The 121896-nt window shown below is 50.6% G+C and overlaps 11 protein-coding genes across 44 annotated transcripts; 8 read left to right on the forward strand and 3 right to left on the reverse strand.

Annotated features, from left to right (window-relative positions):
- Nucleotides 1–18112: 18112 nt before the first annotated feature.
- On the forward strand, nucleotides 18113–24320 carry RABGGTA (Rab geranylgeranyltransferase subunit alpha). Of its 3 annotated transcripts, XM_033188411.1 has the most exons (17): nucleotides 18113–18365; nucleotides 18685–18741; nucleotides 18908–19018; nucleotides 19397–19521; nucleotides 19714–19901; nucleotides 20161–20364; nucleotides 20706–20789; nucleotides 20878–20960; nucleotides 21049–21150; nucleotides 21255–21360; nucleotides 21454–21505; nucleotides 21677–21765; nucleotides 21917–22005; nucleotides 22099–22215; nucleotides 22991–23104; nucleotides 23339–23426; nucleotides 24096–24320. In XM_033188411.1, exons 2-17 carry the CDS (start codon nucleotides 18739–18741, stop codon nucleotides 24242–24244), a joined length of 1704 nt encoding a protein of 567 aa, XP_033044302.1. In that variant the 5' UTR covers nucleotides 18113–18365; nucleotides 18685–18738; the 3' UTR covers nucleotides 24245–24320. The 3 variants fall into 3 exon arrangements, with proteins under 3 accessions (XP_033044302.1, XP_033044300.1, XP_033044301.1); XM_033188409.1 differs by having other exon boundaries at nucleotides 21255–21505; XM_033188410.1 differs by lacking the exon at nucleotides 24096–24320 and adding an exon at nucleotides 23837–24064 and having other exon boundaries at nucleotides 21255–21505; nucleotides 23339–23460.
- Nucleotides 24321–26654: 2334 nt separating this feature from the next.
- On the forward strand, nucleotides 26655–41483 carry TGM1 (transglutaminase 1). Of its 2 annotated transcripts, XM_033188412.1 has the most exons (15): nucleotides 26655–26759; nucleotides 27502–27795; nucleotides 27945–28133; nucleotides 29180–29428; nucleotides 29818–29936; nucleotides 30065–30172; nucleotides 30620–30794; nucleotides 31196–31334; nucleotides 31476–31579; nucleotides 34205–34293; nucleotides 34770–34923; nucleotides 35034–35315; nucleotides 35463–35623; nucleotides 35999–36135; nucleotides 41078–41483. In XM_033188412.1, exons 2-15 carry the CDS (start codon nucleotides 27504–27506, stop codon nucleotides 41304–41306), a joined length of 2427 nt encoding a protein of 808 aa, XP_033044303.1. In that variant the 5' UTR covers nucleotides 26655–26759; nucleotides 27502–27503; the 3' UTR covers nucleotides 41307–41483. The 2 variants fall into 2 exon arrangements, with proteins under 2 accessions (XP_033044303.1, XP_033044304.1); XM_033188413.1 differs by lacking the exon at nucleotides 27945–28133.
- A 7430-nt stretch (nucleotides 41484–48913) lies between these two features.
- TINF2 (TERF1 interacting nuclear factor 2) lies at nucleotides 48914–52354 on the forward strand. Its single transcript, XM_033188451.1, has 9 exons — nucleotides 48914–49848; nucleotides 49991–50095; nucleotides 50209–50310; nucleotides 50676–50783; nucleotides 50871–50967; nucleotides 51112–51568; nucleotides 51660–51727; nucleotides 51835–51926; nucleotides 52060–52354. Exons 1-9 carry the CDS (start codon nucleotides 49657–49659, stop codon nucleotides 52192–52194), a joined length of 1356 nt encoding a protein of 451 aa, XP_033044342.1. The 5' UTR covers nucleotides 48914–49656; the 3' UTR covers nucleotides 52195–52354.
- A 396-nt stretch (nucleotides 52355–52750) lies between these two features.
- Nucleotides 52751–59834, reverse strand: GMPR2 (guanosine monophosphate reductase 2). 10 transcript variants are annotated; one of them, XM_033188459.1, is made up of 11 exons: nucleotides 59484–59671; nucleotides 58933–59054; nucleotides 58675–58794; nucleotides 58026–58160; nucleotides 56448–56531; nucleotides 56128–56301; nucleotides 55130–55211; nucleotides 54933–55039; nucleotides 54417–54459; nucleotides 53582–53741; nucleotides 52751–53397 (listed from the first exon to the last, which is right to left on the reverse strand). In XM_033188459.1, exons 4-11 carry the CDS (start codon nucleotides 58122–58124, stop codon nucleotides 53208–53210), a joined length of 939 nt encoding a protein of 312 aa, XP_033044350.1. In that variant the 5' UTR covers nucleotides 58125–58160; nucleotides 58675–58794; nucleotides 58933–59054; nucleotides 59484–59671; the 3' UTR covers nucleotides 52751–53207. The 10 variants fall into 10 exon arrangements, with proteins under 10 accessions (XP_033044350.1, XP_033044349.1, XP_033044351.1 ...); XM_033188458.1 differs by having other exon boundaries at nucleotides 59425–59661; XM_033188460.1 differs by lacking the exon at nucleotides 59484–59671 and adding an exon at nucleotides 59296–59368.
- On the forward strand, nucleotides 59827–75539 carry NEDD8 (NEDD8 ubiquitin like modifier). Its single transcript, XM_033188494.1, has 4 exons — nucleotides 59827–60030; nucleotides 74002–74049; nucleotides 74215–74297; nucleotides 75173–75539. Exons 1-4 carry the CDS (start codon nucleotides 60013–60015, stop codon nucleotides 75267–75269), a joined length of 246 nt encoding a protein of 81 aa, XP_033044385.1. The 5' UTR covers nucleotides 59827–60012; the 3' UTR covers nucleotides 75270–75539.
- A 749-nt stretch (nucleotides 75540–76288) lies between these two features.
- MDP1 (magnesium dependent phosphatase 1) lies at nucleotides 76289–83186 on the forward strand. 2 transcript variants are annotated; one of them, XM_033188493.1, is made up of 11 exons: nucleotides 76290–76474; nucleotides 76595–76655; nucleotides 76729–76839; nucleotides 77788–77895; nucleotides 77992–78125; nucleotides 78236–78989; nucleotides 80560–80709; nucleotides 80797–80978; nucleotides 82036–82150; nucleotides 82321–82456; nucleotides 82868–83186. In XM_033188493.1, the coding sequence occupies exons 1-5, from the start codon at nucleotides 76438–76440 to the stop codon at nucleotides 78086–78088; spliced, it is 414 nt and encodes a 137-aa protein (XP_033044384.1). In that variant the 5' UTR covers nucleotides 76290–76437; the 3' UTR covers nucleotides 78089–78125; nucleotides 78236–78989; nucleotides 80560–80709; nucleotides 80797–80978; nucleotides 82036–82150; nucleotides 82321–82456; nucleotides 82868–83186. The 2 variants fall into 2 exon arrangements, with proteins under 2 accessions (XP_033044383.1, XP_033044384.1); XM_033188492.1 differs by lacking the exons at nucleotides 82036–82150; nucleotides 82321–82456; nucleotides 82868–83186 and having other exon boundaries at nucleotides 76289–76474; nucleotides 77992–78077; nucleotides 80797–80821.
- On the forward strand, nucleotides 78557–83187 carry CHMP4A (charged multivesicular body protein 4A). The gene is made up of 6 exons (XM_033188491.1): nucleotides 78557–78989; nucleotides 80560–80709; nucleotides 80797–80974; nucleotides 82036–82150; nucleotides 82321–82456; nucleotides 82868–83187. The coding sequence occupies exons 1-6, from the start codon at nucleotides 78959–78961 to the stop codon at nucleotides 82924–82926; spliced, it is 669 nt and encodes a 222-aa protein (XP_033044382.1). The 5' UTR covers nucleotides 78557–78958; the 3' UTR covers nucleotides 82927–83187.
- Nucleotides 83188–84410: 1223 nt separating this feature from the next.
- On the reverse strand, nucleotides 84411–88284 carry TSSK4 (testis specific serine kinase 4). 4 transcript variants are annotated; one of them, XM_033188464.1, is made up of 4 exons: nucleotides 86512–88284; nucleotides 85937–86151; nucleotides 85148–85541; nucleotides 84411–84765 (listed from the first exon to the last, which is right to left on the reverse strand). In XM_033188464.1, exons 1-4 carry the CDS (start codon nucleotides 86734–86736, stop codon nucleotides 84694–84696), a joined length of 906 nt encoding a protein of 301 aa, XP_033044355.1. In that variant the 5' UTR covers nucleotides 86737–88284; the 3' UTR covers nucleotides 84411–84693. The 4 variants fall into 4 exon arrangements, with proteins under 4 accessions (XP_033044355.1, XP_033044356.1, XP_033044354.1 ...); XM_033188465.1 differs by having other exon boundaries at nucleotides 84415–84693; nucleotides 86659–88284; XM_033188463.1 differs by having other exon boundaries at nucleotides 84415–84693; nucleotides 85148–85511.
- Nucleotides 88285–95575: 7291 nt separating this feature from the next.
- Nucleotides 95576–103007, forward strand: TM9SF1 (transmembrane 9 superfamily member 1). Of its 8 annotated transcripts, none has more exons than XM_033188419.1 (6): nucleotides 95576–96190; nucleotides 96486–96862; nucleotides 98263–98884; nucleotides 99172–99357; nucleotides 101503–101776; nucleotides 102346–103007. In XM_033188419.1, the coding sequence occupies exons 1-6, from the start codon at nucleotides 95785–95787 to the stop codon at nucleotides 102737–102739; spliced, it is 2259 nt and encodes a 752-aa protein (XP_033044310.1). In that variant the 5' UTR covers nucleotides 95576–95784; the 3' UTR covers nucleotides 102740–103007. The 8 variants fall into 8 exon arrangements, with proteins under 8 accessions (XP_033044310.1, XP_033044311.1, XP_033044312.1 ...); XM_033188420.1 differs by having other exon boundaries at nucleotides 96501–96862; XM_033188425.1 differs by having other exon boundaries at nucleotides 95796–96190; nucleotides 96707–96862.
- Nucleotides 102824–111925, forward strand: IPO4 (importin 4). 3 transcript variants are annotated; one of them, XM_033188417.1, is made up of 30 exons: nucleotides 102824–103445; nucleotides 103527–103613; nucleotides 103742–103821; nucleotides 103908–103949; nucleotides 104363–104492; nucleotides 104580–104759; nucleotides 105008–105073; nucleotides 105175–105276; nucleotides 105363–105446; nucleotides 105702–105866; nucleotides 105970–106023; nucleotides 106179–106288; nucleotides 106572–106680; nucleotides 106826–106955; nucleotides 107158–107271; nucleotides 107376–107489; nucleotides 107724–107844; nucleotides 108033–108144; nucleotides 108240–108355; nucleotides 108471–108548; nucleotides 108625–108682; nucleotides 108783–108888; nucleotides 108972–109165; nucleotides 109304–109354; nucleotides 109743–109868; nucleotides 109983–110191; nucleotides 110303–110435; nucleotides 110529–110633; nucleotides 111385–111454; nucleotides 111571–111925. In XM_033188417.1, exons 1-30 carry the CDS (start codon nucleotides 103377–103379, stop codon nucleotides 111699–111701), a joined length of 3246 nt encoding a protein of 1081 aa, XP_033044308.1. In that variant the 5' UTR covers nucleotides 102824–103376; the 3' UTR covers nucleotides 111702–111925. The 3 variants fall into 3 exon arrangements, 2 of the variants coding, with proteins under 2 accessions (XP_033044308.1, XP_033044309.1); XR_004431716.1 differs by having other exon boundaries at nucleotides 103240–103445; nucleotides 109723–109868; nucleotides 111571–111917; XM_033188418.1 differs by lacking the exon at nucleotides 104363–104492 and having other exon boundaries at nucleotides 103067–103445; nucleotides 111571–111920.
- REC8 (REC8 meiotic recombination protein) lies at nucleotides 111851–121383 on the reverse strand. 9 transcript variants are annotated; one of them, XM_033188434.1, is made up of 20 exons: nucleotides 120503–121383; nucleotides 120260–120401; nucleotides 120087–120155; nucleotides 119827–119969; nucleotides 119670–119742; nucleotides 119457–119577; nucleotides 116612–116693; nucleotides 115313–115392; nucleotides 114990–115071; nucleotides 114787–114859; nucleotides 114614–114705; nucleotides 114393–114442; nucleotides 113930–114061; nucleotides 113478–113544; nucleotides 113207–113373; nucleotides 113012–113060; nucleotides 112685–112751; nucleotides 112418–112549; nucleotides 112238–112344; nucleotides 111887–112134 (listed from the first exon to the last, which is right to left on the reverse strand). In XM_033188434.1, the coding sequence occupies exons 2-20, from the start codon at nucleotides 120313–120315 to the stop codon at nucleotides 112043–112045; spliced, it is 1734 nt and encodes a 577-aa protein (XP_033044325.1). In that variant the 5' UTR covers nucleotides 120316–120401; nucleotides 120503–121383; the 3' UTR covers nucleotides 111887–112042. The 9 variants fall into 9 exon arrangements, 8 of the variants coding, with proteins under 8 accessions (XP_033044320.1, XP_033044318.1, XP_033044321.1 ...); XM_033188429.1 differs by having other exon boundaries at nucleotides 111851–112344; XR_004431718.1 differs by having other exon boundaries at nucleotides 112685–112815; nucleotides 119670–119969.
- Between the last annotated feature and the right edge of the window lie 513 nt (nucleotides 121384–121896).

The following is a 121896-nucleotide window of genomic DNA, read 5'->3' on the forward strand; positions in this document are numbered from 1 at the left end:
AAAAAACAAACAAAACCACTATTGGAACAAAACCTTGCATGATGGTATTGTCTCCTAAAGTCTCAAGATACTATGAGGAAAGCATGGACTTCAAACTCATAAACTGTCTTGCAAATCTGACTCCACCACTTTGAGAATTAAATGACATTTTATATATATATAGAGAGAGAGAGAGCGCGCACCAAGCAATACATAACCACTGAAATTGTCAATTCCTGGTTGGGCATGGTGGCTCACGCCTATAATCCCAGCACTTTGGGAGGCCAACGCAGGTGGATCACGAGGTCAGGAGTTCGAGACCGGCCTGGCCAACACGGTGAAACCCTGTCTCTAATAAAAATACAAAAGTTAGCCGGGCATGATGGAGCATTTCTCTAATCCCAGCTATTTGGGAGGCTGAGGCAGGAGAATCGCTTGAACCTGGGAGGCAGAGGTTGCAGTGAGCGGAGATCACGCCACTGCACTCCAGCCTGGGCGACAGTGTGAGACTCCATCTCAAAAAAAAAAAAAGAAAGAAAAGAAATTGTCAATTCCTTCTCTCAACAAATAAATCTAACAGCGTGCTCTGTACCAGGCACCATTCTTGGCTTCGGGATAGAAGAGAGAGCAAGACAGACCAGGCCCCCGCCCACAGAAGACTTTCATTTCAGCCATGGAGATTTTAGAAGTCATCTAGACCTTCCATTTATTGAAGGCAGCGAGTGAACTGGGACCCCAAGAGTCCATAAGATGTGGAGTAAGACCTTGATCCTGGTATCCCAAGAAACCAGAAGGAACAGTGCTATTCACAGCAGACCACTGTGCTTCTCTCTGACGAGGTTTCACTCATCTTAGAAACATAAGCCACAGAGTACACCACCCAAGGAAATGGCACATGGACAGTCACTTTTGACTGAAGATAGAAGAGATTCACGATGTGAGAAGCCTGACGCTAGAGAACACTAGGACATTTTGGGGAATCAATACTCATTCAAAAACATTTGTTTTTTGAAACTCTCTGCCCAGCCCCGTGCAAGACACCAGGGAAGACTAGCTGAATTTGGCGAGAGGAGTGCTACAGCTACAGTAAACTACCCAGAGTGCCCTGAGGACACAGGAGGAAGGAAGCAGCATGCCTGGAGAACTGAGGAAGGGGGCGAGACTAACCAGACATGTAAAGGATGGGCCGGGGGTGGTGGTGGGTTTTTTTTTTTTTTTTGAGACGGAGTCTCACTGTGCCGCCCAGGCCGGAGTGCAGTGGCGCCATCTTGGCTCACTGCAAGCTCTGCCTCCCAGGTTCACGCTATTCTCCTGCCTCAGCCTCCTGAGTAGCTGGGACTACAGGCCCCTGCCACCACGCCCGGCTAAGTTTTTGTGTTTTTAGTAGAGACAGGGTTTCACTGTGTTAGCCAGGATGGTCTCCATCTCCTGACCTCGTGATCCGCCCGCCTCAGCCTCCCAAAGTGCTGGGATTACAGGCGTGAGCCACAGCGCCCAGCCTTGTTTTTGCTTTTTAAAGGCAGGTACTAAGACACAAAAGTAGCAGAACAGCTAGATTTCGATGTGGCTTAAATTTAGATTCGATATGGAATACATTTCCAGAGAGAGAGTGGAGTAAAGATATATGACTGAGACTTAAATGGTGGGTGATAGGTTTCCACTGAGGATCCACCTTAGACCCTGAGTGATTTATGAAGTACTCCCAGGGAGACCAGTAAGCAGCGTTGTTGAAGCCAAGCACGAGCACCTTCTCAGCTTCAGAAAGCAGCTTTGGCATGATGCAAGGGAACAGCTTTGGCGTGTAAGGCCTCAGAGCAGTTCCAGCCTGGGACGAGGTTTTTCTGGGCTTTTATTCCCATCAACACTACCACCAGCACATGGTGCTCAGTGACCATGGAGCAATCACTGGGTACACTGCCACCCAAGGCAAAGCAGTCCAAGTGGCCAAAGGCAGTCCTCCAAGAAGGGCTGCAGGTGCCAGCCTTGAAAGCACAGAGTGGGGACTGGGCACAGTGACTCACACCTGTAATCCCAGCACTTTGGGAGGCAGAGGCGGGTGGGTCACTTGAGGTCAGTCATTCCAGACCAGCTTGGCCAACATGGTGAAACCCTGTCTCTACTAAAAATACAAAAATTAGCCTGGTGTGGTCGCGTGTGCCTGTAATCCCAGCTATTCAGGAAGCTGAGACAGGAGGATCGCTTGAACCCGGGACGCAGAGGTTGCAGTGAGCCCAGATTACGCCACTACACTCCAGCCTGGGCAACAGAGAGAGACTCTGTCTAAAAATAAAAATAAACATAAAAAACAAAAAAAGAAAGGACAGAGTGAGGTGTCATGCACAAAAATGAAAAAGTTCAAGGGGGATCTGGGCAGACCATTAACACTGTCAGCTGCAGGAGGAATTAAGCAGAAGCATAAAATCATCAGATTTGAATTTTGGAAGTTCACTGGGGCTTAGGTGTAGGGAGGATGGACTAGTGGGAGGAGAGAGGCAGACACCAGAGGAGTAGCCAGAAGGCTAGCCCGCTATCAGTATCCCTGGGATGTGATGCAGTGAAGGTGTGAGCAGATGAGACATTGTAGGAGGCAGAGTCAATAGGGACCTGGGACTATTGTGGGACTGTGGTGGTGGTATCCCTGGCTTGAGGGATGCCATGAAACCAGCAACAGGTACAGAGAAAGAAAGAATGTGCCTGAGCAGTGAAGGAGAAGCCGGTCTGCCAGACATAGCACTGGTGGGGCACTGAGGGCCTGACCGAGATGCAGCCCGCCCCAACTGGAGCAAGTCAAGGTTCTTGGCAGGTCCCTGAAGACGCTTAATTCCTCAAAGGAACCCAGGGAGAGAAAAAGAGATTTTTGTTTTGCATTGTTACTTTTTTTTTTTTTTTTTTTGACAGAGTTTCTCTTTGTTGCCCAGGCTGCATGTAGTGGCGTGATCTTGACTCATAGCCACCTCCACCTCCCGGGTTCAAGCAATTCTCATGCTTCAGCCTCCTGAGTAGCTGGGATTACAGGCACCAGCCACCACACCTGGCTAATTTTTTGTATTTTAGTAGAGACAGGGTTTCACCATCTTGCCCAGGCTGGTCTCGAACTTCTGAGCTGAGGCAATCTGCCTGTCTCGGCCTCCCAAAGTGCTAGGATTACAGGCATAAGCCACCGTGCCTGGCCTGTTGATTTATATTTTTCAGAGGTAACACATTCACATGGCTCAGAATCCAAAAGGTATTGAAGGATGCACAATGAAAAGTCTCCTTCTCATCCCTGCCCTCAGCCCAGAGGCAGCTAGTGCTACTGCATTCTTGGGTGGCCACAGAGAAAGCCCATACCTTACAAGCAAACGTCTAAGATATTCAGAGAAGAGATTTGCTGCGTGCAAATCTGGGCCTCTCTCTCCAGCAGAGGGATCATAATTTTCAGTCTGAGGCCCACTCTGGCCCTTGTGTCCAACACTTCTAAGTGCACTCAGAGCCCCAACCCCTTCCCAGGTCCTAAAGCAGCTGCTCCCACCACCAGAAACTTCCCTACCCCACCAGCAGAGAGGGTAAGAGGAAAGTGTGACAGCTTAAATAGAGACTAATGACAGCAGAGAAGCAGTGTGAATGCCTAGAAGAGACCAGCCTGAGCAGCCTGGCCCAGCCCCGGTCTCCTCCAAGGAAGTGGACCCAAACATGGCTGTGAGATGCATGTCACATGGAGATTCCTCTTTGTAGAACAACGGCCCAAGGACTGTGAGGTATCAAAATGAGGCTGACTGTGGAGCCTCTTATCTCCAGGTGTCTCCACTGATGTGAGCTTTGACCAACTGGTACATTAAACAGGAAGAGGATGGGTGCAGGGCTGGACCAAGGGATAACTGACTCCAGATTTACGGACAAGTCACTGAGGAGGCGTTTCCATCCTCCTTCAGGAAGACCCCTTTGGGCCCATGAGTAGGAGGGGAGGTCTCTGGCAGGCCAGGGAAGTGAGGAGGCGATGTGAGTGACAGTGGGGTGCGATCCAGGCACGGAGAGTGAGGAGCACGCCTAAGGGCCCCATGGGAGCTCAGGCCCAGTGGAAAAATCCAGGCAGGCGGCTGGGCCCAGGGCTGCCCTTTCCCTTTCTCACCCTGGCTCCTACCCACCCACGACCGCCAAAGGTCTTGGCACTGTCTCTGAGGCATCTGTCTCCTACCACCCACGCCAAAGGCCTTGGCACTGCTGCTGAGGCATCTGGTCCCTTAGGCTTTTGGCCTCCCCATCCCTGGGGAGAGCCCCACCTATGACCTCAGAAGTCCTTTGCCACAGCCCCTCCCCATCACGTCCAGTCCCTGGTCTTCCCCTCGTTTGGCCCATCCTTTCCACCAAGCGCACTCCCCTGGGCCCTGCTGCCTCCACCTTCTCAGGCTTCCCCTCTTTGCACTGCTCCTCCCGACCCCTCAGCCCATCACCTGCCTGTCCTCACTGGCCCCTGTGCTCTAATCCCATCTTTAACCCTCCATCTCCTGGTCAGCTGGTGTTTGTGCAGCCTCCTGTGTGCCCATCCTGGGCAGGACAGGGTGGACGGGTACAGGCAAGCCTCATGAGACAAAGGTCCAGTTCTCAAAGTGCTTCCAGTTGGTGTCATGAAAACATTAGGCAACCATGGCAAGACCCAGGGTGGGGACTCAAAGGAGCGGGAGGGGTCGCCACAGCCAGGCATCTCCCTAGGCTGGACACAACTCTCGTTTCATCCAGGTTTCACCTTCCTGGGGGTGATAGAACATTCTTATCCCTGCCTTTCTCTGTCAAGCTTCACCTCTGTCTCAGCTCCTGCCTTCAGGCCACCAAGGGCATCCTTGCCCCCTCAGTGTGTCCTGACTCCCTGCCTGACACTGCACTCAGTTCCCCTAACACACATGCCCATGGGTGCCCTGGCCTCGGGGTTCTCCTCAGAGCCCTGTGGCTGCTGGTTTGACCAGGCTGATGGGCCTCATGTTGAGCAGCAGAAGAGGCAGGAGTCACTTCAGGACTGAGCAGGGGCTAAGGAGGAGCATGGGCTGGGTCTTCTGCAGGTGGTATCAAAGAGAAATAGCAGATGTTAGTTAAAGCAGTGAAAGCAGGCTTTATTCAGTAACTACTGACAGTAGGGGAAAGAGCTGAGCTCCATTCTGATTTGTGCAGAGGTGATCTGGGAGCTTTAAAGGGAGGAGGCAGGGGGTTAGCAGAGCCTCAGAGTGAATGGAATGAGGCCAGCTGTCTCTCTGTCTCTGGCTGGCATGTATCTAAGTTAGGGCTCTGTCCTTTATTTTTTGAGGCAGGGTCTCACTCTGTCGCGTGAGCTGGAGTTCAGTGGGTGGCATGATCTCGGCTCACTGCTACCTGTACCTCCCCAGCTCAAGCGATCCTCCCACCTCAGCCCCCTGAGTAGCTGGGACTATAGGAATGTGCAACCACACCTGGTTAAGTTTTTTTTTGTTTTGTTTTTTGTTTTTTGGGTTTTTTTGTATTTTTAGTAGAGACAGAGTTTTGGCATGTTGCTGGTCTTGAACTCCTGGCCTCAAGTGATCCACCTGCCTCCACCTCCCAAAGTGCTGGGATCACAGGCATTGAGTCACCATGCCTGGCCTTGATGACTACATTTTAAAGGAAGACCTGATGCTTCTGAGTTGCAAAAGATACATATTTACAACAGCAAGCCATTTTGAGCCAAACGCTCTAAGAAAGTGAGGTCAGGGGCCTATCATCAGGTGTTGGCTAGAACAAATAATAAATTTATCTGGCAGCACTGAGCTTTCTAAAGCCGGCACTTTAAGAGGGGCTGGGGTCACCCTAGGGATACAGCTTTGTGCTGCTAAAAGCCAATCTAGAGTCTGGTCAAGTCTCTTAGTTCAGAGGTTTGGACAGAGTTGTCATGTGCTGAGAGTTCTGCAGTTCTCTCTCTAGCAGCCAGTGGGATGCCGCTGCCCACTGCCCTCTGCTCCGAGCCTCCCAGGGAACTCAGCAGTGGGCCAGCCATGGGGGTGAATAGTTTCCTCAGCCAGAGTCCAGGTGCAGGCTCAGGCTCAGCTTGAAGCAAGGCCAAGGGACCACCAGCCGCCTGGACTTAAATGCCAGCAGTGGAGAGGAACTAGAAGCTGCCTGTGCTTGATAGTGATGAATCTGGAGGACATGAGGACCCTTCCATAGACCCTTGAGAATGGAGGAGCCCATGAGGAATGCTGGGAAGTGGCAAAAGGAGGAAGTGGGCCTGGTTTTGTGCAATTTCTGTTAGCAAGTACCAACACATATGCCCCATATTGGTGAGTAAGGAGGTCTGGGCTACCTCCTTATTGGAGAGGCAGTTCTAGAAGAAATGAGCAAAGCCAGAACAGACACAGCCTGAGCATCCCTAGAGGGCCTCATGCAAGAGGGAGAGAAGGTGCCTTGGCTTTGGCCCTTCACTGTCACATTAACACCCTATCATCAGAGACCTGTGTTATTGTAGGGGCTGAGAGAATTCAGGTTTATTGGGCACCTGCAATGTCCAAACACTCTACCCAGGCCCTACTCTTTTCATCTGCCACATGAGGCAAGTACTCTTTTACAGCTGAGGAAACTGAGGCTCAGAAATTCTAAGTAACTTATCCAGGATTGTAAGTCTTTACAGTGCGAATCTGGATTCGACCAAATCTGTATAACTGTATAAAAGTGTGAGGTCTTTCCCCTACCTCATGCTGCTTCTGCTGCCTTGTATCTGGTTTTGTTTTGTTTTGTTTTATGTTTTGCTTGGTTTGGTTTGGTTTTTGAGACAGATCTCACTCTGTTGCCCAGGCTGGAGTGCAGTGGCGCTATCTCAGCTCACTACAACCTCTGCCTCCTGGGTTCAAGCAATTCTCCTGTCTCAGCCTCCCCAGTAGCTGGAATTACAGGCGTGTGCCACCATGCCTGGCTAATTTTTGTATTTTTGGTAGAGACGGGATTTCCCCAGGCTGGTCTCAAGCTCCTGGCCTCAAGTGATCCACCTGCCCTGGCCTCCCAAAGTGCTGGGATTACAGGCGTGAGCCATTGCGCCCGGCGTCTGGTTTGGTTTTGACTTTGGAGGCCTTCTACTTTGGGTAGAGGAAGGGTTGGGGACTGGCAGAATGGTGAAAGCTTTCCCAAGCTCACCCAGCCTAAGTTCCTCTTGGCCACATTGAGTCTTCCTCATACCTAAACTTGACCACACTCCCTTTCCTCCGCACCTTTGCTCCAACTGTTCTGATCTCTGGATTACCACTCATTCTTCTTTCACCCAGCCCCCAACCCCATTTTGCCTGCCAGAATTCATTCAGCCAGGCCCATCTCAACCTCCTAAAAGTTTCTCCTGGTGTCTTCTACCCTTGCTTTGCTCGCTTCTGGGGAACCTCTTACTATGAAATTCACTTGGCTCTTGACTAGTGTTCGAGCCATAGATGTCTTCATCCATTTCCTGGATAAGGATGACTCCTTCTCAAAGTTAGGGATTAGGTCTTGGACCCTTCATCCTCCCTTCCCCTGCTGTCTCCTTCCCCATGCACAGAAACTTTGAAACCTTCAGCAAAGAACTGCACAGTACCTGGGGCAAACCCAGAGTGTGGCTGAGCTCACAGGCCCAGTGAGACCCAGTGGTGAGGGCTCCACCCTTCCTCCCCAGGAGGAGGTATGCTAGGCCAGCCATGGCAGTGTCTGTATTCCAGGACTGACTCTCTGAGGACTCACTGATCCCTAGTATCCATCGGTCCTTGGCCTCGGCCCCACACACCACACCTCCGCCTCAAAACGTCTACTCAGGGTCCTAAGAGACAATTTCCCAACAGGGCTGCCAGCAGTGGGAGCTTTGGATGCCTCTGCGGGGCTACTCCAGGTCCTCCATGCCCCTTTTCCCCTCAGTGTTCTTTGCCAGGCACAGAGCTCAAGTCTGAGTCATGATTGGGCCCACAGGGGACTCAGGAACACAGCATTGCTCCTGTCAGCAGTTCTAGGCATTCTCCTTTACACTAAATTCTTAACTTTGGAACCACTCCCTGTCCACTCCCTCCCAGTGCTGTGAGGCCTGGCCCTACAGCCTGGAGTGCAGCCATCCCAACCAAGCTCCCTGCCCTGGGCTTTAAGATCCCCAACTCCTCCTCCTAATCTCCCACCCCAGCCCAGTGGGTGGGTGCCTCCATGGCTCACCATTTATTCATTCATTCATTCTTTCCCAACTAGTCTCAATACCCTGTTTCACTTCCCTCAGGGGCACTTAGATTCCCTGAAATTGTCTGGTGTGTATCTACTCCTACAGGGACTGTCTCCCCAGCTATAATGTAAGCCCTATGATGACAGGGACCTTGTCTGTCTTGGTCACCGCTGTATATTGAGCTGTACTGGTGCTCAATAATTGTTGGTTGATAATTGACTGGCTAAATTATGTTAACGTTAGCTGAGCAACCACCACGGTGCAGGCACCTTGCTAGGTGAGAGGAAATGCAGTCGAATGAGTCCCCTTGGGTAGGTAGTTGACAGCAGGAGCAGAAGTGGGGTGCCACACCCACAGGATGAGCTATAATGCAGGCACCACAGGACCTGGTGCTGAGAGGCACAGAAGAGGCATTGACTGAACCCCAAACCAGGGCTTCTGCTCACCTACAGCCCCTGCTCCCACATACTTCCTCTAGGAAGCCCACCCCCATCCCCAGACAAGGCAGCTCCCCATCAGGTGCTCACCCAGCACCATATGCCTCTCCATAAAGGCAGAGCAGTCAACAGAGTTGTACTACATTTGCTTATGTGATTATTTCCGTCATCCAGAAAGTTCGATTAAACAGCCCAGGGCTAGCCTGTATGCTCCGTGAGGCAGGGACTGTGTCTGCTCTGCTCACTGTCATAGCCCCCACCCTAGCGTGGATCAGGCACAGAGGGCCCTCAGTCAGTATTTGTTGGACAGATAAATGGGACAGGGAAAGGATGAGGCCTGAGTCCTCCCCCAAAAGGAGCAGCTCCTCTTTCCTCTCCCAGAGGAGTATGTCCTTTGTTGTCCTTTGTCCCCTGTGTTCATCTACCAGCAACAGCATCTCATCCTTCCCTAGGACCCACAGTGTCACTTTGTTCCACAGCTTCTGCTTCTCACCTGACATAGAACATCAGGGCTTCTGCCTCCTGGTACCACTCACATCATATATGCCCAAAACCGAATGTGATGGTGCCCCCTGCAGTTGGGCAGCAGCCTTGCCAGGCAGTGAGTTTCTTGGCTACATTCCCACCTCCACTAGTGCTCTGGGCAATTTTTAGCCAACATATCATTATCGTCACCAGTCACCATGCAGTGCCTGGCTCATGTCACAGAGGCTTCAGTTCTGGCTGGCTCAAGAAGTTTTTCCAGCTTTTCAGCACCAGTTATTGGTTGCTTTTCCCTCAACTCTTCCCCAAGAGACGCCAACATGAGTCAGCACCCACCACACCCTGGGACAGTTAGAATGCTCTTGTGGGGACTTTCCCTTTGGGGCCCTTCTGTCTTTTAGGGCAGCCTTGGGGACCTGCCCTCCCTTCTCACTGGCTAAACTGTTCTGTCTTCTTCCCCAGCCAGGAAGTGTGCTACAGGCACATGGCAACCCCCATGGGCCATCAAGGAATTTCCCCAGCCTGACTCAGAAGGAACTGGGGAGCAGGGAGAAGAGAAAGAATGCAAGCATTCAAACCAAGTGTCCAAGGAATGGGCAGTTGCGGGGAATGGGCAGTGGAGAGGATCTTCTTGGGCTGAGTTACTCTAGTCCCCTGCTCCATCCCAGGGATCAGAATCTTTCAGAACTTCAGAGTGGAGAGACTCTGGTCTCTGAATGTCCACTACTACATTCTGACAAAGCGGTTGACCAACATGTGCTTGAATGCCTCCCACCTCTCATTGAGGCCCATTCTACCTTTGGGCGGCTTTAATTATTAGAAAGTCCTCCCTCATATAGGATCTGCAACCACTCTCTGGTCTTTGTTTTTGTTCTCAAGATACGCAGAATCAATTCAGTTTCTATCCAGGAGTAGAAAGACTATTATCATCTGCCCCTTGAATCTTCTCTCCCAGTTCAGTATCTTCATGTCCTCCCTCTGGTCATGGGCTCTTCTCACCATCCTGATTTCCACCTCTGGACTCTACAGTTTGTCTCTGTCCCTCTCAAAATGGGCCACACACTCCTGACAGGGTTTGACTCTCACAGAGTCTGGGGCCTATGAGCCCCATTGTTCTGGGTACTAAAGCTCTCTTAGTGCATCCCAAAGTCATGTTAGTGCTTTTGGTAAGCAGATCACAGTCAATTCTTTCCAATCCCTTATCATTCAGAGTCCTCCTGTCTTCATTTACTATTGTTATTCCACCCCTCACGTATCTTACTCTTGTGCAGCTGATTATCTGAAGACCAAAGAACCAGACTGTAATTCTGTCCCTATTCAATACCATGTGACAAATCTGGCCCAACAATCTCGCCAGATGCCATCATCCCCTATTCCTCCCAGTCATGTGCAAGTGACCTTCGATTATGAGAGTGGCATCTGTGCTCATCCCGCATGTCACTGAAAATGTGCCACCACTAGGGACCTTCCTCCAGGTTGCCAAAGACACATTAATTCATATTATTTGGTGATGGGTGTCCTGCCTGTTACAACCATATCTACTATCCTACCAGCAAACCCACAGTTCACCATTTTGTTGCTCAACATATCCTAAGATAGAGCTGATGGATGCAAAACCACTAAGAGTCATTTGAAAACCTGGTTTCCAAACCTGGCCCCACCTCCGGGTATGTGACTTCACTGAGTATCTCTGGGCTGCTGGGGATCCATCAAGCCCTGTCTCGCTGTTACGCTCTGCTCTGTGATGGTCAGGGTTATAAAGAATCAGGAAGCTGGGGGCGGAGGAAGGTCCCTGCTGCAAGAGATAAGAATTCAGCACTTCTGCTTGTGCCGTGGGGAAGCTTCAACTCTGCTGTCATTGACACATGGCAGGCACCCAGCACTGCTCTTCTCCTTTCATTTTCTTGACCCCAACTTGTGCTGGAACTCAGATTTCCCAATATTTGATTTCCTCTGGGTCCCAAGATTAGATCCAGACCATCTGGCCTGAGTTGCCTCCCCTTGCTGGCCCCGCTTCCCTACAAGGCCAGCATCCAGCACCCCTACCCCAGCTTCCCAGAGGTCTCTGGACACCTCCTTCCACCCCTCCTGGCCCTGGCCAGCTCCAGCAAAGCATGGTGGGTGAGGCTGGAGGGAAAGCCAGCAAGAGAGCATCTTCTGCAATCAGCCTGAGCACGAGGCCAGGCTTTATCACTTCTGGCTGTGTGGCCTCGGACAGAGCTTCAGTTTCTTGCCATCATAGCTATAAAGTATTCAGTCATTATAATTTCACATTAATTATGGCTTCAAGAGCACAGAAGTTCTTCTCTCTTCGCTGTCCATTTCTTGTTTTGCCCTCCACTGAGGCTGCTCCACCTCACACCCTCAGCCCTGCTCTCACCACGCTCTACCAAAGCTTGTTTGTGGGGCTTCTCCGCCTCACACCCTCAGCCCTGCTCTCACCACGCTCTACCAAAGCTTGTTTGTGGGTTCCCCTCACCTCCCCTCTCCCCAGAGTACCCATTCTCTGCTGGGTGTAATTACTACCTGCGTACACCTGACACCCACGCTGACTTCTGCCTTGACCTCTCAGCCTCTCTCCAGGCAAGGATTTCTTGCTGCCTCAGGACAACTCCACCTCAAAATCAAACATGTGAGAAGTAGCCCTTCCTCTTCTCACACAACCATCCCTCCCCACGCCCATGTTCTGGGACCTCTATGGACACCACAAATTCTCAAGTCCTCAGCTTTACAACTGTAAGACTTCCTCGAAGTTCCCGTCATCCCTGAATCGTCCTCAGAAATAGTCCTTCTCCATCCTCATTCTCAATGCCCACTGCCCACCCACAGCCACAGGGACATTGATGTGGATTCTAGGTTCTGCCAAATTATCCCTGAGGAGGGGGTTTTCTAACCTCTTTCCCCACATTTACCTCCATTCTGTGTCTTCCGTCCCCCACTAAACCTTTTACCCATACCTGTGTCTGGGAGAGTTTTAAAATAGGAGGATCAGAGCTGCATATTTGTGATTTGTGCACTTTCAGTATAACACGTTATGCCTCAGTGACAAGTTTTATAGAAAAATAAGCATCAAAAGTTAAACAGAAAAAAATGTAAACCATTACAATCACCAGATCTAAAACAAGTTCCTCTTAACCTGAGTCTGGGTAAGGTGTCCCTTCTGTGGGCCCTCATGGGCCCCTGTCCTACTCCATCTTACGTGTCTCACCCAAGAGATCTGCTCTGTCCAATACTAGCTGCTAGCCCCGCGCAGTTATTTACATTTAAATTAGGCCAGGTGTGGTGGCTTATGCCTGTAGTCCCAGCACTCTGGGAGGCTGAGGCAGGATGACTGCTTGGAGGCCAAGAGTTGGAGACCAGCCTGGGCAATATAGAAAGATCCTGTCTCTAAACAAATTTTGTTTTAATTTGCCAGGCATGGGCTAATTTTTTAAAATTAGCTGGGTGTGTGCCTGTAGTCCCACCTACTTTTTTTTTTTTTTTTTTTTTTGAGACGGAGTCTTGCTCTGTTGCCCAGGCTAGAGTGCAGTGGCACGACCTCAGCTCACTGCAACCTCCGCCTCCTAGGCTCAAATGATTCTTCTGCCTCAGCCTCCCATGTAGCTGGGACTATAGGCACGTACCACCACACCCAGCTAATTTTTGTATTTTTAGTAGAGATGGCTTTTCACTATGTTGGACAGGCTGGTCTCAAACTCCTGACCTCAAGTGATCCGCCTGCCTTGGCCTCCCAAAGTGCTGGGACTATAGCACTACAGCTGGCCCCTGGCCAAAAAATTTTTTAAGTTAATTCAAATGAAACAAAACGAAAAATTCAGTGCCTCAATTGCACTAGGCACATTTCAAGTGCTTAGTAGTCACACGGGGCTACTGTCAACTGTGCTGGATGACACAGATACCAAACACTTCCATTGTCATGGAAAGTTATATTGGACAGTGCTACACTCCACCATAAGCTCTGGAAGACAGAGACTTGTCTTTCTGGTCCATTACTGGATCCCTGGCACCCAACATGCTGTGAGGCCCAGCACTGATGCTGAACATCAAGGCACTGAATGAAGACACACGCTACCACACACTGCACACGGCCCAGCGATACCTCCATTACCTGTCTTGCACTTGCTCCTCCTGCCTTCAGACCATGGCTTCTAGCCAAGCTTTGACCCAAGGCCCTGACCCAGGGCTCGTGGCCCCCTTTTCTCCCTCCAAATTATCTCTGGTCTGTGACGGGCTCAGAGTCCTGGAACCATTATAAGTGACTATGTATGTGTGCTTCTATGTACGTATGTTGGGAGCAGGAGTAAAGAATGAATTGGCAGGGGTGAAAAGAGGCTGGGGTTCCAGGTCTCAAGAAACTCAAGTTCAGGCCTCTGGCAATGGTCACTCCCACCTATAGAGCCAACTGAATTCTGAATCTCGAAGATGTGTAACTCTGGACAAGAAACTAACCTCTGCAAACCCACTGTATTCCCTGTTGCTTCATTGTAAAACGAATTATTTTACATGTAAAATTATCCATATTGTAAAATATGGATAATAATACCTACTTCATATAGGTAGTGAGTGTAGTAAATAAGATGTCTGGGGCTGTGCTGATACTCAATTATTGTTTGTTTCTTTCTATACATAGAGGACAGTAAAAAGCTCTTCTTCAAACATTTAGATTGTGGCTGTCAGGGTGCGGTGGCTGACGCCTATAATCCCAGCACTTTGGGAGTCCGAGGCAGGCAGCTCACCTGAGTTCAGGAGTTCAAGACCAGCCTGACGAACATGGAGAAACCCTGTCTCTACTAAAAATACAAAATTAGCTGGGCATGGTGGCTTATGCCTGTAATCCCAGCTACTCAGGAGGCTAAGGCAGGAGAATTGCTTGAACCCGGGAGGCGGAGGTTGCAGTGAGCCAAGATCGTGCCATTGCATTCCAGCCTGGGCAACAAGAGCAAACCTTGTCTCAAAAAAAAAAAAAAAAAAAAGCGGACGTGGTGGCTCATGCCTTTAATCCTAGCACTTTGGGAGGCCAAGACAGGCAGATCACGAGGTCAGGAGATCGAGACCATCCTGGCTAACAAGGTGAAACCCCGTCTCTACTAAAAATACAAACAATTAGCCAGGCGTGGTGGTGGGCGCCTGTAGTCCCAGCTACTTGGGAGGCTGAGGCAGGAGAATGATGTGAACCTGGGAGGCGGAGCTGGCAGTGAGCAGAGACCACGCCACTGCACTCCAGCCTGGGTGACAGAACGAGACTCTGTCTCAGGAAAAAAAAAAAAAAAAAAAAATTGTGGCTCTCAGACACCTGTATGGTTCCCACTTATCCCACATAGTAGGCCAAATATAACTCCTGACAGCTCCTTTTGCCTTCAAGCAAGAGACTTGTCATCAGTTCCACTGCTCTTATCTCCAAAGACACCTGGCTCAGCCTCCCTCTGCCAGCCAGCTAAGTTTGTTTGGCTTTCTCTCCCCCACCTTCACGTCATATTACATACCTGAAATACCCTTCCTGCCCGCTCTTTCCAAAACCCAGGCCCTGCCTTCTCTGATGCAGATTTTTTCATGAGACTCACTTCCTCTCTTAAGCCTGCTTGACTCACCCTTCCCAGTTTCAAGATTGCTAATCACAATGTGATTAGTGACTATGATGCAAGGCTGTACCTGGCAAATCTGCACTTGGGGGCATCTGTGTTCCCAAGTATCTGGTTGTGCCTGTGAGCGTGTGCAGAGCAGAAAGCTAGAGAAGGAGGTTACCAACAACAAAAAAAAGGCTGGTGGTGAGGTGGGAGGGCTGGACCAGACTAGACACAGGTCCCATTTGGCCACTTATTACATGGGTGGCCCTCGACAAGTTACTTAATCTTTCTGAGCCTCAGTTTCCTATTACTATACTGAGCCCTTACTTAGTACAGACACTGTTCTAAGCACTTTACATAGATTCTTTTATTTCAGCTTAACTTCAACAGATTAACTTCAACTGCAGCAGCTACATAATATTTTTCCTGTGTTACTGTTGAAGAAATTGAGACACACAGCAAACTCAACACAGAAGTTGAGTAACTTGCCCCAGGTCACCCTGGGACAAGTAAGTGGCAAAGCTAGGATTTGTAGCCAGGCAGTTTGGCTCTAGCATCCATGTTCTTAATCACTCTGCTTATTGCCTCCTACCTGTAATTCTGTGTGTGTGCACATCCCTCATATATATGCAAAACTCCCATCACAGTGGCTGGCACAAAGAGAACCAATCAATGGTTTAACTCTTTACTCACTGGGACTACAAATACACAGGGATAGGAAAAATGTCTCTCTTCCTCTGTAATTTGTTATAGGATCTAGGAAAGGACAAGCATATAATGGACACTTTACATACATTTCCAGGGGCTGAGAGAGAGGATATATAAAGATTTAAAGCACTGGCCAGGTGTGATGGCTCACACCTGTAATCCCAGCACTTTGGGAGGCCAAGGTGGGCAGATCACCTGAGGTCAGGAGTTTGAGACCAGCCTGGCCAACGTGGTGAAACCTTGTCTCTTCTAAAAATACAAAAATTAGTTGGGTGTGGTGGTACACGCCTGTAGTCCCAGCTACTTGGGAGGCTGAGGCAGGAGAATCACTTGAACCCAGGAGGCAGAGGTTGTAGTAAGCAGAGATTGTGCCACTGCACTGCTGCCTGGGTGACAGAGTGAGACCTTGTCTCAAAAAAAAAAGAAAAAAAATATTTAACGCACTACCTTCTTACCCAGGTGTGAGTTATAAACACACATATGCCACATGGATACACTATTCACAAAGACATCACACACCTGTACATGTGGGGCACACACACTCACTAGCCACCCTGAATCTCATGAAGGTTCCACCAGAAAACCTTCCTTACAGTAGGCACAGAGAAAAAATCATAGTTTTTGAAAGTACAAGGCCGGGCGCGGTGGCTCAAGCCTGTAATCCCAGCACTTTGGGAGGCCGAGACGGGCGGATCACGAGGTCAGGAGATCGAGACCATCCTGGCTAACACGGTGAAACCCCGTCTCTACTAAAAAAAAAATACAAAAACCTAGCCGGGCGAGGTGGCGGGCGCCTGTAGTCCCAGCTACTGCGGAGGCTGAGGCAGGAGAATGGAGTAAACCCGGGAGGCGGAGCTTGCAGTGAGCTGAGATCCGGCCACTGCACTCCAGCCTGGGCGACAGAGCGAGACTCCGTCTCAAAAAAAAAAAAAAAAAAAAAAAGAAAGTACATATGTAGGTCTATCAAATCAGACGAGCATTTTAGAGAACTTCCTCGAGGTGCCAATCGAGTTAAATTTTTTTTCTTTGTTCTGTGGAGTTCAAAAAGTTAAATCTTAAACAGGATTTACTGTAGCAAAGGAGGAGTGTAGAGAAAGGAGAGTCAAGAAGAGGGAACAGGCTAACACATTTAGGAAACTTCAAGTATTTTTGTAGGCTGTCATGAAGAGTTTTTGGCAGGGTCAGGCAGGACATACAGCCAGAGAGTAGGCAGAGCCCAAATGCCAGTAGGTCTGATGTGCTAAGCTGAGAGATTACAATTCTATCCTGAAAAGGAGCCACTCAGCACTTGCAGGCAGAGAGATATGACATCAAATCTGCATTTTAGAAAAACTGATTCAGCAGCACAGAGGATGGACTGATAACAAGGGATGAAGTGGAGAACATGGAAAAGACTTTCAACAATCTGGAGAAGAAATTCGGAGTTTGAACTCCTAGTGGCAGTGGGAATAGAGAGAGTATTTAAGTGAGTTTAAGAAGTGAGGAGGAGGCCGGGCGTGGTGGCTCAAGCCTGTAATCCCAGCACTTTGGGAGGCCGAGACGGGTGGATCACGAGGTCAGGAGATCGAGACCATCCTGGCTAACACGGTGAAACCCCGTCTCTACTAAAAATACAAAAAACTAGCCGGGCGAGATGGCGGGCGCCTGTAGTCCCAGCTACTCGGGAGGCTGAGGCAGGAGAATGGCGTAAACCCGGAGGCGGAGCTTGCAGTGAGCCGAGATTGCGCCACTGCACTCCAGACTGGGCGACAGAGCGAGACTCCGTCTCAAAAAAAAAAAAAAAAAAGAAGTGAGGAGGAAATAGTGCCACTCACTACAATAGAAAACATAAGCCGGCCGGGCGCGGTGGCTCAAGTCTGTAATCCCAGCACTTTGGGAGGCCGAGACGGGCGGATCACGAGGTCAGGAGATCGAGACCATCCTGGCTAACATGGTGAAACCCCGTCTCTACTAAAAACTACAAAAAAAACTAGCCGGGCGAGGTGGCGGCGCCTGTAGTCCCAGCTACTCGGGAGGCTGAGGCAGGAGGATGGCGTGAACCCGGGAGGCGGAGCTTGCAGTGAGCTGAGATCCGGCCACAGCACTCCAGCCTGGGTGACAGAGCAAGACTCCGTCTCAAAAAAAAAAAGAAAACATAAAGGCTAATGTTTAGAGAGGATGGATAAGAGAAAATTTATACCTTTTGGCTTTTGGAGTTTGAGGTGTCTCTGGGACACCAGGTGATATCCAATAGGTGTTTGAATATGTATGTGCATGTGTATTATTTATTGTTATTTAAGCTCGCAAGACATCTGGGCTGGAGATATAAATTTGGGTGTCATCAATTTACAGGTAGTAATTAAAACAATGAGTGTGAATGAACTCACCCAGAGAAAGTGTAATGCCAGATTTGTGGGCCAAAACAGCTCTGAGGAGCTCCAACTCGAAGCAGTTGAACGCTTAGATTTAAACATTCTCCCAGGAACAGTGTGTGAAATGAAAAAGCGGTGAGGAAAGGACCCTGGAGATCACCAACATTTAGGGGTGGAGGTGAACAGATGAGAAGAGAGAGGCAGAGGTGCAGGAGGAGAAGCCAGGATGGGGGTGTCAAGTATAAAGAAGTGGGTAGCGTCAAATGCTTCGGAGGTTAGAGAAAATGACAGGAAACTCCACCTGTTAGATTTGACATATAGAAGGGTGTCGGTGTGGCCAGGGTGAGGTCAGAGGAGTAGTGAAGGTGCGGGTTTCTGGCTGTTAGAGAAACCTCTTCCACTAACTACACTACATTTTGAGTTGCCAACTGGCATGGTCCTCCCCACTATTTCACATGCACGCTACAGTCGCGCGTGCGCACTCGTACACACCAGGTGGCTAATAGGTACGAGGCGTTTCCGGACAGTGAGCGCAGAGCCCCCGCGCACGCGCCTCCGAGCCGGCCTCCTCCGCCGCAAGTCCCTCCCCAAGCCTGCAGAGGGCGCTGCGTTTCGGTGAGCGGGCAGGTGGCGCCGCTCTAGCCAGCGCCTGGGCTCTGTGGCGGGCGCCGCAGCTCCGCATCCCCCGCGCCTCCTCCCAGCGCAGGTGGGTCCGCCCGCGGGGGGCGGTGGTGCCCGGGATCCGTGGGACGGGCGGGGAGCGGCAACATTTGGGGCGCAGAGTGGTCCCTAACGTCCAGGTGCCCCGGCTCGGGCTCTGGCCCGGGCGAATCGGGCTGTAGGAAGGGCCATACGGATAGAAGTTCTAGTCCGGGCGTTCGCTTCTTGCTGAACGTGCAAAGCCCGTCCCAGGACCTCTTTATACCCTGGGGGTCTCTGCCCAGGCACGCTTGCTGCTTCCGGGACACCGCTGTGGGCGGAGCTAGTAGGGGGCGGGGCTACGTGATTGACACCTCTCTCCTCAGACTTCGAGGGCTACCAGTGGACCCTTCCCCTGTCTTGAACCCTGAGCCGGCACCATGGTGAGAACCCTGAGCCCAGCCCTTCATCTCCGCACCCCCGCGCCCTCACCCGCAGTGGCCGTGCACTTGGTTGCCCCGTATGAACCTAGGGCTCCACAGTGTGGGGCTTTTGCAGGTCAGCTCCTGCAAGACAACCTGCACTCTTCCAACCCGTTCATCCTTATAGCACGGACGCCTGAAGGTGAAGACGTCAGAAGAGCAGGCGGAGGCCAAAAGATTAGAACGAGAGCAGAAGCTGAAGCTATACCAGTCAGCCACCCAGGCTGTCTTCCAGAAGGTGGGGCCCTCAGAGGTAGCCCCAACCCCAAGTAGCTCCTTTAGTACAGTATAGAGGCCAAGAGCTGGTCCCTAGAGTCAGACTGCCTAGATCCAGTTCTGGGTTCTCTCACTTATAACTGTATGACTTTGGGCAAGTTGCTGGATCTCTTTGGGCCTCAGTTTGCACATCTGTAAAATGGGGCTAATAATTGCATCTACTGCATAAGGCTGTTGTGAAGATTAAATGAGAGAATACCTGTAAGGCCATAAAGCATGGTTCATAGTACCTGTTGTATAATGTGGGATTCACAGAATATTGGGTGGTTTTAAGTTTACGTTATTTAGTCCTGTAGTGGGAAAATGATATGATTTCTGACCCTGCCACCTATCTTCTCAGCGCCAGGCTGGTGAGCTGGATGAGTCAGTGCTGGAACTGACAAGCCAGATTCTGGGAGCCAACCCTGATTTTGCCACCCTCTGGAACTGCCGACGAGAGGTGCTCCAGCAGCTGGAGACTCAGAAGTGCGTAGGGATTCAGGATCTCAGAAGACTGCCCTGGCCCTGTGCCTACACTGCGTGGGTCCCAGGGGTGGAGGAGAAATGGGGCAGCCAGTGGCATAGATGGAGGACAGTAGGGGGCTGGGTGCAGAAAGTGAGGGGTGAGCTGAGGTTGAGTGTGGGAGAGCCCTGACCCCCCTTCCCTTTGGGGTACAGGTCTCCTGAAGAGTTGGCTGCTCTGGTGAAGGCAGAACTGGGCTTCCTGGAGAGCTGCTTGCGGGTGAACCCCAAGTCTTATGGCACCTGGCACCACCGATGCTGGCTGCTAGGCCGCCTGCCTGAGCCCAACTGGGCCCGAGAGCTGGAGCTCTGTGCCCGCTTCCTGGAGGTGGATGAGCGGAACTGTACGTGCCTGCAGATTCTGTCCCCACAGCCCTCACCTGCCCACATTCTGGTACTGGGGCCTCAGTAAGGCCCAGAATGGGGAGGGATATCCAGGATGGGTCCACTGAGCTGGTGCTGAAAGGGATGTTGGAGCCAAATGCCTCCTCTGTGGAGTGCACTGAAGTGTTTCTAGGGGTTCTCTGAGGGGACTCTAGGGGTCCCAGCCAGGTAGCTCCTCTTGCCCTGCCTCTAAGATATGCTGTCACCTCTTCCCTCCAGTTCACTGCTGGGACTATCGGCGGTTTGTGGCCACACAGGCAGCCGTGCCCCCTGCAGAAGAGCTAGCCTTCACTGACAGCCTCATCACCCAAAACTTCTCCAACTACTCGTCCTGGCATTACCGCTCCTGTCTCTTGCCCCAGCTGCATCCCCAGCCGGATTCTGGACCACAGGGGCGCCTCCCTGAGGATGTGCTGCTCAAAGGTAAGCAGGGTCAGGGGTCCTCCTTCCTACAAAAGGGAGGACTCTGCAGTGCCACCCTTCTAGTCCCCATGCCTGACCCTGTTCCTGAACCTGTCACTCAGGTTTATTGAGCACCTACTTCATGCCTGGCTCCAGGGGTGCCTAAGAATCAGTCCCTGACTACAGGGAGCTCAAGTGTCTGATGGGGAAGATAAAACTAACATACGTAGCCCCTGTGCAAGGACAGCATATAAGTGACACTGGGGGCTGGAAGTACTCCAAGGAGAGGGGGTAGGGTGTTGGAGTGGCCAGGAGCCCACCAGTGTCCTGACCACAGTCCCATGCCTCCCGGAACCCTGCAGAGCTGGAGCTGGTGCAGAATGCCTTCTTCACTGACCCCAATGATCAGAGTGCCTGGTTTTATCACCGTTGGCTCCTAGGCCGAGGTAAGCACTGAGGAAAGGGGCTGGGTGTTTAGGGCTTAGTAGGAATGGGAGAGGGTTTAAGGAAATCTGACACTGTGTCTCCCTGCAGCTGACCCCCAGGATGCACTGCGCTGCCTGCATGTGAGCCGGGACGAGGCCTGTCTGACTGTCTCCTTCTCTCGGCCCCTCCTAGTGAGTCCTGCAGCTTTTGTCAAGAGCACTGTGGGATTGTGGGCCTGGTGCTGATGGGGCTGAAGTCTGTCTTTGTCCTTTGTGCCAGGTGGGCTCCAGGACGGAGATCTTGCTGCTCATGGTTGATGATTCTCCCCTGATTGTGGAGTGGAGGACCCCAGATGGCAGGAAACGGCCCAGCCATGTCTGGGTATCCCAGGATTGGTGGGGCAGAAGTGGGATCTGGGGCAGGGCTGGGTGGGACAGTCAAAAAAGTAGTTAGGCCGGGGCATTTCCTTGACCCAGTACTCCCAGCTCTGTGACCTGCCTGCTGCCTCCCTCAACGACCAATTGCCCCAACATACATTTCGTGTCATTTGGACAGCAGGTGATGTCCAGAAAGAATGCGTGCTTTTAAAAGGTGATGGAACCTGCAGCCTCCACCCCTTGCAGCAGTCCCCATCACTCTTTTCCTCTCCAGGGTGCACCCTTCAACCATCTACTCTTTCCCCAGGCCGCCAGGAGGGCTGGTGCCGGGACTCCACCACGGACGAGCAGCTATTCAGGTGGTGATAGGGAAGCACAAAACAAGGAGAGGGGCTCTGGACTCTGGGCATTAGGCAGCCAGGGCAGGAGGTTGGGGCCTCAAGGAGCTGTTTCAGTCTAGATACTGGGGATGTTGACCAGTGCTTCAGGGCTGCGGGTCTCAACAACCTCCCTACCCTGCCCACCCTCAGGTGTGAGCTGTCAGTGGAGAAGTCCACAGTGCTGCAGTCTGAGCTGGAATCCTGTAAGGAGCTGCAGGAGCTGGAGCCTGAGAATAAATGTGAGGCCCCATTCCATGAGAGCCTGATCCCAGAGTCTGCTGAGGGAGCCCCTTTCCAGTGTGGCCCTGAGAGGACAGCAGGAGGGCCTCAGGAGGGTGGGAGCAGAGGAGGATCCAGGAGAAACCCTCCTTTTCCCCGCCCTCTCCTCAGGGTGCCTGCTTACCATCATCCTGCTGATGCGGGCACTGGACCCCCTGCTGTATGAGAAGGAGACCCTGCAGTACTTCCAGACCCTCAAGGCAAGTTGTGCCCGCAGAACAGGCCAGGGGGAGGCCCAGCAGGCAGGAGGCAGGTGGCTGACATGCATACCCTGCCCACCCCATCCACTCCAGGCCGTGGACCCCATGCGGGCAGCATATCTGGATGACCTGCGCAGCAAGTTCTTGCTGGAGAATAGCGTGCTCAAGATGGAGTATGCCGAGGTGCGTGTGCTGCACCTGGCTCACAAGGTATGAGCTACCACGCATGCCTTCCCCTGGCCCTCATCCTGCTGGCCTCCCCACGTCCCTGACTTTGCCCCCAGTCTCAGGTGCCTTCGTGGACTTCCTCCCAATCAAGATAGAGTTCATCCCTCCCTCCCAGCTTTCTCCTCTTCCAGGCCTTTCTGTCACTCAGCCAATTCTTCTTCTTGTCACTCACTTTCAAATCCTGAGTCACCAGGACCTCCTTGTGTTGCTTCTTCCCCAGGCTGGTCACAGCTTCATCTTCCTTCAGAATGACCCCTAGCCCACTCCTCCCACACATTCCAGCACATCTCACCCTGGAGCAACCCCCAATACCTGAAGGCCAAATACTTTCCAGAGATTCCTGAGAAGTTGTCCAGGCTCCACTTTTCCTAGTCCTTCCCAACACATTAGTTTTATCACATCACCACAGCCCACCTCCATTCCTGCCAAACTCATCTCTGCCTCATCAGGACCAGTCCCCATGGGGGACCAGTCTTTGTTTACCCAGCACCCTCCACTGGCCCCTGTACCTCTGAACTCCAGGCCTCCTCCTCCTCACCCACCCCACTGGTTACCCCACTCACAGCACTCACTGTCCCATGTCATGTACTGCTGTGAACTGTAAGGTCAGCTTTCCATGTGCTCCCATCCTCTCCTTGGCTGGGGTCCCCAAGGGTCTGTGGGGCACAGAGGGCATGTGCCTAATAAACGCTGGCTGAGGACTCTCTCCCAGGTCTCCTGGGAAGCCCATTACCTCCTTCCTCCCTTCACCCCCCAGGATCTGACAGTGCTCTGCCATCTGGAACAGCTGCTCTTGGTCACCCATCTTGACCTGTCACACAATCGTCTCCGAACCCTGCCACCTGCACTGGCTGCCCTGCGCTGCCTTGAGGTAAAGTACCCATGTCTCCATCCCTGTCATGGGTGGTTATTTTCCTCTTCCTCTACCTCAGAAGTCTGCCCATCCTACAAAGAGATGTGCAGGACCTTCCACCTCAAACAGGTAACTGCGTGCCTTCCACCTCCATCACGCAGCCTGACCCCATGAGCCCCTCTGAGCTCCTCAGTTGCTAACCATCCCCGGCTAACAACACCTGTCCTGCCTCCCTGCCCTCTCTGCCCCCAGGTGCTGCAGGCCAGTGATAATGCCATAGAGTCCCTGGATGGCGTCACCAACCTACCCCGGCTGCAAGAGCTGCTACTGTGCAACAACCGTATCCTTCCTTCTGGGTGCCTTTCAGACAGTGGGTAAGGTGAGGTGCCACCCTGGGGAGGGACAGACAGCAGGCAGGGTATGTGCCACCCTCTGGCAGGGCAGGAGACAGGGGCTCTGTAGTGTGAGTTGAAGGGGGAGAGCCTGGGGCTGTTGGGCTATCACTGACTTGCACTGGTGGAGTTTGGTAGAGTGTAAGTGACTTTCTTAAATCAGAGTTCACAAATGGGCAGCCTGTAGCTGTTCTTCAGGTCCATGTAGTTTTTTGAAAATCAGGAAGTTTCATACTTTAAAAAACATCTAGAGTTCTGATTCCCCTCTTAAAAATTGGAAGTTAGAGCAACCTTACAATGTTATCTTCACTCAGCAGCCCTTGGTCATTGCTGAATAGTAACTGTCTCTTTGGACCAGGCTGGATTTCCACCTTATCATACCCCGCACCACTCCCTGATACTACACCAGTCTGCTTGGGGTGTTGCGGCTCATTCTTTCTTGGCTGACCCTGTGGGCAGATGTTTGCAGTCCCTGCCTGGAGCCTGACTCCCTCCAGGGAGCACATGAGATGCCCATCAAACAGACTTCCAGGCAACAGTCCCCAGCTCTTGAGGGTACACAGGAGCAAATGAATTGGGAGGAACCTGCCAAGCTTTCCTTGACTCTCCTGCATAAGGCCTCCAGCAACCTGCAGCGCTGCAGCCTCTTGCCTCCTGCCCCAGGCTTGTCCTCCTCAACCTGCAGGGTAACCCGCTGTGCCAAGCGATGGGCATCTTGGAGCACCTGGCTGAACTGCTGCCTTCAGTTAGCAGCATCCTCACCTAAGAGGCCCTGCCCCCTACCCTTGCCCTTTAATTTATTGGGACTGAATAAAGAATGGAGAGGCCCTCTCAGGCTACCACCCTGTTGTCACTGCTACCACTACACCACTACCTTCATCACTACAGCCATTTATTTTTGGAAAAGAAAGGGAAGAGACATGGGGTGTTGTCAGCTCATTCTTTCTGCGCCATCCTGTTGTGTCCTCTCCGGGAGAGCCAAGGCCTCAGTGTCTGGGGCAGAATTCAGGGTGAGGGCTGAGCTTGTGTTTACCTTCTGGTTTGGGGTTGGGGCTGGGACTGGGTCTAGATTCCAAGCAGGAACAGGGCTTGGGATCAGGTTCTGCTTCTGGCTGAGCAGAGCCTGAACAGAGCAACTGTGAGTTTCTCCAGCTAGAAGCATCATACAAGTTTTTCCCATGACCCCTGCACCTTCCAGATGTTCTCTGTGCCCTGGCCCCCATTCACCATAGCTGGGGAGGCTCAGGGGCTCCATATTCCCAGGAGTGGGCCAGGGTGCTCTTGCTCCACCCTGCCTGAATCACAGTATCGGTCCGCATGAGTAGCATTCTACGGTTGAAGTACCTTTGAGAATACTTGATACCATTTGATCCTCACAGAGTCTCAGGGATGAGATTATTAGGCCCAGTGTTCTGATGAGGAAACTGCTGTTGAGACTTGCCCATGGTTCTTGGCCAGAGCGCTTCAGCACTGAAACCAAAGTTGTCTCTACCCTTGGTCTAGGATTCTAGACTCATGTTCTTGCTTCTGTATCACTAAGGAATGGTTGGGCAGCGGCCTGGCCTCAGCTCCTTGAGGTCCTGAGCTGAGTGTCTGCTCCCATGGTGTCCCCCCACACATACCATGTACACACCCTGTCCTGACCTAGACAGTCCTGAGTGGTGGTGGGGGGAGGGGACTGGCTCAGGGATTAGGGCACTGACTCAAACCTGGCTGGGTGGGGAGAGAAAGATTGATTAAAGCTAGGGAGAGAGTGTGACAAAGGCATCCTCCTGGTTCTCTGGGATCCGCCTGGGTCCACGTGTGCTCACACACATCCGGACAACCAGGGCCCTGCCCCTTCCCGTATCTGCAGTGATGCAGAAACACCCAGCCCCTGCACAAAGCCCTCTGGCTGACCTGCCTGGAAGTTTGATATCCACTGGTGTGTCTACTGAGGTTGTTGGAGGTGGGGCACCTGCCCCCACCCCCAGGCAGGTTCTGGTGCTTGGAGCTGGACAAGAAAAGGCAGTGTGGGTGTGGAGGGCTCCCTGCCAGTTCCTGGGGCCTCTGTCCCCACTCCCCATGGCGCCTCCCTGCCTGATGCATCACCAAACAGCCCCTCCTGGATTCTGCTTCCTTGTATCTTCTTGTCAACCTGTTTTCACTGTCTTCTGCTCGGCGGCCCGTGGGCAGAGCTGGGACACCAGTGGGAAGGAAAGAAAGAAGGAAGAAGCCCCTGGCTGACGGGCCCAAGGACAAGACCCAAGGAGAGCCTCCCTGAAGATGCCTAGCCTCCTCCTCTCTGCCTTGGGATCGCCTCTGTGCCATCCTTGGTGTTTCCCCAGTGTCGGGGTGGAGTTAGGATGCACACAGCACAGGTGCCTGAGCCGGTTGGTCTGGATTCCCAGGAAGAATTCCAAGTTGGAGAAAAGGGAATCCTCGAGTCCAAATGAGCAGAGACTCCTCTCAGTGAGAGAAAGGTACTCTGTACCCCTGGAAGGGGGTCTCAGTTCCCACCCAAGCCTGAGTGGAAAGGTGTAAGCCTCCCCCAACTCCCCAGGCTACAGTGGGGGTGGGGGACATGAAATGAGATTGCTCCTACTCTGATCTCCTTAATCCCAAACTTGAGGGGCAGCTCACTCATGCCTGGGGCTGTAGAGCAGCTGAGAAAGAAGGGACAGACTTCGGGGTGCGGGGAGTCAGAGTATCTGGTAGAGCCAGCAGGTCAGGGGTTAGCTGGTAAAGCCAGTCTGAGGGCCTCTCTGCTGATGTCACTAGTCTGCAACCTGGGATCCCGGGACCTCCCTGGGCAGGATGAGTTCCAGCACCAGGCCCCTGGGCCAGTTTCATAGGGCTGAGCCTGGCTTGGGCTTCATGGAGCTCGGTAGCAGGAGCCTGTGAGAGCAGAGGTAGGCAGCCTGAGCTTGGGACCAGAAGGTCGGCCAGACAGGGCTGTGGGTGGAAGGACCTGCCTGCCCCGCTGCCCTTGCAGCTTCTTCATCCGGGAGAAGGGGCTCCTCACATGCCCAGTCTGGCAGGAATCAGGCTGGTGCCAGGGGCCATCACACAGGTGGATCCCACCAAAGCCCAGCCTAAGCCCAGACAGACCTCACCCCTGCTCCCTCCCTAGCATCTTCTCCCCATTTCCCACTCAGAGGCCTTGCCTCTTCCCTCCGCCCCTCACAGCTGTTTGGCCCCTCCCTCCCATATAAGTCACTTACCAGGCCTGTCCCATCCATCCTGACCTGTTCCATCTCAGCCCTGGGACTCAGTGCTGCGGTTGCCAACACTGCTGCCAGGTGAGGGGCCACCACAGGCACTGTGGTGCTGAGCCCAGGCGGCCCACACTATCGGAGGCAGTGCCGGGATCCAGCAAGGTGGGGTGTGGGCCAACTGTGTACCTGTTCGCCCCAGCCAGGCTGTTCCCCAACAGCAAGGCTCTGCTTTCCCTGGACTGGGCACAGCTCCGGGCACCTGCCATGCCCTACCCCTTCTGGCAGCCCCAAGTGGGGTCTTCCCTGACTTGGGAATGCCAAGGACCCCAGACCCCGGGGCCACCTGTCTGTCTTGTGAGGAACCTTGAGTTGGGAAATTTCTGCTAGCAAATGAGTTCTAGAAGCTGTCAGCATTGTGCACCTCTAGACTGTGGAGCCAGCAGGTGGAGGGACCAGGCCCAGGGATGCTGGAGCACTCTGATGTGTGTGCAGCTGGGTCTTGAGGCTGTGACAAGTGTCCATGCAGGGAACTATGTGGATTTCCTGGGATGGATCCTTGAGTGGGTTTCTTCTTTGGGCAGTTTTTTGGATGTGGTTTGGTGGAAGTGAGGGGAAGGCTTTTCTCTGCAGTGTGAGAAGCTTCTCTGGGTGAGTCTGAATGGTCTTCGGGGAGGGTCTCTGGATGTTTCTGGAGAATCTCTGGGCCAAGGTGGGATTGTGTCAGTCATCGGGCTGGGACCGAATCAGCTGTCTGGATGGAGGGTTTCTGGGTCAGCTGGCTGGGGCTACCTGGGTTAAGGAGCCACCCCTCCCCCCTTCCTAACAGGCATGATGGATGGGCCACGTTCCGACGTTGGCCGTTGGGGTGGCAACCCCTTGCAGCCCCCTACCACGCCTTCTCCAGAGCCAGAGCCAGAGCCAGACAGACGCTTTCGCAGAGGAGGAGGAGGCCGTTCCTTCTGGGCTCGCTGCTGTGGCTGCTGTTCATGCCGAAATGTGGCAGATGACGACTGGGGACCTGAACCCTCTGACTCCAGGGGTCGAGGGTCCAGCTCTGGGACTCGAAGACCTGGCTCCCGGGGCAGTGGTGTCAATGCAGCTGGAGATGGCACCATCCGAGGTGAGGCCAGTCTGTCCTCCTCAGCTGAGAGCTGAAAGGCTTTAATGGGACCAGAGACTCATCCTGGCATTTCTGGGGGGATAGGAGGCTAATGATGAGGGCCTGGGCTCCCCATGGGCCTTCACTGACCCAGAGCTGTGCCCTTGCAGAGGGCATGCTAGTAGTGACCGGCGTGGACTTGCTGAGCTCGCGCTCGGACCAGAACCGCCAAGAGCACCACACAGACGAGTATGAATACGATGAGCTGATAGTACGTCGTGGGCAGCCTTTCCATATGCTTCTCCTCCTGTCCCGGACCTATGAACCCTCTGATCGCATCACCCTTGAGTTACTCATCGGTCAGTGGGACTTGGAGTGGGAAGGGTGAAGGCCCTCTGTTTGGTGGGGAGAGGCTGGCATTAGAGTCAGAGAGGTCTTTAGGCTCCTCCCTGCCCCTCTCCTCACCTCTGCCAGATAAGGCAGGTGCAAGTGTGTGGGTGTGCCCCTGGGAGTGTGTCTCAGAGACGGTCTTGGTGTTTCAGTTTTTCCCAGGCCCATCCTCCTCAAGCCTCCTGGGGCATCGGTCTCAGAGTACTCCTCTTCAAGGCCTGCCTCAGTGCCTCCTTTGGCATTGCTGCTCTGTCCTTTCTGCGTCTGTTCTCATTCCCCAGGATGCGGCTGGTTCTCTCTCTCTCTCTCTCTCTCCTCTCTCTCTCTGTCTCTCTGTCTCTCTCTCTCTCTCTCTCTCTCCCCCCCCTTCCCCTCTCTTCTTCCACATCCCCCATCTCTGCCAATTCTGTCTCCCTCTGTCTCTGTCCCTTTGTCCCCATGACCCAGGGCAGGTGCCTCCCTCACCGCGTTGCTTGATGGAGCTTGACTTCTCAGGCTGGTGATTATGCTGCTGCCTGGGGCAGGCGACTCCTTTTACCCTTTGATTAGGGCCTAACCTTGCCCACCTCACCCTCTAATTTCCCAGGAACCCCTACCACCTTCACCAGGGGTGCCCTGGGCTCTAGAACCTGCAGCCCCAGGGAGCAGGCAGGGTTGGCCTTCAGGATCAGACTGCCCTTTCATACGGGGCAGGTGGATCTGCCCCTCCGGCCCAGGCACTGTGACAGGCAGGCAAAAGGTGACAAGAGCCCTCATCTCTCCTCCCCACCTCAGAGTTCAGTGTTAGGGGAACAGGTTTGGGATGTTGGACTGCGGCCCTGCCCTAACATGTGGGCAAGCATTGGGTGGGGACAGAGCTGCTCTGAGGGAGATTGTCAGAGAATAAGACGATGGCCCAATGTAGGGACATACACAGTGGTTCACACACATTTTGGGTGGGGCTGGGAGAAGTCCCAGGTTCCATCCCCTCTCCCCAGGAAGGCCTCGCCAGCTAATTGTTGATTTCCTACTCTAGGAAACAACCCCGAGGTGGGCAAGGGCACGCACGTGATCATCCCAGTGGGCAAGGGGGGCAGTGGAGGCTGGAAAGCCCAGGTGGCCAAGGCCAGTGGGCAGACTCTGAACCTACGGGTCCACACTTCCCCCAACGCCATCATCGGCAAGTTTCAGTTCACAGTCCGCACACAGTCAGACGCTGGGGAGTTCCAGTTGCCCTTTGACCCCCGCAACGAGATCTACATCCTTTTCAACCCCTGGTGCCCAGGTGAGCAGCTGGGATCTGGAGCAGAGGGTAGATGGGAGGGAAGGACAGAGAAGGTCTTCCTGTCCTCAGATGCGGCAGGGTGCCTAGGTGCCTGACCCCAGGAGAAGCCAGCCTCCCATTGAGCAGATGAGAGGACCGAAGCCTGGTGCAGAAAGGTGGCCAGCCCAGGACCACACAGCCAGCCACACCTCTCCTGGCGAAGGCCCCTGGCAAAGGCCAATCTCCTCTACCATCTGTCATGCCACCCGTTCTCCTGCGGCAGTCCTGTCAGGCTAGGGGCATCCCCGCATTTTCTTCTGTGGACATGAGTCCTGCAGAACTGGCCAGGAGTAGGTGAGGCCCAGGGAGAGAACTGGAGGGAACCAGTTTTGTGTGTTCTGGGGACACAGAGGACATTGTGTACGTGGACCATGAGGATTGGCGGCAAGAGTATGTGCTTAATGAGTCTGGGAGAATTTACTATGGGACCGAAGCACAGATTGGCGAGCGGACCTGGAACTACGGCCAGGTATGATGTAGCTGGCCAGGGTCACATGCACCCAGGGGAGCTGGGGTGGGTGTGGTGGCTGGGGTATTGGAGCAGGGTGCTGGCCTAGGGTTCAGGCTGTCACTTCTGCCCTCCATCCCTCCTTCCAGTTTGACCATGGGGTGCTGGATGCCTGCCTATACATCCTGGACCGGCGGGGGATGCCCTATGGAGGCCGTGGAGACCCAGTCAGTGTCTCCCGGGTCATCTCTGCCATGGTGAGCACCCTCATGTCTCTGAGTCCTACTGTGTGTTTGCCTGCTGCCTCACCACACCTCCACCCTCATCCTGCCCTTTCTGGATTCCTTGAGGACCCCCAGCCTTGTCCCTGCCCTTGCAAAGGATACTTCAGGAAGGGGTATCCCTCCTCTTCTCTCTCTTGCCTGCCCCACAGCCCGCCTTTCCTGGCTCCTGTCCCAGCTCCTGTGGAATGCAGGGCCAAACCCAAAACTTGGCACACCCAGGATTCACATTCCTGTGTCAGAGCCTGGGTGGGAGGGGGGCAGGTGGCTCAGGAAAGGGCTGGATGGAGCTCAGGCTGATGTCTGGATCCTGAGGCATTTAGGGGTAAGGGGTGGTTACAGGGTCAGGGCTGGGCTAAGGACCACATGGCAGGTCCTGAGCCCCTCCTCCACCTCAGCCCCATCTCATCCTGTCCTGGGCAGGTGAACTCCCTGGATGACAATGGAGTCCTGATTGGGAACTGGTCTGGTGATTACTCCCGAGGCACCAACCCATCAGCGTGGGTGGGCAGCGTGGAGATCCTGCTTAGCTACCTACGCACCGGCTATTCCGTCCCATATGGCCAGTGCTGGGTCTTTGCTGGCGTGACCACTACAGGTAGTGGAGGGACTGGGACAGGAGTGGCACGGGCGCTACAGGGAGAAGGGAGGAAAGCCAGGCTTATCCAGCCCTGCCCAGCTGTGGCTACAGTGCAGGGTGCAGGCGGGGGTGGATGATAGGCTGGTCTTAATTATCATTAATTAGTGTTAACAACAGAGAGAGGCCTAAGGGAAAGGAGGGAGAAGGGACAGGCAGGGACTGAGCCAGGCAGGTGGCCTAGCTTCCCCTGACCCCAAGTGCTCTGTAGCCCAAAGGCCTTCTGGCCCTGGTGACCCTGACCCTGGCAGTCTGTGCCCAGCTTGGCAATCCTAGTTGCCCTTCTCCCCCTGATATTCCTGACACGATGCCTCACTTGCCCCCAACCCGTGCCTTGAACCCCAACCTTCGCTCCGCCACAGTGCTGCGCTGCCTGGGTCTGGCCACCCGTACTGTCACCAACTTCAACTCCGCCCATGACACAGACACATCCCTTACCATGGACATCTACTTCGATGAGAACATGAAGCCCTTAGAGCACCTGAACCATGATTCTGTCTGGTGAGCTGGGGTGGACTGCCCATCTGTGCTGAAGAATGGTGACCTGAGCTTTGGAGGTGGAGGGTGGGCAGGGGAGGCTGGGGAAACCATGGACTCCTGACCCTGGGGCTCAGACCCAGCCCCTCCTCCATGTCCATCCAGGAACTTCCATGTGTGGAACGACTGCTGGATGAAGAGGCCAGATCTTCCCTCGGGCTTCGATGGGTGGCAGGTGGTGGATGCCACACCCCAGGAGACTAGCAGTGGTGAGCCGGGCCCCCCCACTTCTTACCATGCCCCTGCTCATCTCCCCTTCCTAAGTAACACAGTCCAGAGTGTCAGTGCTGGGCTGGGCTGGAGAGCCAAGCCCTGTAACCCCACGGCTTCTCAAACGGGTTTATCAGATGAACCACCATGTGGACGTTAGTTTATTTTTACCTTTCTGTATAACGCTCTATTTGCCTAAATTTTACTTATTTATAATGGTTTATTTTATTTATAATGGTTAATATACAAGGGAGGTTCAAAATCCAAAGCTGTAAGAGTATTTGGAGAAAGAGAATTCATATTCACTATTCTTACTTGCTTTTTAACTTACATATCCTGGAAATAATTAATTGAAGGACCCTTTTAAAGTCATTTTGATAAGTAATAATACATGCTTGGAAGGAAAAAAAGTGTGGCATTGAACAACACAAAATGTAAAGGTTCCCTATTCTCTCTCAGGAGGTATTTGGGGTTTTTTTTTCAAAAATATTTTTAGCCAGGCGCGGTGGCTCAAGCCTGTAATCCCAGCACTTTGGGAGGCCGAGACGGGCGGATCACGAGGTCAGGAGATCGAGACCATCCTGGCTAACACGGTGAAACCCCGTCTCTACTAAAAATACAAAAAACTAGCCGGGCGAGGTGGCGGCGCCTGTAGTCCCAGCTACTCGGGAGGCTGAGGCAGGAGAATGGTGTGAACCCGGGAGGCGGAGCTTGCAGTGAGCTGAGATCTGGCCACTGCACTCCAGCCTGGGTGACAGAGCGAGACTCTGTCTCAAAAAAAAAAAAAAAAAAAAATTTTAAAGTAAATTTCTAGGTTCTACCCCAAACCTGATACATTAGACTTTCCAAGGATAGATGCTAACAATGTATATTTTTGAAAGTTCTTCTGGTGATTCTGACGATCAGCAGAACAGATTTGGGACCCACTCCAAAGGGTGACCAGAGAGATGGAGTGACGTCCTCTGGGGCACAGAGTGGTAGGTCAGCAACAGAACAAGTCCAGTCCTTTTAAACACATATTCTTGCTTTCACCAAGTTCCTTCCTGTCTGTTCCATTGCTCACTGTGAATTATATATACAGTACAGAAAAAAGTCAGGGCTCAGATAGGTTCAAAGAAGAAAATAGCCCTTATGACCCTGCCTTAATACATGATTACCATTGATATAACCCATGGGTCTCTTTTCTGTGTCCATATACATGTGTTTCTGCAGAAATTAGAACTACCATACACTCTGTTCTCAAACAAACTCCCACCCCTTCCTAGCGTGATACTCCAGCCGCAGGCCATGAGGCCTGCCCTGCCAGTTGCCTTCTGTCCAGCCTCTCCCTTACTCACCCCAGGTCAGAGAGTCCTCCCTAGCCTACATTCCTCCCCTGGCCTCTTCCCAGCACCCTCCCTCTCACTCAGATATGTGAACACAGCCCCCTGAGCTGTGCAACCCAGTGATGCCTGTGATGCTGAAACAGCCTGGCCCAGACACTGGCAGATCTGAGCTCTGGCCTCCAACTCTGGGAAGTGGTGGGGTGGACATCAGGCAGGGGGCTCGGGGCCAGCCAGACTGGGGCTTGATCCCAGCCTGATCACTTCTCAGATGTATGCGCTTGGGCAAGCACCTCGCACTTTACGGCTTTGGTGGTTTGGATGTAATTTGGGGATAATAGATACCACATAGGGTGATTGGGAGGATTAAATGAGAAATTCTCTATCTGAAGGGACCAGCAGCATGCCAGAAGCATAGTAGCTACTCAAAAAGTCTTAGCTCCTTTCATTCTCCCTGCACTTCCTGTCTTGTGAGATCCTGGCATGCACTTCGCCTTGCTGTTTCCCCGTCTGTAAAGGAGTGTGTAGTGTTAGGTGTTGTCTAAGATTCTTTCCTGTTGGATGGTACTTACTTCCCACTCTGTCCTCTCCTGCCAGGCCTCCTCCTGTCAGCCTATCTCTTCTAGGCAGCCTCCTGAGTATGATAAGGGCAGACTCTTTTTCCCACCAGCTCCCCCAAGTAGAGAGGGCAGCAGGCTGCAGAGCTGAAGCTTGTTCCGCATCTCTCTGGAATGGTGGTGGCGGTGGTGTCACTATTCACCCCCCACAAGTGAATAGTGACAAGGTGTACTGGCAGTGGCAGGACGATGGCAGCTTCAAGATTGTGTATGTGGAGAAGGCCATCAGCACACTCATTGTCACAAAGGCCATGAGGCAGGGCCACTGTAGACTCTGGGTTGGTTACGATAAAGGATAGGAGGTCCTGTCCTCTGGGGGTCACAGATGGTGGACATCCAGTGTCAGTCAGCCATGAAAGAGTGTGTCAGGGACTTGGTTATCAGGCAGGCTGGTCTGCACATCTGTACCTTGCCCCTGTCCTCCAGCAGAGCAGCCTGGGCTGATGAAAGAGAATTGACAGCTGAATGGAGCCACTCTCTCTTTGTTTTCCATACCTGTGTTGCACTGGCTGTCAACTGACCCCCAAGTGTTTGGGTGAGGGCTGATGGCCTTGTTCCAGAGGCCACCAGGCAGTGGGACCAGGCCTGAGTGGCTGGGGCTGGGGCCCTGTGTGGACCCCACCCAGGATCTGAAGGTCCCTCTCTGCCTTCTCAGATCTCTCGCCTTTGTCCCACCTCACTCTAGGCATCTTCTGCTGTGGCCCCTGCTCCGTGGAGTCCATCAAGAATGGCCTGGTCTACATGAAGTATGACACGCCTTTCATTTTTGCTGAGGTGAGGGCTGGGCTGCAGGTGCCTTCTTGGGCTTCATTCGTGGGTTCTCTGGTCCCGACTTCACCGCTGACTGACCAGCTGTGCGACCCTGGGCAAGTCACTCATTATTCAAGTCAGTTTCCTCACCTGTAAAAGGGGATAATCAAGGCTGCCTTGCTTCTTGTACTCAGGATCAAAAGAGATAATGGGTATGAAACTGCTTCACTAGTTGTAAAATCAGCCAATGAGCGTGAGGAATTACTGTTATTATTGCCAAAGTGCTCTGAGAGGAGCTTCCCAGACCAGCTTCTTCCCTGCACTCTGGCCTCATCTGGCTCATCTTGGAAAGTCTCCCCTTGGGCTCTGCCAGGAAGCTCCCACCCTTGGGACCAAGCCCTGTTCCATAGCTCCTGGGATCAGGGGAAGGAGGCCGGGAGTCAGGCCACCCCCAGACCCTCTGGCTCACTCATTCCTGCTCATCCCCACCCCTCCCACAGGTGAATAGTGACAAGGTGTACTGGCAGCGGCAGGACGATGGCAGCTTCAAGATTGTGTATGTGGAGGAGAAGGCCATCGGCACACTCATTGTCACAAAGGCCATTGGCTCCAACATGCGGGAGGACGTCACCTACCTCTATAAGCACCCAGAAGGTACCATTCCCCCAACCCAGCCAGCTCTGGGCCCCATGACAAGTGTTCCTGTCAAGTGCTCGTCCACCCAAGTGGGAATTGGAACCTCACCCTTGACCTTCAACCCCCAGGCTCAGATGCAGAGCGGAAGGCAGTAGAGACAGCAACAGCCCACGGCAGCAAACCCAATGTGTACGCCAACCGGGGCTCAGCGGAGGATGTGGCCATGCAGGTGGAGGCACAGGACGCGGTGATGGGGCAGGATCTGATGGTCTCGGTCATGCTGACCAATCACAGCAGCAGCCGCCGCACAGTGAAACTGCACCTCTACCTCTCAGTCACCTTCTATACCGGTGTCACTGGGACCATCTTCAAGGAAACCAAGAAGGAAGTGGAGCTGGCACCAGGGGCCTGTAAGTGCTCCTTACCCAGCCCTGCGCCCTGGATGGCTGGGCACCTCAGGGCTGTGGACATGGAGACCCCAGGAGCAGTGGGGGGTCCCTGGGGGAAGCCGCATGTGGGGAAGCAGGCCTCAGTGACGCCATGCCTCTTCTCACCAGCGGACCGTGTGACCATGCCAGTGGCCTACAAGGAATACCGGCCCCACCTCGTGGACCAAGGGGCTATGCTGCTGAACGTCTCAGGCCACGTCAAGGAGAGCGGGCAGGTGCTGGCCAAGCAGCACACCTTCCGTCTGCGTACCCCAGACCTCTCCCTTACGGTGAATGCAGTTTGCTGGGGCGTGAGGGGTGGTCAGAGAGTGAAGGCCAGGCGATAAGGACATTGGAGGCGGGCGCTAAGCCAGGAGCAGGCTGGCCTGATAAGCCTTTGTAGGAGAAGGTCAAGGACTGGCTCTGGGGCCTCAGTTTCCTCATCTGTAGCATGGGATCTTATGTCTCTGGTTCTGTGACAGCCTTTGTTGGGGAATAGGCTGGAGTTTCTTCTCTGACTTCTGGGGAGTCTTCTCTCAGGAGGATAAATGTGGGACACAAGGAGGTTTTGCTTCTAAGCAGATTCCCCTCTCTGGTGCAGTGTACAGTCCCCGTGTGTTTGACCAGGGTCTCTGACATGGGGGATGGGCCTCTTTTTCTTTCAGTTACTGGGAGCAGCAGTGGTTGGCCAGGAGTGTGAAGTACAGATTGTCTTCAAGAACCCCCTTCCCGTCACCCTCACCAATGTCGTCTTCCGACTCGAGGGCTCTGGGTTACAGAGGCCCAAGATCCTTAACGTTGGGTGAGTCTTGCCTCTCCTCCTGCCCCTGCTGCCACTCTGGCCTTCCCTACAGGCTGTCCTGACTCCTAGCTTTGCTTCCTCTCTGTCTGGACAAGTATGTTCTGTCAGAACCCAAACAAGCAGGTTGGGGCCAGCTAGCAATACCTCCCTACCCAGCTCAGTCCCACCAGCCTTTAGGGAGACCTCCTGGGCACCTGGTGCTGTGCTGTGTCCTTGCCCTGCCTCACTATCTAATTAGGGAGCAAAAGCACCACATAGGAATCGTTAGTAACTCATTGCTAATATTTGCCTAGCACTGAAGAACTGACCAGGCACTTTCAGGAATATTATCTCCTTTGGACACAAAAACTCTTTAAAGTACATTAGAAGGCCAGGTACGCTGGCTCACGCCTGTAATCCCAGCACTTTGGGAGGCTGAGGCAGGCAGATCACTTGAGGTCAGGAGTTCGAGACCAGCCTGGCCATCAAGGTAAAATTCCATCTCTACTAAAGTAAAAAAATTAGCCATGTTTGGTGGCAGGCACCTGTAATCCCAGCTACTTGGGAGACCAAGGCAGGAGAACCGCTTGGACCCAGGAAGTATAGGTTGCAGTGAGCTGAGATTGAGCCACCGCATTCCAGCCTGGGTGATAGAAGCAGACTCCATGTCAAAAAAACAAAAACAAAAACAAAAAAAATTAAAGGTCATCATATGATTAAAAGCAAAGTTTTGGGCCAGGTGTGGTGGCTCACACCTGTAATCCCAGCACTTTGGCAGGCCAAGGTAAGTGGATCACTTGAGCCCAGGAGTTGAAGACCAGCCTGGGCAACATGGTGAAACCCTGTTTCTACAAAAAAGTTTTAAAAACTTAACCAGGTGTGGTGGTGTGCGCCTGTTGTCTCAGCTGCTTGGGAGTCTAAGGTGGGAGGATCACCTGAGCCTGGGGAGGTTGAGGCTGAAGTGAGCCATGTTTGTGCCGCTGCACTCCAGCCTGGGCGACAGAGTGAGACCATGTGTCTCTGTTTCTCTCTCTCTCTCTCTCTCTCACACACACACACACACACACACACACACACACACAAGCAAAGTTTTGGAACCCTAAGGATATGGGTTCAGGTCCCACCTCTAGCACTTACTGGCTATATGCCCCTGGGCAAGCGGTGTCTCTCCTTCAAGCCTCAGTGTGCTCATCTATAAAGCAGGGATAGCAATAGCCCCTGGACCTAGGGTTGTTTAGTGCATTGCTTGGCACAAAGTTAGTGCTCCATTGGTAGTTATTATTTTTATTATTGCCATTATCACCCCCACTTCCAGATGGAGAAGCTGGCGGTCACGTCTCACGTGGTCTCACAGCTTGTAAGGGGCAAACTCTGCTCTACCCACTGTGGTGCATACCATGCACAGGCTCTCAAGCTCATTGCTTGTTTTGTTCCATGAGGGCCAAGTAGCAATTCCAGAGGAGAGAATCCCATCCCTCAGGCCCTTACCCAGCTGTCTGGGCCTGATCCTGGGCTGGGCAAGCCCCTGGGTGCAGTGAGGGCACACACATGCTGCGTTCCTGGGCCTGTGGCTGTCGTCTTCGATACAGACTCACACGTACTGCCCTGTCCCTCCCTAGGAAAAGCACAGAGGGAAAGCAGAGCAGGCCAGAGCCTGGCCTTCTAGATCAGCCTTCTGGGACAGGGGCAGGCTTCACCTTCAGACAGACAGCTCCTGAGAAAGAACAATGGCTTGGGGTGGGGAAACTGAGGGGAGGAAGCAGAGGACCCCCTGCCCACCCCTCCCTTGCAGCTCTCCTGGTGGTGGCCGCCACCTTTGCCGTTAGGCCAAAGCGGAGAAGGCAGCTATGTTGATCTTTGCCCCAGCCTGGGCCCCTGGGAATGCTATGATGTGTCACAAAGGAGGGCTTTCCTCATGTCACCCTACCAGGGTCTCTGGCAGCTCAGTGAACAGAGCCTGAACCCCCCGGATAGCCTGCTTTGCTCGTCTTGCCTGGCAGACATCTCTTACTCACACCCCCACATGGTGGGCGGGGGGGGCTTCCTCGTCCTAAGGCATCCCCAGAGCTGGACTTGCCTCAGCAGCCCCACCAGGCCTTTGCCTCTTGGCCCTGCCTGGAAGTAAGGAAAGGAACACTGTGCTGAGTGTTGGGGGACCTGTTCCCTGTCTTTACCTGTAGAGTTTGTGTGACTCTGCCTACAGTAAAAGATAGGGTTGGATGATGGTTTCTTAAGGCAGATCCTCCCTGGACAGTCTGTGGCTCCTTAGCTGCTGTGAGTCCAGAACAGAGCCTCCAGTACAACTGGGAGCCTCCAGGGGGACATCGCTGAGCTGTTGGTTCAGATACATAAGATTCCAAGATGGGTGTACTTTGCCTCTCATTTGCACATCAAAGGCTGTGGCATGGAACCCCATTATAGCATAAGGTGTGCCACCCCAGTGTGGTGACTGGCCACTTAATAAACATTCCAGAACTCACTCCTCCAGATGGCTGTTGTCACCACCAAAAGCAGTCACCAGGGAGGCTGGAAGTCTGTTCCAAACCCTTCCTGGGAATTTCCCTCAGAGTCTGAATCATATTCTCTAGAATGTCCTCAGAGTGGTCAATCTGCCTTCTTAGGGGTAGATTTGACTTTGCAGAGAGACCTGAAGTCATCAAGAGCTAAGACTAATTAATAAGATAAGCGAACAGGTGGGTAACTGCCCTTTTCCATCAGAACCGAGGCATGCTGTGGAAGGAAGGACAGGCTGACCGTTGCGTCACTGAGCACACGTGTGTGTGCATATGGTTTAAATGGCTCTGAAGAAGAGTCCAGGAGGAGTTTTAAAAATATTTCAAGCCTAGGCAATATGATTGAACAAGTACACAATTGGACAATGCTCATTTCAATGTCTAAGTTCTGGTATCCTTGTCGGGGAGTGGGTTTCATGACCCACACTCAGTTTCAGGAACATCCCAGCTTTAGCAGATGGCTTGTACTCAGCTTCAACTCACAAAAGAGGTGTGGTAAAGTCCCCACCTCACACTGAGACCAGGGGAGGCAGAGATCTTGACATTTCCACCTAGAAAACAGTTTCTCTTGAAAATAATCAGTTATTGCAATGTAAAGTTTACTTTCTGAAATATTACAGTTCAATTAAGGTATAAATAGACTTCTGAGGGCTGGTGTGAGCTTGAACAACCTCGAATCTTATATCTTTGAAAAAGTTAGCAAAAATTAAGAATGCAAATTTGTAAGCAGTCAGGACATAGCCTAGCCATTAAATTATAGACTTAATTTATAGACTTCCTATCATACTACATTCAATTATATATCCCTGCCTCCCTCCTTCAAGGAGTTCAGAAGCACTTTCAGGATAATCAGATCCCACTCCGCCTTTTACTTTCACTTCCATTTTATGACCCGGAAAGTGAGGAACAGAGAAGTTAAATAGCTTCTCCTAAGCCTCACAGCTAACAAGTGGTAGAAAAGGGCATAGAGTAGTCACGGGAAACCCCTCTGAACCAGGCTCCAAGACAAATGCTTTGCCCTGAAAAGAACTCATCCTTGGAGTTAGGGATGTTAGCTCATTCTCTAAGAGGACAACAGTGACTGCACAGGTTCTGTGTCTGGAAAGGGTCCCCAACAGCAGGCTTGGGTTGAATAGGGCACCAGAGGTGAGGTTTAGGCAAAGGCAGGAAGGACAAATTCCCACAGGCACGAGCAAATGCAATATAAATGCAATCATGTTCAGTGTATAAAATGAAACGTTCAGATTGCTGGAGGAGCTCAGAGAAGGGTGAGGTTCCTTTTCCTAGAGGCAAGAGGTGCTCAGGGGAGCCATCACTGAGGAAGTGGTGTGCCAGGCCTTGGAGGAAAACTAGGCCTTCACAAGGATGCCCAGGGTGGGGAGGCAGAGCTGGGTGCTCATTCCACACAAGGCGAAGACTGCAAAGCATGACTGTGGAGGTGAGTCTGGGGAAGATGGCATTCAGTAGGGCTGCTCAGCAGGAGGAATGGTGGGGGATGATGAGGCTGTGCAAGTAGCAGGGGCTGAGTCAGAGTGAGCCTGTGTGTCAGGTTAGAGGGCCAGGATCTCATGCCACAAGCACCAAAGGAGCACTAAATTCTTGAAGGATTTAGTTCACCTCTGAGTGGTTAGCAGAACAGAATACAAAAGTGGGATGGGAGGCAAGGAGTCCCATTAGAGGACAAGTGAAATCATGATTCCCAGGGGAGGTCTGGGAATCAATTTTTCAGAGGCCCATGTGGAAAGGAGAAAATGAAAACACTGGTGTGTGCGTATGTGTGTGTGTGTGTGTGGTTTGTCCACCCGCCTGTCTCTCTCAGACACACACACACACACACACACACACACACAAGGGTTTATGTCCATTTAAAGATGTCTGTTGTCTGTTCTTGGGGAGGATTTTCCTTTTTCTCCGAAGATAACATCCTTTTAATGTTTTTGTGTGTGAAAATGCTCTTTTGTTCTTTGGAATGATGATCATAGCAGAGAATAATTACTTTTCTTCAACCTATGCTCTTGTCAAAACTGGAAATATTTGGAAATATTGTGTTGGGCCTCCAAAGTCTCATTTTGAAGTTTTCTTGGTTTTGGAAACCCCAGGTGAGATGAGGATGTTCTGTCTGGGGCAGGAGCAGTGGTGATGGAGGGGATGGCATGAGAGGCCTCTGCGGTGGCATCAGCAGTCTTTGTCCAGGTGGATGTGGGAGTAGGGAGGAAGGAGTCCCAGACGATGGGGAGAGTTCCAGCACAGGCAGCTGGTGGGTGGCTGCTGAGCTGGCTATGCAGAGGTGCCCTGGGGCTCCTGGTCTTGGGTGTGGAAATTTCAGGTGAGCCTGAAATTGTCTGAATGGGTCCACCTCCTGCTTCTTCCTCCTGACTGCCCTGGATCAGCTCTTACTCCCCACTCCACCCCCAATTACTCTAGGCCCCTGACCTTGTCTCTGCCCACAGGGACATCGGAGGCAATGAAACAGTGACACTGCGCCAGACGTTTGTGCCTGTGCGACCAGGCCCCCGCCAGCTCATTGCCAGCTTGGACAGCCCGCAGCTCTCCCAGGTGCATGGTGTCATCCAGGTGGACGTGGCCCCAGCCCCTGGGGCCAGGGGCTTCTTCTCAGATGCTGGAGGTGACAGTCACTTGGGAGAGACCATCCCTATGGCATCTCGAGGTGGAGCTTAGCCCTGTGTCAGGAGCAATCAGACTGGAGTCAGATGAGCAAGGACACTGCCCCAAGATGGGGGCACACTACAGAGCAGCTCCCCAGGAGCTCAGGTGGGGAGTCCAGAGCTCCTGGAGAGGGAGTCAGTCTTCATTTGCACTAGGGGCACAGATGCTAATAAACTGTTTTTTAATGAAGCTGCTGCTCTGTCCATCTTTCAGTCCATGCCACACCAAGATGGATGGAACCATGGTCTGTCCCAGGGCTGCACATGGCCTTTCTGTATCATCCACTGACAAGGGCTGGTATCCCTCACCAGAGAGAGGGAAGCACAAGGGAAGTTGAGGCTCAGAAAGACAGAGTTGATATTCTTTGTATAACCTCTTCTACCTGGAAATTTTCCTGTAGATGAGTTTTAGAGGATTTTGGCTTTGGTTTGAATGAAACTGTTCCTTTACCTCAGGGTTTTTCAAGTGTAGTGTCTAGACCACCTCTATTACAATCACTCAGATGTTTATTAATAATCCAGATATATGAGCCCTAGCATAGACTTCATGTGTCAGAATCCCTGTGGCAGAGGCCCAGAACAGACTCACCAAGAGTTTGACTCCTGTGTATACTAAAGATCAAGAACAACGCCCTTTCATTTTTCTTTTCAGTTGTTCTTTTTTCTGCATTCCCACAGCCTACGTTTTTCTTGGGCCAGGAGTAGCCATGAAATCATGTACCTGATATTCTGGTCCTGAACGCATGTCTTCTTGAACCCTTAAGTTTAGAAGGCTTTCAAGACAAAGGGCTCATGGGCCAGGAAAAAGAGAGCTAAAATTGAGCTGTTCCTACTGGCTATAAACACATGAACAAGGTGCATACCTTGAGGCATCAGTAGTGTAACATGCACAAGAAGAAACAAGCCCTTCCCTTAAGGTGCTCCTGTCCAGTGGGGGTGGCAGATATGTAAACATTCTAAATACAGTAAATGCGTATGACACACTTACCAGGAGCCAGGCTCCAAGCACTTTATATTTATGAATTCATTTAATCCTTACAACAACCTTATGAGATACGTTCTGCATGGTAGTAGAGGGATGTTCAGGATGCCGGGGGGCCCAGAGAACTGTGATTCTGCCTGGGCTGATACAGAAAGGCTTCATGAAGGTGATTACCAGATGACCCATGAAAGATGAGAAAAAGTCAAGTCCAAGAGGCAGAGGACAGAGGAATCACCCACCACGTGTAAAGCACAGACATGCGAGACAACACAGCATATTTGGAAAATGCAGACAGCTGGATGAGGACTGGCATATGGGTACATGATGAGTACAAAGTGGCAAAGGATGTGCTTGAAGAGGTAAGCTTGGGCCAGTTCATTAAAAATCCTTTTGCCATATTTAGGAGTTTGGACTTCCTTCTGAAAGTAAGGGGGAGCTTTCAATTAGGGACGATATGATCAGTTTTGCATTTCACATGATTCACGATGAAAGCAACATAGAAAAGAAATTAGAAGTGTTGGACTGGAGGTAGGAAGACTAGAGTCCTCTTGGGATGAGAGACAGGAGAACCTGAATTAGGGTAGAAGTAGTACGAATGGGAAAAAAAGGGGGGGTGGGTTTGAAGGTTGTATAGGAAATAGAACTGATGAGACTTGGTAATAGATTGAATTTGGAGAGGAGGGAGGGCAGAGATAAGGGTGGTGCCTGCATTTCTGACTAATGGGTGCCATGAACAGAGGTTGACATGCACAGAAATTCGAAGCCCAGGAGGAAGACCATATTATAAAAGGGAAGATAGGCCGCGCATGGTGGCTCACGCCTATAATCTCAGCACTTTGGGAGGCCAAGGCAGGCGAATCACAAGGTCAGGAGTTCGAGAGCAGCCTGGCCAATATAGTGAAACCCTGTCTCTACTAAAAATCAAAAAAAAAAAAAAAAAAAAACAGCCAGGCATGGTGGCATATGCCTGTAATCCCAGCTATTTGAGATGCTGAGACAGGAGAATTGCTTGAACCCAGGAGGTGGAGGTTTTAGTCCGGCCTGTAACAAGCTTGGGAGTCCTCACTCCTGTCCTCACAAGAAAAATGCTGAACAAATTGAAAGTTAATAACTCTTGTTGGATTTATCAGAGAATTGAGGGCACAGGGCAAACTCCTGCCCCTAAAACTGGAGAGACAAAAAAGCAGATACAGAGAATCACAACAGCAGAAGCCCAAAAACAGAAACTTCTGGGGAGCCAGTACCAGGGTAGGAAAACTTAAAGTGTAATTGACTCATAGCTGGAGGCTTAGGGTGGACAAATTTGTGAGCTAAAAACTCTATAGTGGCCAGGCATGGTGGCTTATGCTTGTAATCCCAGCACTTCGTGAGGCTGAGGCACGCAGATCACTGAGCTCAAGGGTTCAAGACCAGCTTGGGCAACATGGCAAAACCTGATCTCTACAAAAAAGACAAAAGGTAGCCGGGTGTGGTGGTGGCACATACCTGTAATGCCAGCTACTCTGGAGGCTGAGGTGGATCACCTGAGCCTGGGGAGGTTGAGGCTGCAGTAAGCCGAGATCACAACACTGCACCCCAGCCTGGGCTACAGAGTGAGATTGTCTCAAAAAAAAAAAAAAGAAAGAAAAAGAAAAAGAAAAAAATCTAGGGGTCCCATTCCCATTCTTAGGGGGACCCTACCCTTTTTTTGGTTTTTGTTTTTTATTTTTTGTTTCTTGTTTTTGTTTTACCCAGGCTGGAATGCAGTGGTGCAATCACAGCTCACTGCAGCCTCCAACTCCTGGGCTCAAGCAATCCTCCTGCCTCAGCCCAAGTAGCTAGGACTACAGGTGTCTTTAGCCCATGCCTGGCTTTTTTTGTTTGTTTGTTTGTTTGTTTGTTTGAGATGGAGTTTCACTCTGTCACCAGGCAGATCTTGCAGTGGCGCGATCTCGGCTCACTGCAACCTCCGCCTCCCAGGTTCAAGTGATTCTTCTGCCTCAGCCTCCTGAGTACCTGGGATTACAGGTGCGCGCCACCATGCCCAGCTAATTTTTGTATTTTTAGTAGAGACGGAGTTTCACCATGTTAGCCAGGATGGTCTTGATTTCTTGACCTTGTGACCCACCCACCTCAGCCTCCCGAAGTGCTGGGATTACAGGTGTGAGCCACTGCATCTGGTCGCCTGGCTAGCTTTTAGATTTTTTTTAATTGTAGAGACAAGGTCTCACTAAGTTGCCCTGACTGGTCTTGAACTCCTAGCCTCAAGCAATCCTAGGTGTGAGCCATGGCACATGGCCACAAGTTTTACCAGGATCCCACAGTGAAAACTGGAGAACCCCCCGCCCCACCCCACCCCATCCCCACCTCCCGCCCCGTGATTCTGGCAGAGGGAAGAGGAAAGTAGCCATTTTGAAATACATCCATTGCCTTCGTTCTCACTCTGTTGCCCAGGCTGGAGTGCAGTTCATTGCAACCAGTCTGGATTACAGCTCACTGCAACCTCAACCTCCTGGGCTCAGGCAATCCTTCTACATCAGCCTCCTGAGTAACTGGGGTTATAGGTGTGTATATCTAACCCTGGCTAGTTTAAAAAATTTTTTTTTGTAGAGATGGGGGTCTTGCTATTTTGCCCAGGTTGGTCTCAAACTCCTGGACTCAAGCAATCCACCTACCTTGGACTCCCAATAAGTCAGCTACACAGAGACAGCAACTGAAAATGAATAATTCAGCCAGGCATGGTGGCTCACACCTGTAATCCTAGCACTTGGGGAGGCCATGGCAGGTGGATCACTTGAGGTCAGGAGTTCGAGACCAGCCTGGGCAACATGGCAAAACCCCATCTGTACTAAAACAAAAATTAGCCGGGTGTGGTGGCATATGACCTGTAGTCCCACCTACTTGGGAGGCTGAGGCACCAGAATCACTTGAACTTGGGAGGCACAGTTTGCAGTGAGCTGATATTGAGCCACTGCACTCCAACCTGAGCAACAAAGCGAGACACTGTCTCAAAAAACAAACAAACAAAAAAACCCACTGTAACAGAAATGAAGAATGCCTGTGATGGGCTCATAAATAGACTGGACACGTCCAAAGAACATGGTGCGCTTGAAGAAATGTCAACAGAAATTTCCAAAGCTGAAATGCAATGAGAAAAAAAAAAAAAGAAAACAGAATATCCAAGATATTCTAGGACAATTAGAGAAGGTGTAGCATACACATAATCAGAATGGCAGAGAAAAAAACAAAGGAACAGAAGAAATGTGGCAATAATGACTGAGAATTTCCCCAAATTAATGATAGACACAAAACACAGATCCAGGAAGCTCAGAGAATACCAAGCAGGATAAACACCAAAAACAAAAAATGAAGATAGACCAAGCTGGGCAACACAGAGAGACCCCTTCTCTACAATACACATTTTTCTTTTTATTTCGTAGAGTCAGGGTCTCACTGTGTGGCCCAGGCTGGTCTCAAACTCCTGGCCTCAAGTGATCCTCCCACTTCAGCCTCCCAAAGTGCTGCGATTACAGGCATGAGCCACCACACCCACCAAAAAATATATATTTTTAAAATTATACTTTAAGTTCTAGGGTACATGTGCACAACGTGCAGGTTTGTTACATATGTATACTTGTGCCATGTTGGTGTGCTGCACCCATCAACTCGTCAGCACCCAAAAAATATTTTTAAAAAAATTAGCTGGGGACTGCGTGCAGTGGCTCATGTCTGTGATTCCAACACTTTGGGAGGCCGAGATGGGAAGATGGCTTGAGTCCAGGAATTCGAGACCAGCCTGGACAACGTAGATTTGGCTCTACAAAAAAATAGAAAAAAATGAGCCAGGCATGGTAGTGCATGCCTGTAGCCCCAGCTACTCGGGAGGCTAAGGCAGCAGGATCACTTGAGCCCAGGAGGCAGAGGTTGCAGTGAGCCAAGATCACTGCACTCCAGCCTGAGCAACAGAGCAAGACTGTCTCCCCACCTCCAAAAAAAAAAAAAAAAAAAGCCGGGCACGGTGGCTCACGCCTGTAATCCCAGCACTGTGGGAGGCTGAGGCAGGTGGATCACGAGGTCAGGAGATCAAGACCACGGTGAAACCACGTCTCTACTAAAAATACAAAAAATAAGCCGGGTGTGGTGGCAGGCGCCTGTAGTCCCAGCTACTCGGGAGGCTGAGGCAGGAGAATGGCGTAAACCCGGGAGACGGAGCTTGCAGTCAGCCGAGATCGCGCCACTGCACTCCAGCCTGGGTGACAGAGTGAGACTCCATCTCAAAAAAAAAAAGGAAAATGACACGTCAGAAGTTCAGATCTACATAAGAAAGAACATTAGAGAAGGAATAAATAAAGGAAAAAAGGAAGATAACTAGAATTTCACATATATCCAATTTGGGGTACTTTGGGACTGGGTGTTTCTTGGGCAGTCTGTGGGGAAAAGAGAGGTCAGCCTGTTACTGTGTCTATATAGAAAGAAGTAGATTTAAAAGACTCCATTTGGCTCTGTATTTGAGATGCTGTTAATCTGTGACCCTACCCCCAACCTTGTCCTTGCAAGAGACATGCGCTGTGGTGACTTAAGGTTTAATGGATTTTGGGCTGTACAGAATGTGCTTTGTTAAACAAGTGCCTAAAGGCTGCTTGTGGTTAAAGGTCATCACCATTCTCTCAAATCTCAAGTAGGAGAAAAACATTTGTCTCCTGCCCGTCCCTGGGCAATGGAACATCTCCGTGTAAAACCCATTGTGTGCTTTGTTTACTGAGCAAAGAGAAAACCACCTTTAGGAATAAGGTGGGACTTGCTGGAGCAATACTGCTAAAAGGTTTATGGAGATATTTGCATATGCATCTCAAGGCACAGCATTTTCCTTGAACTTATTCAGGTCACAGAGATCTTTATCTATATGTCTTACTGCTGATTTACTCCCTTATCTTTTAGATGGTAAAGATAATTATCAATAAATACTAAGGGAACTCAGAGACCGGGGCCTCTGTAAGCTAAGCGCGGTCCCCTGGCCCCGCTTTTCTTTCTCTATACTTTGTTTCTGTGTCTTATTTCTTTTCTCAAGTCTTTTTTTTTTTTTTTTTGAGACAGAGTCTTGCTCTGTCATCCAGGCTGGAGTGTGGTGGCAGGATCTCAGCTCACTGCAAGCTCCGCCTCCCGGGTTCACGCCATTCTCCTGCCTCAGCCTACTGCTGATTTACTCCCTTATCTTTTAGATGGTAAAGATAATTATCAATAAATACTAAGGGAACTCAGAGACCCGGGCCTCTGTAAGCTAAGCGCCGGTCCCCTGGGCCCCGCTTTTCTTTCTCTATACTTTGTTTCTGTGTCTTATTTCTTTTCTCAAGTCTTTTTTTTTTTTTTTTGAGACAGAGTCTTGCTCTGTCATCCAGGCTGGAGTGCGGTGGCAGGATCTCAGCTCACTGCAAGCTCCGCCTCCGGGTTCACGCCATTCTCCTGCCTCAGCCTCCTGAGTAGCTGGGACTACAGGCGCCCGCCACCTCGCCCGGCTAGTTTTTTGTATTTTTAGTAGAGACGGGGTTTCACCATGTTAGCCAGGATGGTCTCGATCTCCTGACCTCGTGATCCGCCCGTCTCGGCCTCCCAAAGTGCTGGGATTACAGGCTTGAGCCACCGCGCCCGGCCTTCTTTAGCCCATGTTCCATTCCCAGAGATAATGGTTCACACATCCTTGTCTCCGCCCCAGATGAGTCTCAGCTGATCCGCCCATTCAACTGTGCACAGAGATGAGCTGAGACTCATCTGGGGCGGAGACAAGGATGTGTGAACCATTATCTCTGGGAATGGAAGACATGGGCTAAAGACAGAGCAGTTTCACTAAATCCTTGTAAAGTGGTCAAGGCAGGCAACTAATCCAGCCAACAACTAAGGAGTGTAAGCTGTGTATTAGGTTCTGTGCTTGCTGATGGAAATGAGAGACACCAGGAAGGATGACAAAGAGACAGTCAAGGAGAGCAGTCAATTACATTAAGGGACTGACAAGTTCAGTGCACAACAGAATCCTAAAACAAGAAACCACGTTGTGTGTGTGTGTGTGTGTGTGTGTGTGTGTGTGTGTGTGTGAGACCCCATCTCACTCTATCACTCAGGCTGGAGTATAGTCACTGAAGTCTCAACCTCCCTGGCTCAAACAATCCTCCCACCTCAGCCCCCTGAGTAGCTGGGACTACAGACGTGCCACTACGCCCGGCTAGTTTTTTTTATTTTCAGTCGAGTCTCACCATGTGACCCAGTCTGGTCTGGAACTCCCGGGCTCAAGCGGATCGATCCTCCCGTCTAGGCCTCCCAAAGTGTTGGGATTACAGGTGTGAGTCTCACCGTGCCCCGCCCCCCAAGCCTGTATTCTATTTCTTCTTCCTTTTTTTTTTTTTGAGGGATTGTCCCTCTGTCCCCCAGGCTGTAATGCAAAGGCAAGATCACGGCTCACTGCCACCTCCCGTCTCCTGGCCTTGGCGTCCCGAGTAGCCGGGATTTACAGGCGCCTGCCACCGCGCCCGGCTAATTTTTGTATTTTTAGCAGAGACGGGGTTTCATTCACCATGTCGCCCAGGCTGGTCTGGAGCTCCTGGGCTTAAGTGACCCTCTTGACTCGGCCTCTCAAAGCGCTGGGATTAGACACAAGCCACCACGCCCGGCCTGTATTTTACTTTTTAAGTGCGGGAGCCCTCTTCCGTTTTATAAAAGGAACAGTCGAATTCCTACTGGAAGCGACGCGCGCAGGGGAAGGCTTTGTAGACGCCGGCTCGGGTCTGGGATTTAAGGAACTGAATTTCGACGGGTGAAGACAGTAGGAAGAGGCGGTGGCACAATCCTCGTTTCACAGACTAGGAAGTCGAGCCTCAGGGGAGTGATGGGGCTTCTCCGCAGAAGAAATCGAGGCTGGACGGACCCAGACGAGCGGCCACAACAGCCTCAGCGGCCAATTCAAGTCAGCCGGCAGAAGGCGCAGGGCGCAGAGAGCAGGCAGCGCCAGATCCGCTGGGGCGTGGCCTTCTGACGCACCGTCACAGTTCCCTCTGTGGCCACCCATTGGCTCCCTCTTACCGCCCTTTTCCGGGGCAAGGGAAGCTAGTAGCGGAGTCGGAAGTGAGGCACCCTCGGGCTCGAGACAGAGGCGGCGTTTAAAGCTGAGAGACCCAGTACCACTGGGACGGCCAGCTTTTCCACTCAGGCTCCTCCAGCCCAAGCCAGAAGACCCCCTCCCCCAGAATTCTGGGGGCCTATGGAAGGGAGCCGAGTCGGATCGCGAGGTACCCAGGGCCGACAAACCCGAGCCACAGAGTGTTGCCAGAAGCCCCGCCCCTAGGAGTGATCGGAAAGCCTCACCCATCCGGGTGAGGAACCTGGAGGGACCGCCTCAGGGCGGAGCCCGCCGACCATGGCTACGCCCCCGGGAGCCGGTCCTGCAGCTCTACGCTTCGCCGCCGCAGCTAGCTGGCAGGTTGTGCGCGGACGCTGTGTGGAACATTTTCCCCGAGTACTGGAGTTTCTGCGATCTCTGCGCGCTGTTGCCCCTGGCTTGGTTCGCTACCGGCACCACGAACGCCTTTGTATGGGCCTAAAGGCCAAGGTATTGGAGCAAGTAGGACCTGGAAGGGGAAAGAAAGGGGCGGGATGCGAGCACCTGACAAGGGCCCACAGCTTGGGGATGAGACTAGTTGGAAAAGGTCAGCTTGCCCCGAAGTGGGGATTCTGAATTCAGTACCGTACAGGTGGTGGTGGAGCTGATCCTGCAGGGCCGGCCTTGGGCCCAAGTCCTGAAAACCCTGAATCACCACTTTCCAGAATCTGGACCTAGAGTGCGGGATCCCAAGGCTGTGAGTAATCCCCGGAACAAGCCCTGACCCCAGTTCAACTTGGTGCAGCAAAGTTGCTCCTCCGGTCTACTGGATGTTGATGTTAACTTCTCTGTCTTCTGTATCCTCAACAGACAAAGCAGGATCTGAGGAAGATTTTGGAGGCACAGGAGACTTTTTACCAGCAGGTGAAGCAGCTGTCAGAGGCTCCTGTGGATTTGGCCTCAAAGCTGCAGGTGAGACTGGTTTGAAGGCTATTATGTGACTATTTTCTCTAACCCACTTTTTTTTTTGAGAGGGAGTCTCGCTTTGTCGCCCAGGCTGGAGTGCGGTGGCACAGTCTCAGCGCACTGCAACCTCTGCCTCCCAGGTTCAAGCGGTTCTCCTGCCTCAGACTCCTGAATAACTGGTATTATAGATGCCCAGCTAATTTTTGTGTTTTAGTAGAGATGGGGTTTCACCATGTTGGCCAGGCTGGTCTCGAACTCCTGACCTCAAGTGATCCTCCCACCTCGGCCTCCCAAAGTGCCAGGATTACAGGCGTGAGCCACCATGCCTGGCCACTAACCCACTTTTGATCTCCTACTCTCCCCCGCTGCAGGAACTTGAACAAGAATATGGGGAACCCTTTCTGGCTGCCATGGAAAAGCTGCTTTTTGAGTACTTGTGTCAGCTGGAGAAAGCACTGCCTACACCGCAGGCACAGCAGGTTTCATTGGGGCAAAACATGTAAGAGCAGAGTGTGGGGTGGTTGTATCAAGGACTGTGGTCTTTATACCTCTATCCCTGCCCACAGCTTCAGGATGTGCTGAGTTGGATGCAGCCTGGAGTCTCTATCACCTCTTCTCTTGCCTGGAGACAATATGGTGTGGACATGGGGTGGCCACTTCCAGGTATTGGGAATTTGGAGGTGTAGTGTTTAGCATGAGACCTTTTGAGGCAGTCCATTGGAATAGTTCCATGGGCTCCAGGCATAAGAAACCAGTTATTCTGTTACTATCTGTTCTCTTTATAAGGGGCCTCATTTTCTTCTTCAGAGTGCTGTGTTACTGACTCAGTGAACCTGGCTGAGCCCATGGAACAGAATCCTCCTCAGCAACAAAGACTAGCACTCCACAATCCTCTGCCAAAAGCCAAGCCTGGCCCATGTCTTCCTCAGGGACCATCTTCAAGGACGCACCTAGAACCTCTAGCTGGCCGCCACTTCAATCTGGCCCCTTTAGGCCGACGAAGAGTCCAGTCCCAATGGGCGTCCACTAGGGGAGGCCATAAGGAGCGCCCCACAGTCATGCTGTTTCCCTTTAGGAATCTGGGCTCACCAACCCAGGTCATATCTAAGCCTGAGAGCAAGGAAGAACATGCGATATACACAGCAGACCTAGCCGTGGGCACAAGAGCAGCCTCCACTGGGAAGTCTAAGAGTCCATGCCAGACCCTGGGGGGAAGGGCTCTGAAGGAGAACCCAGTTGACTTGCCTGCCACAGAGCAAAAGGAGTGAGTGGAACAGAGTTGCTTCTCTTTACTAGGAGCACATTCTTTGCCTCCCTTCCCTTCATCCTATCCTCTTTGCTTGCTCTCACCTCAGGAATTGCTTGGATTGCTACATGGACCCCCTGAGACTATCATTATTACCTCCTAGGGCCAGGAAGCCAGGTAGGTAGTCTGAGTCAGGATTGGATTAACAGCCTCCTCTCTTGGAGACTCTCAAGAGCCTGTGTTCATCTAGAAGTAGTAGTTTGATTCTGGTTTCCCTCCTACAGTGTGTCCTCCATCTCTGTGCAGCTCCGTCATTACCATAGGGGACTTGGTTTTAGACTCTGATGAGGAAGAAAATGGCCAGGGGGAAGGAAAGGTGAGTAGGAAGAAGCAGAAACCTGGGGAAGGCGGATGGGTAGAACAAGACTGAGAAATCCACATGCTTCAGAATTCGGAGGGCTCAGGGAATGGTTTCAGATGGTAGGATCTCCCTGCTCCCTTCTGTACAGGAATCTCTGGAAAACTATCAGAAGACAAAGTTTGACACCTTGATCCCCACTTTCTGTGAATACCTACCCTCTTCTGGCCACGGTGCCATGCCTGTTCCTTCCTATGACTGTAGAGACAGCTCTAGACCCCTGTGATAGAACTAAAATGCCCTTTGTACTCTGCCTGTCTCCTACCTCCTCAGCTCTGCAAGTCGTTTAGTAGGAATGAAGTGGAAGTCCAGGCTTGGATTGCCTGACTACACTGCTAAAAATATTTGTAATGCTTAATAATTAAACTTTGGATTTGTTAAAATACTGCCTTGATGTGAAGGAGGGGAATTAAGGTTTCCGTAAGGTCAGCATAGGCCATTCCTTAGAAACAGAACTGGCCCTTCCAAACTGGAAGGATCCCTTTGCCTTTTTTACTTCCCTTGCTAAGTATTGTTCAGCTGTGCCTAAAAGGGTTAGCAAGGTTGAGCACGTGGAAGAGAAATGTCCTTTGGTATTCTGGAAATATGTGTCCTAATGCTAGAATATACTTTGTAAATTCTCATGCTGCCAGATTATCTGGGGGTGGTGGCACTAGAATGGAGATACTTCATGGGAATAATACTCATTGTTCTTGACCCCACTGGATCAGTGCTGACCCTACCACCACCCACTCTGTAACAGCATCCAGATGCTAGCCTTGTACAGAAAGCCTCAGCATCTCTTTACAGTCAATGAGCTCTCTCTTTATTGAGGTATTTCAAATATACAAACACTTCAGAGCTTTTTAGATATGTGAAGGTTCCATTTAGTGAAGCAGATTAACAAAACGATTCTAAAAGCCTGCCTCCTCTAGACCAAGGCCATGTAAGAGACTTATGTACCAATCAGCATCTTTTCCTTTTAATAATCTTCAGGATGTTGGGTCGCCAGATTCCCATTTGATTATCTTGCGTCATTTTCTCAGACTATTTTCTTCCTTGCTTCCTCCCCAGTGAGTGTCTTGGGCATTTTGTGTGTGCAGATAGAGAAGTACAGAGTTACTGCAGGAGCCCTCAGGAGTAAGACAACAGGAAATGACAAAGTAATACAGAGCTGCAGTAGCTGGGATGGGTGAGGAGTCCACTTGGGATGCCCCACGGTAGAGTACTGGTGCCTTGGGAGGGTAGAACTGCCCAGGTCTAGCGCGCCTCACTGAAGATTGGATTCACCTGCTGGGTGACTCGGATGAAGGTAGTTCTTCTGCTCAACTCTTTAAGCTTAGCTGCTCCCACATAGGTACACGTAGAGCGGATCCCTCCTAGGATGTCTCGGATGGTATGTTCCACATCTCCTTTAAAAGGAACTTCCACTGTCTTTCCCTCTGAGGCTCTTAAAGTAGGAAAAACTTTATTATCTTCTCCTTCTGGATTCCTTAAGTCCAGGGACTTTTCCCTAGACCCTAGCATTGAGCCCTGGTTCACCTGGCTTCTCCTCAGAACTATACCATCCCCCTCTCAGCAGCCATGAGTTCTGCCTCCATACTATTAGTAAGCTCCTGGGCCTCCACACATACCTGTACTCAGCCACGCCCCCAGCATACTTCTTCATGGCCATTTCAGAACTCATTCCATAGAAGAGCTTGTACTTCTTGCCGTCCCTCTCGATGAGCTCACCACCTGACTCACTATGTCCAGCCAGCATGCCACCCAGCATCACGAAGTCAGCTCCTGCCCCTGCCACCATCATGGAGAAGGGAAAGAGATTAATCTGGCCAAGGTGTTCATATAGCCACCCTCAAAAGCAACTCACACCATATTCTCCATCCTGACAATGATCCCAGCATCTTTCTCGTTCTGCTTCCCTAGCTGACCCACAATCCATGCAGGTCTGATCTGCTCTGGCCTCTATTCCTCAGCGGGTATGATTTCCCCAAGATTTAAAAAAGAGCTTCTGGAGAGTCCTTGCCTGGCTTTCACTTTCTCCTTTTGCTGTTTTTACCATCATCGTCTGGTCATTTCATTTTACTGTGCCCAGCTAAGTAAGACTCATTTCATGTGTCCCAAGAGCAAAGATCCCCAACTTTAATGGGAGTAATGGTTTCCTGGGAAGCTGTGCAAAATGAAAAATGCAGATGTGCTGTCCCATTCCTCAGCACCTAATATTTTTAGGTATGGCTGGGGCTCAGGAGTCTGCAATGTGCAGCAATCTAGGAGATGGTCAGATGGCCCTGGCCCACACTAGGAATCTCAGATGTACCCTGCTGGCTGCCCCAGGTGATACCATAGACTTCAGAGTCACTAATTCATATTATGAAATAATCTGAATGACTTCCTGAGCCTCTCTTAGACCCTCAGAGGTGACTCATCCTCTTGTACAGAATCATCCTTCCGTGCCCTCAAGCTTCTTACCAAAAGCCTTGGCCACATCCCCAGGACAGCTGCAACCTCCATCCTGCAAAGTAAGGAGCACTATGAACACAACATGGATTTCCCAAGCCCTCAGCGATGTCCCAACAGCCCAACTCAAAGCCAACAAGAAGCCGGGAATTCTTTTTTTTTTGAGGTGGAGTCTCGCTCCGTCGCCCAGGTTGGAGTGCAGTTGCACGATCTTGGCTCACTCCAGGTTCGCCTCCCAGGTTCATGCCATTCTTCTGCCTCAGCCTCCCGAGTAGCTGGGAGTACAGGTGCCTGCCAACACGCTCGGCTAATTCTTTTGTATTTTTAGTAGAGACAGGGTTTCACCATGTTAGCCAGTATGGTCTCGATCTCCTGACCTCATGATCCGCTTGTCTCAGCCTCCCAAAGTGCTGGGATTACAGGCGTGAGCCACCGCGCCCGGCCAAACCCAGGAATTCTAATCCATCTCTGCCACCTCCATACCCTGCAGAAACCCAGCTCATACCCTACCCTGCCCTTGAGCCTTACTGAAATGATGTGGCCTTTGAGGCCATGAGCAGCATCTGCACACTCCATTACTGCACTGAGCTGTGGATACCCCACTCCAGTTTTCTTCCGAGTAGTACACACAGAGCCTAGGAAGAACATGACAAGGTTGAGAATGACGTGCTCCACAGGTGTTTGCCACTGAAGGGGTAGCCAGTGGCCCCAATGAACCAGCTTACCTGGCCCAATTCCCACTTTGATGATGTCAGCCCCAGAAAGGATTAGCTCTTCTACCATCTCTCCTGTTACCACATTCCCTGCCTGAGACAGAGCAATTGAAATACAGCATCCTTAAGGCCAGAAACAGGAGGTCATGTATTGTCACATACAGTATGTGTGGACCGTGACTTTCCAACATTATTAAAAAGAAAGGATACCTAGGTCCCCTGTACTGGGCCCTCTGAGGGCTTTTACACTAGCCACTTCAGAGAACCCTGCTCCCTTCCCATTCCCCCAACACCAAGCCAAGGTAGGGGGTGAGTGGCCAATGTCACCATTGAACCTAGGGTAAAGCCGAGGTCCATGATGCACTTTTCTAAGGCAACAAGGTGCTATGATCAACAGGGACACATGAAGTGGCATGGAGGAGAATTCAGTGAGGCAAAGGAAACTATTGGACCAGGCTCACATCTGATTTACAGTAGATTTAGCTCCCCTTCCTCAAGAGACCCAAACATATACTGTCCTTAAGCCATTCTGTCATAGAACCTGTCTGGCTTCAGGGAAGGCTAAAGACCCATTTGACCAGTTGTATTGGCTTTTGATGGCCAGTAGACACACGCCTCAATGCTGAGAGGAAAATGAGGGCCACTCTTATAAGCTTGTAAAAAAAATAAATCATTGTTCATATGACCCCTTTTATGTGATTGTAGTATGTGTCCATTTCAGTGGGCAGATGTCTATGTACCACAGGTATGTACAGTGCACAGATGTTCCATCATGGTTTGGTGAGTGACATCAGGGACACTAGATTTACAAAGACTATGAACCAAGGGTCAGACATACTACACTGACCAAATAGACATTTTCAGCTTAGAACTATGGATAATCATCCAGTATCATGATTAAATGGACTAGGAATATCATAATGCAGCAGAGGAGAAATGGACTGATGTAGCAAAACGGAGTGGCAGGAAAGTGAAAAGATAAAAAGGTACCGACTATAATAGAAACATACCATGATGGTGTGCTGGGGGAAGCGCTTCCGTACATCTTTTACAAATTCAACAAAGTGTTCAGAGTAGCCATTTGCCACATCCAGGCATATATACTTCACCTGGGGAATGGCTTCCAGGATCTGTTCCAGCTGCTCAAAGTCAGAAGAGCCTGTGCCTGAGCTGGCAGCCAGATGCTGTGGGAGAAACAGAGCCATTGGCATATCAGAGATGATCTGGTGGGCAGCCAGTGGCTCAGTGGTGAGGGTTGGTCCCCAGAAAGATAAAATATAATTGCTGAAAAACTGGGATCAGGAAGGGAGCAGGGTATGCCCAGTGTTACCTCAAGACAGTCAGGATTCTGGCCAGCAAACTCTTGCCACTGATCAAGGCTGTAATGCTTATGGACAGCAGTGAAGAGAGAGAACTGGGGAGAAGACAAAGAAGCATCAAAGGGAGAAAACTTTAAGGTCTTTTTTTCTAGAAACCTATTCTATCTGAGGGAGGACATGATTGAAGTTGGGGAGGAAACAAGTTGAAGAAGTCAGATTGAGCTGGGATTTGAGTTCAACCTTTCTTCTCTCTACAAATACCAGTAGGGCTTTTTACCATAAGCTAGTACTTGTCAGATTTCCCACCAAAGTACTGAGTGATCTGGGTTGGATTTCATCCGCCAGCACATTCACTGCTTCCGACTTAAAAGCTGACAAGCTGCTGGTGCAGTGGGACAGACAGCAGACATGAAAGAACCATGAAGAGGCTGGATGAAACCTGTGTTTCTCTGCCCTGACTCAGCCCCTCCTCCTAAGGTAACCTAGTACTAAACTATTTTTGGTTATGTCCTTGTTCATTTACCAGCAGTGATTCAGTAGGTCTGGATGCTCACCAAAAGTAATGGCTTAAGGTTGATAAGAGCTGATAAGGGGCTACCCTATCCTGTCTCCATCTCTAGTGGAAAAAAGGACAAATTTCCTAGTTGGAGACATGGATCAAGCTAAAAAATTTGTTTCATTCAGTCCATTTTAATAAAGTTCAAAAATATAATGACTCATCAAGCTCATATTCTCTAGCTCAACAAATTGCAAACAATATCCCAATACTGTGAGAAAGCCATTCAAAGGCCATTGTGAATGCTGGTGTTTGTGCTTTACATGTCTACATGCAAACAGACAAGAGACGGCAGTTGGCTGAAACAGCACAAATCTTGCAACTGTCAAGAAACCCAAGGAAGTCATGTATTAGCTAGCAACAAGCAAGTGCTCTACATACGTACTCAGAGATCAACACTGTCTAGCTAAAGCTGGTATCGAATTCTGCTTTCTCAACAAACATTCTATCATCAACATACTGATAAGCAAAGAAAAGTCACTATAGGATAGGAAGTCAGCAGACATTGGAGATATACTGGCACAGTGTGGCATGATGAGCACATCAGATTACGTACCAAGCTTAAAAAAAGATGTTTGCTTTCATCCAACCTTTTTATTACAGTGAGACTTGGCTCTTATCTCTAAAACCTGATTTCTTTACCTCTCATCAGCAATACTGAAAGCCAGGCTCCACATAAAGCATCAAGACAGTCCCCAAAAAGGTTCATGTATTACAGCATGTCTGTTAACTCTGCAGTCAGAGTCACCATTTCTGAATTCTACTGGTCAGGGCAGATGGACAGTGGGCAACAGCAAGATTCCTAAGCAGTTACTGAATGGCAATACAAATAAAGTAAAAACAAAACTGCATAACTATCAACCTCAAAGAAATGACAAGACATTCCACAAAGACAAAGCAATTAAAAATAGAAAAAAGGATATGAAGTCCTTAAGACTAATGGAGCCACAAACAGTAGCAGAATTCATCAACCAGGGCTACATGGATCAACCAGCAGAGTGCATGTTCTCAGAGTGCCCAGATAACTCTCTACCTTCTCAGCAACAAGTATAGAGGCAGGTAATAGTACTGATAGGAGCAGCATCTTCCATTTCAAAGTGAACAACTTGTATATAAGAAAAACACATCCCATTTGGGGCACATCCCAGAAACTCCCAGGAACCTAGGACTTAAAGAAGAGGAAGATTAAAAAAAAAAAAGAATAGCAGAAGTATTATTTTATTAATGAATTGTTCTTATTGAAGAAAATTAATAAGCTGCTTCTACTAGGATCTTCTAGTTAGGATTTTTGAATGCTTAAACTGTAGTTTCTGGAGTAAAACAGTGAAAGCTTAATGTGGACAATCATGTAACTGAAGGGATGCATGTGACTGGGAGGGGGTGACCTGGGTGGTGGGAAAAGTTGGCAAGGTGTACAAACTGTTAGACAGGACAAAAGGGAAAATTCTGTTCATATATCAGTAATATGGGAGCAAAACTTAGCTTTGAATCTCACTAATTCAGAGAGCCTTTTGAACTTATCAGAAAAAGGGACTTTAGTAGTGGAAAAACCCGTAAATCAGAGCATCCTGACTGCTAACTGCCAGAGAGCTGACTGGGCATGGGCGTGGGGATGCAAACACCTCTGCAGTCAGCTGGGCTAACTGGACACCAATAGGGATGGGGCATGAGGAAAGCCCTACCTTACAGAGAACCTTGGCCATCTCAAAGGTGCCCACAGTATCCATATTGGCAGCAATGATGGGAACCCCAGTGTATGTCAGCTTTGAGTTCCGAAATGAAAAGGATCTTGTGAGATCCACCTACAGATATGAACAGGAAATTGAGCATTTCATTAATCCACAAAACGTACCATATCAGGACAAGGACAGGCATCTTTCTTGGTTGTGGCCCATCGGGAGCGTGGGGTCAAGAAACAGCATGTAGAGAAGCTTGCTCACCTCACTTCGAGACTTAAGGGTACTGCGTTTGGGCCTCAAAAGGACATCCTTGAAGTCTAGTTTCACATCGTTGTCAATATGAGGCATGGCGCTTAGCCTCGGGGTAGCGATGAATCTGAGGGCTGGAAGGCAGGAAGTCATAAGGACCAATCTTCCCCTGGGCTTTAACACCCTGTTACGGCTGGCGGGCTCTCCTCGCTTAAGCTGTGGAAGGTCGGGCAAAGGCCGAAGTGTGGTCCCTGAGGCCTGTCGCCTCGACCCATCCCGTGGCTGCGATTACCCTAGGGCTCCATCCCAGGTACTGTTTGTTGAGGAGAAGAGCTGGGAAAGGGCTGTGAGAGACCCTGACGGTGCATTCTTTACCCCGCTACACTTCTTTCTTCCACCCCTGCAAAGAGCAATGGGGCAAGAGGCTAACCTAGGGGGAGGAAGGAGTGTTGGTGACGGGGGGCAGGGAGGGTTCATAACTAGTTTCCGGAATGGGGTACTCACTTCCTGTTGCCTTGGTCCAGGCGGCAGTTGACCAAAGACCACCTTGCTTAGCAACTAACCTCTGCAATCCCGCTGAGCCTTCTGGGCCACGCCAACAGGTTCCTCTAGTAGCCGGCGAGAACTACTAGCCGACGAATTCCAGCTTCGGTGGCGGCCGGGCGAGGCCTTCTGGGTAACAGAGTTCACGCACTGAGGTTGCTGTTGGATCCAAGGGGGGGGGGGGGGGGGTTAGACTACAACTCCCAGGGGAAAACGGGCGAGACCGCCCCCTGGCACGATGGGGGTTGTAGTTCGTTCTGCCCCCACTTTTCGCTAGCCCGGGCTCGCTAGGGACTCAGAATCGCAGAGTCGTCATCTCTGCTGTAGCTAAACTGGATGCCTCATTTTAATTTACGACGTCACTGAACCGAAACGCGGGAGCACTCCCGAGCCTTTCCGGAACCCTGTGGAAAGGGGGGGTGGGGTGGAGCCAGACAGTGACCCGGAAGCAGAAGTGGCCCTTGCAGGCAGAGTGCTGGAGAGCGGCAGCGGCGACCGGAGCGGTAGGAGCAGCAATTTATCCGTGTGCAGCCCCAAACTGGAAAGAAGATGCTAATTAAAGTGAAGGTGGGAGCACCTTCAGCCTTGCCAAGACGCAGTAGTACTGGGCTGGCAACCGTGCCTTACGGGAGACGTGGGGAAGGAAAACCACGCCTTTCCCCAGCCTGGAGGACGCTTACTGCCTCAGGGCTCCGCGCGAGGGGTGGTGGGAAAGTGGTGGGAAATAGGGGACGCAGAAGGGCTTTGAGAGCGGGGCCCAGGTCCCACCTGACCACCCTGGGGTCTTTTGCCATCCCTGCTTTTTTGCCAGGACTGTGCTGTCACCAAGAATGGGGTCGCTTTTGTCGGGTCTCACTGTATTCGAACCCCCGCAGTCATAGAGAAGGCCTAGCAGCGGCTTGACTCCCTCGTCTCTCAGATTCTTGGAATAAGCGCTGCTCTCCATTCTTCATTCCCAGGGTACCTGTTTCTCCCAGTCCCTAACGTAGGTCACCTCCGAGCACAGCCCTAAAACGTTAGCCCGGGGAAACCGGGGCCTCCCAGGGGCTAGACTACGAGCCTTTACTGGTGGTTGCCAAGGTGTGGTATCTCACCCGTCCTACAGGAACCAAAGCGGGGAATGTGTTCAGTCAGCATCTGCCTTTCTGAGCCTGGCATCCTGGACCAGCCTCACTTCCTTGGCTGAGGCAGGTTAGTTACCGCTGCCCTAGTTCTTGGTACAAGCCATGGTTTCCTTCATCTGCATCTCTCAACTCCCGTGGTGGTTCTTCACCAAATTGCAGCCTTCATTAGTCCTATCTGCTGTTTCCTCTTTTGTGCCTTCAGTCAGACAGAGATCCCCCCCGCCCCCCCAAAAAAAAAACAAACTGCTGACAAGTGATGAAGTCTAATGCTAGTTTGGCCTTTTTGTAGTTAAGTAAATCGATCATTATTTCATCACCTTCTTAGCATGTTTACCGTGCAGAATAGTCATTCTTAACCTTCTTTTCCCCCGTCCTTCCAAACTACTTCTTAGCTAAGATTTGAGGTCAAGTATTAAAATGTCTATTAATGATGATTTTTTTTTTTAACGTTGAGTAGCGACCTATGTAAGAGTCGTAACATCAGTTTAATAGGTGAATGGGTCACTGGCACCATTAAAAAGGGAAAATAGGCTGGGCGCGGTGGCTCACTCCTGTAATCCCAGCACTTTGGAAGACCGAGGCAGGCCCGATCCCTTGAGCCCAGGAGTTCGAGACCATCCTGGGCAACATGGCGAAACCCTGTCTCTACAATAAATACAAAAAACTAGCCAAGGGTCTGGGCGCATGCCTGTAGGCCCAGCTATTCGGGAGGCTGAGATGGGAGGATTGATTGATCCTGGAATGTCGAAGCCGCGGTGAGCAGTGATGGCACCACTGCACTCCAGACCCTGCCTGAAAAAAAAGGCCAGGCGCAGTGGCTCATGCCTGTAATCCCAGCACTTTGGGAGGCCGAGGTGGGTGGATCACCTAAGGTCAGGAGTTCAAGACCAGCCTGGCCAACATGGTGAAACCCCACCTACTAACAGTACAAAAATTAGCCCGGCCTGGTGGTGGGCGCCTATAATCCCAGCTACTCTGGAGGCTAAGGCAAAAGAATCGCTTGAACCTGGCAGGCGGAGTTTGCAGTGAGCTGAGATGGCGCCATTGCGCTACAGCCTGGGCGACAAGAGCGAAACTCCATCTCCCCCATCCTCCCCCCCAAAAAAAGAAGGAGGGGGGAGAAAATAGGAAGCATCAGTATAGTGCTAGGTAAGGATATTGTTTTGTTAATTTTTTTTTTTTTTTTTGAGACAGAATCTCGCTGCCAGGCCTGAAATTTTTTATTTTATTTTATATGTATATTACACAGTGGGTGTTACTAGTTCATATTATTTTTTAGTATGAATCACTGTCAAAATCTTGAGAAACACTGTTGAATACTTTTTTTTTTTTTTGAGACGGGGTCTCACTCTGTCACCAGGCTGGAGTGCAGTAGTGCGATCTCGGCTCACTGCAACCTCCGCCTCCCGGGTTCGAGCGATTCTCCTGCCTCAGCTTCTTGAGTAGCTGGGACTACAGGGCATGCCACCACGCCCAGCTAATTTTGTATTTTTAGTAGAGACGGAGTTTCACCATGTTGGCCAGGATGGTATCGATCTCTGGACCTGGTGATCCACTCGCCTTGGCCTCCCAAAGTGTTGGGATTACAGGCATGAGCCACCGCGCCTGGCCTATTGAATACTTTTATTGGCTTTTCAATGCACATGGATTCTCATGTCCACTAGGTCCAAAGAAGTTAAGTTACTAATGTTGAGTGTTTTGTATACTTTTTGAAAATTTCACCCCACACTAAGAAATTTTATGTCACAACCCATAGAGACACAAAAACCTTGCTATTTGTGATATGCTCTCAAACTTTCAATTCTAAGTTGATTTGATAATCCACTGATGGGTTGAGACCTGCAGTTTAAAAAATACTGTTTGAAAGGCTGGGCATAGTGGTTCATGCTTGTAATCCCAGCACTTTGGGAGGCTGAGGTGAGCGGATCATAAGGTCAGGAGTTCGAGAACAGCCTGGGCAACATGGTGAAACCCCGTCTCTACTAAAAATACAAAAATTAGCCGGGTGTGGTGGCATGTGCCTGTAGTCCCAGCCACTCGACAGGCTAAGGCGGGAGAATTGCTTGAACCTGGGAGGTAGAGGTTGCAGTGAGCCAAGACTGTGCTATTGTACTCCAGCCTGGGCAACAGAGTGAGACTCTGTCTCAAAAAAAAAAAAAAAAAAAAAAAAAACGAACAAAAAACTCAGTGCTGTGTATGGAAGCTTGAAAAGAAAATACAATATCCTATCACCTGTGGTCTTGCTAAAATGCTGATTATGGTTCTGTGGGTCTAGGATGGGGCACAGGTTTTTGCATTTCTCACAAGCTCCCAGGTGATATTGAATGTCTGAGAACTACACTTTGAATAGCAAGATTCTAGATTTTTTCTTTTTCTTTTAATTCATATTTATGTGGTACTTCTCTAAAATTGCCGGTCTTCTTTCCTACAACATTTACCCTTCTGCCTTCAAACAGGCCTCTGTGCCCCATCTCTATCTCCCCCCTCCCCCATCCCCTCTTGTTTGTTGCATTTCTTTATTAAATACATAGGAAAGCAGTTATACATGAGATAGCTGTTAATCTCATCTGAAGAAAATATTAATTTAAAAGAGAAAAAAAAGAGATAGCTGTTAATTACCATGTAAGTGACATATTTTTATTACAGTTCCGTTTTTTTGTTTGCTTGTTTGAGACAGGTTCTCACTCTGTCGCCCAGGCTTAGGGTGCAGTGGTGCCATCACGGCTTACTGCAGCCTCGACTTCTCAGGCCCAAGCAATCCTCCCATCTGAGCCTTCTGAGTAGCTGGGACTACAGGCATGTACCACCACCATACCCAGCCAATTGTTTTATTTTTTTGTAGAGATGGAGTCTCATTGTATTGCCCAGGCTGGTCTAAAACTCCTGGGGTCAAGTGGTCTTCCCACCTCATCCTCCTAAAGTGCTGGAATTACAGCTGTGAGCTACCATGTCGGACCCCTTTTTGAATTATTCTTTCTTCTTTTTTTTGAGATGGAGTCTCACTTTGTCGCTCAGGCTGGAGTACAGTGGCATGATCTCGGCTCACTGCAACCTCCGCCTCACAAGCGATGCTCCTGCCTCAGCCTCCCAAGTAGCTGGGACTACAGGTGCCCACCACCACACCCAGCTAACTTTTATATTTTAGTAGAGATGGGGTTTGGCCATGTTTGCCAGGCTGGTCTTGAATGCCTGACCTCAGGTGATCCACCCACCTCGGCCTCCTGAAGTGCTGGGATTACAGGTGTGAGCCACTGCATCTGGCCTCATTTTGTTTTTATTTTGAGGCAGTCTCACTCTGTCACCCAGGCTGGAGTGCAGTGGCATCATCTCGGCTCCCTGCAACCTCCACCTCCCAGGCTCAAGGGATGCTCCCAGCTCAGCCTTCCAAGTTGCTGGGACTACAGGTACATGCCACCACACCTGGCTGATTTTCTGTATTTTTAGTAGACATGGCATTTCACCATGTTGCCCAGGCTGGTCTTGAACTCCTGAGCTCAAGTGATCCACCTGCCTTGGCCTCCCTAAGTGCTGGGATTACAGGCATGAGCCACCGTGCCCAGCCGAATAATTCATTTTCAACTGCTGTCTCTGTGTAGCTGACTTCCATATTTTTCTGTAAGATTTTACAATTAAATTCTTCCCGATTTAAATCTTATTACCTTGTCTCTCTGGTTCTAAAATTAAATGTATCATCTTCTGTCATAAGCCATATCCCAATACCCATCTCATTTATTAATCCCATCAGTCACTCAGGTGTCTGGAATACAATTCTTTAGAGTCATTTAAAATTACATAGTCCTTTTATAGGACCTAATTTTTCACTTAAAACCTCTGTTTCCATTTCCATTACCCTCATTCTGGTCTGGGGTCTTACTCATTTATATCTTTATTTCTCTGTAATACTTCCAACCAGGTTTTCCTACCATCATATCCCCTCTATTAAAGTGTAGTCTAAACCAAGATGTGATGTACAAAACCATAATGTGCAGGTCTTCCTTGAGCTTCTTTTGCATTATATTACTCCCAAAACCCAGATCCTTCATTGATTTCCTCATTGTAGATTACTTTGGCAACTGTCTTTACTATGTGAACTAGTTTTCTCATTCATGTTTTTTAACATACAATAAAATGCACAGTTCTTAAGGGTTTAGTTCAGTGAGTTTTTAACAATAGTATAAGTTGATGTAATTACAAAATCTAAACATTTGTATCCCTACCCCTCAAGAGTTTCATAGATTAGTTTTGCTTGTTTTAGAACTGTATATAAATGGAAGTATTCAATGTACAATTTTTGTATCTGGCTTCTTTCATTCTGCGTAATGTCTATTGTAATCTGTGGTTTATTCCTTCTATACTGAATAGTATTCCATTGGACGGATTATATCATAATTTGTTTATCCATTCTGCTGTTGATGGGTGTTTGAGTTATCTCCAGTTTCTGGCTATTATGAATAAGGCTTCTATGAACATTGTTATACAAGTCTTTTTGTGAACATGTGTTTTTATGTCCTTTGGATAAATACCTAAGAATGAAATTACTAGGTCATGTGGTAGATACATGTAACTTTATAAAGAAACTAAGGGGTTGTACCATTTTATATTCCCACCTGCAGTGTATGAGCATTCCAGTTCCTCTGTACCCTTACTAGCTGGTACCCTTGTAGCACCATAAAAATGCTGATGTCATTCATTTTTATTTTGGCTCTTATAGTGTTATAATGTTATATAATATAAATTAAGACACTATATATAGTGTTATATAATGTTATCTCATTCAAGGCTTAAATTGATTAACATTGATTTTCATTCACCATAGCACTTTGTCATTGCTCCTTGTGTTTGGACAATATAGCACTTTTGTTTTGTTTTGATTTGTTTTTAATTTTTAATTTTTTTTTTTTTTTTTTTTTTGAGACAGAGTCTCCCTCTGTTGCCCAGGCTGGAGTGCGGTGGAACGATCTCGGCTCACTGCAGCCTCCACCTTCGTTCAAGTGTCCACCATGCCTAGCTAAGTTTTTTTATTTTTGGTAGAGACAGGGTTTCCCCATGTTGGCCATGCTAGTCTCGATCTCCTGACCCCAAGTGATCCACCTGCCTCAGCCTCCCAAAGTGCTGGGATTATAAGCGTGAGCCACTGTGCCCAGCCAGAACTTCCTTGTATACAGCCTTATTCTATTAATTTTATGTCTAATTGTTTCTTAGTTGTACATCTTTGCTTGATAAAGATTGTTGGCAAGGCTGGATCATATTTCTTTTGTATCTCCTCCAGTGCCTAGAGCAGTATGTTAGGTTTAGGTTCATCTTTTTTTTGTTTTGTTCTGTTTTTTGAGATGGAGTCTCATGTCACCCAGGCTGGAGTGCAGTGGCGTGTGATCCGAGCTCACTGCAACCTCCACCTCCTGGGTTCAAGCAGTTCTCCTCCTCAGCCTTCTGCGTAGCTGGGATTACAGGTGCGTGCCACCACACCCAGCTAATTTTTTTTGTATTTTTAGTAGAGACGAGGTTTCATCATGTTAGCCAGGCTGACCTCGAACTCCAGACCTCAGGTAGTCTGCCCGCCTTGGCCTCCCAAAGTGCTGGGATTACAGGCGTGAGCCCCCACGCCCGGCCTAGGCTCATCTTATACTTGTTTAAATAGCATTGAATGTATTGTCAGGTTGTGGTGTGATATATCAAGAATATCTTCTAAAATTGTTCAATTACTTTAAAACAACTTTATGGACAATTTCAAACACATACATCAGGAAGGAGAAGGGTGTGTGCACCCTTCATCCACCTTCAAAAATTATCATCTCATAGTCAATCTTATTTAATTTAAACTCACCAACTCCTTTTACCTGGTTTTTTTAAAGCAAATTCCAGATAGCATAGCATATGTTATTCACACATATTTCAGTGTTTATCTGTAAAAGAGAAGCTTTTTTCTAACATAACCGTAATTATTACATCTAAAAATTTAACTGAATGCTTACTATCATCAAATTACCCTATTGTCTCTCTTTTTTTTTATTAACAGTTTGAATCTGGATCCAGTTAAGATCCATACATTGCCATTGGTTTATGTGTTTTTAAGTTTCTTTAAATCTGTAGGTTCTCCTTTTTCCCATTTTTTCCTTGTTGAGTAAACTAGTTTCCTGCAGTTTGAATTTTGCTGATTACGTTCCCATGTTTTTCTTTCTTTTTTTTTTTTTTTTTTTTTTGACGACTCTTGCTCTGTCACCCAGGCTGGAGTGAGTGCAGCAGTGCAATCTTGGCTCACTGCATCAACTTCTCAGCCTCCAGGGTTCAAGCGATTCTTGTATTCTTGTGCCTCAGCCTCTTGAGTAGCTGGGACTACAGGTGTGCACCACCATGCCTGACTAATTTTTGTATTTTTCATAGAGATGGGGTTTCGCCATGTTGGCCAGGCTGGTCTCAAATTCCTGGCCTCAAGTGACCCGCCCACCTCGGCCTCCCAAATTGCTGGGATTACAGGCATGAGACACTGCTACGGGCCCCCGTGTTGTCTTTTAACATATTCCTCTTTCCTCGGTATTTCCTGTCAGCTGGTAATTAGATCTAGAGGCTTGATTAGTCTTTGTATGTTCATATGTGAGACGAATTCATAGGTGGTGATGTGGTATGTACTTCCATCAGATTGTTTTGTTTTCTGTGATATCAGTCATTTCCTACATCCATTGTTTCATTGGGGGTTACAAACTAGGAATGCTGTAATATTCTTGTTGCTTCATATGTTAGCTGGAATATTTGAAAAGTGTCCCAAATGGTAGCCATTAGCCACATTTGGCTATTGAGCACTTGAAATGTAACTAGAGAGACTGAAGAATTGAAATTTTGATTGTACTTGATTTTAATTAAATTTAAAAACTGAAACTTAGCTGGGTACAGTGGTTCGCACCTGTAATTCCAGTGAGTTAGGAGGCTGAGGCGGGAAGATGACTTGAGGCCAGAAGTTTTGAGACCAGAGTGGATAACATTTCGAGACTCCATCTCTACAAAACAATTTTCAGGCCAGGCATGGTGGCTCACACCTGTAATCCCAACACTTTGGGAGGCCGACCGAGGTGGGTAGATCATTTGAGGTCAGGAGTTTGCGTGGCCAACATGGTAAAACCCCATCTCTACTAAAAATACAAAAATTAGCCAGGCGTAATGGCATGTGGCTGTAATCCCAGCTACTTGGGAGGCTGAGGCAGGAGAATCGCTTAAGCCTGGGAGGTGGAGGTTGCGGTGAGCCAAGATCATGCCACAGCACTCCAGTCTGGGTGACAGAGTGAGACCCTGTCTCAAAAAGAAAAAAATTAGCCAGGCATGGTGGTGTGTACTTATTATAGTCCCAGCTATTCAGAATGCTGAGGTGGGAGGATACTTTGAGCCCAGGAGTTGGAGGCTGCAGTGAGCCATGATTACTCCACTGTGTTCCAGCCTGGAACACAGAGCAAGACCCCATCTCAATAAATAAATTAATTAATTAACTAAAATTAAAAAAAAAAACACAGGCTGGGCGCAGTGGCTCACGCCTGTAATCCCAGCACTTTGGGAGGCCGAGGTGGGTGAATCACGAGGTCAGGAGATTGAGACCATCCTGGCTAACACGGTGAAACCCTGTCTCTACTAAAAATACAAAAAATTAGCCGGGCGTGGCGGCGGGCGCCTGTAGTCCCAGCTACTTGGGAGGCTGAGGCAGGAGAATGGTGTGAACTCGGGAGGTGGAGCTTGCTGTGAGCTGAGATTGCACCACTGCACTCCAGCCTGGGCAACAGAGGGAGACTCCGTCTCAAAAAAAAAAACAAACGTTTAAGTATGTTCTTGGGTTTATAAATCTACTTTTTCTGTTGTAAATTATGAAATTTAAATATATGTCACGTATTTCAGATGAAAATTTACCATTTGAATTTTTTTTTTTTTTTTTGAGATAGGGTCTCACTCTGTCACCCAAGCTGGAGTGCAGTGGCACAATCAGCCCACTACAGCCTTGAACTCCTGGGCTTGGGCGGTTTTGCCTCAGCCTTCTGAGTACCCAGTTGCTGGTACAGGTCTGTCTGTGCCACTATGCCTGGCTAATTTTATTGTAGAGATGGTGATCTCACTGTGTTGCCCAGGCTGGTCTCAAAATTCCAGGGCTCAAGCAGTACTCGCATGTCCCCTTCCCAAAGTGCTGAGATTACAGGCATATGCTACCATGCACAGCCTACCATCTCTATTTTTTTTCTTTTTTTTTTGAGACGGGGACTTGCTCTGTTGCCCAGGCTGGAGTGCAGTGGCATGATCTCAGCTCACCGCAACCTTTGCATCCCGGGTTCAAGCAATTTTCCTGCCTCAGCCTCCTTGGTAGCTGGGACTACAGGCCCGCGCCACCATGCCCAGCTAATTTTTGTATTTTTAGTAGAGATGGGGTTTCGCCATGTTGGCCAGGCTGGTCTCGAACTCCTGACTTCGTGATCCGCCCCCTCAGCCTCCTAAAGTGCTGGGATTACAGGCATGAGCCACCGTGCCTGGCCCCATCTCTACATGTGATGTAAATATGAAATACAGGATTTTGAATATTTGGGTGGAAAAAAGAACGTAAAATATATTAATTTTTATATTGATTACATGTGAATAATATTTTGGCTATGTTGGGTTTAAAAATATTAAAATTTTACCTCTTAAAAAACTTTTGACAATGTGGCTACTAGTAAATTTAAAAATTGCATATATGGCTTGTATTACATTTCTACTGGACAGTGCTGCTTTACAAAATCTTACCCTTATCAAGGACAAGGACATTGTTGTTGTTGTTGTTGTTGTTTTTTGAGACGGAGTCTTGCTCTGTCGCCCAGGCTAGAGTGCAGTGGCCGGATCTTAGCTCACTGCAAGCTCCGCCTCCCGGGTTTACGCCATTCTCCTGCCTCAGCCTCCCGAGTAGCTGGGACTACAGGGCCTCCCAAAGTGCTGGGATTACAGGCCCGGCCAAGGACATTGTTTTTTAAATAATTTTTTATCATTACAGCATATTCACATTTGTGGCATAAAAAATGGAAAATACAGAAAAGCATAATAATGTAATTAAAACCACCCATAATTCCACTACTCAAGTTAAAGCATTAATATACTGTATATACCCTTCCAGGCTTTTTGGAGAGCATATAGATACATATGTTGGTTTTACAAAATTTTTATTATACTCTATATACTATAACTTATTTGTTAAATTATCAGTATATTGTTAATATATTACAAAGTTATCCTAAACATTGTTTGAGGACTTTGTAATTTTTTGTCTGTGATTGTACCATAATTTATTTAACCCTCAGCTGTTTGATATTTAGATTGTGTTTCTAATTTTATAGTATCAAAATGTTGCAATAACCATTGTAGGTATACTTTTGGATATAGTCATGAGTATTTTCCTGGAAGTTTGTTGCTGGGACACTATTGCCAAATTGCTCTCTAGATATATTTATGGGCCTCTACAGTGGATTTCAGAAACAAAGGGCCAACTCTAGAGTTTTAGAATTTAGAAACCAATAATTCTTTTTAAAAATATAAGGTCCAAGCATTTTGCTCTTGGAAGAGCAGCTCTAGGTCTTCTCCGAGAGTCTTTTTTCACTCTTTAAGAATTTGTGGTCGGGCGCAGTGGCCCACACCTATAATCCCAGCACTTTAAGAGACTGAGGCAGGCAGATCACCTGAGGTCAGGAGTTTGAGACCAGCCTGACCAACATGGAGATAAACCTCTACTCAAACTACAAAATTACCCAGCTGTGGTGGTGCATGCCTGTAATCCCAGCCATTTGGGAGGCTGAGGCAGGAGAATCGCTTGGACCTGGGAGGCAGAGGTTGTAGGGTGAGCTGAGATTGTGCCGTTGTACTCCAGCCTGGGCAACAAGAGTAAAACTCCATCTCAAAATAAATAAAATAAATAAATAAATAAATAAATGATTGTATTATCGGCCAGGCACGGTGGCTCACACCTGTAATTCCAGCACTATGGGAGGCCAAGACAGGTGGATCACTTGAGGTCAGGAGTTCAAGACCAGCCTGGGCAACATGGCAAAACCCCATCTCTACTAAAAATACAGAATGTTATCAGGCATGGTGGTGCCCGCCTGTGGTGCCAGCTACTTAAGAGGCTGAGGTGGATATCACCTGAGCCCAGTATGTCGAGGTGCAGTGAGCCATGATCACGCCACTGCACTCCATCCGGGTGAGACTGAGACCCTGTCTCAAAAAATAAATAAATAAAGTGAAATAGTTTGTGGACAACACAGAATTACAAACTTTTTATTTTGTCTTTTTAAAGTTACCACAGATTGTCACTACCATTCTCTAAAAGGACATTAACATCTGAATATATTTAGTTTCATGAAAATTTCACTGTTAACACTGCTTTTCTCATTTTACCATAGACTATTGAAAATTTTCACACAGACCAGCATAGGTTGGGGTAGAAGCTTGAGAATCACTGCTGTAATTTATTGTTTCACATCCAAACAGGTTAATCCAAAGAAATTGTTCTTGTAGTTTTGGAAACATACTAGTACTAAATAATTCTCCTTTTTGGGAAATTTTCTGAGTTCTCTTTCATGCTGGTCTATGTGAATACCATAAGGAGAAACCATATGTTATTTTCTGAGCTACTATAAGAGTGTACATTGGGTCCCAATACTAGAGCAGCCAGACTCAGGTAGGACGGAATACAGAAATAAAAGCACAGGCTCTGGGACCAGGGAATCTAGATCCATGCTCTACTTTTGATTGCGTAGATATGTTTTTAACCTAAGTCTTATTTTTCTCATCTATAAAATGGAAATAGTGATAGTCCATATCTCATAAATACTGGGAGAATTAAATGTGATGCATGTAAGATGCTGATCATAGTTACTGACCCTTAGAAAGTGTTCAGTGGCTGGGCAGGGTGGCTCATGCTTGTAATCCCAGCTCTTTGGGAGCCGAGGCAGGAGGATCACTTTAGCCCACGAGTTTGAAACCAGCCTGAGCAACATAGAACTCGTCTGTACAAAAAAAAAAAAATCTTAAAAATAGCTGAGTGTGGTGGTGCACACACCCTATAATCCTTACTACTTAGGAGGCTGAGGTGGGAGGGTTGTTTGAACCCAGGAGGTCAAGGTTACAGTGAGCCAGGATGACACCACTGAACTCCAGCCTGGGTGACAGAGCAAGACCCTTAAAAAATAAAGAAAAGGAAAAAAATAGTTTTCAGTAAATGTTAGCTGTGATTATAACATGAACATCAGTATATTTAGCCCTTCAAAATATTCATTGACTGCTTATGTGTCGAACACTGGGAAAGTTTAACACTTAAACAACTAGCTGTAATTGGTATATTAATATTGGAAATATTAATAAAGTACACTGGGAACAGGTCTGCACATCATACAGGAGGTTTTGTACATTGCTGGAATACAGTGGCACGATCTCGGCTCATTGCAACTTCCACCTCCTGGGTTCAAGCGATTCTCCTGCCTCAGCTCCCGAGTAGTTGGGATTACAGGCATGCGCCACCACACTTAGCTAATTTTGTATTTTTTAGTAGAGAAGGGTTTCTCCATGTTGGCCAGGCTGGTCTTGAACTCCCAACCTCAAGTAATCCACCCACCTCAGCCTCCCAAAGTTCTGGGATTACAGGCGTGAGCCACCGTGCCCTGCCAGGAGGTTGTCTTTTATTTAAGGGGTCTTGAAGTTTGGAGAAGGAGAAGGGGAGGATATTGCAACAAGGAAAACAACGGAAGCAAAAAAATGCCCATCAATTAGACTGAGCATGGTGTGTTTGTGGCCTGGATCACTGTAGGCTAATGCAGATGGAGCTTTTAGAGCAAGGACAGATGGGAGATGACACAACATTTATGACTGCATAATCAGTATAATTATTGTTTTGGGTATCACCAGCCCTTAACTTACGGAAGAAGTCAAGAAGATAAGAGCTGCAATTTAGGATTTAGGTAGAAGTCTGGAAAGATATGGGAGATGTAATGTTGACTTCTAGTCCTCTTTTCTCTTTTTTCTTTTTCTTTCTTTTTTTTTTTTTTTTTCACGAGGGTGTTGCCAGGGTCTTCCTCTTGCCCAGGCTGGAGTACAGTGGCACAATTGTGGCTTACTGCTGCTGCCTCTAATTTCTGGACTCAAGCGATCTTCCCACCTCAGCCTCCCAAATAGGTGGTACTACAGGCATGCACCACTACACTCAGCTAATTTTTTTTTTTGGTTGAGACAGGGTCTCGCCGTGTTGTCCAGGCTCTTCTGGAACTCCTAGGCTCAACTGATCCTCCCGCCTCAGTCTCCCAAGGTGTTGGGATTGCAGGTGTGAGCCACCATGCCCAGCCACTTCTACCATTTTTTAAAATACTGCTCAGAGGTGATTTCTGATGTCCTTGAGAATTCTTTGAATTATCTGAATATTAATTTCTAGTATTGATATTTAGAACAAGGTCCTTCCAGCCGGGCGCGGTGGCTCAAGCCTGTAATCCCAGCACTTTGGGAGGCTGAGACGGGCGGATCACGAGGTCGGGAGATCGAGACCATCCTGGCTAATACGGTGAAACCCTGTCTCTACTTAAAAATACAAAAAAACTAGCCGGGCGACGAGGCGGGTGCCTGTAGTCCCAGCTACTCGGGAGGCTGAGGCAGGAGAATGGCGTAAACCCAGGAGGCAGAGCTTGCAGTGAGCTGAGATCCGGCCACTGCACTCCAGCCTGGGTGGCAGAGAAAGACTCCGTCTCAAAAAAAAAAAAAAAAAAAAAAAAAAAAGAACAAGGTCCTTCTGACTTTTTTTAAGATACCTTTCAGGCTGGGTGCAATGGCTTACGCCTGTAATCCCAGCACTTTGAGAGGCCGAGGCAGGCAGATCACCTGAGGTTGGGAGTTTGAGACCAGCCTGATCAATATGGAGAAACCCTGTCTCTACTAAAAATACAAAATTAGCCGGGTGTGGTAGCACATGCCTGCAATCCCAGCTACTCGGGAGGCTGAGGCAGGAGAATTGCTTGAACCTGGGAGGTGGAAGTTGCGGTGAGCTGAGATTGCGCCATTGCACTCCAGCCTTGGCAACGAGAGCAAAACTCCATCTCAAAAATAAATAAATAAATAAATAAATAAATAAAAGATACCTTTCATTGCCATATCATCCAAAAGAATGCCAATATTCTCACTGATTTTGGGGGACTGATTTTGGAAGATGACTCATGGAATTAAGAAGATCCGATGGTTCAGAGAATCTTGCCCTATCAAAGTTGTTCACAGCCTAAAAATATTTGATAAATGAAGGTATGTTCAAAGCCTTCTCATTCTCCAAAGCTAAGAATATGCATCTTTTAGAAGGCATTAGATCCCAAAGACCAAGATAGGATGTTTTACCTAGAAGACAAATTGTACATTGGGCTTTAAGGACTCATGAAACCATTGCCTGTTTCAGACGCTGACCGGAAAGGAGATTGAGATTGACATTGAACCTACAGACAAGGTGATGCATGCCCAGCTCCTCTTCATGCACTTCTTGCCATGTATATTTGTTTGCATATGCTTATGAACTTGGTCCTTTTGCTCTTACGCTGTCTGCATAGCCCTTGTTCTTTCCATTTCCATGGTCCTACCCCTGAGCAGCCCCTGACTACTTGTCTCTTTAAAGGTGGAGCGGATCAAGGAGCGTGTGGAGGAGAAAGAGGGAATCCCCCCACAACAGCAGAGGCTCATCTACAGTGGCAAACAGATGTGAGTTTGGAGTGAGAATGACAGCGTGGCAATCTTATGTGAAGATGAGAAGATGAGAGGGGGCACGTACTGAGGTGGATTGGGGGTGCCTCTTGTTTTTGGTGCCTTAGACCCTTTGGCAATCTGGTGAAGCCTCTAAGCCCCTTCTCAGAATAAGATTTTTTCAGGCATAAAACAAAATATATAGAATTAAAAGAAAACTAATTATATTGAAATAGTTATTAAAATACTAAAACAAATTTGTGATATAGTAATATAAGTACTTTTTTATTAATAAGATCTAATGGTAGGTCTAATATGACCATAATTTTGAAATATTTTCCAGATACCTATAAATGATCATGATAGAAAATAGTAATTTCTATTGTTAACAATTTGCCTATATTGCTAATACTACTGTGGTTTTTGGGCTTTGTTTAAAGTTAGAAGAAATGTTAAATTTCAGTTGGGGGTTAGTAAAAATAAAGATGGGATTTTTTTTCTCATTCAAGTTTGCAGACCCCCAAAGAAATCCATGAAACTCAAGAACTCCTGTTCTGGCTGGGCGTAGTGGTTCACGCCTGTAATCCCAGCACTTGGGGAGGCTGTGGTGGGTGGATCACCTGAGGTCAGGAGTTCGAGACCAGCCTGGCCAACATGGTGAAACCCCATCTTTACTAAAAATACAAAAATTAGCTGGGCGTGGTGGTGGGCGCCTGTAATCCCAGCCACTCGGGAGGCTGAGGCAGGAGAATTGCTTGAATCCGGGAGGCGGAGGTTGCAGTGAGCTGAGATCGTGCCACTGCACTTCAGCCTAGATGACAGAGTGAGACTCTGTCAAAAAAAAAAAACAAAAAAAACTCCTAAGTCTTTTTTTCGGCTTCCTTTTCCTGCAGGAATGATGAGAAGACAGCAGCTGATTACAAGATTTTAGGTGGTTCAGTCCTTCACCTGGTGTTGGCTCTGAGAGGAGGAGGTGGTCTTAGGCAGTGATGGACCCTCCATTTTACCTCCGTACCGTGTCGCTCATAATGAGGCATCATATATCCTCTCACTCTCTGGGACACCAGAGCCACTGCCCCCTCCCCTGGATGCCCAGTATTGTACATCTACTGGTGGGAGACTGTGAGGACCCCAGGATTCAGTATTCCTGGCCCAGAGGGCCCTTGCTGGCTATTGGGTGTTAGTTTGCAGTCCTGTGTGCTTCCCTCTCTTATGGCTGTGTCCCTGGTTGTCAATAAAATATTTCCTGGCCTCCTGGAATCTTTCTTCTGTTGCACAAGTTGACTGAAATAAAAATGGACCTAATGCTCACTCAGTTATAGCAGGGTGAAGGAATTGGACAATGGAAGGGATGGTGCTCTTAGAAGGATTATCAGACTCTAGGAAAACATACTTAGTGGTGTGCTGGAGCCAGTTCCTAGTGGCTAATGAGAGCCAACTATTGGCACCTCTTTCCAAATCTCTTAAGTGACTTCATGTTGGTAGCTTGAAATTGGCCATGGTAGGATTATTTACAAAAACTGGCAAACACTACACATCAGTTCTTCCCCACAAACTGGTCGTTAAACACCTACCAGTGTAGTGCTGACATGGATGGTGGAAACCTTCGGAGAGTGAATTCTCTCTGAATGTGGCTCTACTGGACATTTAGGTCTGGTTGGAGAACGTCCTCAAGGGTTTGGCTGACACTGCACTCTGGCTGGAATATTACTGAGGGCTTTGGGTTCTGCACTATCAAGAGGTTGATAATGGAGGAAGATTGAGTGACAAACTGTAATGTATCACTTGGGTCTCAAGAAGAGGCAGGTGCTAGAAAACGCTTTCCTTCTTCCCTGGCTTCTTAGTGTAATAGAATCAGGCAAGGCTGGGTGGAGTGGAGAAATAGGGAGGATGTCTGTGGCCAATGCCTTGGAGATACTTGACTGCTGTGGTTGCGTGTGGCGGTCGTGTTGGTACCTCGCTGCAATCCTCTTCCCCGCCCAGCATCAGATGACCCTCTTGCGCCATATCTAGGCTGATGACGCTCCGAGTGGCGACGCTCTAGTCGCCGTTTGTCTATGGCAGGCGGGGTGGCCGCCTTAGCTGCCGAAGGTGCCGCGCTCTCTACCGGCCCTGGGTGAAGCACCAACTCTGCTACGCGCAGCCTGCGGTGCGGGTCATGGCGCGGCTACCGAAGCTGGCAGTCTTTGATTTGGGTGAGGGACGGGAAGGAGAATTTCGTAAGGCGCCCTCCTTTTCCATACCCCTAACTGCAGCTCCCGAATCCCTGCGTCCCCCGCCACCAGGCTGAACCTTCCCTCTCCTTCCTCTCTCAGATTACACTCTCTGGCCTTTCTGGGTCGACACGCACGTAGACCCTCCGTTCCATAAGAGCAGGTGAGGTAGGGACAGGGAGGACTGGGGCGAGATGGGACCCAGCCAGGGCTGAGCGCACTCTTGCCCTCTCCAGTGATGGAACTGTACGAGATAGGCGGGGCCAAGACGTCCGACTGTACCCAGAGGTGCCTGAGGTCCTAAAACGATTGCAGAGTCTTGGGGTGCCGGGTGCGGCTGCTTCAAGGTAAGAAGAGCGACTGACAACTGATACTTGTAATGCTGAAGGGTGCATGCAAGAGACTTACAGTGAAACCCCTGGGCTACAAAAATAGGGGCGGTGCAAGTTTGCAAGTATTTGCAATTTTTTCTCCTTGAACGATCTCCTGTATCTTTTAACTATTAAAAAGTGGGGCCGGCAGCCGGATGCGGTGGCTCACTCCTGTAATCCCAGCACTGTGGGAGGCCAAGGCGGGCGGATCACGAGATCAGGAGTTCGAGACCAGCCTGACCAACGTGGTGAAACCCCGTCTCTACTAAAAATACAAAAATTAGCCGGGCATGGTGGCGCGCGCCTGTAATCCCAGCTACTCGGGAGGCTGAGGCAGGAGAATCGCTTGAACCCAGGAGGTGGAGGTTGCAGTGAGCTGAGATGGAGCCACTGCCCTCTAGCCTGGGTGACAGAGTGAGACAATGTCTCAAAAAAAAAAAAAAAAAAAAGTGAGGCCGGGCACAGTGACTCACACCTGTAATCTTAGCACTTTGGGAGTCCTAGGCGGGAGGATCACTTGAGCCCAGCAATTTGAGACCAGCCTAGGCAATAGAGGGAGACCCCATCTCTACCAAAAAAAAAATGTGGTGGCGTGCACCTGTAGTCCCAGCTACTTGGAAGGCTGAGGTGGGAGGATCACTTGAGCCCAGGAGGTCGTGACCGCAGTGAGCCATGATTGGGCCACTACGCTCTAGTCTGGGTGACAGAGCTAGACCCCATCTCAAAACAAAAACTAAAACTTTGGCCCAGCACCAATTTCGTCAAACAGGAAGGCAATGGAGTTAAACAGAGGCTGAGGATGCCTGTCCATCCCAGAAAAACAGCAAGTTGATTTCCCTGGTTATACTTACTAACTTTGCTTAATAAGTTAACGTAGCCCTGGCCCTTCACTTTGGTAATCCCATCTTTTACACCGTTTTGCAGGACAAGTGAGATAGAAGGGGCCAACCAGCTACTGGAGCTCTTTGACCTCATCAGGTACTTTGTTCATCGGGAAATCTATCCAGGCAGCAAAGTCACACACTTTGAGAGGTATGCGGACATAAGGGAGGAGCAGGGTGAGAAAGTACCAGAGAGGCTTGGGAAACCAAGATACTAGCTTGGTTACCCATGCCCTATCTTCCACAGGTTGCAGCAGAAGACTGGAATTCCTTTCTCCCAGATGATCTTCTTCGATGATGAGAGGCGGAATATTGTAGACGTCAGCAAACTGGGTACTGAGTGACGAGCAACAGCCATTTGGGGTCCCTAGGAGGGATTAGGTAGATACATACAGGATGGATAGTTTGCCCTATAGGTGGCACCCACAAAGGTCAGAGTAATAATGGAGAACCCTGAAAGCCTGATGAAATGTGACTTCTTATCTTTCTAGGTGTTACCTGCATTCATATCCAAAATGGAATGAATCTTCAAATTCTAAGTCAAGGGTTAGAGACATTTGCAAAGGCCCAAACTGGGCCTTGAAGTCCAGCCTTGAGGAAAGCCCATTTGAGGCCTAAACTGAAAGGAAATCAAGAAGACATTTTCAGGTGCATTTGTAATTTATTAAAGTTCATCTGTGTGTGAGAGTAGAGATTTTTACTCACAGTGCGGGGAGTTTCTATTTTTCTAGCCTGTGAAATGGGGTTGGTTGTCCTGAGGTGCAAAGACCAGAATGTGAGACATTAGACTGCATCAGGTTTGCTATCTAAACTTAGGGCAACCCCAAGTGCTTGAACCTATACTCCCCCCCCACTTTCCTGAGCCCTGTAAAGAGCATGAAGAGTTTTCCCACTGACGCCATACATTGAGGTGCCATCACACTGCACATTTCCTTCCGGAGAACAAGCACATACTCTGGGGTGGAGACAGGACTGCCTTTTTATGTAACAGAAAACGATGTGGCTGCTTTAAGAGGAGCACCTCGGTCTGGGACTGGTGGCTTGGGTCACGTGACAGCGGTGGTCTCGTTTGCGCCTCTTGATGATGTCGCGGCGGCTCACTGAGGAGGGATTGGGCAAGGCTGGTCCCTGTGTGATGAGACCATCACCCTCCCAGGAGCAAGGCGGAAGTCTGGAGGACGCCGAGGGGCGGAGGCGGGAGAGGCGAGCTCGCGATGAGTGGTCTCGGCAGGCTCTTCGGGAAGGGTGAGCCGGGTTGGGACTGGCCAGCCAGGAGGCGCTGGCTGGTGCAGGGGAAGAGGAGATCCCGGCGAGATTCGGCCGGACCGCTGCGCCAGGCAGGGGAAGAGAATCAGGAGACAGGCTGACTGGAAAACCCCGTCGGCCGATGGCGGAGCAAGGCTCATCGCCGGTGCCAAAAGGCACACCATGTCAAGGCGCCTGGTTCCCGTCCGCCGTCCTCCCTCACTCTCTGAGGGAAGAACTCAAGATCGGGGAGGGGACTTGAGTTGAGGGCGTGGCGATTGTGCTGGCTTTCACTGTTCAGGCTTGAAGACGAGTTTCCTGCTGTCTTCAGCCCTTTTCAAAACCTTGTTCTATAATACTTTGTGCTGGGCAAGAGGGATCTAAGATGAAGAAGAAAGACTGCCTTCTTGGCCGGGCGCGGTGGTCACGCCTGTAATCGCAACACTTTGGGAGGCCGAGGTGGGTGGATCATGAGGTCAGGAGTTTGAGACCAGCGTGGCCAATATGGTGAAACCCCGTCTCTGCTAAAAATACAAAAATTGGCCGGGCGCGGTGGCTCACGCCTGTAATCCCAGCACTTTGGGAGGCCGAGGCGGGTGGATCACCTGAGGTCAACAGTTCGAGACCAGCCTGGCCAACATGGTGAAACCTTGTCTCTACTAAAAATACAAAAAAAAAAAAAATTAGCTGGGTGTGGTGGCGCGCACCTGTAGTCCCAGCTACTCAGGGAGGCTGAGGAAGGAGAATCGCTTGAACCCAGGAGGCAAAGGTTGCAGTGAGCCAAGATTGCACCACTGCACTCCATCCTGGGTGACAGAGGGAGATTCCATCTCAAAAGAAAAAAAAAAATACAAAAATTAGGTGTGCATGGTGGTGTGTGCCTGTAGTCCCAGCTACGCAGGGAGGCTGACACAGGAGAATCACTTGAACACAGGAGGCGGAGGTTGCAATGAGCCTAGATCATGCCACTGCACTCTGACCTGGGCAACAGAGCGAGACTCCCTCTCAAAAAAAAGAAGGCCTGGCACGGTGGCTCACGCCTGTAATCCCAGCACTTTGGGAGGCCAAGGCAGGTGGATCACCTGAGGTTGGGAGTTCGACACCAGCCTAACATGGAGAAACCCTGTCTCTACTAAAAATACAAAAAATTAGCCAGGTGTGGTGGCACATGCCTGTAATCCCAGCTATTTGGGAGGCTGAGGCAGGAGAATCGCTTGAACCCAGGAGGCGGAGGTTGAGGTGAGCCGAGATCACGCCATTGCGTTCCAGCCTGGGCAACAAGACCGAAACTTTGCCTAAAGAAAAAAAAAGGCAGCCAGGAATAGTAAAAAGAATATTGGTTTTAGAACTCATACTGCCACATTTTGATTCCTGAACAATCTCTTATTAGTTGTGATTTTTAACATCTTTATGGTTGTTTTCACATTTTTAAGTGAAGAGAGAGCACGTTCATTGTAGAGATTTGGGGATTAACAATAACGCAGGTCCCTAGCACATACTATGTATTCAATGATTGGTGGCTAATATTTTTCCTTCACAAAATTTGGGCCTACTCCACTGGACTCCTCAGGGAAGAAGGAGAAAGGGCCAACCCCTGAAGAAGCAATACAGAAACTGAAGGAGACAGAGAAGATTCTGATCAAGAAACAGGAGTTTTTGGAGCAGAAGATTCAACAGGAGCTACAAACAGCCAAGAAGTATGGGACCAAGAATAAGAGAGGTAATGAGGGAAACAAGCCTATGGGGAGGGCCCGGATGGGAAGCAGGTGCTTCTGACCCTTGATGGTAAGGGTATCGGCTGGGTCAGCTGCCCTACAGGCTTTGCGGAGGAAGAAAAGATTCGAACAGCAGCTGGCACAAACTGACGGGACATTATCCACCCTGGAGTTTCAGCGTGAGGCCATTGAGAATGCCACCACCAATGCAGAAGTCCTTCGTACCATGGAGCTTGCTGCCCAAGGCATGAAGAAAGCCTACCAGGACATGTGGGTACGGGGGAAGGGGTGGAGGGGACCCAAAAACTGGGAAGAGTGGCTTGCTATCACACTTTAAACTTTTTTTTTTTTTTTTTCGAGACGGAGTCTTGCTCTGGCCCAGACTGGAGTGCAGTGGCGCAATCTCGGCTCACTGCAAGCTCCGCCTCCCGGGTTCACGCCATTCTCCTGCCTCAGCCTCCCAAGTAGCTGGGACTACAGGCGCCCGCGACTATGCCCGGCTAATTTTTTTTGTATTTTTAGTAGAGACGGGGTTTCACTGTGTTAGCCAGGATGGTCTCGATCTCCTGACCTCATGATCTGCCCACCTCGGCCTCCCAAAGTGCTGGGATTACAGGCGTGAGCCACCGTGCCCGGCCTCACACTTTAAACTTTAAAGCCTCTCAGAATGTAGATTTGCAGTATAGATACTTGTAATGGCTAGACCTCTGTCTGCCCCTTGCTTCCTATAAGATTCTTTCGCTGCCTGGGGCATTCTAGGGAGGAAAGATGCCTTCTCTAATTCTTTTTTTGTTTTGTTTTGTTTTTTGAGACAGAGTCTCGCTCTGTCACCCAGGCTGGAGTGCAGTGGCACAATCTCGGCTCACTGCAATCTCTGCCTCCTGGATTCAAGTGATTCTCCTGCCTCAGCCTCCTGAGTAGCTGGGATTACAGTTGTGCACTACTGTTCCCAGCTCATTTTTGTATTTTTAGTGGAGACGGAGTTTCACTATTTTGGCCAGGCTGGTCTTGAACTCCTGACCTCAGGTGATCCCCCTGCCTTGGCCTCCCAAAGTGCTGGGATCACAACTATGAGCCACCACTCCCGGCTACCTTTTCTAATTCTTAAAGATCCTTCAGGAAAGGGAAGGAAACCTATCCACTCCAGTGTGGCTTCTTGCTATTTCTTAGCCCAGACTTGCATCTTTGCAGTTTTCCAGGGATCTCTTCTGATTGATAGCTATGGGCTTATCACTGTGACAATACAAGGCAGGAGGGGTTTCATTCATGTGAGATGAGGAAGTCAAGGGGGCATTGTTGCCTGATTTCTTAGCTGTCTATCTCATTCTCAGGGACATTGACAAGGTAGATGAACTGATGACTGACATCACAGAACAACAGGAGGTGGCCCAGCAGATCTCAGATGCCATTTCTCGGCCTATGGGCTTTGGAGATGATGTGGATGAGGTGATTGGGGGTGAGGGGTCAGGGCATTTTGGAGAAAGTATGGGACTGGCCAGAAGGAACACCCAAGAGAGGCTCTTGGGGCAAGTTTGGGAGGGAACTTCAAAAGCAGTATGTTTTTGGAGGTAGAAGTTTTTTTCTTCATCTTAAATGGTCTTGTCTTCCCTATACAGGATGAACTGCTGGAGGAGCTAGAGTTGCTGGAACAGGAGGAATTGGCCCAGGAGTTGTTAAGTGTGGGCGACAAGGAGGAAGAACCCCCAGTCAAATTGCCTAGTGTACCTTCTACTCATCTGCCGGCAGAGCCAGGTATGCAGGGTTGTTCTGTTGTCTTGAGGACTTAAGAGGGTAGGAGAGGTGTGGGGAAAGATTATTCCTCATCCATCCTGCCTCAAAGGAGCCACACAGAAAGGGCTGCTGCTGCAGTTGTGCAGGTTGTTGACTGCATATGGGCACCCACCTAGCCTGTGCTTCACTCAGCAAGCTGTGTACCCTGGTTTAGGGCTACAAATGGCAGGAGCAAGAGGCACCTTTTTTCTAATTTGCACAAAGGTGCTGTGGGATTGAACAGCAGCCTAGCAAGCAGAAGGACCACACCTTTAGGTTTTTTGTGGGGAGAGAGAATTCAGCAGGCTCTGAATGTCATAGCAAGGGACGGTTGGAGTTGCTGAGACCTTAATCCTTCTCCTTTCTTTTCTCTGGGTATCTTTGTCCTCAAAGCTCCCAAAGCGGATGAAGATGAAGAAGCACTAAAGCAGTTGGCTGAATGGGTATCCTGATAAATCTGGGCTTGTCTTCCTAATGCTACCTTTTTTGGTCCTTTTTTCCTTAAGTGCCAAATGCTGAGCTAAAGGAGAATAACTTTTTGGGGAAGGCCTGCTGAGGGTGGTAGTATGACCCTGCCTGAAAAAAGGGTCTCCTGCCTTCCCAGCCCTGGCTCAACTCTGAAGAAGATCTTGCTACAGAAGGAGCCCTTGGGCTCCCTTCTCTTTGATAGCAGTTATAATGCCCTTGTTCCCAATAAAACTGGGCAGATGGAATCCTAGTGTCTACACTGCCTTGTCTACCCCTGAAGCTGTTCCCCTGGCCCTTGGAGCCTTGTCCTCAAGAGCCTTATTTCAAGCAATGAATAATTACAGCAAAGAAGGGAGGTTGGAACATAGAACAAATGGGCATTCCTAATATCTCAACCTATGTTCCAGACAAACACTGTTTCATCTTTCAAGTCGGTTTGTCCTAGAGTTGCCTAGTTGCTGTGATTGAAGAAACTGCCATCTACCACTTAGAACCATGTGTAGGCATCTCTGAGTCTTCCCTCATTGCTTTCCCCTGGTCGTGCCTCTGCCAAGACAACCCCAAATTTATTTTACAAAGCCCATTTTCAAGGACAAGGAGGGAGAATACCATGGAAGGAACAAGTAGCTTTGCTACTTGGAATGGAAGGAGCAAGTAGCTTTCGTTTGTCCAGAACCCATAGTAGCTTTCACTACTACAAGGCTTGGTTTGAATTCTGTGTCTGGGAACAACAGTGTGAGAAGCCTTGTCTTCCTGCTATTCTGTCAGTAGTGGTTAAGGTGACACTGGAAGAGGGAAAAGGAACCAAGGTCCTTCATACACCCAAATACCCATTTCTTTTCTTTTCTTTTCTTTTCTTTTTTTTTTTGAGACAGAGTCTCACTTTGTCACCCAGGCTGGAGTGCAGTAGGGCAATCTCGGCTCACTGCAATCCCCGCCTCCTGGGTTCAAGTGATTCTCACACCTCAGCCAGGTGCCACTATTCCCGGCTAATTTTTGTATTTTTAGTAGAGACAGGATTTTGCCAAGTTGGCCAGACTGGTTTCGAACTCTTGACCTCAAGTGATCTGCCCACCTCGGTCCCCCAAAGTGCTGGGATTACAGACGTGAGTCACTGCACCCAGCTCAAATACCCATTTCTAAAAGAACTAACAGTGCCATCATCTTGGACTATAGACAGGCAGAGCCATAATCAAAGTGGAGCAACCGGGGCTTCTGCCCCACCGCTTGAGCATTTAAACAGCACAAAGATGTAAAATAATGAGCATATATTGAGTTGAATAATAAAGCTTCCCAAAATAGAGTGTTAATCTGAGCACCCCATCTCCTGTGAGCCACATCATGAATTATACTGTTGATTTAAGTGTCAAGATTATTGGTTACAGGCTGTGGGCAGAAATCGTCTCTTACCCCAGCAGTGTTCCCTGCTATAAGATTGCCTTAAGAAAAGAATGTCTTTGACCCTATCTGATGAAACTAAATCAGACTTAGATTTATTTTTGGTATAAAAGATTTTTGGCCCAAGACCTCCTGCTTGCTCCTCTCTTAGCCCCCTCCTTCAGTCATTTTCAGGTTGTAATTTCCAAGGATTGGTGATGTTTAGTGGTGTTGTGGAGCTGGCACATGGTCTCTAGCAGCCTGATCTCATGGGTGGGTTGCTCATGCTGGAACTTGAGCACCCAGGGATCCTTGATGATGTCCAGAATGGTGGCACGCTTAGTGGCTTGCTGTAGCATCTGGAGGATCAGGTTCTAGAGCAGGGGACAGAGAGGTCTTGCCTGAGTTTTTCTCCATTGTGCCACACAGGCAATGAGCAGCTGGACCTAAGAAAGAAGCAGGATAGCCCATCATACCACTATGGTCAAAGTGGGTGTGGCTCTGATTTTATCTTGAAGAGTCAGGCAGTTAACTCCCTGGAGGGGAAGGGAAAAGTTCCTTGGGAGGAATGCTTTCCATAATTCTCTTCTGGCCTAAAGAGACAGAAGCTGGAACCTGTGTATCAAGCAAGGTTTGGAGCCTAGTGGTTGGTCCTTTATGCCTTCCATACTGTTTATTATAGGACAGGAGCTAGTGTGTGAGATGGCTCTGGTGTGGGAAGAGCCTTTCCCCAGGGTTGGGAGGCCTAGGTTGGGTGACATAGGTTGGATATTCACCCCTCCCTGTTGGTCATCCCTGAGGGCTCACCCCTCCTTAGGTAGCCAGTACCTTGCACTCCTGGGAGATGGTATGGTTAGCTGGGAAAGTGACCTCCTTCTGAGTCTCTCTCAGCAGCTTTTTCAGATTGGTGTCATCAAAGGGCAGACGGGCGACCATTAGAGTGTAAAGGATGACGCCCATGCTCCAGGTGTCAGACAGAAAAGGGTTGTAGGGCAAGCCTAGTAAGATCTCCGGGCAAGCATAAGCAAAGCTGCCACAGTAAGTCTGGCTGAGGTGGGAAAAGCAGTTCACTTGGCGGTAAGAAGGGCTACGACCCACAGGCTGGTTAGAAGGCACCATCTTGGCGAAACCAAAGTCTGATATCTTCACATTCTCCCGCTTGTCCAGCAACAGATTCTCCAACTTTAAGTCCCTACCAGCAGCAGAAAGGCTGGGCATCAGGCTGGGGAGAGGGCTTAGTTTTAGACTGGGAGCTGAAGGGCCAGGGGTCAGAGGGTAAAGATGAGGAAAGAAGAAGTGGGAGGTAGAAACCATTATAAGGGCACAAGGTAGAGAGGAAGGAAAGCCATGGAGTTGTGAGCAGAGCCCAAAGTAGGGAGAGAGAGAGAGAGGATGGTATCTGAGGACCACCGGGAGCTCACCATCATATTTCATAAAATGCTGTGCATACAGTGAGTACTTTATCAGTATCCTTGACCATATGATTAAAATAGAGTGCATGAATAGGCCTAGATATTGAGGAGGGAGTTCGAGAAAGGAAAAAAGGGCAGGAAATGGGAGATGTGCATAAAACCCCCTTGAGGGCAAAGGACCCATTCTGGGTGGCAGCGCCCTCACCGGTGCACGATGCTCTTGCTGTGCAGGTAGGCAATGCCCAGGGTCAGCTGGGAGAACCACTTGCCAGCAAGGGGCTCAGAGCAGGCCCCGTAGCGCTGGATCCATTCAAGGACGTCACCACCCTGAGCCAGCTCCAGAATGATGTATACTCGAGATGTGGTCTTAATGGCCTGATAGAAGTTGATGAGGTGCTTGTGCTGCAAGACTTTCATTACCTGACCCCAGAAGAAGGACCCATCAAACCTGGGAAGGGAGAACCGTGACGGCACTCCCAGCCATCTCCTGCCCTCAGCTACTGACTTAGAACTTTGCAATAGGATCAACCCCTCAACCCCAGAGAACTGGTGGCCTGTGGTCAAATGCTATGTTTTGCACCTTTACTTTTTGGGGGGCTGGAGGTGAGTGGGTGGATGGGAAAGAGGTTTAACTTACATAAATTTTCCTAGCTGCTAGTGAGACATTCAGTTCTGGTTTAGGGATTTCTGGCCCCACCCCTCGTGGCCATACCCCTTCTGAGAAACCTCAAGCAGCTTTAGTACCAAGCTCCAGTTCCCTCTTCCAGCCCCCTTTCCAACCTGTATCTCACGGGGCAGGAACTTGTTAAGATAGTCATCAGAGGCCTTCTTCTTTGATATGATCTTGACTGCCACCATGACCTTCTGCTTTGTGTAGAAAGCCTCATATACTGTCCCATAGGAGCCATTGCCAATGACCTTGCCCACCTCATAACCATATTCATCCATGATGGAGTGGTAGGCTGTGGTGGTTGGTGCTGCCTCTACGACATCTCCCTTCCCCATGGTGTTGGGCTTGCTGAGAGCAGGGAGCTTTACTACTTGGAAGCTTCCTATCCAAAGGCCAACACCTTGAGCTCCCGAAGGCTAGGGTATCAAAGTGAAGTAGGTCTCCAAATGTTTGCCTATATAGTCACACAAGTCTGGGATGCTGGGCTCAGCCCTCCACTAGGAAGTTGGAGGGGGAAAGAAAGAGAAGCAGTTCTTTTTGTCTCCACTGGCTGTTATTACTTTGTCCTTTTGGTTACGGAACTCCTCAAGGTCCCATGTTCTGAATACATCACAATCCACCTCCTATCCATCGTTGGCCACAAAACTTGAGAATGAAGTGCAGTTGGAAACATACTCATTCCCAGAGGCACCTTCCACAGTCTGCTGAAACTCCTAAAGATTAGCCCTTCATTGATATATGAGTACCTACTAAGTACCAGACAGTGTGCTGAATACTTGGATAAAATGTCACCCAAATGTCATGCCAGACCCTTCCTCCTTCCTCAATCCCTACATACAATCTTTCATCAACTTCTGTCTCTGCTATCTCCTACTTATCTTTTTAATGATACACTCAAGGCTTTCCAAGCCCATCGCAGCGCCTTAGTTCAATAAGGCCAATAGAGACACTATGATCCTAGAGCTTATAATGCAGCATGAGAAAATAAGAAATACAAGTATGAAAGTATTGCAATAGTAAAGTATTGAACATGTTCTAGGAAAATCTAACCTTGAAATGCATTCTTAGATTTCATGAGTCAGAACTCTAGTTTTCCTCCACATCCTTCTGGTCATTCCTCAGCCTTCACTGAAGCTGTATCTTTCTCCATCCATCCCTTAATCATATCCCAAGTGTTCTATCACAAGCTTTATTTTCTCAAACCTTCACATCCTCCCTTAATCTTGTCCATACCCATGGTGTCAATACTACATTTATGCTGACTGCTCCTAATTTCATCTCCATCCCATATATCTCTGGAGTTCAGATAGAGCAGCCAGTATTACATGGCCATGTCTGCCCCAGGTATGGAACTTACCATATCTGTCTCGAACTTAAACATATCAATAATTGAACTTATTTTCTTCTCTCAGATCTTTCTGTGAGTTGTACACTAATCACCCTTAATTGAGACACTCAAATGTTATCCCAGACTCTCCTGCCTCAGTCCCTACATTAAATCTATCACCAAATCCTATCTCTTCTACCTCCTGATTATCTCTTTGATAATATTCTCATGGCTTTCTGAGCCCACTGCCACTCCCTTAGTTCATGCCTCCATCATCCAACAGATGGCCCCAGCCAGCCTTCTGCTGTCCTCCAGTTGGTCCATCCCAAGTCCAAAGCATAAATCGATTTTATTTCCATTTGGAACAATTCCGTTTCTCTACATTCTCTTCAGGATCAAGTCCATCCAAATTCATTCATACACCTTTAAGTCTGATCCTGCTTACCTCCCCAATTTTATTTTTTAACACACACATAATACTCCAAAACTGCTTTTCTGTATTTGTGGCAAACTCCAGATCTCCTTGAGAACTTGGCATAGGAGCTGTTTTGTTTTTGAGACGGAGTTTCGCTTTTGTTGCCCAGGCTGGAGTGCAATGGCGCGATCTTGACTCACAGCAACCTCCGCCTCCTTGGTTCAAGCCATTCTCCCACCTCAGCCTCCCACGTAGCTGGTATGCACCACCACACGAGGCTAATTTTGTATTTTTTAGTAGAGACGAGGTTTCTCCATGTTGGTCAGGCTGGTCTCGAACTCCCAACCTCAGGTGATCACCCCCTCAGCCTCCCGAAGTGCTGGGATCACAGCCATGAGCCACCACGCCCAGCGGAGCTGTTTTAAAGAAACCTTAACTGACTGCTCAAGCTTCAGTTAGATATTCCTTCTTCCTGGGTGCTCCCACAGGCCCAATACTTTGTCACAGCACCTAACATGGTGTCTGTAATCGCTTCTCTTACTTCATCTCCCACTAAGCTATATAGGCAGGTCAACTGATGAGAAGACAGATGAATTGTGGAGAACAGAAAAGAGCTGGTTTAGAAAATGAGTAGCATTGGCCGGGCGCGGTGGCTCAAGCCTGTAATCCCTGCACTTTGGGAAGCCGAGACGGGCGGATCACAAGGTCAGGAGATCGAGACCATCCTGGCTAACACGGTGAAACCCTGTCTCTACTAAAAAAATACAAAAAACTAGCCGGGCAAGGTGGCGGGCGCCTGTAGTCCCAGCTACTCAGGAGGCTGAGGCAGGAAAATGGTGTGAACCCAGGAGGCGGAGCTTGCAGTGAACTGAGATCCGGCCACTGCACTCCAGCCTGGGCGACAGAGCGAGACTCCGTCTCAAAAAAAAAAAAAAAAAAGAAAATGAGTAATATTGGCCCAACTGAGGTTTGGAGAACAACTTGTCCATAGATACATACTATAGTTTTGTGATTCTTTTAGCATCTTGGTTATAGGTACTTGAATGCTGATGGATGATTTAGGGTTTTGCTTGGCAGCTGCAATGAAACAACAGTGGGAGAGGGGCATCAAGAACATATGCAAGAATGTGGCTGAAATGATGGAATGTGGAATCTAAGCTGCATGGGTAAGGAAGATTATATGGTTTGGATCTGTGTCCCCACCCAAATCTCATGGTCAATTGTAATCTGCAATGTTGGAGGTGGGGCCTGGTGGGAGGTGATTGGATCACGGAGGTGGGTTTCTGATGAATGTTTAGCACCACCCTCTTGCAGTGACTTATCATGAGATGTGGTCATTTAAAAAAGTGTGTAGCACCTCCCCCTTTGCCCTCTTGCTCCTGCTCCCACTGTGTGAGATGCTTGCTCCCCCTTTGCCTTCTGCCATGATTGTAAGCTTCCTGAGGCCTCCCCCGAAGCAGATGCCAGCATTATGTTTCCTGTACAGCCTGCAGAACCACAAGCCAATTAAAGCTCTTTTCTTATAAATTACCCAGTCTCAGGTATTTCTTTATAATAAGGCAGCTGACACAGAAGACAAGCTAGAAACTGGCCAAAGGGGCAGAGGGAGGAGTTGCAGGTGTCACTGGAATGGAAAAACAAGTTTGGTAGGAATTGAGAGAATAAGAAGAACAGGAGGTTGTGGTCACAGAGAAGTTACTTAGATTTAAGATTTTGTAGCCAGGCGCAGTGGCTCACACCTGTAATCCCAACACTTTGGGAGGCCAAGGCTGATGGATTGCTTGAGGTTAGGAGTTCAAGACCAGCCTAACCAACATGGTGAAACTCATCTCTACTAAAAATACAAAAATTAGCTGGGTGTGGTGGCAGGTGCCTATAATCCCAGCTACTTGGGAGGTAGAGTTAGGAGAATCTCTTGAAGCCAGGAGGCAGAGGTTGCAGTGAGCCGAGATCATGCCACTGTACTCCAGCCTGGGCTACAGAGTGAGACTTTGTCTAAAAAAAAAAAAAAAAAATGCCGGAAGATCGCGCCACTGCACTGTAGCCTGGGCAACAGAGCGAGACTCCATCCAAAATTAAAAAAAAAAAAAACAGGAAAAACAGATTTTGTGTGGTGGGTGTATTAGGCTGTTCTTGCATTGCTATAAAGAAATACCAGGCCAGGCGTGGTGGCTCACACTTGTAATCCCAACATTTTGGGAGGCTGAGGCGGACAGATCACAAGGTCAGAATATCAAGACCATCCTGGCCAACATGGTGAAATCCCATCTCTACTAAAGATACAAAAATCAGCTGGGCGTGGTGGTGCATGCCTGTAATCCCAGGTACTCGGGAGGCTGAGGCAGAAGAATCACTTGAACCAGGGAGTTGGAGGTCGCAGTGAGCCGAGATCGCACCACTGTACTCCAGTCTGGTGACAGAGTGACACTCTGTCTCAAAAAAAACAAACAAACAAAAAGAAATACCTGAGGCCAGGTATGGTGGCTCATGCCTGTAATCTCAACACTTTGGGAAGCCAAGGCATGTGGATTACCTGAGCCCAGGAGTTCAAGACCAGCTTGGGCGACATAGCAAAGACGCATTTCTACGAAAAATATAAATATTAGCCAGGTGTGGTGGCATGTGTCTACAGTCTCAGCTACTCACTTGAGCCTGGGAGGTGAAGGTTGCAGTGAACCAAGATCGCACCACTGCACTCCAGCCTGGGCGACAAAGTGAGACCCTGTCTCAAAAACAAAAACAAACAAAAACGTGAGACTGGGTAGTTTGTAAAGAAAAGAGGTTTAGGCTGGGTGCAGTGGCTCACGCCTGTAATCTCAACACTCTGGGAGGCTGAATTAGGCAGGCGGATCACGAGGTCAAGAGATTGAGACCATCCTGGCCAATATGGTGAAACCCCATCTCTACTAAAAATACAAAAATTAGCTGGGCATGGTGGTGCATGCCTGTAGTATCAGCTACTCGGGAGGCTGAGGCAGAAGAATCACTTGAACCCAGGAGGGGGAGGTTGCAGTGAGCCACAATCACACCACTGCACTCTAGCCTGGCGACACAGCAAGACTCCGTCTCAAAAAAGAAAAAAAGAGGTTGAATTGGCTCACCGTTCTGCAGGCTGTATAGGAAGTGTGGTGCTGGCTCAGCTTATGGGGAGGCCTCAGAAAGCTTACAATCAAAACGGAAGGTGAAGTGGAAGCAGGGATGTCACACGGTGAGAATGGGAGTGTGAGACAGAGAGTTGTGGGGGAGGTGCCACACACTTTTAAACAACCAGATCTTGTGAGAACTCATAGGGTGAATACTACACCAAACCATGAGGGGTCCAACCCCATGACCCAAAAACCTCCCACCAGGACCTACCTACAGCATTGGGGATTACATTTCAATATGAGATTCGGGCAGGGATAACTATCCCAACTATATCAGCGGGGGACAGAGGGGCAGAGGAAAGAACAAGGGAAGAATCCAAATTCTTGTATCTTCCATCCTCCAAAACAGAACAAATACTTCAAGAACAGAACATGCCACAGGTTAGCAATAAATTCCTATTTATTGACAGTCTGACCTTGCTGGCAGGATGGTTCCAAAGTTCTGCTGGAAACCAGCTCTACATCCTCAATTTAGCAAGATGAGCAGTTTTCCAGGGCACACCATGGTAAGGGGGCCCACCCAATCCTGCCCATCTGATCCCACAGGCTGGCCCCTGAATAGGTAACTTGGTAGCAACTCTAGTCTCTCATCATGTACAGGGGGTAAACCAGTTCATGCAAGGATCATGTATTAAGCTGCCTAATATATACAAAAATACTGCTAGGTCCTGAAGAAACAGAGATGAATAAATTACAGTCTTCCTGTGAGGAGTTTGAAATTAGCAAGGGAGTAAGACACATAAGAAGTAAAATAACAGTACAGTGAGATACGCTATAAACAAACCTGGGAGGAGATGTAAGGGAAGGCTTTATAGAGATTTGCACTGTTCAAAAAAAAAAAAAAAGGATAAGGCCGAGTGCGGTGGCTTACACCTGTAATCCCAGCACTTTGGGAGGTTGAGGTGGGCGGATCACAAAGTCAGGAGTTCGAGTCCAGCCTGGCCAATATGGTGAAATCTCGTCTCTACTAAAAAATACAAAAATTAGCCAGGCATGGTGGTGTGCACCCGTAGTCCCAGCTACTCGGGAGGCTGGCGCAGAAGAATCACTTGAACTCGGGAGGTGGAGGCTGCAGTGAGCTGAGATCACACCACTGTACTCCAGCCTGGTTGACAGTGAGACTCTGTCCCCCCCCCCCAAAAAAAGGCCAGGTGTGGTGGCTCACACCTGTAATCCCAGCACTTTGGGAGGCGGAGGCGGGCAGATCACAAGGTCAGGATATGGAGACCATCCTGGCTAACACTGTGAAACCCTGTCTCTACTGAAAATACAAAAACAAAAATTAGTCGGGCGTGGTGGCAGGCACCTGTAGTCCCAGCTACTTGGGAGGCTGAGGCGGGAGAATGGCGTGAACCCAGGAGGTGGAGCTTGCAGTGAGCCAAGATCATGCCACTGCACTCCAGCCTGGGCAACAGAGCAAGACTCTGTCTCAAAAAAAAAAAAAAAAAGGATAAGTAGGGAATACGAGATTGGGTGGTTTAGGCAAGAGGAACAATATGAGGCTTGTAGGCTTGAGAGAATAGGATATTCAGTATTTCTATTTGAATACAGGATAGGGTTCCAGAAGGGGAATGTACCTCGAGAAGTAATTAGGATCCAGGTCTGAGCGGTCTCATATGCCAGGCTATTTTGACTCTACCTTGTATGCTCATATAATCTGGGTACACATCAAAATCAGTGCTGGCTGGGCGTGGTGGCTCACGCCTGTAATCCCAGCACTTTGGGAGGCCGAGGCAGGCGGATTACAAGATCAGCAGATCAAGACCATCCTGGCTAACACGGTGAAACCCTGTCTCTACTAAAAAATACAAAAAAATTAGCCAGGCGTGGTGCGGGCGCCTGTAGTCCAAGCTACTCGGGAGGCTGAGGCAGGAGAATAGCATGAACCTGGGAGGCAGAGCCTGCAGTGAGCTGAGATTGCGCCACTGCACTCCAGCCTGGGAGACAGAGCGAGATTCCGTCTCAAAAAAAAAAAACAAAAACAAAAACAAAATCAGTGCTTACTTTTTTGAGACAGAGTTTGGTTCTTGTTGCCCAGGCTGGAGTGCAATAGTGCAGTCTCAGATCACTGCAACCTCTGCCTCCCGGGTTCAAGTGATTCTCCTGCCTCAGCCTCCCAAGTAGCTGGGATTATAGGCATGAGCCACCACGCCCGGCTAATTTTTTGGTATTTTTAGTAGAGACAGGGTTTCACCATGTTGGCCGGGCTGGTCTCGAACTCCTGACCTGAGGTGATCCACCCGCCTCAGACTCCCAAAGTGCTGGGATTACAGGTGTGAGCCACTGAGCCCAGCTTCAGTGCTTGCTTTAAAAAAAATAAAGAAAATGCTGATGACCAGGTAACCCCTCCCCTGAGAATCCTGATTTTAAAAAAGTAGAGAACTTTTATATCTAGCTGGAGGATCGTATGTGCGCCAATCAGCACTCTGTGTCTAGCTCAGGATTTGTGAATACACCAATTGGTACTCTGTATCTAGCTAACCGAGTGGAGACTTGGAGGACTAGCACTCTGACTCTGTGTCTAGCTCAAGGATTGTGAATGCACCAATCGGCACTCTGTGTCTAGCTCAAGGTTTGTAAATACACCAGTCAGTACTCTGTGTCTAGCTCAAAGTTTGTAAACACACCAATTGGTACTCTGTATCTAGCTAACCGAGTGGAGACTTGGAGGACTAGCACTCTGACTCTGTGTCTAGCTCAAGGATTGTGAATGCACCAATCGGCACTCTGTGTCTAGCTCAAGGTTTGTAAATACACCAGTCAGTACTCTGTGTCTAGCTCAAAGTTTGTAAACACACCAATTGGTACTCTGTATCTAGCTAACACTGTATCTAGCTAACTAGCACTCTGTGACTCTGTGTCTAGCTCAAGGATTGTAAACATACCAATCAGCACTCTGTCAAATCGGACCAATCAGCTCTCTGTAAAATGGACCATCAGTAGGATGTGGGTGGGGCCAGATAGGGAATAAAAGCAGGCTGCCAGAGCCAGCAGTGGCAACCCGCTGGGGTCCCCTTCCACCCTGTGGAGGCTTTGTTCTTTCACTCTGTAATAAATCTTGCTGCTGCTCACTCTTTGGGTCCATGCTGCCATGAGCTGTAACACTCAAGGCAAAGGTCTGCAGCTTCATTCCTGAAGCCAGCGAGACCACAAACCCACCGGGAAGAACAAACAACTCCTGAGGCGCTTCCTTTAAGAGCTGTAACACTCACCACGAAGGTCTACAGCTTCACTCCTGACAGCAAGACCACGAACCCACCAGAAGGAAGAAGCTCCAGACACATCTGAACGTCTGAAGGAACAAACTCCAGACACACCATCTTTAAGAACTGTAACACTCACCGTGAGGGTCCACGGCTTCCTTCTTGAAGTCAGTGAGACCAAGAACCCACCAATTTCGGACACATTGGGATTACAGGTGTGAGCTCACTGTGCCCGACCTCAGTTCTTTTTCTAATTACAAAATTCACTGATTGTCTAAAAAACTCCACCATCTACTTCTTTGACCCTCACCTATGTCTGCAGGGAGATGAACTGGGTCATAAAGGGTAGTAATTGTAGAAGCAAGTAAATTAAGGGCTTTTCAGGCCAGAAGTCATTTATGATTTTTCCACTGTGCATCTTCCCCTGGGGAGAGAGAACCTTAAGTCCACGTCCTTACATGTTGCTCCCAGGTGGTAAAACAGAAGTCACTACTCAAAGGTCCGATTTTCAAGGGGAACTCCCTAGACAGCAGATCCCCTTTAAAATCGCTGAGACAAACACAAGGGTAAACTTTTTCAAAATAATCTGCCATTCAAAGTTAAGAGAAGCCCAAAGACATACACAGTGATAAATATGAACAAAAACATAGAAGAAGACTAACGGACCGCGAGATACTTTACCAATTAACAATAACCGTGTCAGGCTGCCCAACTCAGAGTGAAAGGACAGACACCCTCTCTCCTTGCGCGCCTCTGCGCCAGACCGGGTTTTGGCTTGCTTATGGCGGGGCACTGAACGCTCACTGTGCGGCCAGGGAAGTCTCCAGCAGAGCCTCTGGAAGACATTCCTATTACATATTTATTACTTTGGCGCGGGCCATTCGTGACAGGTGGGAGAGGAGTGAGGTGAGATTCAAACGGTGGGACCCTTGCATGGGACAGATGCCCAGAGCCCCTTCCCCGGTTGGGGGGGCCACGAACCGCCTCTCAGGGCTCAGCAGCTGGTGGTTCAGCCGGCAAGTGCTTCGATCAAAGCTGCCGCCTGCGCTCCATCTCCCCGGCCCTCGCTAGGCTCTTGCCCGCGGGTACACCTCTCCGGCCTCGGCCAGCGCGAGCCTCCCGGCCAAGAGCTCTCAAACCCCAAATCTTTCCCGGAGCAAGCGAGCGGCCTAGCGGCCACTCCTCTCCCGAAGGGGCATCAGGGTCCTGGCTGCCAGGCCTCAGCCCCCTCCCCGGGAAGCCGTCGCGAAGGGGTCCCCAGGGGCCGCAGCGTCTAAGGCCCTCTACATTCAATGCAAGGAGCTTTCCGCCAGGCTGAGGTCCCCGCCGGTGAGGGCGGAAGTGGTAAGACTGACGTGTCCTGGGCCTCGCGGCCGATCGCCGGGAGGACCCCCGCCTTGCCCAGGACAGGCGGGGCGGGGCGAGCCAGCCTCACGGGATCCCCGGAGCTGGGCCGGGCCTCCAGATGGAGAAGGCGCAGCGGGGAGTTCTTGAGTAAGCCAGAGCCGTGTCCAGCTTGGTGTAGCCGCAGCCGCCGCTGTCAGGCGCAGCAGCGGGCAACCCCGTGGAGGTCGGGTGGCAGGTCCTCTCCAACGCGCCGCTACCGCGCCGCTCTGGTAGAGACCCCGGCAGGAGCCCAAGGGCAGCTACGGGGCCGCGGAGGCCGCTGGCGCCGCCTCGGCCAGCCCTTCCCGCGCGGTGAGGACCTCGGGGCTATGGCGGGAAGGGACCCGAGGTGCGAGACCGCGCGGCGTTGTCATGGAAACGGTCCAGGGCGCTAAATAGAGGCTCCGGGCCGGACGGGCTGCGGGAGGGATGGACCCCAGGTTGGGAGGATGAGAGAGCAGAAGTGGAGCGGGGTCTTTGGGATAGAGAGAAGTGGGGTAGGGTGGGGGCGGGGAGGGGGTCAATGGGAGCAAGTGGAGCCAGGGGACCTCAGTTCGAGGCACCTGACCTGGGGTTTCTGTAACCTCCCTGGTTTCTGTAACCTCAGGATTCCCCCAAACAGGTTCCACTGCCTTAAGGATGACAGTCATAGGGAACCCTCGAAGTTGGAGCTGCCAGTGGTTGCCAATCCTGATACTGTTGCTGGGCACAGGCCATGGGCCAGGGGTGGAAGGCGTGACACACTACAAGGCCGGCGACCCTGTTATTCTATATGTCAACAAAGTGGGACCCTACCATAACCCTCAGGAAACTTACCACTACTATCAGCTTCCAGTTTGCTGCCCTGAGAAGATACGTCACAAAAGCCTTAGCCTGGGTGAAGTGCTGGATGGGGACCGAATGGCTGAGTCTTTGTATGAGATCCGCTTTCGGGAAAACGTGGAGAAGAGAATTCTGTGCCACATGCAGCTCAGTTCTGCACAGGTCAGCCTCTCCACATTGGCTATCACGTAGTCCTCCTTCCCAGAGACTAACAGTGCCTTACATATATGGTTCAGGGTACCTTTATGGAAATTGTCTGATTTGATTCTAACTACAGTACAACCCAGTGTGGCAGGCAGGGTAGGTGATGCTATTCTAATTCAGTTGACTAAGTTAGAACTTGCTTAGAAGTTACTTTTTTCAAGATTACATTGACAGTGAATTGCAGAACTGATATCAGAGCCCACGGTTTCTTACTGCAAGCTTCTCTGTTAGTCATGAGGTCCCAACTATCAGTCCTACATATTTCTGTTTCCTTCCATGCCTACCTCTTGGCTGTTTCTTAACTGTTTTCCTGTAGTCTCTACCTAACCTTCCCTGTCATGCTTTTTCTTTAGTGAATCCTGGTACTTCTCCTTAGTCCACTCCAGACTTCCTTACACTTTACCACTCTCCTTTTTCTAGGCTTTAACCCTGTCAAGTCATACTTGCTCTTTTTTTTGGAGAATCTCAACATACTGGAGTCTAATCCAGTGATTGTCAACGGGGAACAGTTTTGTCCCCCAAGGGACATTTAGCAATGTCTGGAGACATTTTTTATTGTTACAGCTGGGGGTACTACCAGCATGTAATGGGAAGAGGCCAGGAAAGCTACATCCTACAGTGCATGGGACAACCCCACTGTGACAAAGAATTATCCATCCCAGGCCGGGTGTGGTGGATCACGCTTGTAATCCCAGCACGTTTTGTTTTTTTGGAGACAGATCTTGCTCTGTCACCCAGGCTAGAGTGCAGTGGTGGAATCTCGGCTTACTGCAAGCTCCACCTTCTGGGTTCGTGCCATTCTCCTGCCTCAGCCTCCCGAGTAGCTGGGACTACAGGCGCCCGCCACCATGCCCGGCTAATGTTTTGTATTTTTAGTAGAAACGGGGTTTCACCATGTCAGCCAGGATGGTCTCCATCTCCTGACCTTGTGATCCGCCCGCCTCGGCCTCCCAAAGTGCTGGGATTACAGGCATGAGCCACCGCACCTGGCCAATCCCAGCACTTTGGGAGGCTGAGGCAGGCGGATCACGAGGTCAGGAGTTTGAGACCAGCCTGGCCAACATAGTGAAACCCTGTCTCTATTAAAAATACAAAAATGAGCTGGGTGTGGTGGTGGGTACCTGTAATCCCAGCTACTCGGGAGGCTGGGGCAGGAGAATTGCTTGAACCCAGGAGGCGGAGACTGCAGTAAACCAAGACTGCACCACTGCACTCCAGCCTGGGTGACAGAGCAAGACTCCATCTCGAAAAAAAAAAATCCACCCCAAAATATCAGTAATGCTGAAGGTGAGAAACTTTGCTCTAACTCTGTGCCTGGGGAGGTCTTGTGTGACCAACTCCTGACTTGTTCTTTATAGGTGGAGCAGCTGCGCCAGGCCATCGAAGAACTGTACTACTTTGAATTTGTGGTAGATGACTTGCCAATCCGGGGCTTTGTGGGCTACATGGAGGAGAGCGGCTTCTTGCCACACAGCCACAAGATAGGACTCTGGACCCATTTGGACTTCCACCTAGAATTCCATGGAGACCGAATTATATTTGCCAATGTTTCAGTGCGGGACGTCAAGCCCCACAGCTTGGATGGGTTACGACCTGATGAGTTCCTAGGCCTTACCCACACTTATAGCGTGCGCTGGTCTGAGACTTCAGTAGAGCGTCGGAGTGACAGGCGCCGTGGTGATGATGGTGGTTTCTTTCCTCGAACACTGGAAATCCATTGGTTGTCCATCATCAACTCCATGGTGCTTGTGTTTTTACTGGTGGGTTTTGTGGCTGTCATTCTAATGCGTGTGCTTCGGAATGACCTGGCTCGGTACAACCTAGATGAGGAGACCACCTCTGCAGGTTCTGGTGATGACTTTGACCAAGGTGACAATGGCTGGAAAATTATCCATACAGATGTCTTCCGCTTCCCCCCATACCGTGGTCTGCTCTGTGCTGTGCTTGGCGTGGGCGCCCAGTTCCTGGCCCTTGGCACTGGTGAGGTGATAAAAATGAATTGGGGATTTATCTCATGGGGTAGAACTAGGTATGGAGTTTGTTCAGAAAAGGTCTGTGGATCTTCTATCCAGAGGGGCAGACCTAAGGGATAAGGTGGCTCTAGCAAGGATGTGCGTATTCTATTGTAGATTTTCTGGATAGCAAAACTGGGGGAGATTGTTTTGCTGGAGGCCCTGGGTCTGGGAGAAGGGGGGGCTGATTCCTCTGAAATTGCTAGAAGAGACACAGGTGAGGCCTAACATGGGCTTTCCACTACCGTCCTGCAGGCATTATTGTCATGGCACTGCTGGGCATGTTCAATGTGCACCGTCATGGGGCCATTAACTCGGCAGCCATCTTGTTGTATGCCCTGACCTGCTGCATCTCTGGCTACGTGTCCAGCCACTTCTACCGGCAGATTGGAGGCGAGCGTTGGGTGTGGAACATCATTCTCACCACCAGTCTCTTCTCTGGTGAGGACTTTCCTTTCCCTGGTGGGCCTTTCTGGACTTAGGAATTAAGAACACATTGTGGCTGGGCACAGTAGCTCACACCTGTAATCCTAGCACTTTGGGAGACCGAGGCCGGAGGACCACTTGAGTCCAAAAGTTTGAGACAAGCCTAGGCAACATAGTGAGACCCTGTCTCTATAACAAAAAATTAAGGCCGGGCGCGGTGGCTCAAGCCTGTAATCCCAGCACTTTGGGAGGCCGAGACGGGCGGATCACGAGGTCAGGAGATCGAGACCATCCTGGCTAACACGGTGAAACCCCGTCTCTACTAAAAATACAAAAAACTAGCCGGGCGAGGTGGCGGGCGCCTGTAGTCCCAGCTACTCCGGAGGCTGAGGCAGGAGAATGGTGTAAACCCCGGAGGCGGAGCTTGCAGTGAGCTGAGATCCGGCCGCTGCACTCCAGCCTGGGAGACAGAGCCAGACTCCGTCTCAAAAAAAAAAAAAAAAAATTAGCCGGGCATGGTGGTTTACATCTCTAATTCCAGCTACTTGGGAGGCTGAGGCAGGAGGATTGCTTGAGTCTAGGGAGCCTGGGAGGTTGAGGCTACAGTGAGCCATGATTGCACCATTGCACTCTAGCTGGGGTGACAGTGAGACTGTCTCAAAAAAAAAGAACACATCATTGAACTTGGGATAGAGTCAGGATGAGGCTTGAAGGGAAGGAATATTGTAAAAGAAACAAGAAAACCAAAAAAGACAAGAATGCACTTCTTTTGAATAGTTTAACATTATAAAGCCCTCACAGGGCGCGGTGGCTCACGCCTGTAATCCCAACACTATGGGAGGCTGAGGGCGGGCAGATCACGAGGTCAGGAGATCAAGACCATCCTGGTTAACAAGGTGAAACCCTGTCTCTACTAAAAATACAAAAATAAAAACAAGCTGGGCGTGGTGGCAGGTGCCTGTAGTCCCAGCTACTTGGGAGGCTGAGGCAGGAGAATGGCGTGAACCTGGGAGGCAGAGCTTGCAGTGAGCCGAGATCGCGCCACTGCACTCCAGTCTGGGCGACAGCGAGACTCCGTCTCAAAAAAATAAAAATAAATAAAAAAACAAACAAAAATTTATTTTTGTTTGTTTATTTATAAATAATATGCCCTAGGCAGTGTGGTAAGCACTCAGTAATAACTGTGTGAAGTAGGTAATATTTCCATTCCACAGATGAGGAAACTGAACTAAAGGCTGCTTAAGTAACTTGTCTGAGATTACACTCCTAAAAAGTAGTGAACCAAGTTTCAGCAGTCTGACTTGTATTCTCACCCGTTATACTAAAGTAACACACTTTAATTTTTATTTTGAAGGTGGGCCCACTCTAGGCTTTCAAACCAGATTGCCCTTTCAAAGGCAGTAGTAGTCCCTGTTCTGATCCCTTCTTGTTCCCAATCCTATGTGTCTGATTTATATCCCATCACATTTATATTTGAACCAAGGCTTTCTGAAAACAGGGCCTTAATCCAAAGGAATGTCTCATGCTAGGAATTACCAACTCCAAGGCAAGACAGGCCCCTGGAGGCAGGTGGATTTGTGTTACTCTCAGATTATGTAGTAGCTACCTGGATCCTTAATGACACCGGGGTGGGGGGGGCGGTGGTAAGATTAAGAGCAAAGAGGCCGGGCGCGGTGGCTCAGGTCTGTGATCCCACCACTTTGGGAGGCTGAGGTGGGCGGATCAAGAGGTCAGGAGATCGAGACCATCCTGGCTAACACGGTGAAACCCCGTCTCTACTAAAAATACAAAAAAATTAGCCGGGTGTGGTGGCACATGCCTGTAATCCCAGCTACTCAGGAGGCTGAGGCAGGAGAATGGCGTGCACCCGGAGGCAGAGCTTGCAGTGAGCAGAGATCGTGCCACTGCACTCCAGCCTGGGCAACAGAGTGAGACTCCGTCTCAAAAAAAAAAAAAAAAAAAAAAAGAGCAAAGAGTAATGGGATCTGAAAGGGTGGAGGTGAGGGCAGTTGACTCTGTAGGGACATCCAGGAGCATGAGTCTGCTGTTAAGAGTGGCAGTCTGCTTCACCCCCCTCCCCTTTTGGTCCTGGATATAAGTGGGTGCCCTTAGAGATGTAGCTCCTAGTGTTGACCCTGCCTCCGGGGGCCATCCCTGCAGTGCCTTTCTTCCTGACGTGGAGTGTGGTGAACTCAGTGCACTGGGCCAATGGTTCGACACAGGCTCTGCCAGCCACAACCATCCTGCTGCTTCTGACGGTTTGGCTGCTGGTGGGCTTTCCCCTCACTGTCATTGGAGGCATCTTCGGGAAGAACAACGCCAGCCCCTTTGATGCACCCTGTCGCACCAAGAACATCGCCCGGGAGATTCCACCCCAGCCCTGGTACAAGTCTACTGTCATCCACATGACTGTTGGAGGCTTCCTGCCTTTCAGGTATCCTCCCTTTATTCCATGGCTATCACTGTCAGGTTCCTGACCTCAACTTTTCCTGTCCCTACTCATCCAGTACCCTAACCCAACCCGCTGATCCCTGGTTCAGTGGTACCATTCAGAGATCATTAAATGGTTCCTCCTATCCCCAAGCAGGACTGAGCTTGAATCAGTTCAGATATGAGTGTCTCACTTATAAAGCCCTCCAGAGACATCTCCCCCTTCACCTTCCTGGTTTCTGACTTTAGTGTCTGTGGACATCATGTGGGGTTTTAAAGCCCATTTGATGATCCATTTACTTTGTTGAATATCTCTTTGTGCCAGGCAAAGAATGAAGTGGAAAGTAAAATGGACAAGATCCCTGCCCTCAATCTATTAGGGAAGATATTCTTGAAGTGAGAACAGCTAATCATAGGCAAAAAATCCCCATGAAGCCAGGAATCTAGGGCAGAGAGTGGAGTGAACTCACTTTTCACAATGACCCAGCAACATGGGAGAGGGTGGGGGCTGGATTTCAGCCCAGCCACTGTGCACAGCTCTTTAATGCTGTGTATCATCTCTTTTCTTCACAGTGCCATCTCTGTGGAGCTGTACTACATCTTTGCCACAGTATGGGGTCGGGAGCAGTACACTTTGTACGGCATCCTCTTCTTTGTCTTCGCCATCCTGCTGAGTGTGGGGGCTTGCATCTCCATTGCACTCACCTACTTCCAGTTGTCTGGGGAGGATTACCGCTGGTGGTGGCGATCTGTGCTGAGTGTTGGCTCCACCGGCCTCTTCATCTTCCTCTACTCAGTTTTCTATTATGCCCGGCGCTCCAACATGTCTGGGGCAGTACAGACAGTAGAGTTCTTTGGCTACTCCTTACTCACTGGTTATGTCTTCTTCCTCATGCTGGGCACCATCTCCTTTTTTTCTTCCCTAAAGTTCATCCGGTATATCTATGTTAACCTCAAGATGGACTGAGTTCTGTATGGCAGAAGTATTGCTGTTCTCTCCCTTTCTTCATGCCTAGTTGAGCTCTCCTACCAGCTTCTCTTCTGATTGACTGAATTGTGTGATGGCATTGTTGCCTTCCCCTTTGCCCTTTGGGCCTTCCTTCCCCAGAGAGGGCCTGGAAATTATAAATCTCTATTACATAAGGAGTATATATTTGAAATTTTTAAGTTGCCTTTAGTTTTGGTCCTGATTTTTCTTTTTACAATTATCAAAATAAAATTTGTTAAGAAAAAGGCTCATGTAGTTGGAGGTTTTGGTCTGGATATAGGAACTCCAGCCTGCGGTTAAGGGCACGGTCCTTTAAAAGCCGAGCTGGCCACTGAATGCCCGAAGCTTGAGTTCTTCAACCCAACTTGGGAACTCCCGGCGTGGGGAACCCACATTGCCAGAGCTGGGTTTCCGCGACTCAGCCGGTGCTCAGCATAACGGAAGTGGAGGAGTCGGACCTCTTTGTGGGAAGTGAATTGAATCACCTTGGCAACCCTCGGGGAGTGTGGCAACGCCCTTTCCGCCGGAAGTGGGTGTCAGCGCCTCCACGTGCTGTCCCTCCCCCTCCCGCTCCCCCTCCCCTTTTCGGCCCATTAGCGGCGGCTCAGCGGCTGCCATGGAGTCCGCCGGCCTGGAGCAGCTCCTACGGGAGCTGCTGCTGCCGGACACCGAACGCATCCGTCGGGTACGGGAGTAGGCGTAACCCGGCCAGGGCGAGCGGGAGGTTGCGGGAAAGACCCGACTCTCACCCCTAGCTTCCCCCCAGGCCACGGAACAGCTCCAGATCGCTCTTCGGGCCCCCGCCGCTTTGCCGGCTCTCTGCGACCTGCTTGCCTCGGCGGCCGACCCCCAGGTGAGACCCCTGACTCTCCCCTCCGAGCTTCCCACTGTACGCCACTGGTCAAGCCCCAATATCCGCCCCCTGCGGTCCGCTCAGCACCCTCCTGCCCGGACCCCCACGTGCTTGTTTCCTCGCCGTAGATCCGCCAGTTTGCGGCCCTGCTGACCCGCAGACGACTGAACACCCGCTGGCGACGGCTGGCGGCGGAGCAACGGGAGAGGTGGGTTGTGTCTGGGTTGGGGCGGGGCCAGGCGGAGACTTTTCCTGGGCAGTCTGGGTACCAAACACCTGCCCTCTGTGTTCCAGCCTCAAGTCCCTGATCCTGACGGCCCTGCAGAGAGAAACAGAGTAAGTACCTACCCCCTTTTCTCGGGATCCTGACGACCTTGTCGGGGTTTCTGCTTTCCCTTTCAGTTCCAGGCTGGGACTTGTGGGTCAGGGACTTCAGTTCTAGACCCAAGGTGGAGTGAGAATTTTAAGGCTATTTTGAAGACTGAAGTTCTTGAGGAAGGGTGACTATGATCTGCCAAACTCAAGTCAGAAGAATAAGACGGAAATTCAGGCAAGACTGAACTTACCAGATTACATGCCCGCAGTGCTGCCGGGCTCCCTCTGAGCTGCTGTTTCATGTGTCCCAACTTGGTAAAGACCCTGTGCCCACACCTCCTGAAAGTTTCTCTCCTGGCTGCACCATTGTGCCTGGCCACTATGTGCGGAGGAAGGTATTGGAAAGCGATAGAGGAGATCTCTCCTGTTTGCAGGCACTGTGTGAGCCTCAGCCTGGCCCAGCTTTCAGCCACCATTTTTCGAAAGGAAGGCCTGGAGGCCTGGCCACAGCTTTTGCAGCTTCTTCAGCACAGTACCCACAGCCCCCACAGCCCAGAGAGAGAGGTACCATCACATGGTTGGCATGAGGGAGGGACTAAGAGGCGGGATAGACCATGTAAGCTTGCTCTCCAATCCTCTATTCTTGGACAGATGGGGCTTTTGCTGCTAAGTGTGGTGGTGACCTCCCGGCCCGAGGCCTTCCAACCCCACCACCGGGAGCTTCTTCGGCTTCTGAATGAGACTCTTGGTGAGGTGGGCTCTCCTGGGCTGCTCTTCTACTCCATGCGCACTCTGACCACCGTGGCCCCCTACCTCAGCACTGAAGACGTGGTGAGATGTGGGCCCTCATATCTTTGACTCCCTTTCCTCAGGCCTTCATGTCCTCACCTGTAAAAGTTACAAAGCTGCTTTGGATTCTTTACCTGCCTGTGGCCCTTCCTGACAATTGAGAGGGAATGCTGTAGGTGGGCCTGGCTATTATGCCTGGGCTCCTCCTCGCAATTCAGGCTATGAGGAAGCTGTCAGCTGCTGGAGTGTGAGATTAGGCTGCATCATGCTCTCTGTGATGTGTCCCTCAGCCTCTCGCTCGGATGTTGGTGCCCAAGCTGATCGTGGCTGTGCAGACTCTGATCCCCATAGATGAGGTGAGGACAGGTGGGCAGGAGCTCTGTTGGAAGAAGAGTGCAAAAGTGTCCAGCTTGGCCCACTGAAGAAGAGCATGGTAACCTTGTGCCTTGTTTGTCAGGCAAAGGCCTGTGAGGCCCTTGAGGTTTTGGATGAACTGTTGGAGTCAGAGGTGCCCATCATCACCCCCTACCTCTCTGAGGTCCTCACATTCTGCCTGGAGGTGAGCCTGGAGTGGACATGGCCCTTGCTACATGCTCTGTTGGGACTTTCCTTCCCTGTCTCTGATTCTTACTATTCTCTGGACAGGTGGCTAGAAATGTGGCCCTGGGCAATGCGATACGCGTACGTATTCTCTGCTGCCTCACTTTCTTGGTCAAAGTCAAGAGCAAGGTGAGTGAGTGCCCATTGACACACATCACCCCACCCACTCTCCACCCTTAGTCTCATTCCTGGGACTTTCGGTTCATCTCAGGGTATCTAAAGTACTGTGGGAGTTCAAGCCTTGGCCTAGCCTTACCCCAGCTCCTGCCTGGGAGATTGGAAATTTTCTGTCGGACCCCTTATGGCCTGGAAGACTGGAATTTTTAATGTGAGCCCATCCTGGGAGCAGATTCTTAGGGACACTGTTCCACCTTCTCTGTCAAGGCCTTACTGAAGAATCGTCTCCTGCCACCCTTGCTGCACACCCTTTTCCCCATTATGGCTGCTGAGCCCCTGCCAGGCCAGTTGGATCCTGAGGACCAGGATTCAGAAGAGGAAGAGTTGGAGATTGAGCTGATGGGGGAGACTCCCAAGCATTTTGCTGTACAGGTGAGATGTGGGGCAGGACGGGGGGGAAGGTGTTAGGTGGCTGTGGGAGGTTGGGGAGGCAGAGATGGAGTCGAGCAAAGTAAGTCTCCCCATCCTATCTTAGGTTGTGGACATGCTGGCGCTACACCTGCCCCCCGACAAGCTCTGTCCCCAGCTGGTAAGTGTGGCTCTGTCCCTCTGGTATCCCTACCTCCAAGTGTGCCTAGTCTCCTGAGGCCAAGGACATTTATCCTGGGAGGTGTGAAGGTCTATTTCCACAGGAATGGGCAGGCTCTTGCTGGGGTTTCAGAAGCATGCCACATGCTTCCCTAGATGCCCATGCTGGAAGAGGCCTTGCGGAGCGAGAGCCCATACCAGCGCAAGGCTGGACTCCTGGTGCTGGCCGTGCTGTCTGACGGAGCTGGTGACCACATCAGGCAGAGGTATCTATTCCCCTATCCCAGGGTGAGGGTTGCCCACGGGGAGGACCATGGCTGTCATGGTTTATGCTTGTTGTTTGTTCAAGCTTATTTATCAACAGCATTTTCCCCCATTCTCAAAAGTGTCCTGGCTTGGAAGATAAATGACATGGCTTCCAGCTATAGAGACCACCCTCCGGTGACAGGAAAAGCCTTTTTTTTCCCAGGGAAAATGAAGAGAACAGGTCAGCCTAGGGCTGTCAGGTATAGCTCCTCAGCCTGTGTCCTCTTGTCCTGCCCTATCCAGACTGCTGCCCCCACTGCTGCAGATCGTGTGCAAGGGCCTGGAGGACCCCTCGCAAGTTGTACGCAATGCTGCGCTATTTGCCCTGGGCCAGTTCTCAGAAAACCTACAGGTGAACCAGGCTGAATGTGGGAGCCACCACTTGAATGTCCCCTTCCCCTCACCTTTCATCTCTTCAAGCATCCCTGCTGCCGTCACACTCTTGTGTGTGCCCTGCAGGTGAACCTGACTCAAGCCCTGCTTGCTCCCTCCCCCAGCCCCATATCAGCAGCTATTCAAGGGAGGTAATGCCATTGCTCCTCGCCTACCTGAAGTCGGTGCCTCTTGGACACACACACCACCTAGCCAAGGCCTGCTATGCCCTGGAGAATTTCGTGGAGAACCTAGGTAGTGATGGCAGTGGGGAGCTTGGGGGAGGGGGATGAGGCAGCGGCTTTGGCTGAATGTGCAGGATGTGCATCTTCCTGCATTGCTGCCTATGGTGGGGGAAAGTGTGTGATGGCACCACAAAGGGGTTTCCGCCTGGAGGGAGGTGGGCATGCAGGTAGGAGATCTGGGTTGGTTGACAGAGGAGCATCCTTTCCCACAGGGCCCAAAGTGCAGCCCTACCTTCCGGAGCTTATGGAATGCATGCTGCAGCCTCTGAGGAACCCCAGCAGTCCCCGGGCCAAGGAGCTGGCTGTGAGCGCCCTGGGAGCCATTGGTGAGGAGAGAGGCAGGAGGTAGGGATGTGGGGTTCACCCAAAGGCCCTGTGGCTGGTGGTCCCTGCCCTTTCCAGCTCTGATTTCTGTCCTTCCATCCTGCAGCTACAGCTGCCCAGGCCTCACTGCTGCCCTACTTCCCTGCCATCATGGAGCACCTGCGGGAATTTCTGTTAACAGGCCGTGAGGACCTTCAACCTGTGCAGATCCAGAGCCTGGGTGAGTGAGAGGCTCCCAGGTGGGGATCCCAGTGCCAGCAAAGGGCCGATGCTCACCTGGTGTTGACAGAGATTGCCCCCATGGGAGCACGGATGTCTTCCTTCTCATCAAAGGGGTTGTTCTTCACCTTGTACCAAGGGGTAGGAGGGGATTTCTGAATCCCTCCCAGCTACCACCTTTGGTCCTATAGCCCACCTCCACCTCCTGGTGCTAATGGAGCCCTTGCTCCCACAGAGACACTGGGAGTGCTGGCACGAGCGGTGGGGGAGCCCATGAGGCCGCTGGCTGAGGAATGCTGCCAGCTGGGTCTGGGCCTCTGCAACCAGGTAGACGACCCTGACTTGCGGCGCTGCACGTGAGTGATCCCTGACCCTGCCTCTGCCCTTGTCCCCACCCCTCCTTTCTGCCCACTGGACCCACTGGAATCCCCACCCCAGACTCTAGTCCTTTGGTTTGGACCATAGCCAGGTGTTCCTGGGCCCCCCCATCCTGTCTGGTGGTAGCAAGCAGGACCATACAGCTTCTTCTGCCTGCTTTGACCAGGTACAGCCTATTTGCCGCCTTATCGGGTCTGATGGGCGAGGGCTTGGCACCCCACTTGGAACAGATCACCATGCTCATGCTGCTGTCACTGCGTTCTACCGAGGGCATTGTGGTGAGCAGAGGGTGGGCTGGGCCAGGCCAGGCCTGCAATGGGATTTATCCCCTGGGCCCAGCTGAGCCAAAGTCCTTGCCATGCCTCCACTTCAGCCTCAGTGTGACGGGAGCAGCTCCTTCCTTCTGTTTGACGATGAGAGTGATGGGGAAGAAGAGGAGGAGCTCATGGATGAGGATGTGGAAGAAGAGGATGACTCAGAGATCTCAGGGTGCGGAGGAGTGCTCTTCTGATCAGGAATCTAGACTTTGGTTTTAGACCGGGGACTAGTGCTGGATCTGCTTCTCTTGGTGCCTGGTCACCACTGCCTCCCCATCTTACTCTAGGTACAGTGTGGAGAACGCCTTCTTTGATGAGAAGGAAGACACCTGTGCTGCCCTAGGGGAGATCTCTGTGAACACCAGGTGAGCATTCGCCCTTCCCTGGCACTGAAAACCCTGCCTGGGGGCCCCTTACCCATGGCTGTGTCTCTCTCTGTAGTGTGGCCTTCCTTCCATACATGGAAAGTGTCTTTGAAGAAGTATTTAAACTGCTGGAGGTGAGTGGTCCAGTGGGTGGAGTGGGTGGGGTTCTCAGGCTGGGGGCCCTGTGTTCACAGTGCACACAGCAGAGACATCCTGCCCCTCCTCATCTTGCAGTGCCCTCACCTGAATGTGCGGAAGGCAGCCCATGAGGCTCTGGGTCAGTTTTGCTGTGCACTGCACAAGGCCTGTCAAAGCTGCCCCTCGGAACCCAACACTGCTGGTGAGAAGGAGAGGCTGGGCCAGGCTGGGGGTTCTTGGGGTGGGGCAGGGCCTGACCAGTGCTTCAGCCAATAATGTCCCCAGCTTTGCAGGCTGCCCTGGCCCGAGTGGTGCCATCCTACGTGCAGGCAGTGAACAGGGAGCGGGAGCGCCAGGTGGTGATGGCTGTGCTGGAGGCCCTGACAGGGGTGCTCCGCAGCTGTGGGACCCTCACTCTGAAGCCCCCTGGGCGCCTGGCTGAGCTCTGTAGCATGCTCAAGGCTGTGCTGCAGAGGAAGGTGAGCAGGGCAGGTGGGCTTCGGGAAGGAGAGGTGCCGGGCCCAGGCTGGGGACTGGCTACAAGTCCACTCCCATACCCCGATGAAAAGAGAAGGGGCATGAAAGCTCTGGCTAAGTTGAACTACTACTTCTTGTAGACAGCCTGTCAGGATGCTGATGAGGAGGAGGAAGAGGAAGATGATGATCAGGTGAGTGCCAGGGATGAAAACTGGGACCAGGTGGTCCAGGCAGTCTCCACAGGGACAGGGGTGGACAGTGTATTTGTTCTTGGCCTGGGGCAGCCAGGGCCACTAAAAGAGATTGGTAATGGTCAGAGAGACACAACCCAGATCCCATTAAGCCAGTGGGAGTTCAGGGAAGGAGAGCAGTGTGGACTGGGGTGTGCTTAGAGAGATAGGCAGGAGCAGAAGAGCTAGGGGAAGAAGATGGGCAATGAAAACACCCAGTCTGAGAGGGACCAGCCCTATCAACCAAGGGCAGCCCCAGGGACCCCTGCAGCTGGTGGCAGAGCATGGTAGGGATGTGTGCAGTCACTGAGCTGGCCCTGGTGCTCCAGCCCCTGACCTGGCTCCACAGGCTGAATACGACGCCATGTTGCTGGAGCACGCTGGAGAGGCCATCCCTGCCCTGGCAGCCGCGGCTGGGGGAGACTCCTTTGCCCCATTCTTTGCTGGTTTCCTTCCATTATTGGTGTGCAAGACAGTGAGTGTCCATCTTCTGGCTTCAAGCCCTAGTCCCCTCGTGCACCCAGTGCCCACCTCAGCCTTTATCCTTGGCCCAGGCTGATCTGTACTCCTTCCTGTTCTCCCCCATCAGAAACAGGGCTGCACAGTGGCAGAGAAGTCCTTTGCAGTGGGGACCTTGGCAGAGACTATTCAGGGCCTGGGTGCCGCCTCAGCCCAATTTGTGTCTCGGCTGCTCCCTGTGCTGTTGAGCACCGCCCGAGAGGCAGACCCTGAGGTGCGAAGCAATGCCATCTTTGGGATGGGCGTGCTGGCAGAGCACGGGGGCCACCCTGCCCAGGAGTATCCTTGGCTCACAGGAGGGGAGGGACTGGGGGTTGGGGGAATGTCCCCAGGGCTTGCAGGTGGGCAAGGTCTACCTGAGTGTGTGGCCATTCCTTGACTGTGAATCAGACACTTCCCCAAGTTGCTGGGGCTCCTTTTCCCCCTCCTGGCGCGGGAGAGACACGATCGTGTCCGTGACAACATCTGTGGGGCACTTGCCCGCCTGTTGATGGCCAGTCCCACCAGGAAACCAGAGCCCCAGGTGAGGGAGGGAGACATCAGGCAGAGCCTGGAAGCTGAGGAGGGAGGGTGGTGGAGGGCAGGGCAGGTTGGCCTGAGATATTTGTGTGCCCAGGTGCTGGCTGCCCTACTGCATGCCCTGCCACTGAAGAAGGACTTGGAGGAGTGGGTCACCATTGGGCGCCTCTTCAGCTTCCTGTACCAGAGCAACCCTGACCAGGTAACCTTGTGGCTGGCAGCCCTCAGAGGGGAGCGCGCCGCTCCACTCAGTGATAGGCGCTGTCTGCTGATGAGGCTCAGGAGCTCCAGGCTGTCGGTTGCACCTGATGCAAGGTGACAGTTTCAGCTGTTCTTTTGATACTCCCTGCACCATTTCTTATTTGTCTGCAAGGATTGGCAGCCAGTCCTGTGATGGGACAGGTGGGACTTCCTCCCTCCACGTAGCATTTTTCCTGAGGAAACTCCATTTCTACCCTTTGGTCTGAGCCAGAAGTTGCAGTTTTCCCAAGCTGGTTTCCTAAACCAGGGCCCTTTCAAACTGTGCTCTGTGGAGCCCTGGGTACCTCTGGGCCACCACACCATACATTTCAATTAGATCAGCTCTGCTCTCTGAAGAGATTTTGGCTGTACCAAGTAGCTAGGTTTGGAGTCATGTCAGAGTGTTTGTGTCATCCTTGTCTTATACCTTTAGAGATTGTTGTGTAGGTGGAGCTTCTGGGTGTCTGGGTTTCTTTAGGTCTTGAGGCTATGACTTGAATCATCTTGTTCCACATCCCCCATTCCCTCCAAAAAAAGTCATTACCACCAAGTTTCATTGGTCCTGCTCATGTTCATAGTTGTCTTGGATGCCTGTGAATCAATACCAGGTGCAACCACCCCAGTAAGAGACTCTGCCACTCCTTGGTCCTGACCACCCGCCTAGACCTGGGGTCCGGGGCTGCTCCCCTGAGTCAGCCACTCTTTCCTCACAGGTTGTAGATGTGGCTCCAGACCTCTTGCGTATCTGCAGCCTCATTATGGCTGACAACAGTATCCCACCAGGTGAGGATAGGAGTCACGGGCAGGGGCTTGGGGGAGGCTGGGAGTGGCAGGGCTCAGAGGACCTGGGGCAGCGAGGCTTTAGGAGCCCCAACCTTTCTCCCTCCCTCTGCACCCAGACACCAAGGCCGCACTGTTGCTGCTCCTGACATTCCTGGCCGAACAGCACGCTGACAGCTTCCAGGCAGCTCTGGGCTCACTGCCTGTTGACAAGGCTCAGGAGCTCCAGGCTGTGCTGGGCCTCTCCTAGACTGCAGGCTGCAGCCGGTCCAGAGAGAACAGGAGCCTGCCCAGGCCTTAAGACCACCTCTCAGCCCAGTTCAGTTCTGCCTTCCCAAAGATTCTGGGACTCATACCCATTTGGCGCCAGCCCCACTTGCTGCCTTACAGGGTTGTCCCTGAGGCTGGATCTGTTACAAATGAGTCATGACATCATACGGTAATAAAAGCAGCTTGTTTTCTGCTTGAACAATAGCTCTGAGAGCAAGAAGGCTGGAAATGCACATTCAGAAATGAAGTAAGCAGGACCCAGTGAGCCACGACGTGGTTTACTAGAAGTGGCCGGTTTCCTGGCAGCTTTGTAAATGGACTCTAACCTCGGTGGAATCTGGGCCCAGGCTGGATCAGGAGGCGACCATATGGCTTTTCTTGTTCCACGCGAAGAATCTGTTGCGCTGAGAGCACTGGTCAAGAGGGGAGGAGAGGGCAGGTTGGGGGAGTCCCTGTATGGGCCTCTGGTCTGTGTGTCCCTGCACCACATACACACACACATATGCATACACTCACCCAGGAGCATGTAGAAGACCCGAGCGGCCATCCTGCGGGGGCTGAGAGGTGACACCAGGCTGCTGAAGTCGGGCTCCCTGTTGGCCTGAAGCTCCACTGCCACTGCCCTATAGGGATCAAGAACCATTAGCAGAGGCTTCAGCCCGGGTCCACCCCATCAAGGTGCCACCTCCCTGGTACCTGTGCACAGCTTCCAGGGAGAGCAGCTCGAGCTCTGGGGGCAGCACCAAAGGCATCTCCATGGGCACCTCGGGGAGTTCAGGCACCACGGGCAATGCAGGAGGTTCTGGCTGTTCCACCTCAGCCCAGGCCCTAGGAGAACATGGGAGTAAGAGCAGGGAAGGTGGCAGCTGTGACAGTGACAAGGGGCATATCCATCCCAGCAGCCATTTCTACCACCTGGCCAAAGGCTGTGGGCCCTGGCTCCCATGGAGCCTGGCCGCTTACCACCGTTCTTCTGGTGGGATGAGGCTGATGCGGGACTTCTCCTCTTCAGCTGCCTCTAGGGAGAGCTCTGTTGGGGGAGGAAAGGCGCTGGGGGGTGTCTGCTTGGGTGGTAGTTAGGGCCTTGTGGCCACCTGGTATAAGTAGATGGCAGAGCTATGCAGTGACTTGTTAAAAGCACAGGTGGGCGAGCAGAGGAGGAGCAGTCTGTGCTTCCTTATGTCACACACACGCCTTCACTCATGAATTAGCTTGAGCAGTTGGGATACTAGTTTCCTGGGACAGTGGTACGGGTGGTGGTCCCACTGCCCCTCTTCTCTAGGTGTTTACCTGAAGATACCATAAGGGGACCACTGGGCTCCTGGGCCTCCCTCGGGACCTGGGGACAGGAGAAGCAGAACTAAGACCCCAAGCATCTGGGACTCGGGCCTCAGAAGGCACAAGGCCAGTGAGCAGGGGAGGGCAGCCAGTTGGTCAGGCAGACCCTGGCACTGGGGCGATGCAGGCAACAGGTGGTGCGGTTACCTCGATCTCACTCGGAACTTCAGCCTTTCTCCTTTCCTCCTCAGCAGCTGCCTCCCTCTCAGCAGCCTCCTCTTCGGCCTCCTCGGGCAGCTCTCGCCTGAGTGCTCTTGGGGGTGGCTGGGCACAGCGGGTCCAGAGACCCAGTAGTTCAAGGGGTAGCCAGCCAGCTGTGGACAAGAAGGCAGTAGGCACAGGGTTTGAGGCGTGAGGAGCACCAGGAATGAGGAATTGGTTTTGAGGATCCTTTGTGCCCATCCCCTGCCATTCTTACAGAGAGTTGGGGTTCTGAACAACTCTGCAGGGCCTGTGATGGTCCTCTCAGGAGGCTGCACCTTGGGCTGTGTGGTGGGGAAAGGTCAGAAGCCTCATTATGAAGCAGCCACTCCTCCGGTCCCCTTTGCCTCTTTGCAATGCATTGTTCTGGGGCTTCTGGACTTCCCCAGCTTTTGGGCTCGTGACCCTGCCTGCCCTGCCATTGCTAAAAGAAGGACTTTTTAACCTGGTGCCCATGGGTATGACAGTTGGGGTCACTAAAGGACCATGAAGAGTTGTACATGTGCAAACCCACATCGCCTGCATTTTCTGGAGAATGGAGGGGATTTTCCTCAAGTTCCCAATCCTACCCCCAACCTCCTGAGGAATTTAGAAGGCTCAGCCTGCATGTGCCCCTGGTATCCCTGCCAAGATTCTTCCCTCTCCCGGCAAAGCCTGGGCTGTACTCACACATTCCCAGCAGTGGGCTCTGGTTTGCAGTTGTTCCCGGAATTTCTTCCGGGAGATCTGAGTCTCCTTGTCCCAGAACAGTAACGGGCGACGACGACGGCGAGGAGGTGGGAAGACTGGGGGCCTCCTCCGCTGAGTGGGGCGGGCAGGTAGGGGCAAGGCTGCCCATTACTCCTTTTCCTGTCATTCTAGTGGACGGCTAACAGGGCCCCACACCCCGCCCCTAGAGGAACCTGGGGAAGGGCTTGTGTGGGGTCTTCATACACTTGAGCAGCTCATACCTTGCATGAGGGTACCCATCTGGGAAGTGCAGGCCAGACACAATGGGGCATAGAAAGGGACATCTTTTATCATCTGCACTAAGGACCCCTGTAAGCTAGCAGTGGCCCTGGGCTTGGGGAGGCAGCTCTGGTGGGGGAGGGCAAAGAGGAGGAGGAGGAGGATTGGAAGGGATGCTACTCACCTCTGGGCTGGGTGGGGCTGGCAGACGCAGTTCCTCTGGGGGGGTCACCTCTGCAACAACACCCAAGGTTGTGGCTCTGTCCCATAAGCCCCTTACCCCTTGCAGATGCCAGGGCAAGAAACTGCAGGGTCCTCCCTTTAGCGAGTTGGGATATAGAGCCCTTGTCTGCAGCAGTATAGAAGTAGTCCCAGAAAAGCCCCTGGGGCGTGGTGGGCACTCACCCATGAGTAGGGCCCCAGGCTCCCAGCCTATCGGCCTCAGCTCCTCAGGGCCCAGGACCTGGACTGGAAGTGCCTCTGCTATTCCTTCCACCCTGAAGGGAAATGGGCAAGAGAAATGAGGAGACCCTTCCCAGCACCAACATCCTACCTGGTCTAGGAATTCCTGCCCTTACTCTGCAGGAGCTGGAGGTGAGAGCCGGGGGACTACAATTTCACCCTCTGGGACCCGGAGCTCCTCCCTTGGCTCTGTGGAGAGAGAATCAGAGTTCAGAGGATGGAAAAGGAGAAATGGGAACATGGTCCAGTCCCAGACTACCCATGCCAGGGGTCTGACCACCCAGCTCCAGGCAGGCCCTGTGCTGCCAGAGACACCTACTTTCTAACAAGATAGCTTCCTCTTCTTCTGCGATCAGCAGGTCCAGCTCTCGGCGGCTGACCTCTGGGAGCTCCTCTTCACCCTGTCCAGAGAGAAGAGCAAGGGGAGGGGATTCAATAACATTTCTGAAAAAGGCAAGTGGATCCAGGAGAGTGGATCCCAGAGGCATGCCACAGGGCCAGGTTCAAGGAAGCCACTGGGTGCTCAGGTGCCAGGGACAGAGAATAGGGAAATGGAGACAGAAAAGGCAGAGCTCTGGGGACAGAGAGAAGTAGATGCAAGGGGGGCTGGACCTCAGGCCCTGTGTGCAGGGAACAACTCACCTCAATCCGCAGCATCCGTATGGGCTCTGCCTCCCGGAGCGTGATGGCCTCAGGGGGCAGCACAGTGACCAGAATCCTGTCTGGAGGAACAGGGGAGTCACCAGCCTCTCTGCTTCTTTCCAAATTCCCACAGCCGTGCAGTCAGGCAAAAGCATGGACTCTGAAGTCAAGGTAACCTGGATTCTAATCAGACCCAGGCTAATCTCTGGCATCCTGACCCTGGCTACACTGCTTAACCACTGTGAGCCTCGCTTTTCTCATCAGTAAAGTGGGGAGGCTGGGCAAAATGGCTCATACCTGTAATCCCAACACTTTGGATTGCTTGAGCCCAGGAGTTTGAGGCCAGCCTGGGCAACATAGCGAGACTCTGTCTCTACAAAAAATTTAAAAACTAGCCAGGTGTGGTGGCTCATCCCTGTGGTCCCAGCAACTCTGGAGGCTGAGGTGGAAGGATTGCTTGAGCCCTGGAGGAGGAGGTCAAGGCTGCAGTGACCTATGATCATACCATTGCACTGCAGCCTGGGAAAAAAAGAATAAAAAAAGCCAAGTGTGGTGGCTTACTCCTGTAATCCCACCACTTTGGGAGGCTGAGGTGGTTATATCACCTGAGGTCAGAAGTTCGAGACCAGCCTGGCCAACATGGCGAAAACCCATCTCTACTAAAAATACAAAAATTAGTTGGGCGTGGTGGTGCATGCCTATAATTCTAGCTACTTGGGAGGAGAATTGCTTGAATCCGGGAGGCAAAGATTACAGTGAGCCTAAAGTACACCACTGTACTTCAGCCTGGGCTACAGAGTAATACTCTGTCTCTCAAAAAAAAAAAAAAAAAAAAAAAAAAAAAAAAGGATAAGAAATCTGACCTCAGAGGACTCTTGTGAGGTACTGATTAGGTTACACACATAAACTGCCCCTTGTGGGGCACGGTGGCTCACGCCTGTAATCCCAGCACTTTGGAAGGCCAAGGCGGGCGGATCACCTGAGGTCAGGAGTTTGAGACCAGCCTGGCCAATGTGATGAAACCCCATCTCTACTAAAAATATAAAACTTCGCCAGGCATGGTATTGCGCATCTGTAATCCCAGCTACTAGGGAGGCTGAGGCGGGAGAATTGCTTGCAGTGAGCCGAGATCGCACCACTGCACTCCAGCCTGGGCGACAAAGTGAGACTCTGTCTCAAAAAAAAAAAAAAAGGGGGGGCACCCTCACAGGGCCAGGCTCTTAGGCTCAAAAATGGTAATTTCTACAGCTCTTGGGCCTGCTTATGCCTCTCACCAGAAAGAAAGTTCTCTCTGCTGACCTGGCTTCCTGGGCTCTGTAGGGACTTCAGGAGGGATCTCTTCAACTCTCTCTGGAATTGCAGCCTCTAAGAGGTGTCGAATCTTTGGGGAGGGATTGGAAACAACAGATAGGGTTCAGCTTCAGCCCCCTTCTTTCCCACTTTCACAACCTTCTTCAACAATGCACAGTAATCTCCTTTTATGCCTAATTCTTGTTGCACTGACATCAGCTTGCAGTAAACTCACCCGCCATCTGGCCTCCTTTCCTCAGTTCCTGTTCTCACCTCCCTTCCCAACCCAAACCTCAGTTATCTAGCCCTCATCAATTTGTGCAAGAAGGCCAGGCGCGGTGGCTCACGTCTGTAATCCCAGAACTTTGGGAGGCCAAGGTGGGTGGGTCAGTTGAGGTCAGGAGTTCGAGACTAGCCTGGCCAACATCATGAAACCCCGTTTCTACTAAAAATACAAAAATTAGCCGGGTGTGGTGGTGGTACCTGTAATTCCAGCTACTTGAAAGGTGGAGACAGGAGAATTGCTTAAACTCAGGAAGTGGAGGTTGCAGTGAGCTGAGATTGCTCCACTGCACTCCAACCTGGGAGACAGAGCAAAACTCTGTCTTAAAAAAAAAAAAAAATTGTGCAAGAAGCAGTGCATCGTCAACTGTTGCGGTTGACAGAGGTGAACAGAAAAGATTCTTGATCTTAAGGAAGTCTAGTGGGGAGACAGGGTTGTATGTAACCCCACAAGAGTCAAGGCAAAGGGTAAAACAAGGCCCTAGCAAAGTGCTGAGTTCCCAAACTGCATTTGGTTCCAGCTAAGACTGGGATAAATATTTCATAGAGAAGGGCAGCATTTAAGCCAGGTCTGTAAGAATATGTAGAACTTGACTTGTAGAGGATGAGGGGTGACCATTATGGGGTAGGGAAACAGCACAAGCAAAGACATGAATGTGGTATCATTGAGGCATAAGGGCCAAACTAGTGTTTAGGAGCCACAGATGCCCAGAGGACTGAGAGAGAAGTCTGGAGATGACTAGTTCTAAACTGGGGTATGTGCCGGGCATGGTGGTTCACGCCTGTAATCATAGCACTTTGGGAGGCCGAGGCGGGTGGATCGCCTGAGGTCAGGAGTTCAAGACCAGCCTGACCAACATGGTGAAACCCCGTCTCTACTAAAGATACAAAAATTAGCCGGGCATGGTGGCAGGCACTTATAATCCCAGCTACTTGGGAGGCTGAGGCAGGAGAATTGCTTGACCAGAGGAAGTGGAGGTTGAAGTGAGCCAAGATCACACCACTGCACTCCAGCCTGGGTGATAGAGACTCCATCTTAAAAAATAGTAATAATAGGCCAGGCGCAGTGGCTCATACCTGTAATCCTAGCACTTTGGAAAGCCAAGGTGGGTGGATCACCTGAGGTCAGGAGTTCGAGACCAGCCTGGCCAATATAGCGAAACCCCATGTCTACTAAAACTAAAAAAAAATGGGCCAGGCTCTGTGGCTCATGTCTGTAATCCCAGCACTTCGGGAGGATGAGGGGGGTGGATCATGAGGTCAGGGGTTTGAAATCAGCCCGGCCAGCATGGTGAAACCCTGTCTCTACTAAAATTACAAAATCAGTTGGGCATGGTGGCGAATGCCTGTAGTCCCAGCTACTTGGGAGGCTGAGGCAGGAAAATCACTTGAACCAGGGAGGCAGAGGTTGCAGTAAGCTGAGATCGTGCCACTGCACTCCAGCCTAGGCCACAGAGCAAGATCCTGTCTCAAAAATAATAATAGGCCGGGCGCGGTGGCTCAAGCCTGTAATCCCAGCACTTTGGGAGGCCGAGACGGGCGGATCACGAGGTCAGGAGATCGAGACCATCCTGGCTAATACGGTGAAACCCCGTCTCTACTAAAAAATACAAAAAACTAGCCGGGCGACGAGGCGGGCGCCTGTAGTCCCAGCTACTGGGGAGGCTGAGACACGAGAATGGCGTGAACCCGGGAGGCGGAGCTTGCAGTGAGCTGAGATCCGGCCACTGCACTCCAGCCTGGGCGGCAGAGCAAGACTCCGTCTCAAAAAATAATAATAATAATAATAATAATAATAATAGTAATAAAATAAAAAAATAAAGTGGAGCATGGAGAGCCCCAAATGCTAGTAATCTGTTTGCAGCAGGAGCCACTGTTCAAAAGGGGAACTAAGGAAGGAGGTGACATTAAGCTGTTGGAGTATTGGGAATAGATGGAGGAGGACAGGGGTAAGAGAGCCCAGTACAGGCCGGGCGCGGTGGCTCAAGCCTGTAATCCCAGCACTTTGGGAGGCCGAGACGGGCGGATCATGAGGTCAGGAGATCGAGACCATCTTGGCTAACATGGTGAAACCCCATCTCTACTAAAAAATACAAAAAACTAGCCAGGCGAGCTGGCGGGCGCCTGTAGTCCCAGCTACTCGGGAGGCTGAGGCAGCAGAATGGCGTAAATCCGAGAGGCAGAGCTTGCAGTGAGCTGAGATCCAGCCACTGCACTCCAGCCTGGGCCACAGAGCCAGACTCTGTCTCAAAAAAAAAAAAAAAAAAAAAAAAGAAAGCCCAGTACAGAGAGATGAGAGCCTGTATTAGGGCCTCGGCAGTGAAAACAGTGTGGAGACAACTGGGGACAAGAGCTGCCTCCAGTGGGGGAACCATCTGATCAGATTGGCCCGGAGTAGATAAGTACAGGGGGCTTTGCCTGGATGGATCCACCTTGGCAGTCCCCCTGTTACCACCTCCTGTGGGAGAGAGCTGTGGCAAGCTTCCTTCCCCAACCCCAATATCAGAGTGACACAGGGACAGCACTCCCCTTCTGCATTGTCAATTCAAGAGTCTGGGGGAATAAGCCCTACCTGAGGGATATCGAAAGGACTAGGAAGTCTGGGATCCACAGACATCATCCCAAAAAAGGGATCTGGAGCATCTTCTAGGGTCTCCATCATGGCCAGGTGGTTAGGAAGCAGTAGGCTGGGTCTGGGAGAGAATGTAAGCGGTCAGGGACTGAGGCTGAGCTAGGCTGAGGCCAAATTAGCAGGTGTCCCATCAAAGGCCCAGGGAACACTCACAGCTCAGTCTCCATATCTATTCGGATCTGCAGCTGGGCACGGTGAAGGCGCTCCAAGATGTGCTGGATGTCCTCTGTGGGCAGGGAGGGCGAGGTAGACAGCCAGCTTAGCAGACAGCTGCTCAGCCCGCCCCACCTCTGAGGGTTCCCAGCCTTACCCACGAGGTACTGGCATTGTTGAGAATAGACGCGGATCACACCGATCTGAAGCTGGGCTGAGAGATAGAGGGAGAAGCGGGGCCGCGGCAGGCCGGGCTGCGGGGGTTGCACTCGTACCAGCACGTAATTGAGTATTTCCTCGCTGGGGAACAATGGGCCCTGATTACCGCTGTGCCCAGGACTGGGCCCACAGCGTTGCCCACCCCATCCCCTAACTCACCCCCCGCGCCAGGCCCTCCTTCCCTTTTCTGGGCCTTACCAGGTCTTCACCACATTCACCCTCAGGTATTCGCGCTTCACCAACCGGCTGCCGCGCGTCGCCGCCAGCCTGAAGTGGGTGGGGAAGGTGGGAAAATGGGGACGGAGGGGGAACTGTCAGGCTGGGATCCCGGCCAGCATCCCCCATCGCGCGCCCACGGGCCCTACCCTTACCAGATGGTGGCAAAGCAGCCGGTGTGGCGCTGAAGCACGTTGGGATAGTAGAACATCGTCCCTCTGGCCTTTCACCCTCGATTCCACCAGATCCCCGTTTGGATCTGAGTCGGAATTCTTTAGGGCACAGAATTCCCAACACCTTGGAGAGAAGTCAGGATTTGGACTTCTCTGGTGGCAAGGTGGGTGTACCCAGAAAACCAAGTTAATGAGGCAATGAACAATTGGTGTATACACGATTACCGGGATAACTGAGACGCAGGAGATAGGCGCCCCTCTCTGTGGACCCTCAGTGGATCCGCTCGCCACGTGATGCGTCGAACTTGAGCCTTCTAGCTTGGGTTCCAGGTTGGAGATGCAGAGCTCCAAGGGGACGCCCGGGCCGGAATCCAAAACGGGTCCCGAGGGAGCACGGTGTCCTCCACAGCAGGCCTCCGTCCTCGAGCGCTGGGAGCGATGTCAGGCCCCTGGGACTTTCACTGGCTTGGGCCGCGGGCCCGGGCTGCCTCCCACAGGACTAGATGGCACCGCGGGAAGCGCGCGCTCCGGAGCCCAGCACCTCGCTCCTCATTAGATGGCGACTTTTGCCAGGACAGCCAATGGGGAACGGGGGTCGGGTCGGGAGCGCCAAGTAGCCTAGGCTCGAGGCAACAGGGTCTCCCGAGGCAGCCAGCAAACCAATCATAAGGACTCTGCGTGCCGCAGGGGTCCATTGTGAGGTGTTCCGACCAATGGGCTCTGGTTCTTGCCTCTAGTAACAGGCGCTCCTTCCTTGACCAATGAGCGCATACCCCCCGCTCGCCTCTAGCCTGGCAACAAGGGCGCCTCAGTTGGTAGGGGAGGTCGGGTCACGTCGGGGGCAACTGTGCTGGGCCTCTTCCGGGTGCCAAGATGTACCTTGCAACGCGCCTGACCTGATGTTAGACCCCGCCCTTCCCCCAGTCCACAAACTCCGACTTTGTTTCCAACTAGGGCGTGTCGTGTGCTGCAGAGGTAGAAAGATGTGAGATGAGGCCGGGAGCTGTGGCTCACGCCTGTAATCCTAGCACTTTGGGAGGCCCAGGAGGGCGGATCATGAGGTCAGGAGTTCGAGACCAGCCTGATCAACATGGTGAAACCCCGTCTCTACTAAAAATACAAAATTAGCTGCTCGTGGTGGCACAAGCCTGTAATCCCAGCTACTCAGGAGGCTGAGGCAGGAGAATGCTTGAACCTGGGAGGCGGAGGTTGTAGTGAGCCGAGATTGTGCCACTGCACTCCAGCCTGGACAAGAGAGCAAGACTCCGTCTCAAAAAAAAAAAAAAAAAAAAAAAAAAAAGATGTGAGATGATAGTCTTGGAGCCCCCACAGGTCAATGAGGAAGAAGTCAATCGTTTTTGTTTTGTTTTGTTTTGTTTTGTTTTGAGATGGAGTCTCTCACTGTTGCCTAGGCTGGAGTGCAGTGGCGCTATCTCTGCAATCTCGGCACACTGCATCCTCCGCCCCCCTATCCCCTCAGGTTCAAGCGATTCTCCTGTCTCAGCCTCCCGAGTAGCTGGGATTACAGGCGCCCTCCACCACACCCAGTTAATTTTTGTATTTTTAGAAGAAACGGGGTTTCACTATGTTGGTCAGGCTGTTTCTTTTCTTTTTGAGAT

This window comes from Trachypithecus francoisi, unplaced genomic scaffold (genome assembly GCF_009764315.1).
Source record: "Trachypithecus francoisi isolate TF-2019V2 unplaced genomic scaffold, Tfra_2.0 Lachesis_group3, whole genome shotgun sequence".
Classification (NCBI taxonomy): domain Eukaryota; kingdom Metazoa; phylum Chordata; class Mammalia; order Primates; family Cercopithecidae; genus Trachypithecus; species Trachypithecus francoisi.

What these genes read in the sequence shown, in the direction of transcription:
- RABGGTA (XM_033188409.1), top strand. An exon ending in TGAGGATGTGCTGCTCAAAG is followed by an intron (nt 20,365 to 20,705) that starts GTAAGCAGGGTC and finishes GGAACCCTGCAG; the next exon opens with AGCTGGAGCTGGTGCAGAAT. An exon ending in TGCTGCACCTGGCTCACAAG is followed by an intron (nt 22,216 to 22,990) that starts GTATGAGCTACC and finishes TTCACCCCCCAG; the next exon opens with GATCTGACAGTGCTCTGCCA.
- TGM1 (XM_033188412.1), top strand. Translation starts at nt 27,504, where the DNA reads ATGATGGATGGGCCACGTTCCGACGTTGGCCGTTGGGGTGGCAACCCC. An exon ending in CCCGGGTCATCTCTGCCATG is followed by an intron (nt 30,173 to 30,619) that starts GTGAGCACCCTC and finishes TGTCCTGGGCAG; the next exon opens with GTGAACTCCCTGGATGACAA. An exon ending in CCTCTATAAGCACCCAGAAG is followed by an intron (nt 34,924 to 35,033) that starts GTACCATTCCCC and finishes TTCAACCCCCAG; the next exon opens with GCTCAGATGCAGAGCGGAAG.
- TINF2 (XM_033188451.1), top strand. Translation starts at nt 49,657, where the DNA reads ATGGCTACGCCCCCGGGAGCCGGTCCTGCAGCTCTACGCTTCGCCGCC. An exon ending in ATTTGGCCTCAAAGCTGCAG is followed by an intron (nt 50,311 to 50,675) that starts GTGAGACTGGTT and finishes CCCCCGCTGCAG; the next exon opens with GAACTTGAACAAGAATATGG. An exon ending in CATGGGGTGGCCACTTCCAG is followed by an intron (nt 50,968 to 51,111) that starts GTATTGGGAATT and finishes TTTCTTCTTCAG; the next exon opens with AGTGCTGTGTTACTGACTCA.
- GMPR2 (XM_033188452.1), bottom strand. Translation starts at nt 59,019, where the DNA reads ATGCCTCATATTGACAACGATGTGAAACTAGACTTCAAGGATGTCCTT. An exon ending in CCCTTAAGTCTCGAAGTGAG is followed by an intron (nt 58,795 to 58,932) that starts GTGAGCAAGCTT and finishes TCATATCTGTAG; the next exon opens with GTGGATCTCACAAGATCCTT. An exon ending in TGGCCAAGGTTCTCTGTAAG is followed by an intron (nt 56,532 to 58,674) that starts GTAGGGCTTTCC and finishes TCTTCTCCCCAG; the next exon opens with TTCTCTCTCTTCACTGCTGT.
- NEDD8 (XM_033188494.1), top strand. An exon ending in ACATTGAACCTACAGACAAG is followed by an intron (nt 74,050 to 74,214) that starts GTGATGCATGCC and finishes GTCTCTTTAAAG; the next exon opens with GTGGAGCGGATCAAGGAGCG. An exon ending in ATCTACAGTGGCAAACAGAT is followed by an intron (nt 74,298 to 75,172) that starts GTGAGTTTGGAG and finishes CTTTTCCTGCAG; the next exon opens with GAATGATGAGAAGACAGCAG.
- MDP1 (XM_033188492.1), top strand. Translation starts at nt 76,438, where the DNA reads ATGGCGCGGCTACCGAAGCTGGCAGTCTTTGATTTGG. An exon ending in GCTGGCAGTCTTTGATTTGG is followed by an intron (nt 76,475 to 76,594) that starts GTGAGGGACGGG and finishes TTCCTCTCTCAG; the next exon opens with ATTACACTCTCTGGCCTTTC. An exon ending in CCTCCGTTCCATAAGAGCAG is followed by an intron (nt 76,656 to 76,728) that starts GTGAGGTAGGGA and finishes TGCCCTCTCCAG; the next exon opens with TGATGGAACTGTACGAGATA.
- CHMP4A (XM_033188491.1), top strand. Translation starts at nt 78,959, where the DNA reads ATGAGTGGTCTCGGCAGGCTCTTCGGGAAGG. An exon ending in AAGAAAGCCTACCAGGACAT is followed by an intron (nt 80,975 to 82,035) that starts GTGGGTACGGGG and finishes TCTCATTCTCAG; the next exon opens with GGACATTGACAAGGTAGATG. An exon ending in TTGGAGATGATGTGGATGAG is followed by an intron (nt 82,151 to 82,320) that starts GTGATTGGGGGT and finishes TTCCCTATACAG; the next exon opens with GATGAACTGCTGGAGGAGCT.
- TSSK4 (XM_033188462.1), bottom strand. Translation starts at nt 86,736, where the DNA reads ATGGGGAAGGGAGATGTCGTAGAGGCAGCACCAACCACCACAGCCTAC. An exon ending in TCCTGCCCCGTGAGATACAG is followed by an intron (nt 86,152 to 86,511) that starts GTTGGAAAGGGG and finishes TTCTGGGGTCAG; the next exon opens with GTAATGAAAGTCTTGCAGCA. An exon ending in CCATCTCCCAGGAGTGCAAG is followed by an intron (nt 84,694 to 85,147) that starts GTACTGGCTACC and finishes CCCCTGCTCTAG; the next exon opens with AACCTGATCCTCCAGATGCT.
- TM9SF1 (XM_033188419.1), top strand. Translation starts at nt 95,785, where the DNA reads ATGCAAGGAGCTTTCCGCCAGGCTGAGGTCCCCGCCGGTGAGGGCGGA. An exon ending in CGGCCAGCCCTTCCCGCGCG is followed by an intron (nt 96,191 to 96,485) that starts GTGAGGACCTCG and finishes CTGTAACCTCAG; the next exon opens with GATTCCCCCAAACAGGTTCC. An exon ending in TGCAGCTCAGTTCTGCACAG is followed by an intron (nt 96,863 to 98,262) that starts GTCAGCCTCTCC and finishes TGTTCTTTATAG; the next exon opens with GTGGAGCAGCTGCGCCAGGC.
- IPO4 (XM_033188417.1), top strand. Translation starts at nt 103,377, where the DNA reads ATGGAGTCCGCCGGCCTGGAGCAGCTCCTACGGGAGCTGCTGCTGCCG. An exon ending in GCCCTGCAGAGAGAAACAGA is followed by an intron (nt 103,950 to 104,362) that starts GTAAGTACCTAC and finishes TCCTGTTTGCAG; the next exon opens with GCACTGTGTGAGCCTCAGCC. An exon ending in TGGTCAAAGTCAAGAGCAAG is followed by an intron (nt 105,447 to 105,701) that starts GTGAGTGAGTGC and finishes TTCTCTGTCAAG; the next exon opens with GCCTTACTGAAGAATCGTCT.
- REC8 (XM_033188427.1), bottom strand. Translation starts at nt 120,315, where the DNA reads ATGTTCTACTATCCCAACGTGCTTCAGCGCCACACCGGCTGCTTTGCC. An exon ending in GGCTGCTTTGCCACCATCTG is followed by an intron (nt 120,156 to 120,259) that starts GTAAGGGTAGGG and finishes CACCCACTTCAG; the next exon opens with GCTGGCGGCGACGCGCGGCA. An exon ending in ATAGATATGGAGACTGAGCT is followed by an intron (nt 119,578 to 119,669) that starts GTGAGTGTTCCC and finishes ATTCTCTCCCAG; the next exon opens with ACCCAGCCTACTGCTTCCTA.